At 45.5% G+C, this 121896-nt stretch overlaps 1 protein-coding gene across 7 annotated transcripts; it reads right to left on the bottom strand.

The window, feature by feature from the left end:
• Nucleotides 1-7308: 7308 nt before the first annotated feature.
• BCL2L1 (BCL2 like 1) lies at nucleotides 7309-85662 on the bottom strand. Of its 7 annotated transcripts, none has more exons than XM_086932702.1 (3): nucleotides 85465-85662; nucleotides 79986-80628; nucleotides 7309-8452 (listed from the first exon to the last, which is right to left on the bottom strand). In XM_086932702.1, exons 1-3 carry the CDS (start codon nucleotides 85509-85511, stop codon nucleotides 8315-8317), a joined length of 828 nt encoding a protein of 275 aa, XP_086788828.1. In that variant the 5' UTR covers nucleotides 85512-85662; the 3' UTR covers nucleotides 7309-8314. The 7 variants fall into 7 exon arrangements, with proteins under 7 accessions (XP_086788828.1, XP_086788822.1, XP_086788826.1 ...); XM_086932696.1 differs by having other exon boundaries at nucleotides 85305-85654; XM_086932700.1 differs by lacking the exon at nucleotides 85465-85662 and adding an exon at nucleotides 85188-85289.
• Between the last annotated feature and the right edge of the window lie 36234 nt (nucleotides 85663-121896).

Raw genomic sequence — 121896 nt, 5'->3', positions numbered from 1 at the left:
ATCCCCAACTTTCATCCTTTGTTGTGGCAAATGGTATCCTGCACTACACTCAATCCAGTTTTTGTGCTGGATACAGCACGGGGGCCGTCTTGTTGGAAGTGCTGAAATCTGTCCAAGAATTCGTGGACAGCAGCTCTGCTGCTATGGTGGTGTTGCAAGACCGGATTGCAGTGTTTGACACAGTGTCTCACTCCACCCTGTTGAATAATTATGCCTATTGGGCCTTCAGGGCACAGTTCTGTCCTGGCTTCGATCATTCGTGGAAGAGCGCTCCAGCAGGTTTTTCTCCCTTCTTTTTCCTCCTGTTCCAAACCCATGGTCTGTGGGATACCTTAGGGCTCCACTCGGAGACTTCGGGAGTGAAGGTAGTCTACTATGCAGACGACACACAACTGGTATTCACATTTCGAGAACCCTCAAAAGCAGCCTTTTTCAAATTTAAAGACCGCTTAAAAGGCATAATCCAATGTATAGATTCAACCTTTTTAAAGCTAAATACCAATAAAATGGAGGTTATTTCCTTCAATCAAAAGGTCCCCCTGCTAACCTTTAGTGGCTAGCCGAATCGAATCCACCCCTGAAACCAGCCTCGATCAGAAATTTGGAGATCCTGTTTGATTCCAAGCTCTCCTTTGCTGATCAGACAAATCTCTTCAGAATGCTACCTGAAGCTTAGGAAGTTGATACATCTGCTCCTGCCTGAGACCCGAAAAACTGTAATCCACACTGAAGTGACATCACATTGGATCACGCAAACAGACTCAATTTGGGTCTCCTCGCCTTCCTGATCCATAGGCTACAGATCATAAAGAATGCGTCACCGAGGCTGATTCAATGGGTCCCATTTCACCATTGTATCTAGCCTCCTCTAAAGCAGCTACACTGAGTTCTGGCGGCAAAAAGGATCATGTTTAAGGCTCGGACCTTGATGTTCAGAGCCCTTGCAGGCAAGGGCCCTCACCATTTGGGAAATAGACTAGGTCAGGACAATAGGAGAGGTCTCCAAAATCAAACCACCTCTGACTGATGTCATTCCCCGGATTGCCGAAGGAGGACCGGGTAGCAGATCTTTCTCAGTACTGACCGCTTAACTTTGGAACACCCTTCCAATTAACCTCCGCATGAACGAGTTGCTTCAGTAAGGAATCAAAAACCTGGCTTTTTGACCAAACCTCGATTTATTGTTCGGCTTACTCTCAGTGTCCCTGCTTTAAGTGCTGAGACGCTGCTCAGAGGCAGCCGTACAGATGCGGATGTTTAATTGATTGATTGGTACAGGATACTGAAGAGAAACTGGCTCCACCTTTCAAAAAAGGGATTAGGTAGAGACCTATTTACTGTTTTGAGGAATTTAGCATGGGAAACCTGACCAACCCAGGATGCTTGGAAACGTTCAGTGAAGTTTCCATGCAGGAGCTCCTCTGCAGTGCCTGGTGAACTGCATCAGGCGTGAACAGCTTGGCAATTCTACTCCAGGACAGTTTTTCCAAGTAAAGAAGTGGTGTTCCTGCTCCTGAAAGGGCAGCAAAGGGCCATGTAACAGGCAAGGCAATATGTAGGTAATGCCGGCTCAGATGTCATCCAGTCTTCTGTATCGGCTCCTTCTGGGATATCCAGAGAGATGAGCTCCAGCACAGAAAACTCAGGAACTCGCCAAATGATCATTTACAAACACAGGCATGGTAGTAAGAGAGTGTAGTCCAGCACTCTTTGTGGCATGTATTCTAATATACACTACATGAAGTATGTTGTGCAATGCATGCCCAGCACAGTGAGGGGATTTCTTAAACATTCAGTCGAAATGAAAAACATAATCCAAAAGGGTGAAGATACCAATCCATACATCATTCTCAAGAAGGTGAAAAACAGCAACTGATTGGCTGTTGGACATGCATATGGGGAGTGGAGCTGAGCTGCATACTCTTAACTCCTTTGAAAGAAATTGCAGAGTCTTTGAAAAGATCCATCTTACGGATCTGCCTGGCAGCAGACACATTTACAGATCAGCTTAGAAATACCGAGCATGACAGTCAGTTGACTGCCCCCAGTGCCTCCGCTGATGATTCAGTTCTGTAGTCATAGCACACATTCCTCACCTCGCCCACAAATTGAGCATCAGCCTGCAAAACTTGTGACTGCTCATGTGTGTGTTACTGAAGTAACCTCCCTTATGGTGATAGTAAAAAAGAACTAAAAAAAGGGCATTAGTAGCGTAGGAGTCTTGGCGCATGCTATTATTTAGAAGAAGTTCTTGTGATGCTTGGCTGTAAACCATGCATCACAGATTCAAAAGCTTTCTCAGATGACATTTGGTGGGTGATGCTTCCAAAACCATGTTGGGCCAAAAATCGTTTTGAGAATGAGAACATTAGGGAATCTTCCTGAACATCATAATATTAATTTGCAACATCTCTGACTTACATTTGTTGTACCTGGCGCAGAAGCCTTACGTTTCAATACGACTAAAATCTAGCAGATTTTTTGTGCCTGGAGTTCGGCATTTTCGGTTTCTGCAAATATAATGGTCTGTGTCGAGGGCACCTCAGGTGTCGTCTTTAGAACCGAATGGGCTGCATGTTTTCAGGGGGTGTTGTTCAGCAAAAAGCGCCTTGTTGTGAGTCCTCGAAGAGGATTCTGCTGTAGGAGTGGTGCTCGCCACCGTGAGCTCAGTGTTCACTGAATATGGCTTCTTGGTACCAAAGCCATTTTTAACTTCCAGCAGTTGTAAGCAACTCTGGTTCTAGGAGTGCATCTTGTTTGTTTAAGTGGCCCTGCCACCTTCACTTATTTGGTCCACCGGCATTAACCACCCTAGTTTGCTGAGCTACAAGCACTTATCATAAATAAGCAGGGGAGCGTCTAACTGCTTTAGGTGGTCATGAGTTAGATTTTCCCACAAGCTGCGCACAAAGATTCTTGATGAGGCAGTGGTAAGTACTGCACACAGTTTCCATGCATACTTATTCAAGTGAACACTTTTCATAATCAAAAAACTCTCCAGCTCTTCAAATCCCCAAATTATGCCAATAAATGCAACTTTCTTAAATGGCGATTCTTAGGAACAACAGTCCTAAACAGGAAGGCCGAGGTCCTATCTCTAGCTCAAAATTATCCAACAAGTAGCTCTCCAGCTACCTGGAAATTGCTCTCCTGTGTGCAGCACAGCATGCTAAATTAGAAACTTATGTTTGGATGAATTAATATATGTATCCCACATTTGAAAGGTTTATCTTTGCAATACAAATGTCGGTGTTTTCAGAACTCAAAAGATAACGTTTAGAGAAAATAGATTTCCTAAATATATTCAAAACTTATATTCAAATGATAAATCATGCAATAATACTAATATTAACCTGGTGACAGCAGTGGCTGGTGTTGTGGAAGAGTGACAGGGTGGAGTCGGAGGGGAGACAAAATAAAAAAAGAAATTAGGCACAGGCTCTCATAATCCACTGCGGCCAATTCGGATGCTGCTCTCATCTCATGAGAGCCATGTCTGGATTGGCCTGATCACTCTGAATTTGCGCTCCCAGTTAGACTGTGGGCCTATACCTGCTCTCTCCAACCAGGCAACGCAGCTCAGGTTGGAGAAAGCTTCAGTGCGCATGACGGTTTGCCCGGCCTAAGACGGCCGGAGAAACCATCATGCACACTAACAACCGTGCCCATCAGTTTTCTTGCACCCTATCATTCCCCATGGCCCCACCCACAAAGACTGGCAAGAAAGGAAAAATAAAACTATAATAAAACAGGTTTATCATCATTTTATTTATCATTTCCTCCCCTTTTGAGGCCATAGCGGAGGAGTTGACGCTGTCTGGTGACTGGGGCATTGCAACTAGTACTGCTCAGTAATACCCATGTAGAGGAATTCCAAACTGAAAACCCTTTATTTCCATTAGTGCTAGCACCTCTGCCTGATGCACTGAGGTGATCATTGCTGGTTATCTTGCATGAGGGCAGCCACTAAAGTGATCTTATCTTACGTGGTCCCTACTACAACACTAATAATATTAGTAGCTCGGGATCACTTTCTTTGAAAGTAACTAGCATAAGTTACAGAAAAGGTTGGAGGTCCCTGCTTTTGCTGTATATTGTACCAAAGATATTTTGCCGGCATCCTTCGTAAGTGACCTAACGGAGGGAAAAAAGTATTTAAAGAAAGCGGAGACACTGAAGGCTTTGTGGAGCACTAGTTTACATCATGCTGAAGTTTCAAAACAGACACTGCCGTTGTTAATGGCCAGAGGAACATTTTGCGGAACATAAACTGCACTTTTCCAACTAACAAGGAACAATGTCGAATGTGTGAATCTTTAACAGGTTTATGAAGCAGAAATAATGCCCATGGCATCAAAAAGGTTTTCAATGTAAGCACACCAAAAAGGGCATCTTGAGAAGCAAATAAATCTCTGCTGCAAACCTCAACTTGAAGCAAAAATAATGAGGAGGGTAAAGTCCTTGAATCAGCAATGCTTGTTCAGCAGATGGTAAATAAACCTTGGGCTCTACTGCAGTATGTTAGGGGACTGTGGGATGTCCTCCTAACAAAAGAAGGGCTCGAGCAGCCACATAGGGTTGTAACCCCCGTAAGCAGTAATGATGTTGAATGTTCTTTACTTGTTGAGAGTACATATGTTAATATACATATATACACACACATATATATATATATATATATACATATATACACACACACACATATATATATATATACATATATACACATATATACATACTCGCACATATACACACATACACATATAACAGATCAGATAACTTGCAACCCTCTAATATGGTCCAATATTGCCATTGTGGGGTTGTGATGAAATCATAAACCAAAAGGCAACATAATTTGAATACCGAGATGGCAATATAGGGCCATATATACATTAAATGCTACATTTTTTTTTACTAATTGTTTCTTTTACACATTTAAAACAAAAAGGAGATTCTGCTGTGCCCCAGAGATAAATGTTCATTAAAAACAGTAATTCAAATTACTGGGCACTAGCATTGGCTTATCTGTAGTAAAAAGAAGAAAAGTACTGGAAGCGGCTGTGGCAGGCAGCACGGAGCGGTGGGTCTGTGGTGCCTCAGTTGAGGCCTTGTCTTCCCTCCCTCACACTCACGGCTGTATTTCGTGTCAGGCCCGCACCGCTGTGATTTCTCTAGAGGCCTAGACGTCGGTCATGTGACCCCTAGCGAGGTTGTCAACGGCCAGCTGGGTACACAAACATCCCAATGCAAGGTGATTGTTTACCTGGTGGTGGGCGGGCCTGTGTAGAGGACGTGCTGGTTAGCCCTTTCAGAGAAAGACTTGTTTCCCCGATGTGTGCACACACGAGGGCACCACGTGAATTGTGGCTTGTGCAGTTCACACCCACGGCCTTCTCTTCAAACTCCTGTCAGGTGCTCGGGAGAAAGGGGCTCCGTTTCACGCACCGTTCTATGCTGTTGTGTACATGTGTATAATACATGCTGTGATGTACACTAGACACGCACCCCGCTTGTATTGCTGCTGTCTGCACAAATATACGCACTGCGTGGAGCAATGGGCAAAAATGCCCACTGAGCTCCCTCCCCGGTCTGCAGTGATCTAAACACGCCCAGGGGAGGGGGCACTGCCCCACGCTTAGCAGCCTTGCCTAAGGGGGAGGGGGCGCAGCTCCCGACTTGCAAATCACATAAGCGCTGCCAAGCCAGCCTGAAAACTGAAACGCGGCGCACATCCACAGCAACAAAGCACAGGCAGCGGATGCCACGTTCCTCCTGAATTATGGAGATGGGGGCTGAGAGGTTACTCTGGGTTACAGGGGAACACAGTGACTTCTCACCTCGAACACATTTCACTTGGAATTCCAAATAAACTCCTCGTCTCTACCCCCGTCACAAGGTAAGCGAAGGGATTTAAACATCACGCGTTGAGGATGTATTTTTTTCTACATTTTCTTTGTGTATAATAAAGCACATTTTCTTTGTGTATAAAGCAATGTCGCTCAATCGGTTTTCAACCCAAATAATGCAAAGGGCACTGCGGTAACTGGGTATTGGCAATAAGGTGGACCAGAGGAGGACAAGCAGGTGTGTTTATGACTGTTTTTACATTCCAGCCAATGGAGAAGAAGGAGAAAGAAAGTTAAAAAACACGCCCCTCAATCCGAAAAAGACGGGGCTTACATTGAAAGAACGTCGTCACTGGGACCTATTCTCCAATGGCTGACCAGCGTTTAGGAGGCCAGCCAATGGAGAAGAGGGGCATGCTTGACCTCGCTACTCCAAGACATTAAGTCTCCCCAGCGAGACTGCGCATGTGCGCAGTCTTTCGCAGGCGGAGACCTAAAAAGGAGCTAGAAATGAGCACTGACTGCATCTACAATGTTTAGGTTTACTTAACCTTCGTAAACAGAATGTTGATTAAATAAGAGCAAGTGGTTAAGCTCTGCATAATGGTTTGAGTCGATCATTACCTAAAAGCACAGCCTTGCATTAAGACTAGTTAGACAAAAAGAAGTAAATCAGGCTGATACTGGCCCTGCACCATTTTCCCCTCAAGAAAAGCTATAAGTAGGCTGTGGAAACACTGAGAATTATCATGCCTGCTTGTGAAATATGGTTTGTTTAACACTGCATTTTGGGCAATACAAGCACCCACACATGTATTTATGGCGCTTATGCAGCTAAGAAATCGAGCTAGAACTGAATGGAATTGTTAAAACAAGGAAATTGAGCAGGTTCCCACGACACTTACAAACGCTGTTAGAACACTAGAAAAGTGTCCATGGAGATCACACTTATTCTTGGGTCAATAAAAATCTATGAGTGGGAACTGCAAGAAGAATAGGGAAGAACGAAAAATACTGTGTGCAAAAAAGCATTCAAGTGGCAGGTGAAAATGGTACTTAATGTGCTAGGCAAAAATATATCCACTCATATGCAGCATAGAAAAGGAACTGAAGTGTGAAAAACCGAAAGTTGTGTTGGGTGGGGAGGGGGTCTGTTCTCGCTACAGGTAGGATGTGCATGCTAGACTTGTACTGGTGTTTCTGTCCCAGCACAATTGTGTTTTGATTCTCAATACTGTTTGCAATGGGGAACATCTACTCAATGAAGTAAGCAACACAAGTTAGGGGTCCACCACCAAGTAGAGTTATCCATCAGCTGATAATCTACATGGCAGCTAAACACAACCTGGAATAAGACTAAACCTGCAAATTCAGCAACAAATATCATGAGTGGGCATAAACAATATGATTGAAGGGCAGCAACAGAATTCTAACCATGAAAGGACACAAAAATCCACAAGGAAACATATGAGAGTTTTTTATTGGTGGATTGGACGGTTACCTTCACAAAAACTTCTACAAACGTGCCCCTAACAAAAGGCCGGAACATGCAGGAGGTGGAAGAAGAACCAGCGTCTTTCCCTCCCTTGAGTCAGGAATTATGACCCTCCTAAGACTATAAAGTAGAAACTGCTGCAACCACCCACCCGGCCCCACTGGGTTGTAGCAACTGGGTGAATGCCTCCTTCCACCTCACCCTGAAGCATTAGGGCAGAAGCCTACAGGCCTTTAAAGAACTCAGGAGATGCTCCTACCAACAATTGCCTCAAAGTTAAGCAGGGGCAACTCAGTCTCCACGTCTACAAAGCGTGATATGGTGATAAACCTCAAGGCCTTACAGTGGCATTTGCCGGTCTGAAAATCGCTTGGTTTCGCTATAGACCAATAATCCTCTACATAGCAGCAGAGAAGTCTCTTCTTCCCTTTTACAAAGTGCGTGCAACTTGTCCACTCCATAAGCTACACATCTAAAGGAGTGTCAGCAAACACCAAACAGGGAGTACAAGATACTCGGTGGGGAAGAAATATTGGCTGTGTTCGAAAGCACTCAGGCTGAGACTATGCCATGTCTCATTGGGCCAATTGCTATAAAAGCAGGACATGGCAGAGAGCTCACTCACCTGCGTCCCCTGAGTTGACGAATTCAGAGCAGCAATCTTTACTTCAAAAGAAAAAAAAAAAAAAAAAAAAAAAACACTATCCCTATAAAAGGACGAATCACCTTTCCAACTCTTTACAGCACATCACACATAATGTAGGAGAATATCTTAAAGATATAAAACAAGCATCTCAAATAGGTTAAAGGCTAACATTTATTTTCCATATGTTTGGTTAAACTCTCCCAGCTGTGGATCTGCTGCAGACTAGAAGGTGTTCACGTGTGTGCTGGACCTAGGTGCCAGAGCTGGTCTGTTCCATGTGCTGGATCCAAAGTACGTATGCCCATCAGTGACCGAAACTGGTCCACTCTATCTGCGACTCAGATAGGAGCCCAGCAGGAGGGCTCCGGCTACAGTGAACCCAGTGAGTAGCCACTTTCCAAATCTTTCCTGGCTCCTCCTGGAATCTGCTGCTGCATCGTTGCCGTACATTATTGCAAAAGTGTCCTGCAAAGAGAAAAGCAAGGAGGTGAGAACACAGGTCACCCATGACTTTAGCAAACACAAGGAGTACACAGTACAGGTGGGGGTGAGCGGTGAGAGAAGACAAATGCTCCATTAAGCAGTGACAAACAGCCGCAGAGTCCCCAACCTTTACTGCAAGTTGGTAAAATAGTAAAAAGCTACAAATGGTTATCCAATAAAACACCATTAAAATGTTACAATTGCATACCAACCCTCAGTTATTTCACCCTGCAGAGACATCATGAAGTCGATCCCCCTCCCCCTCCCATTTCATGTCCCTCCCTCCAAGGAACTCTCTAGGCTCCAACAAACAGGCAACCTTTATATGAGGTGTTCTCATATTTATTGGGCTGTTACTCACATTCCTTTAGCAACCTATGTGTGTTTGATTATATCATGACTCAGCTACCCTAGTTTTAAATACAAATCTATTTAGGGCTTACTGATGATCGATCTGGTCCCAGCAATTGACTGAACATTAGTCTGCTGCTAGTTCCACTGGAGACCTGGCAAAGGGTGAGAAATTCAGCTTTAGGTCAAACGTCAACCGGCCGCAATCTGCAAAGTTCACTAGTGATGTGTCACCAGCTAAGTGTCTTGGAACACAGTGTTCTGCTATGTTTAGAGGGGGACATTGAGCAGACCTTGGGAGGAATGATAATGTTCCTTGGTGTGCTCACCTGATATGGGCATCAAGAGCCTCGTGTGTTGTATGTAGCCAATGGTGGATGGGATCAGATATGCACAGCCAAACACTCCCTCCTACAGACAAAAAGTGTCAAGGGAGTCCAAGAGGGCTTGACGCGTTCATAGTTCATTTCACACACCACTGGCTGAAACTAAAAACTAAAAATTTGGGTTTAAAGCAAATAAGCTGCAGTATGCCTAATTCACGTACAAGAGCCACAAAACAAGAAGAACAAGTTAAACAGTGACGAGTCGATGCTTTTGGGGCACAAATCAAAACGTGCAAACTGGGCCACATCACCCTTCCTCTCTTCATGCCATGAAAGGACCCTATACTAAGTCTAACCATTTTATTGTCAAAGGTTTGTAAATACCCAAATACTTTAGAAGAATGGTCTAGACCAACCTAAAAACCTCCTTAAACACCCTTGAGATCATTGCGGCACACAGGCTGGTAAGCAAAGCCCTCTAGGGTGAATGCCAACCTCAAATTGAAGCAAGTAAGGCGCACTTATAAGCAACCATAAAAATAATGAACTTCAGTATGGTCTAGATTACTCCAGTGTAAACAGATGTTAACTAACCACTTTATCTACCGCAAGTGACGTTCGTTATCAGCACATGTGTAGCACACATATGTCACTAGCAAGAAGAACAAATTACTTACCTTTGGTGAAGGAGTTTGAGATTTTCTATCTAACCGCATATTTCACACCCTTCGAATGCTCCCAGGCACCAGACTGGATCCAAATGAAATTTTTTGCAACGTTCCTGCACCCCAGTAGTTGGCACCATGTAGCTCTGCAGTGATTCTGTACTGCCCCAGAATTGACAGTGCTGAGGGCATATGAGCACGAAACCTGCGCTCTCACATCAGTTTCTTCAACCTTTCTCTTTCTGCACCCTCAGACACAGAGCATCTCACAAAATGATGCTGACAATGTGCAAATTCATAACTTGGAACCTTATTATGATGTTCAGTGTCCACTCTACAGGACGTCAGCAAGGAATCTGCAGTTGGATAGAGGATTCACCAGAGAGAGCATTACCAAAGATAATTAACTTGTTCTTCTAATGGATACTTGTAACCTCAGATTATTAACCTGTAGAATTGATACCGTAGCATTACTTTCCAAAAATGCGAGGGTCTGTATAATAAGTGGGCTCAGACCAAAACGTCTGCAGGACCGAGTGGGCTTAGTGACCTTCCTGCCAGCAGCGCTTTGTGAAAAGCAGATGGCCAAAACCTGTACTCCTCATTCCACCATAGTCGTGTACCTGAGCAGGTACAATGAGTCGGCAGACTTTTAAGAGGCTATTTCTTGGACAGTGTTTAACAGACTTTGATGCAGAAGTCTGTTCACCTTGAGACGGTCTGCTTATGCACTGCCTTTCATTTCTTCACTCCAGAAAACCCTACACACAGCTGATAGTCTACACGATGATCCTTGAGGCACTGAGTCTAGAAGCTCAGCACCCTTTTATGGTCGGGCCGATGGAGCCTCTTCTCCTCTTTTGAGTCACTGATTTGCCGATGTTAAAAAGAGTCTCACCTTTTGGTAAGAAGGCCTGCAGAAACCTTAGTACCTCTTTGTCTGGGAAAAAGGTTCGGTTAAGAGGTTACACTGAAAGCACCTGCAGTTCATTCATGTTGTATGCTGGCATGATAGTAATAAGAAAGGTTGTCTGGATCTTCGGTAGTAACATGCAACTGTGCAGTGGCTCAAAGGGAGTGCACATGAGAAAAGTCAGAACTAAATTTTTTATTGCAGCAGGGAACATAGGGAAACATGCAAGTTAAATATTTTATTAAACTCATCACATCGGGCGATTGGAATAGAGCGGGTTGGCCAGGTAAACAAAAAAAGGCAAAAAAAATGACAAGTCACCTTTTACTGTGCCACCGCAAGTCCTTGCAGGGATAGCAGAAGGAAAAATAACAAAACATCTGAAAGTTTGGCATGCAAAGGGCTGGTAAATTAGGCATGACCATAGACAACACATTTCTCCCAGCACCCTGTGTGGATGGACACCATGGAAGGGCGTCTGGCCGCAAGGATGACACTAACCAACTAGGTCACCTAGTCGAAAGTATTAGGCTGCCGCTGCTCAATCTTCACACATGAATATGTAGGTTGTGGAGATTGGGGAGCCTGCCCTGCTGCTGAGATAGCAATGTCTCCTCAAATGGTAGTACAGAAGACCCACGTCCAATCACAGTCAAAATGCATCTTCTAATGAGTTTCCTGGAGGAACCTTCAGTGCTCCGTGAAGTTGACTCTGCATATTCTCAGCAGTGGCAAACCGATCTAACCAGGACATACCCCAACGGTTGAATATGTCCCTCCTCTAGATGTAGATGCCCCTTGTGAGTTGGCAGCTAACGCCTGCTCAGCTTGTCTGTTCTGGCATTCAGCAACCTAGCTAGGTGGATGGCTATCAGTACGATGTACTACTGGTCCATCCACTTCTATACGCATATGGCCTCCTCGCACTCGAACAGGACCCTATTCCACTCTCCTTGTTGCAGCATCACATAGCAGTCATGACTCTACCGAGGACCTGCATCTACCTCGCCTTGAGGGATGACAGGAAAGCTATCAGGCCAAGTGAATCACCTGAAGCTTCAAAAAGGTTAATGTGGAGCTGGCTCTCCGCTGGAGACCAAAGACCTGATTTCCAACTCCTGCAGGTGACCTCCCAACCCCAGCAATGTTGTGCCTGTCTCAACTAATAGGTCTAGGCAGGGCGGGTGGGGGGTGAATGAGTCTGCTGTAGGCTAGGCTGACATTTGTCTGCCACCAATGAAGACCCTGAGCATTCTCCTAAAAGTTCTGGATGATGCTGGAGAGTGTGGTGTGTCCCATTGTAACCTGATGTTTCACTGTAGGGCCCGCATGTCATCCGGCATTCGAGTCAAGGAGGATGCATGAGGCCAGGAGTTCAGAAAACCTCAGAGCCGTCCTACCTATACCCCGGATTGTGACGGTCCCCGACTCACTGGATCAATGGAAAGGTCTTGATCGCCACTGTGTACAAGACAGGCTCAAAGAAGGGAATCCTCTCAGTGGGGCATTGATGGGACTTATATTTCCTTATAAAGGCAGCAGTCCAGCATAGGACTGAAGTCCAAGCCTTTCTTTGCATAAGACACTGCCACAAGCAGCACCTCTCATCTCACTCTCCGAGTCTGGCACCTGCGCAACAGCATCCTTGGACACGAGAAGCAGGACTTCTTGAATCAAGTTTGCAGTGTGATTCTTCAACAGTTGATCTGGTGTGGGAGAAAGATGGGGCAGGGAAAGAGTGAAAGGCAAGGTGTAGCCCCTTTGAATAGTCTGCAAAACCTACCTATCTCAAGTGACAGTTTTCCAGCCGGGGAGAAAAGAACATATCCTGCCTCCTACAAACTAGTCCTAAACCGATGAGAATAAACTAAAAGGACTTGGAAGCCGCTGCAGCAGGTAAGGAAGGGTTGGAGGAATGCTGACCCTGCAGGTGCGAGTTGCCCCTGGTGCTACAGCATATTCTGCCTTGAAAAGACAGGGTCTGTTGCTCTAGGACAGGCTGTAAAGGCTGGAGTTGTCTCCAAGTCAACCATCAGGAATAGCCTCTGAAGTGTCAGTACTAATGATGAACCTGTTTGGTAGGCGACAAAAGCACCAACGATTGTACTGTATGCAAAAATCTTTAAATCATTTTAGCACTGCAGTGTATCAGCCTTCTCGCCAAATAACCTGAACCCGTCAAAGGGAATATCCATCAAATACCCTTGCACGTCTCCTAAAAACCTGGTTCATCTCATACAGGTGTGCCTTCAAAGCATGACTGCTGCCAATAGCTCTTTGTTTTATGCAGTCTGATTTCCAGGGAAGCAGGCAGCTGTATCTTGGCCATGTTCTATCGTTTGGGCAACCGAGGCAGAGGTTGTCCGGGACGGCTGGCAAGATTTCGCTTGCCAGGTCTGATAAAGCATGGCTGTAGCTACCCACAAGGTATACTGCATTAGAGAGGTGACAGATTAGCTGGCCAACGCAAATGTTTTCTTTTCAAACGTGTTAATCCAGTAAGGTCCTCTACCTGAATTATTGGAGGGAAAAGAATTCAGGTTGACCTGAATAGTTGAAGTCTGTACTAGCAGGCTTTTAGATTATCTAGTCAGGAAATGTGTTGGTTATCAAGTAAGGAAATGTGGATAGTTGGCTCAGGCTTAGCCCACTAGCTTCAGGGCGACTAACCAGAGGAAAAGAACATGGCTTAGCCAACATACCCATCAAAGTGTCAGTAAAGGCTTAAGCAAACGGAAAGAGTGGCCAGGATAAAGTTCGCCCTCGTTGGAGAATTTCAATTAGAAAATTTGCCTTAATCTCAATAGTAGGCAACTGCAAGTCTAAGTCTTCTGCTGCCCTTCGTACCACTACAGCAAAAGAGGCAATTTCTTCCTTCGGTGACCTCAGTGGAGAGTCTAGCTCCATAACAGGGATCGGGTATAGTCCACTGGCATTTTGTATATCCAAATATAATCCATCATCAGTGTAATGGGTGGTGGGGAGAGTAAGTTATCAGCCTCCTTGTAATCAGTATCACGAAGAACAGTAGGTATGTTCCGAAAAGCATTAGAATCAGTAAGCCTCAAGGCGGAGGGTAAAGATTAGAGTATGGTTGTATAATAATTGGCCGAGATTTTGTAATCTTGTACCATGATATAGCCCTGGTGCGGACCGATGTAGGTTCGGGGTTGGAGAACAGCATTAATGCCGATCAGGCACAGAAGGAACCAGCATGTACCTAGGGGTAGTTTGGAGGTCTGAAACAGTGTTGGTACCAGCCCAGTAACAGATCCCAAGAAGCTAGTCGACAGAAGTCCAACTGGTGGTCCCTGCAGTTACATGAGACCTAAAGGCGGACACCAGAGGGTACCGTAAGCATTTGCAGCAAGGCCTCTGTGAAGAATGCTACCAGTTGCTTGGTCGACAATGGCCCAGGGAAACCTGGGTGCGCCGGGACCAGTTGGGGGAGCAGGTCTGATTCGAGTGACACTGGAGGGCTTAGATTTTTACGCTTGATGCCCTTACACCATATTGTCTGACTTTGGCTGGTGGGACGGGGTAGAGTCCTGCTTAGCTTTTTTCACGCTTATGGAGGATTTTTGGCTTGGACTAAGTGGAAAGACTTTGAACTGTACATTGACATTTCGCAGAAACAGCCTCATCTCTTGACAACTTGAACTGTATACCTCGAATGGATGCTCCTCTTATGTTGGGTGTCGTAGAACTTGGCCTTAGATTCCCAGACCACTTTGGATGCATTAGAGCAGATGCTTAGAAGGTTTCCAATGTTGAGAGGATATTTTACATACCGTTGATTTTGGAGTGAGCTTTCACATTTATGTCAATGACGCCAAAGTCCCATCAACAGTAGAAATCAACCTAACTCCTTGACCGTGGCCAGAATTTCGCTGCGGTGCTAGAGATTTAATGAGTGGGCGGGATTCGGACGGCCCCCGGCCGTCCTCCGCACACGCCCACTGTGGTCGTCAGACGCATGGAATGGGTTAAACTACTATTCTCTGTGGGTTCTCTCTGAATTCTACACCCAGACGTCATTGTTATAAAATTTTATTTTCTATTTAAATTGATTTAATGGTGATGGAATCTTGGTGTAGACAGGATCAATTACATTTAATTATATTCATACAAGGGGACATTCAAGTTTAACTTTTGAATGCGTTGCTGAACTTCTAGATGACTGGGTGTGAAAATTCTAAAGCAGGGTGTTAAGAAGCAACAAAAAAACAAGCATTGACAAAGGCAATAGGTCTCACCTATGTGAGAGCTATTGACTTTGTCAATGTCGTTTAGCCATGTCATACAGCAGCATGACCGTGCAGCACGGTTAAAAGTAAAGTTAGCAAAAAAAGCTATAATGTCATAGCACTATTATTTTTTACTTCACTGCTAACCATACTACACAAACATGGGTCAATTGCATTAGTTTCGATGATTTACGGAGAAAATGCAAAACTGTGTTCAGTAAATAAAATAAACCGGGGCTGCACTCACGCATTTAAAACATCTCACGGGTCACAAGCCAACTGAGAGGCGAGAGTCCAGTGAGGTTAGCTTAGCATCCTGGTACTCTTAGTACTGCCTTTAATAACAGAAATGCATAAACACAAGTCGCAAAATGCGAAGGAAAAAGTAAACAGGACTAAATAAGCTATTTTTATTCCACAAGGCACGACTTGTAATCTCTGAACATGGCGGTTGAATTACAACGAGCTATTGCCCAGAGTCACACGGTGCTAGGCTGATCTGCCGCTGGTGCCGGGGATCGAACCGTGAATCCCGGTACCGGAGTCAGTCGCCCTGGCCGCTGCGCCACACCTCTTCCTGTAACATCCTTATTCAATCACAGCCTGGCAGGCATCATTTTGGTTCGAGTTTTTCCATTTTAAACAATAATTGTGAATCATCCAAAAACAAAACTCTGACAAATGACTTCACCATCTAACAGGGACATCTTACTATTATGTAATAATGGGGAAAGAGTAGAATTATTTGGGTAACCAAAGGATAGAAAAGGATGCAAAAATATGGCCTGGTGTTGAGATACATAGATACTGACATTGATTTGCTATAAAGTATGGAATGCAGGCCAAAGTGGAGTCCCGGATCCAGAATTTGCACATCATGTTGACAATCGGATATTCTACACTATCAAAGGCTACGAACAGGTCTAAAAAGGACCAAAGCAAACACAAGGAGATGATGGAAAGAGTGCTGAAACTTTTCAGATACTCACCCCCAGTCACAGATCTGGGTTGAATCCATCATCATTCTTTAGCTCACTTTGCCACCCCAGTTCGAACCCAGCCATTTGCAAATCAATCTTGACCCTGTGCCTCAAGGGAACAGTCCAGCCCGAACTCCTAGGCCAGGTCCTCCATGGACCGGAAACAAGCATACTGGGACCGGTTTCGGGTAACACCCCTCTTCAGCCAGGCTAGTTTGAATGCAGGACCAAACCTGCTGTTGTTACCCCATATCGGTTTGCAACCATAGATCATCAAGAACCAACATCACAGCTTTGTTACCATACCTCATCAAAAGCCCACTTGCAATGGATTAAGCCAGTTGTTTGCTTCAAAGTATTACAGTTGCTCTGTTACAACTTTCTCCAATCCGTTTATTTGCTGGCATCTGTAGGCCAGCGGTAGCTTAATCAAATATGTTGTCACGAATGTCTCTTCCAGAGAATGATCCAAGACATTTCCTCTAAATAAGAAGGAATTAATTAGGTTTTAAACTCTTTCACTAATTACTGGTCCAAGATTTTTCTCAATTTTAGCAGGAAATGGATCTACCAACTAGGCAGTTGGAAAACGTTCATTTAAAATTAGTTCGAAGTGAGCCTGGTCTCTAGTTCAAAAAGTTGCTTTCTGGGACGGAGGCTCGTGATGGGAGGCTGGGAACAGTCCAGTGTACCAAGCTTCAAGATGTATCCTAATAACCTCAGTTTTCTTCTGTAAACAACTAGTTTCTCAAAGAGGTCAGCCTTTAAGCATTTTTTATTGTTTGATGTAGTAATAATTAATAGGGTATCCCTGTGTTCCTCACAACCTGGGCAGATTACACATTAACACAACATTGTTTCTATCGGATTTGTCCATAATACGTTCAAATTAGTAAGAAAGCCTTACCCAGTGAACACAGTAGACATTAATCCAAATAATGGACTCACAATATAGCACATAATATAACATTAAAATATTCATAACATATTTAAGTTAACCAGCAATATATATGGTGCTTCTAAACCAGAAGCGAGAGGCACAGTGCATTCGAGCTGTGACCAATCATGTGCATCATTTTGCATTACGTTACTGACTCATAGAAAATTACTCCTATTACAAAATGCAACAGTCTCAGAAGATAGTTTGGCTTATAAACAGATCATCAGGCTTCTTGTAGTTCTAGGAGAGGTACTCAAATGCCAAAGCGCCCACAACATTAACGCGCCTAGTAATGGGTCATAAGCCTGCAATAATTCTCACTTATGATCTGCAATTTCTGAACGGCTGTCGCTCTACATACCAAAAGCTGCCTACTGGAACTGCAATCCATCAAGCATACAAGGGCACACAATGTCTGCACAAGGGTGGGGAGGGGTCTTGCAGAGAAATGTTAAAAGGGCATGCATGACAGTACTTGGTGAGAGCCTGGGAAGCTCTCTATGGATGTCAGGAGAAGAAATACAAGTATTGGCTAAACGATTTGCTTTTTATTTGCCAATACTTATTTACTGAGGATATTGACTTTGCCAATGCTTATAGAATGGCAGTGCAAGCACTGGTAAATTAAAAAGAAGCAGGCAGCCATCTTGGAATGGTACTTTATATACTTCTGTAACTGTGGTCACGTTTGGTCCGAAAGCAATGTAGTGGCCATCTTGCAAAGACCAAGGAGATTTGTAAAGGTGGGCAGACTGGACATCTTTGCCTCGCCTGACCACAATAGTGCGCAGGGCGAAAATTGGCAAAAAGTCGCTTTTAAAAGGACCTCTTGACTAAGGCCAGGGAGGAGTGTAAATTACGGAACCTGCAAACAACAAGTCCCTTTTGGTATAAACCACTCTGGGCATGGAACCTTACATGGCTATGGTGACGAGTGGAAGGCACAGGGTTATCCTTACCAGGTTTGGCTGGGACTGAGTAGGTGTCAACATACATTCCTGTTGGGCCAGTTTATTCCAAAGGAAATCCTGGTCTGCCCTTGTGATAAGTGCTTCCTGCAAACTCTAGCTCATTTCACCTTTTTTTGCAGGTTTTATAATAGCTATGCCAGGATGTTACTTATCCCACTGTTGAGGGGCACTCCTCACTACCGTCATATCCCAGCCTTCTTGTATTTATAGTCCATCTTGAACCAAGAGGTCTGTTTTGGCGTGACCACCTTTCTTAAACATGCGTTACAGTTTAGGCAATTCCTATTGTCAGTAATTTAAATGGAAAAATAGAAGTGCAGGTACCCTGTCCCAGAGTACCTGCTTATTTCTAAGAAGTGCCAGTACTCTCAAATTAAAGGTATTACGTCACTCTTGAGAAGTGCTGGTACCCCCACTCAAAATTAAAAAGTGCTGGTTCTAAAGCTGAGCAAAGACCTAGGGGGGCTCAACATCACCAATTTCAAAACATTCCAGACAGCCTGTCTAGCCAAACAAGGGATTTACTGGCTCACGCCAGAGCAGGAATACACGCCAACTTGGTTGGAGTTAGAGAGAGCAATACTAAGAGGTCTTGACCCTGTGGTTCTACTTACAGCCAACAAACACCCAGAGGCTAGTAACATAATTCTCAAAAACACCAAGAGCGCCCTCCTAAAAGTAGACAAAAGAATGGAAAAGAGCTTTAGAAACACAAAATGGGAATCCATCTGGTTCAACACTAAAATAAAATACAAGGATAAGATACTTAGCTTGGTCTCATGGACTCAGCGAGGTATCTCGACCCCAAGCCAACTAGAGAAGCACGATACCCCGACCACTTTTGCCTGCCTAAAACGAGAGTACGACCTTCCGGACATAGAACTCTATAGCTTTCTTAAAATAAAGGCAGCTATCACAAAAGCAGGCCTGAGCAAAGATGTCGCAACAATCCACCGATACATGGCTAACCTAAACAAAATTGGCCACCAAACGTCAAACCTATATAAACTCCTAAGCCCAAAGACAACAAGATTAAATAACAAAACTATAGATTATTTGGAAACGCTGCACACCAGCCACTTTAGCGAGAGAGAAAAGGCACACCTTTGGACATCAGCAGCTAGTATTAAAGTCACCCCAACCCTCGCACAAACCAAATACTGGCTCCTACATAGAGCGTACTGGACCCCAGCTCGCCTGGCGGCCGTCAGGCTCAGCAATAACTATTTATGTTGGAACTGCCATAAACAACAAAGACTTAGCACACATTATCATCCACTGCCCCAAAGTAAAGACATTCTGGGGAAAGGTAAGGGAATTCATATATAACGTAACGGGGTACAAGCCACAAACAGACATCCTTAATGTAGCCACTGCTTTCATGGCCCCAGAAATCCACTCAAAAAACGATAGCAGCCTGATTGACCTCCTACTTACAGCTGCAACTAAAACTATAATTTCCAATTGGAAAGACACAGGGAAATCTTCCTTCAAAAGTTGGTTCAACTAGATCACTTTCCTAAGGGGAGCGGATAACGTAACACAGAAGCACTCAACCCAAGGCAGCTCAAAGGGCGAGATGTGGCATACCCTGGACAAATACCTAGACTCACACACACCTCCGTAAACTGCCCACGCGTCCTCACATCCCCCCCCTGATGCCTCACATCGCAATGCTCTGGAGTCAAGGCCACTAACTAAAATACCAAGCTCCACGTCCGCCTTTTCCTCTTCCCTTCTCTCCCACCTATCTCTTAGCTCACACTTTTCGCTTCCTGCTCACGAAGGCAAAGCACAGGAACGTTTAAAATGCTGCAAATGATATAGTTCGATTATGCATACTCAACATATAAGCGTCTCAGCATAGCTAAAGTATACTAACGGCAACGAATGACGCTAGAACAAGACCAGTATTGCCTTCGCTATTTCTGTACTGTGTATGTAAAAAATGTCTTTCCTAATAAAATCTTTTAAAACATTTTTTTTTTAAAAAGGGCATGCATAACAGAACTTGGTGGGAGCCTGGGAAGCTCTCTAGGGATGTCAGAAGAAGAAAAACAAGCATTGGCTAAACGATTTGCTTCTTATTTGCCAATACTTGTTTACAGACGATATTGACTTTGCCAATGCTTGTAGAATGGCAGTGCAAGCACTGGTAAATTAAAAAGAAGCAGGCAGCCATCTTGGAAAGGTACTTTATATACTTCTGTAACTGTGGTCACATTTGATCCGTAAGCAATGTAGTGGCCATCTTGCTAAGACCAAAGAGATTTGTAAAGGTGGGCAGACTGGACATATTTGCCTCGCCTGGCCACATTAGTGCCCAGGACGAAAATTGGCAAAAAGTCGCTTTTAAAAAGGACCTCCTGACTAAGGCCAGGGAGGAGTGTAAATTACAGAACCTGCAAACAATGAGTCCCTTTTAGTATAAGCCACTCTGGGCATGGAACCTTACATGGCAACAGTGACGAGTGGAAGGCACAGGGTTATCCTTACCAGGTTTGACTGGGACTGATTAGGTGTCAACTTACATTCCCGTTTGGGCCAGTTTATTCCAAAGGAAATCCTGGTCTGCCCTTGTGATAAGCGCTTCCTTCAAACTCTAGCTCATTTCACCTTTTTTTTGCAGGTTTTATAATAGCTATGCCAGGATGTTACTTATCCCACTGCTGAGGGGCACTACTCACTATCGTCATATCCCGGCCTTCTTGTATTTATAGTCCATCTCGAACCGAGAGGTCTGTTTTGGCGTGACCACCTTTCTTAAACATGCTTTACAGTTTAGGCAATTCCTATTGTCAGTGATTTAAATGGAAAAATAGAAGTGCAGGTACCCTGTCCCAGAGTGCCTGCTTATTTCTAAGAAGTGCCAGTACTCTCCAATTAAAGGTATTACGTCACTCTTGAGAAGTGCTGGTACCCCCCCTCTCAAAATTAAAAAGTGCTGGTACTCGGTACCGTACAGTCCAGAACATTTAAAGTACTGCCTCTTGTTTTAATTCACTCTATTATGTTTTTTATATGTGTTCTTGTTTTTGGCCCCCTTTTAACCTTTTCTTGACACTGTGTTTTTAACTTTCTTCAGCATGTTATATTCATGGCTGTTCTTTTTTAGGTCGAGGACCATAGGCTGCGCTCCGTAGTTCGGTCTGAAGATTTAATGTTTCTTAGTTAGGGGGCTTGAACCCGCCCCTCTTCTCCATGGGCAGGCCTCGTAAATGCTGGCCAGCCATTGGAGGAGAGGGGCGTCACTCCCTTTAAGCCCCGTCTTTTCCAGATTCGGGGCGTGTTTTTTGAGTTCTTTCTCACCGTGACATCATCCGTCACTCAACAAAAAACACACCCCCAATCTGAAAAGGACGGGGCTTAGCTTCAAAAAATGGTGAGCGCTTGTTCAGGGGTTTACTCAGTCTAGTAGTGAGACTCACGCACACTCCCTTGGCACCCCTTTCCACTTCCCTTGCCCTTCCATGTATTGGTAACCCACATGTTACTGAAACATACCATGTCGCCGCGCCCACACACAGCCATATAATCCAGAGCAGGCTTCTACAGTACACAAAATCCTACCGATGACTGTCCCAAGAAGTTAAATAACCCATTATGCACATGCACCAACAACTAGCATCCTCCCATGCCCTCTCCTTCCTCACCAGGACCGTAGAACTTGCAGCCCTTGGTCACGTCGAACACCTTCCCGTTAACAGCCAGTAGGATGCGGCGCTCTCCCGGTGGGGCAGAAGACCCAAACCCTCAGACATTGTCCTCTCCGCAGGGCATACCCCCATATTGCCGCAGCTGCTGTACAGTAAAGTCCCGGCGTTTCATGAGGAGTAGGGCTGGGGCTTCCCCCTCGGTGCCCTCGTCTGGGCCATCCCGCCGGCCGCTCCAGTGCCGCCACTATCGCCAGGCGCCAAACACCAGCAAACCGAGCAAAGCCACGTTCACCAACCCCCCCACCGGCCACCAGCATTGGCCCCACCCCCTTCTCTTCAACAGACGGTAGCGGCTCGCCTCCCAGCTCAGCCACTGATGCAGCAGCAGCCTCCTCCGCTGCACCCGCCATCTCCGCCGCACACACCAGGTAGACACGCAGACCCGAGCCCGCGCAAGGCCCACTGCGCAGCTCCCCAACAGCCGATGATCCAGCGCAGGTGTGCTAGAGCTGGGGAGGCCGCGCGCAGGCTCAGCACGCTCTCAAGGAGGGCATGGGGAGTCGGGTCCAGCGATCCAGGAGGCGCAAGCCGTCGTCTAGCTCCACTCAATTAGCACAGAAAGTATGAGATATGCAAAACTAACGTGCAGTATATGTATATGTATAGGCTTGACCTACCTCCAGCATGAAGCAAGCGGCTCCAGGGGCAGAGCAGAGCCGAACAAGCAGTCGGGCCCAATGCCCACCGCCCCCGGCCTGCATTGAGGAGGCGAACGCTCCAACCGGCACTGCAGAGAGGTAAGCACTATTACCCCTGTCACCACACTATTCAACTGTCATTTCAATAATCAAAGTCATTTCGCGTACGAGGGGACGCTGCCTGCACAGACTCCTGCCATATTTGAAGCCCCTGCTCTCCAGGGCCGGCTTCTTCTCCGTCCATGCCGGCCCAGCTGCCGCTGTTCCCAGCGCCTTATCGGGCATTCCTGCTCGTGTGACCTTGAGCTCCGGCCCCCCTCAGGCGCCGCTCCTCTGCTCCCGCCCTTTCCCATCACTGCCCCTGATCGCAGCTGCATGCCATGCTGCGCTCTCTGAGCTGATCGGCGCTTTACAGTGACAAATGCTAGCTGACCAGGGCTCTGGCTCTTTTATTCTTCGTCTGGCCATCAGCATCACTGTTACACCGGAAGTGCTAGAACGCCACTCAAAGCGCGTGAACACTAGACAGGCATTGTTTAATCTATAGAAGAGGCTCGGGTTATTGTTAATTATTTATACGAGCGCTGAACAAAGCAGAAGAGATGAACTGAAGATGCTCCGGTCTCCTTGCAGTCGGTAGAGAGCCCACAGATAACAAGTAAGAGTGAGCCCATGTAACCTGTCCTGAGAGCGCCCTGTTGACTCGTGTGTGACACAAAAGCGCTTCTCTCGTGAGTTCACGTCAAGTATAGCCAAGCACTCTCATTCCATAACGCTGTGGTGCTCCCATTGGCGCAACCATAAGGAAACTCCTCCTACATGCAGCGCTGACTTCGGTGGTCCAATTGACCTCACCAATCCACTCTTTAACCACATGTCCCCAGGCCTATTGGAAGCGGCCTTAACAAATGTCCGAGATATGATGAAGACCGAGGCCTGTGTGTGTGTGTGTGTGTGTGTGTGTTTGTGTGTGTGTGGGGGGGGGGGGGTCTGTGTTTGTGTGGGGCTCTGTGTGTGTGTGTGGGGCTCTGTGTGTGTGGGGGGGGGCTCTGTGTGTGTGTGTGTATGGCTGTGTGTGTGGGGGGCTGTGTGTGGGGCTCTGTGTGTGTGTGTGTGTCTGTGTGTGTGTGTGGGGGCTCTCTGTGGGTGCGTGTGTGGGTCTCTGTGTGTGCGTGTGTGGGGCTCTCTGTGTGCGTGTGGGGGGCTCTCTGTGTGCGTGTGGGGGGGCTCTCTGTGTGCGTGTGGGGGGGCTCTCTGTGTGTGGGGGGGCTCTGTGTGTGGGGGGGGGCTCTGTGTGTGGGGGGGGCTCTGTGTGTGTGGGGGGGCTCTGTGTGTGTGGGGGGGCTCTGTGTGTGTATGTGTGTGTGGGAGACTCTCTGTGTGTGTGGGTGCAAATGCAATAGGTCTCGCATATGCAAGCGATTAAGCTATTGGTAATATAATGACAACGCCATTTATTTATGATTTAAAAAACAAATTAAAAAAAATATATATAATGAGCAATGCCAATAGCTCTACCTTTAATAATGCAGAGACCATTGCATTGTAAATGCTTGTTTATGTGTGTTGCTGAATTACAGGGCCTTACTGTATTTGCATCATACCACGGCTTAATTCTGGAACTTCCTTCCCCCTCACTTGCGCGCAGAACACAACTTGCTATCCTTCAGAAAAAAGCTAAAAACTCAGCTGTTTAACAACTAGAACAGACTCCCCATGTTCTCTCACCTTGGTTTTGTCTGCAGCGCTAGGACGCCTCAGGGTAGCTACCGCGCTTTATAAATGTTCTTTTCATTTCATTTCATGTTGCCGTATGTTTCTTTTTCATTGATTAATTTCTTCTATAACTTACGGTGTTACCATGCTTTTATGGTTTACTCCAAGACTGAAATGAAGCAGATTAATTGAATTGAAAGGCCATTCCAAGATGGCAGGCAGTTTGAGTCTAGATGCAACATGGCGGCCTTTTACATGTATACAATATAACATTCGAAGAAAGAGAAGGAGAGCGAGATATAAAGCACTGCTGCTGTGTCAGTGAGTTAAGAGGGGCGGCAATGATGACACTGAGGATGTGTTGCTAGAGGCGGGGGGGAGGGGGGGGGAGCTGGTGGGAAATCGGTAAGAGAAATTAAGCAAAAGAGAAAGTGGTCCCGGACATGCACTCCCATCGAGGACTAAAGCTCAAATACCAAAGAAAACTTTAAAAATAAATATAGTTCCTGGCGTTAGCAGTGGAAGGCCACACTCAACCGATCTAAAAGAAGGGTGAAACCTAAACGCTCCAGGGGTGTGAAACACAAGAAGGCACATGAAAGCCACTGAATCAGAAAGAGCAGGGAATTGAAACAGACAAGAAACCTACCCATCCGATTACAAATAAGGAGCAAATCCAAAGCCCACTCCAATGATAGTGTTGTGTGAGTATTGATTACAATGCGGGGTAAGATGATAACAGAAACTGTCCAATCTACTTTGATGCTCCCAGTTTCTGGCTGCAGCTTCGGTAGGTGATCTCAAGCTGCTTGACAGGTTCAGCCGCTCACCCTGCATACAGAAACAAAGCCAGTAGGGTCCACTAAACAATACAGAGGCACAGAGGCTTTGTCTCGAGTCTGACCCCTGTATAATCTTAAAATCCCGGCTACCATGACAGGCAATGCAAGGAGAAGGCCAGCTTAGTTGCAGAGAGAGACACAGCAGCCAATGCCTTCATCCCTAGCTCACTGAAGGCTACACTGTCACCCAACCGGAGATACACAACACCCGCAACATGTCACCAAAGAAAGACTCAGTCTGTGATGGAAAGCCTGTAGCTAGCAGAGGGCGATTCGAGGCGTGCAGAGGCAGGGCTATAAAAATACTAATAGAGTACGTTACCCAGAGAGAGTTTCTCAGTCTTCACACACTTTCCCTTCACTGCTGTACGGCTTAGAATCCAGGCGCTGAGAGAGCTCAAACACCAAGAATGCTAGTATTTGGCTTTGCACATGGCACATTATTTAATCAAAATTACGAACAATTTGGGACACTTTCTGAAATTTGCAGTCACTCACTTCCAAAAGCAAGCTGGAGTTGGCAGGCAGTCTTTTGGCTTTGCTAATTGTTCCATTGTAATGATTTTAACAAGACTTTATTGTTGGGAAACCCGGACTAAAAGTGAAAATATTTTTGGGTCTCAAAAAAGATACACAGACATAGTAGTCCCTGGTAATGATGGGAACTTCTTTGTGGGTTGATATTGTCCCTTGTGTAAGGGTAGGATCCCATCACTCACAGTGCGCTGACCCACTGTCCCATGCTGTAGTAAAAAAAATGTGAATGGCACAATTACAGACCAATGGAAGAAGAGGGCTGGCCAAAATCCCCACTATGTGGGTATTTTACATATCAATTTAGTAAAATTGAAAGGTCTTGCTACCGGAAGGCCTAAAAACGCAGGGAAGTAGGGATATATAAGGTGGGAAAGAGATGTAGACAAGAGACAGACAAGTGCTGCATGCTACAGCATACAGCAGCACTATGTGATCTTGAAGTTTTGTACCCCCAGGGTGCAAAACACACTTAGCTTGCACCGCACCACTGTGCGATACTTCACGAGAGAGGGCAATGCATTTATTTTGAGCAGAATATAGATTCCTCGAACATCCAGAAGGCAGATTCTGAGAAGCAGGCTTTGCAGCAAGTCATGATTCTAAGAAAAGGAACTGGATGTGGTAGGCGATAAGGTCTCGCTCTTAGCATGGTGTCTATCGGGCCGTGCAGGCACCATGACGCGTTGGGGTGGAGCTCACTCTTACAGAAAGGAGGGCCATGGTTAAAGATGCATGATCAAGAGAGTAGAAGGACTGATCCAGGCCCTACTGGAACCAAAGCCCTGGAGTACAGAAGGACTGATCGGCTCCCCTTAAAGGGCCAAAGCCCTAGCTGGAAGCAGTCAGACTCCTGGCCACTGGTTCCTGAAGCAACTGCCTTGATAGGCATGTTTGTTGTCATACAAAATCCAGCATACAATGCTCAGCTAGATGTGGGAAGCTCTGGAGATGACAGTCATAGAAACCGTGCAGCACTGAATGCAGAGCCTCTTGCCCAGAGGGTGCTTTTGACAATCAGGGAAAGACTGGAACACATCTGGTTACAATCCAGTCCTTGCTAAGGATGACAAAGACTACTTATGTCAAAGACAAAGAGATGCTGATGTAATGCTTCTACAGAGCTTAAAATTTGCTCAAAAATACCGGGCACTTTGTGCACATGGGCTTCTGAGCTCTAGCAGGCTTCCCAACAAGTAGGAGACACTATATTGCAAACAACCAAATTATCCACAAAACTTGTCACTGAGAGCTTCTTACGTTTCGCACCGCTTAATGCAACAACTAGTGGAATAGAAGACAGCAAGTTCCTGCCGCCAACAGTAATATCTAAGCAGATGTCCTCTAGTCCAATGGTATGCCAGCAGAGAGACCTAGAAGGTTGAGCCCTTAGCTGACATGAGAATGCAATGTACAGAACAGACAAAATATGAAAAGTGGACTAGATAATTCTATCCAGGGGGTAGCCACTGATGTCACCATGTGTACAGGAGCAAATATTAGTGCCACCCTTCTCCAAAGAATCCTTGTCGTGAGGCAGTGGCTGCTCTGTTCCGATCACTTTTTCTGCACATGGCCATGGTTTTGCCCCTTCCCGGTGGTCAGGAGCAGACCTATACATAAATACACACCGCCCACCTGGTTGTTTTAAGCCATTCTGAGTACCTACATACACTCGGCCCCAGCAGCTCTGATGGGCATTAACAGCAAAGACTTCAAAACCCAGTCCTTGGACAGGCGTCTCACAGCTTGGAGGAGGGTCTCATAGTTCGCCACATCTGTAGGCTCTTCCAGCCTCAATGGAGTCTCACAAATGGGGGGAAGAGGGGGGGGGGGGCTCTGTAATATCATTACTTTTTGCTCCACCCTCCTTAGTTCTCTCTGATGTGAACTGAGTTTGATATGTATGACTGCAGATCAGGCTCAACTGGGCTTAGTGACTGCCAAGAACATCAAAGGATGGACTTCGCACTCGCCCAGGTCACCGTTGCACACAAGTGACTCGCCGCCGACAGTGAATGGCGGCCCTGTACAGTCACCGTGACTGGTTACAAGTGCTTGACTGTCCACACCAAGATCATTTCCATTACTGAAAGTAAATTTGGGCCGCACAAGATTAAAAGCAACAGTCAACCCGGTAACAGAGCCAGGGACTGCTTGAGACCTGCACAGTGACAACCCATGGGGTACAAGCTCAGAGCAGAATCCTGGGGAACACCAAACTGGTGGCAGTCATTCAGACTGTCACCCCCAGCCTGCCTTCCTTTGGTATTAACCCACGCCAGGAGCCCGGGGCGACGCTCTGTTCACACAATCGCCTCCCCTGGACCAGGGGGTGCCCAGGGCATCAGAACGAGCCCACTCCCGGGTGTGAGTGCCAGAACAGACTTGTCCCAACATGTTCAAAGCTGAAAGCTTTCGGACATCCAAGTCAAATGTTTGACATTCCTCAGCAGTGACGAATGCTGGGTACCCAGGGAGACACCTGAGACTCACCCAGGCACCCCCTAGGATGTGTACAGAAGGAAGAATGACACACAGGATGCCTTGCCCTCGTCAGAAGCATGTACACGCACCACACGCCCGCATTCACGCACGCAATACCCTCCAGGTCGAATACGTCACTCTTTTAGCTCGGCCACACTCGCACATTTCAGAAATGCTTGCACCCCGTACCTTCCTCCACCGGTTGTACTTTTGTTCCTGTAACCATGGTTACACACTTAACGCACAGGAAGTAAAACTACTTACTGAATTAGTCAGCTCATTGCTACAAGCCAAGAGGGGCAGAACTGGGCCCGGCTGTGACACATCCCACAGAAAGCTTTATTCCATTAGTTTCACCAGAACTGCACCTTATTCGCACCCGTGCATTGTGAAACGGGTGCGTCCGCAGCAAACTAGGTTTCAAGCACACAAGACAAGCCAAGCTTTTGTTGTTCTTCAGAGCCTGCCTGCAGGGCAATACCACAGAAACTCCCATAACATAAAAAGCTTAGTCGAACCATGGGACCAGAAGGACATCACCACTGCACCGTTCAAAGGCCATCACCAGTGCACCGTTCAAAGGCCATCACCAGTGCACCGTTCAAAGGCCATCACCACTGCACCGTTCAAAGCCCATCACCAGTGCACCGTTCAAAGGCCATCACCACTGCACCGTTCAAAGCCCATCACCACTGCACCGTTCAAAGCCCATCACCACTGCACCGTTCAAAGGCCATCACCACTGCACCGTTCAAAGGCCATCACCACTGCACCGTTCAAAGGCCATCACCAGTGCACCGTTCAAAGGCCATCACCACTGCACCGTTCAAAGCCCATCACCACTGCACCGTTCAAAGCCCATCACCAGTGCACCGTTCAAAGGCCATCACCAGTGCACCGTTCAAAGCCCATCACCACTGCACTGTTCAAAGCCCATCACCAGTGCACCGTTCAAAGGCCATCACCACTGCACCGTTCAAAGCCCATCACCACTGCACCGTTCAAAGCCCATCACCACTGCACCGTTCAAAGCCCATCACCAGTGCACCGTTCAAAGCCCATCACCAGTGCACCGTTCAAAGGCCATCACCAGTGCACCGTTCAAAGGCCATCACCAGTGCACCGTTCAAAGGCCATCACCACTGCCCCTTTCAAAGCCCATCACCACTGCACCGTTCAAAGCCCATCACCACTGCACCGTTCAAAGGCCATCACCACTGCACCGTTCAAAGGCCATCACCAGTGCACCGTTCAAAGGCCATCACCAGTGCACCGTTCAAAGGCCATCACCAGTGCACCGTTCAAAGGCCATCACCAGTGCACCGTTCAAAGCCCATCACCACTGCCCCTTTCAAAGGCCATCACCAGTGCACCGTTCAAAGGCCATCACCAGTGCACCGTTCAAAGGCCATCACCAGTGCACCGTTCAAAGGCCATCACCAGTGCACCGTTCAAAGCCCATCACCACTGCCCCTTTCAAAGCCCATCACCACTGCACCGTTCAAAGCCCATCACCAGTGCACCGTTCAAAGGCCATCACCAGTGCACCGTTCAAAGGCCATCACCAGTGCACCGTTCAAAGGCCATCACCAGTGCACCGTTCAAAGCCCATCACCAGTGCACCGTTCAAAGCCCATCACCAGTGCACCGTTCAAAGCCCATCACCACTGCCCCTTTCGAAGCTCATCACCACTGCGCCGTTCAAAGCCCATCACCACGGCGCCGTTCAAAGCCCATCACCACTGTGCCGTTCAAAGCCCATCACCACTGCACAGTTCAAAGGCCATCACCACTGGGTAGTTTAAAGGCCATCACCAGTGCACTGTTCAAAGGCCATCACCAGTGCACTGTTCAAAGGCCATCACCACTGCACCGTTCAGAGCCCATCACCAGTGTGCTGTTCAAAGCCCATCACTGTGCCGTTCAAAGCTCATCCCCACTGCGCCGTTCAAAGCCCATCCCCACTGCGCCGTTCAAAGCCCATCCCCACTGCGCCGTTCACAGCCCATCCCCACTGCGCCGTTCACAGCCCATCCCCACTGCGCCGTTCACAGCCCATCCCCACTGCGCCGTTCACAGCCCATCCCCACTGCGCCGTTCACAGCCCATCCCCACTGCGCCGTTCACAGCCCATCCCCACTGCGCCGTTCACAGCCCATCCCCACTGCGCCGTTCACAGCCCATGCGCCGTTCACAGCCCCTCCCCACTGCGCCGTTCACAGCGCCTCCCCACTGCGTCGTTCAAATCACATCAGCACTGCACTGTTGAACCACATCACCACTGCACCGCCGTTCAAAGCCAATCACCACTGCACCGCTGTTCAAAGGCCATCACCACTGCACCGCCGTTCAAAGGCCATCACCACTGCACCGCCGTTCAAAGGCCATCACCACTGCACCGCCGTTCAAAGGCCATCACCACTGCACCGCCGTTCAAAGGCCATCACCACTGCACCGCCGTTCAAAGGCCATCACCAGTGCACCGCCGTTCAAAGGCCATCACCAGTGCACCGCCGTTCAAAGGCCATCACCACTGCGCTGCCATTCAAAGCCCATCACCACTGCACTGTTCAAAGCCCATCAACAGTGCACCGTTCAGAGGCCATCACCACTGCGCTGCCATTCAAAGCCCATCACCACTGCACCGTTCAAAGGCCTCACCAGTGCACCGCTCAAAGGCCATCACCAGTGCACCGCTCAAAGGCCATCACCAGTGCACCGTTCAAAGGCCATCACCAGTGCACCGTTCAAAGGCCATCACCAGTGCACCGTTCAAAGGCCATCACCAGTGCACCGGTCAAAGGCCATCACCAGTGCACCGTTCAAAGGCCATCACCAGTGCACCGTTCAAAGGTCATCCCCACTGCTCTGCGGTTCAAAGCCCATCTCCAGGTGCTGTTTAAAGCCCATCACTGCGCCGTTCAAAGCCCATCACTGCGCCGTTCAAAGCTCATCACCACTGCGCCGTTCACAGCCCATCACCACTGCGCCGTTCACAGCCCATCACCACTGCGCCGTTCAAAGCCCATCACCACTGCGCCGTTCACAACCCATCCCCACTGCGCCGTTCACAGCCCATCCCCACTGCGCCGTTCACAGCCCATCCCCACTGCGCCGTTCACAGCCCATCCCCACTGCGCCGTTCACAGCCCATCCCCACTGCGCCGTTCACAGCCCATCCCCACTGCGCCGTTCACAGCCCATCCCCACTGCGCCGTTCACAGCGCCTCCCCACTGCGCCGTTCACAGCGCCTCCCCACTGCGTCGTTCAAATCACATCAGCACTGCACTGTTGAACCACATCACCACTGCACCGCCGTTCAAAGCCAATCACCACTGCACCGCTGTTCAAAGGCCATCACCACTGCACCGCCGTTCAAAGGCCATCACCACTGCACCGCCGTTCAAAGGCCATCCCCACTGCACCGCCGTTCAAACGCCATCACCCATGCACCGCCGTTCAAAGGCCATCACCACTGCACCGCCGTTCAAAGGCCATCACCACTGCACCGCCGTTCAAAGGCCATCACCACTGCACCGCCGTTCAAAGACCATCACCACTGCACCGCCGTTCAAAGGCCATCACCACTGCACCGCCGTTCAAAGGCCATCACCACTGCACCGCCGCTCAAAGCCCATCACCACTGCACCGCTCAAAGCCCATCACCACTGCACCGCTCAAAGCCCATCACCACTGCACCGCTCAAAGCCCATCACCACTGCACCGCTCAAAGCCCATCACCACTGCACCGCTCAAAGCCCATCACCACTGCACCACTCAAAGCCCATCACCACTGCTCTGCCATTCAAAGGCCATCACCACTGCTCTGCCATTCAAAGCCCATCAACAGTGCATCGTTGAAAGGCCATCGCCACTGCACCGCTCAAAGCCCATCACCACTGCTCTGCCATTCAAAGGCCATCACCACTGCTCTGCCATTCAAAGCCCATCAACAGTGCATCGTTGAAAGGCCATCACCACTGCACCGCTCAAAGCCAATCACCACTGCACCGCTCAAAGCCCATCACCACTGCTCTGCCATTCAAAGGCCATCACCACTGCTCTGCCATTCAAAGCCCATCAACAGTGCATCGTTGAAAGGCCATCACCACTGCTCTGCCATTCAAAGGCCATCACCACTGCTCTGCCATTCAAAGCCCATCAACAGTGCATCGTTGAAAGGCCATCACCACTGCACCACTCAAAGGCCATCACCAGTGCACCGTTCAAAGGCCATCACCAGTGCACGGTTCAAAGGCCATCACCAGTGCACCGTTCAAAGGCCATCACCAGTGCACCGTTCAAAGGCCATCACCAGTGCACCGTTCAAAGGCCATCACCAGTGCAACGTCGTTCAAAGGCCATCACCAGTGCACCTTCGTTCAAAGGCCATCACCACTGCACCGCCGTTCAAAGGCCATCACCACTGCACCGCCGTTCAAAGGCCATCACCACTGCACCGCCGTTCAAAGGCCATCACCACTGCACCGCCGTTCAAAGGCCATCACCAGTGCACCGCCGTTCAAAGGCCATCACCAGTGCACCGCCGTTCAAAGGCCATCACCAGTGCACCGCCGTTCAAAGGCCATCACCAGTGCACCGCCGTTCAAAGGCCATCACCACTGCGCTGCCATTCAAAGCCCATCACCACTGCACTGTTCAAAGCCCATCAACAGTGCACCGTTCAAAGGCCATCACCACTGCGCTGCCATTCAAAGCCCATCACCAGTGCACGGTTCAAAGGCCATCACCAGTGCACCGTTTAAAGGCCATCACCAGTGCACCGCTCAAAGGCCATCACCAGTGCACCGTTCAAAGGCCATCACCACTGCGCCGTTCAAAGCCCATCCCCACTGCGCCGTTCAAAGCCCATCCCCACTGCGCCGTTCACAGCCCATCCCCACTGCGCCGTTCACAGCCCATCCCCACTGCGCCGTTCACAGCCCATCCCCACTGCGCCGTTCACAGCCCATCCCCACTGCGCCGTTCACAGCCCATCCCCACTGCGCCGTTCACAGCCCATCCCCACTGCGCCGTTCACAGCCCATCCCCACTGCGCCGTTCACAGCGCCTCCCCACTGCGCCGTTCACAGCGCCTCCCCACTGCGTCGTTCAAATCACATCAGCACTGCACTGTTGAACCACATCACCACTGCACCGCCGTTCAAAGCCAATCACCACTGCACCGCTGTTCAAAGGCCATCACCACTGCACCGCCGTTCAAAGGCCATCACCACTGCACCGCCGTTCAAAGGCCATCCCCACTGCACCGCCGTTCAAACGCCATCACCCATGCACCGCCGTTCAAAGGCCATCACCACTGCACCGCCGTTCAAAGGCCATCACCACTGCACCGCCGTTCAAAGGCCATCACCACTGCACCGCCGTTCAAAGACCATCACCACTGCACCGCCGTTCAAAGGCCATCACCACTGCACCGCCGTTCAAAGGCCATCACCACTGCACCGCCGCTCAAAGCCCATCACCACTGCACCGCTCAAAGCCCATCACCACTGCACCGCTCAAAGCCCATCACCACTGCACCGCTCAAAGCCCATCACCACTGCACTGTTCAAAGCCCATCAACAGTGCACCGTTCAAAGGCCATCACCACTGCGCTGCCATTCAAAGCCCATCACCACTGCACCGTTCAAAGGCCTCACCGGTGCACCGTTTAAAGGCCATCACCAGTGCACCGCTCAAAGGCCATCACCAGTGCACTGTTCAAAGGCCATCACCACTGCGCCGTTCAAAGCCCATCCCCACTGCGCCGTTCACAGCCCATCCCCACTGCGCCGTTCACAGCCCATCCCCACTGCGCCGTTCACAGCCCATCCCCACTGCGCCGTTCACAGCCCATCCCCACTGCGCCGTTCACAGCCCATCCCCACTGCGCCGTTCACAGCCCATCCCCACTGCGCCGTTGACAGCGCCTCCCCACTGCGCCGTTCACAGCGCCTCCCCACTGCGTCGTTCAAATCACATCAGCACTGCACTGTTGAACCACATCACCACTGCACCGCCGTTCAAAGCCAATCACCACTGCACCGCTGTTCAAAGGCCATCACCACTGCACCGCCGTTCAAAGGCCATCACCACTGCACCGCCGTTCAAAGGCCATCCCCACTGCACCGCCGTTCAAACGCCATCACCCATGCACCGCCGTTCAAAGGCCATCACCACTGCACCGCCGTTCAAAGGCCATCACCACTGCACCGCCGTTCAAAGGCCATCACCACTGCACCGCCGTTCAAAGGCCATCACCACTGCACCGTTCAAAGGCCATCACCACTGCACCGTTCAAAGGCCATCACCAGTGCACCGTTCAAAGGCCATCACCAGTGCACCGTTCAAAGGCCATCCCCACTGCTCTGCGGTTCAAAGCCCATCTCCAGGTGCTGTTTAAAGCCCATCACTGCGCCGTTCAAAGCCCATCACTGCGCCGTTCAAAGCTCATCACCACTGCGCCGTTCACAGCCCATCACCACTGCGCCGTTCACAGCCCATCACCACTGCGCCGTTCACAGCCCATCACCACTGCGCCGTTCAAAGCCCATCACCACTGCGCCGTTCAAAGCCCATCACCACTGCACTGTTCAAAGCCATTCACCACTGCACCATTCAAAGCCATTCACCACTGCACCGTTCAAAGCCATTTACCACTGCGTCATTCAAAGCCCATCACCACTGCACAGTTTAAAGGCCATCACCAGTGCATCATTCAAAGCCCATCCCCAGTGCATCGTTCAAAGCCCATCCCCAGTGCACCGTTCAAAGCCCATCCCCAGTGCACCGTTCAAAGCCCATCACCACTGCACCGTTCAAAGCCCATCACCACTGCACCGTTCAAAGCCCATCACCACTGCACCGTTCAAAGCCCATCACCACTGCACCGTTCAAAGCCATTCACCACTGCGTCGTTCAAAGCCCATCAGCACTGCACAGTTTAAAGGCCATCACCAGTGCATCGTTCAAAGCCCATCCCCAGTGCATCGTTCAAAGCCCATCCCCAGTGCACCGTTCAAAGCCCATCCCCAGTGCACCGTTCAAAGCCCATCACCACTGCACCGTTCAAAGCCCATCACCACTGCACCGTTCAAAGCCCATCACCACTGCACCGTTCAAAGCCCATCACCACTGCACCGTTCAAAGCCATTCACCACTGCGTCGTTCAAAGCCCATCAGCACTGCACAGTTTAAAGGCCATCACCAGTGCATCGTTCAAAGCCCATCCCCAGTGCATCATTCAAAGCCCATCCCCAGTGCACCGTTCAAAGCCCATCCCCAGTGCACCGTTCAAAGCCCATCCCCAGTGCATCATCCAAAGCCCATCCCCAGAGCACCGTTCAAAGCCCATCCCCAGTGCACAGTTTAAAGCCCATCCCCAGTGCACAGTTCAAAGCCCATCCCCAGTGCACCGTTCAAAGCCCATCCCCAGTGCACCGTTCAAAGCCCATCCCCAGTGCACCGTTCAAAGCCCATCCCCAGTGCATCATCCAAAGCCCATCCCCAGTGCACCGTTCAAAGCCCATCCCCAGTGCATCATCCAAAGCCCATCCCCAGAGCACCGTTCAAAGCTCATCCCCAGTGCACCGTTCAAAGCTCATCCCCAGTGCACCGTTCAAAGCTCATCCCCAGTGCACCGTTCAAAGCCCATCCCCAGTGCACCGTTCAAAGCCCATCCCCAGTGCACCGTTCAAAGCTCATCCCCAGTGCACCGTTCAAAGCCCATCCCCAGTGCACCGTTCAAAGCCCATCCCCAGTGCACCGTTCAAAGCCCATCCCCAGTGCACCGTCCAAAGCCCATCCCCAGAGCACCGTTCAAAGCTCATCCCCAGTGCACCGTTCAAAGCTCATCCCCAGTGCACCGTTCAAAGCCCATCCCCAGTGCACAGTTCAAATCCCATCCACAGTGCACCGTTCAAAGCCCATCACCACTGCAGCATTTTCAAAGCCCATCACCACTGCACCGTTCAAAACCTATCACTGCACTGTTTACGGTACTTTACAATCACATGCCGCAAGCTAGGACCAGCTGAAAACAGCCTGGAGTAAAGAAGGACCCACTGAAGCTTCACGTTAGACCCTCGGCTCACTCGGTGGTGCTGGCAGGTTTCTGTACTCCAGCAGCACTGGACCTGGGGGGATACCATGGCTGCCAAGTGACTCCATGTCACGTGTGACTGCCACCATCTGGGCTGTCCTGGATTTACAACAACAGCACACTGGACTCTACTTTTACCCGTACATGATTGAGTTTAAGAGTTCCAGAAGACCAAAGCAATTGGCTAAAAAGAAAACCAGGGGCTGGCTTAGAGTTTCGCAAGTTAGATGGGGTCAGTAGGCAGCAATGAACTGTAATGCACCCTAATGGACTACGTGCTCCAGTGGATGTCGCAGAGGATCCCCTGCCTTGCTGTCCGTGATGGGTGTACTCACTTCCCTGCTGCCTCGGGATGCCCTGTCACGGCTATTCCTCCCCTGTGGACCTTACATAATAAGTGGATTCCTCAAGCTCATGTGTCCTTCAGTAAGAAGGCAGCACTCCTCACTATGCACAGCTTACAAAGATTGTTGGGAAAGACCCATGTCCAGGGTTGTAGGTGAGAGTGGTGCCTTGCCTCTGGAGGACAAAGGCACCCATTCAATCAACTCAGCAGCACATTGGCCAAAACCCTGCTTCAGCAGGAGTGCTGCACAGTATGAGCAAACATCTGTCATCTTACAGTGAGAGGGCAGCTCTTAGGCCTACGTAGAGCTGCCCCAGGCCCTGGGATCTTCCCAGTCCTCTGTTTCTGTACCAAGGTTTCCATAGTGATCCTGTTCATAAAGCAAAGGATAAGTGACTTTTCATAAAGAGTTTCAGGAGCTTTGCAGCTTTTTTCAAACCTCTTCTCTAACATTACATTACACAAAGGAGTCATTTCTGAAATGTATTCCAGTACACTGACATCATGGTTTTTTTCTACCGTACATAAATTGTCACTCCAAGTGTCTCAAGCAAGGCATTGAATGTCACATAAACTAACACTGTAAACGATGATATCACACAAACTGAAAACGTGTCAGCTATGCAATCAGGATGTCGACACTCATGCGGTAATGAGTTGGTGAGGAGTGTGGTTTAGAGGCCTTCTCTGGGTAATAATGGAGGCAGTCTGACTGAGATCCCTGCAGTAATGGAGCAGGCCATAACCGATACAAAACAACCTCAGAAACGAAGAGGTGTAACCACGCGAACACTATATAAGCCACAAGAGTTTGCCAGAGTGGCAGGTGGGCTGGTAGGCCCACAGTTATTGATGTGTTGTTCGGCCAGAGTACGGATTGCATTACCAAATGTCAGAACACACTAGGAAGCCTCACATCATACAGTTATAAACAGCTGGCCATATGGCCCACAAGGAGAGTCAGCCAATAAGGGATAGGATTGCAGTGGGTGAGAAAAAGTGTATAGTCATAAACTTTAAGAAGTCAAATATCTCTCCACACTGCAGACAGATACTAGGATGTTCCTCAATTTGAGGAAAACAAGCAGAGACACTGTGGGTGAATAGATTGACCCAGACGAGTAATCGAAAAGATTTTTTTAAATAGGCCACAAACAGCAAATTAAACATCTGGGGCTGAGATAGGTCTATTTATTTGATAACTTGTAATCTGAATTTTAAATTAGATTACTCACAATATTTCGAGTATTTATGACTGTGGCATGTTACAGGCAGCCAAAGCCTGACAGCTTCTGATATTCCCATTAAATAATCTCTAGAAGTTCGACTTTTGGGGGCTAGACTGATCAGAAAAGCAATGTCCCTAACTTTTAACATACTGGTGGGCAACACAACTAAACAATTAAGAATCCCATGGTCGTCCTGGGAAAGAGATACAGGTACAATGGATAATACATTAAGAGAGGATGTTCTGGCTTATCAGAGTAGATAACCAATAGGTCAAACCGTGTCAACTTTAGGTCCTAGATAGATCAAATTATTCAATGACGCAGTTTTATAGATTTGGGCAATCAGTCAACAACCTCTGCCTCATGGCTCTGGTTTTAGAGGAACCTTTATTTATATACTGTGTGGATGATCGGCACAAGTTGTCCCAGATAAAACAAGCATTCGTAATGCATCGATTGCACCTAGGTAATGAATAAAGAGCTGTTTTCATCAATCATTGTCCGGGAGAAGGAAAGAGCTCCCTGATAGACAACACTGTAGTGGAGAGGATGTGGCGCAGCGGCTAGAGCTGCTGGCTCAAGAGCTAGGGATCCTGGTTTGAGTCTCGGCTGCGCCGTGCAACACCCTGTGATTCTATGCAAATCACTTAATCTAACTGGGCGATAAATTGGTACATAAAAATGCTGAAATAGTAAAAGGCAAAAATTAATGAAAATATAGTTCTATCAAAGCAGACGAGGAACAAGCATTGGTAAATGCAGGAAAATATGCTACAGCCAATTCAAATGGAGGAAAGGTAAGTGTCATGCACAGGAACCAATGATAAGCCAGGAAAGAGAGAAGGCGGGATGTAAGTCCCTTTCAAGTTTATATTCCCTTGCAGGTTGAGGCGGTCTCCAAACTAGTCTGTGACAGTTACCACTAAGATTTTATGATGTAGCAAACATTATTCGTTCGCCCGCGATTGGTTTTCACCAAGAGAAAAACTGCACAAAGATGGCGGCTGCGATGTCCTACCAATGATCGAAAAATTATTGACATATGGATTGGTGTATGCAAACAGAAACATTGATACACTAAAGCAGGGAACTTCCCCCAAAAAATTGACAAGGTTTGGACCATGTTGAAAGAGCAGAATTACATGAAAAATTACAGATCTTATAATGAAAATATGATGAAGAAATCTCAATGGGGCTCCTTATAACAGCAGGAAGGAATCCGGAACATATACTCTGATGCTAAAGCTCACACCATAGCGAGGCATGTATATAAGCAACAAGAATCGCATCAAGAAATTCCTGTAACATGCTGTAATTATAAGCACGCAGTGAATGTACTGGGATACCACTCTCTGTTTATTATTGCAAGTTGCTAATATCTTTGAAAAAACAAATCCTGCCGCATTCCAGGACATACACATGAATGTGCCTTGTTTTACCAGTAGGCCACAATAGAAGTTTTTGGGCGAACAACTAATGATCTCTGATCAATGTCACTTTGTAATATATTTTTCACAATGCTGTAGAATCATCATACCACACTTTTCACTGGGGTGCTCTGGATCCTCCCCAGAATATTCAGATCTAGGATCAGTATCTCTTAGTTCGACCATAAACAGTCTTTTTATGTGTAATCAAAGCACAGTAATCCTTTTTCAAACTTTGTCCTCGTTGCCGACGCTTGAGCTCTCTAGTCCCAGTCTTTCCGAAAAAGGATGTTGTTTACCTTTCTCACAGTAATCAAGCAGCTCAGGCTGAAAGATATAACTTACAGTGTGTATTTGACCAACACGCAACATCAAATATCCCTTTGGTTACATCACCGCCATCTCAATTTCCACCTCTGTAAGAAGTTGGCTCTCTATATAACGGAACACAAAGGGGGGCCAGAGGAGGTTTATAGTTCTGCGATGATAAACTCCCCTGATTCCACAGACAAAACACAAAAGAACCTTCTGGTCTGAAGAGAGAAAAGTGTGTCAGCTCACAAAGAAGGCTGGTTTCCTTCACCCACCAAAGGTGGCATGCTTCATCATTGGAGAATCTCCTCGCACCATGAAGCCTAGTCATGGTGCTGGCTACAGCCCCCTCACTGAGAGGGAGGAGCTCTGGGATGTTTTATATGTCAGAGGGATTATTACTAAAAACCCAGCATGAGCTTTCAAGATGTGGTGAGGGACGCAGTGCAGGTGATTAAGTGAATTAAAACTAGCTACAGGGATTACCACATCTTTTTTATTCAGGCTACCATGTGCAAGGGTTAAAACACAAAGGACACGACGGGAACCATTAGATCCAGATCCAAGGTTTTCAGTAGGGTAGATTCACCAGCGGTGACTGCAATAGTCCGGTCTAGTGACTCAGCTGTCCTTGGCATGTTTGCTCAAGGAGCAAGTGAATCTCTACTGTGGTGTGTTAGCTGGATAGGCAGCTGGCCATGCCGAAGAACCTTGTATCACTGGTTCTGTATCTAGTTAATATACCTCAGTTTTGCAGCTTTTTTTTTTATACATCACTCTCACTTGTTTTTGTACACATCATTTCCACAGCATTAGCTCACTTTTGATCCTGAAGAAAGCTGTGACACTCATCAGGTCACTGGCTGAAACAGGTCAACCTTAGCATAGGACGACTGGGTCTAAAGGTTTGCATCGTGTCCTTTGCTGTTTAACCCTAGCACATGGTAGCCTGAATAAATATATGTGGTGAACCCTGTAGCTAGTCTTAATTCACTTAATCACCTGCACTGCGTTCATTAAGGATTTCGCCTTGCCCTTAGCCACTGTCAACATCGCTGCCCACCAAACACTCTGCAAAAACCTTTCAAACTTTTTCCACAGCAAAAATGCAAACATCTACAGCTCCTTCACACACCAACCCAACCCCAGAGAACTTGTTGCTAACTTACCCACCACCAACCAAGACGGCCACTTGTCCGAATGGGCAACCCTCACCAGAAACAACACAGCAGCAGTCATGTGGACCATCCACTCCAGGGAACCAACGGACCCATGCCCCCACTACATCAACAACCTGGGAACATCACCAATCAGCACTACCCTGATGCTCTTCATCAACATCTCCATCACCTCCGCCACATTCCCGGATGAATGGAAACTTGCAGAAATCAACGTCCTCCCAAGAAGCCAACAGAGAAGCTGAACCAACTGAGTAACTTCCAACCCATCTCCCTGCTCCCCTATCCTGGCAAAGTGATTGAGAAGACCATCAACAAGCAACTCACAACTCATCTTCTTCATCATCTTCTAGACAACACTCAATCAGGATTCAGAAAGAACTTATCACAGCCACCGAGGACATTCAAATCATCCTGCACCCAGAGGAAAAAAAAAAAGGAGGTACTCATCCTGCTCGACCCCTCTGCTTCCTTCAACACAGTTTCCCATTACAGTCTTATCAGAACACTCCACAAGATTGGCATACAAGGATCCGCTCTCAAATTTATCTTTTCCTTCCTGGCGGGAAGCACCCAGGGTCAGGTTGCCATCCTTCACACTGGAGACCAAGAAATTGATATGCGGAGTCCCACATGGATCATCCCTCAGCCCCACCCATTTCAAATTATACATGAGACTGCTCGCCAACATCATACCATCACAAGACATCACCATCAACTACTACGCCAATGACACTCAATCTCTTCATGATGGACAAGACAACCACTACAAGGACCAACTTCACCATCTGCAAGACTGTGGTAGCAGACTGGTTGCAAACCAACTGTCTGCAGCTCATCTCCGACAAGACAGAAGTGCTGGTCTTCGGCAACAAGTCCTCACCATGGGAATCTACCTGGTAACCGTTGTAGCTAGGACCAACACCCACACCCACAGGCCACGCAAGAAATCTAGGGATCATCCTAGACAGTAAGCTTCATCACCAGCAGGCTGGACTACAGCAACAATCTCTACGCTGGAATCTCCTAACAACTCCTACACAGACTCCAGACCATCGCTGCAAAATTCATACTCGCACTCCCACATCACACCACACCGCACCTCAGGAGCTTCACTGAATCCCCATTCACAAGCACAGCCAAATCAAACTTCCCAGGCACACATACAAAGCCCTACCCAACACAGGATCAAAATACCTGAACAGCTGCATACACTTTCACCAATCCACCAGACATCTAACCCCTGCCTCACTGGCACCCAATCCCTGCATCCACACAAAGCTAAACTGAAGGTCCCTCATTCCCTTACATCGCATCCAAGACATGGAACAACCTCCCACAACACTTCAGAGCCTCCTCCTCACTTCTTGAGTTCCTCAAGTAGCTGAAGACCAGGCTCTTCTTATAAGCCCTTGGAGACCACACACCTGCCCGCACGCCAGGATACCCTCTGGGGTGATTAGTACGCTATATAAACAAACATAACATAATATTAGTAGCTGAATGGGTTACTTCAAATACAGGAGCCTTCATTAGGCCCCAGAGCATTATTTATTTTTACACTGAGCACTTCAGTGTGATAGACCTGGTCTTGTCAGGCACTTGGCATGGGGCTTCAGGCTAAAAAAAAGCTTCTCTTCATTACATTACTGACTTGTGACAACCCTTACCAAGAGTGACATGCATCAAGGTACTATGCTTTTACACCTTATTGAGAAGAAACAATGTCTTTTTGCATAGATCCATTTCCCCTTTCTTTGCTGCGAGATCACCATCTCAAATATTTGACCAGAATGTTGCTGTGTTCTTTAATAGTTCTCAGGGCTTGTAGTAGTCACGAATCTTTTGAGCGGATGGCCAACAATGTGCCTGGGCCAGTATTTTAAGAGAAATTATCACTCCACCCCTGCCCAAGCGCCTGGATACCATTTCGAGTGAACAGTGTGCTATACAAATCAATATAACATAACATAATACCAGGTGCTTCTGCAGGAGACAACCAAATGCAATTTTTGTGTCAAAAGTTGTGTGTTTGAGAAAAACACCAATCAAAAAATGTTATTTGGTGGCAAAATGTGCACCTTTGATGACCAGATTAACTTTCATTCGATACCAGCCCACCTAGAGAGCCTGAGGAGGATGACAGAAGAGAAGTTGTTTGGTGCAAGTCGGAGAAACAGATACCGAAGAGAACAACATTATGCATCTCATCAACACTTAATGACATCCTGAGAGAAATTTCACAGCGAATTTCAAGTGCAATAAATCCTCACTGCAGGTTCATACTTTTGACTACAGAGTGTGAAAAATCTATTTTTAAGTATTGGATGAATGCCTTCAGTGCCAGCTACTCGGAGGCATTTTCAGATGCTTACATGATGTCGGAAGGTTAACTTTGGCCGACTGGTGTCAGGGGTTGATTTGGTGAACAGTCTCATCCAGACCAGTTCCATCTCCACCGCAGAGGCTCTTGCCTCGCAAAGCCTTCGGGTGATTCTTAAAAACATTTGTTCATCGCTCTTTCATTTTAAAGGGCAACTAGAACAAGGCTAAAATAGCTATGGCAAATGGCTGTGTTTATTATGCATTGCCTTGGGGATATTATTGCTTTATTTTGCCAGTATGGTATACAATAATAAATTCAGCTATAGTAATTCTTTATTGCCAATTAATTAAAATCATTGCAATGTAAAACAAAAATGTATCAGCTAAAAGCATTAATAAGATTAACATGGGATAGGTCAAAACAAATGGCCGCGTTATAACATTGAGGTGTGGCTACATTGTGGACAGTAACTGATCAGGTTAAAATAGATGATTGCATTGGAATAAATGCTGCACTCAAACTAGATAACCATAAGTTCACAAGTAGTAAAAAAGAATGACACGATTGTAGCTGGTGGAGCATGTCGACTTTCAGCATACTGAGACCCTTCACTTAGGAGGCCTGTGAAATAAAGTGGCCAGTGCTAATTAACTCATAATGTCCATCATGGAGAATGAATTTAATTGAAGGGGTGCAGATTTATTGCACAGGGGGCTGGGGATCGTCACAGGCATGTCGTTGGCCAAAGTCTGAAATCCAGTGCAGACTACATACTGGTCTTTGGAGCTTTTGCAGTTTTTTATATTCTAAAGTGCTTAACTTCGTACTGTTTGTTGCGGCTTGCACGGAATTGAATAGAGGCTATTGTCGACTTAAATTCGGTGTTAGTTGAGGGAATCAGTGTTTTTGCTGTGGAAGCAGCTTTGCTACATAAAGCAGAAACCTGGTAGTTTTGCATGATAACTGAATGATGTGTCCATTTAGAAGTGTTATTACTGTGGGCGGAAAGACCTGATCAATTTGCTTGAAAACTTCTTTTTTCCCCTAGGCTTTATGTTCTCCATCGTTTATTCAACTGTGAGTGATGCTGATCTGAACATTAACAACCTAATACATATAGCATTAATCAAGCCATTGGTTACCAAGCAGTGAGCTGGATGTGCCTTAAAAATAGCCATCTCTGACCTCAATTAGATGCGTCAAGGTAGAGGAGGAGGGTTCTCATTGAAGGGAATTAGCCTTTAAACCAGCTCCCAACTACCAGTATATCATAATATTCGGTTTTATTAAACTTTGTAAAAAGTGAGCTTTCACCACACAAACTACTACCCAGCTTAGCATAAAAACTTTAAAGATTTCAAGCATTTTAAATAAATACTTTTGTTAGAACAAAACAAATTAGAGCATCTTTTGCAGCTAGGTTAATAAAAAAAAATAGAGGATTAAAAAAAGTGCTTACGAGCAGGCTTCAATTCATGACATACATCCAAGTCAGTAAAGTATGATGGAACCACGTAAGTCTTTACAACGTGCTCATTGCAACGACCGCAAGACTACCATGCAAGCCTTTACCATGCATATGCCTTTACAACAACATTCTGTTGTAAACCAATGTATGCTAAAGAGGTAGGTGTGTGTGTGTGTGTGTGTGTGTGTGTGTGTGTGTGTGTGTGTGTGTGTGTGTGTGTGTGTGTGTGTGTGTGTGTGTGTGTGTGTGTGTGTGTGTGTGTGTGTGTGTGTGTGTGTGTGTGTGTGTGTGTGTGTGTGTGTGTGTGTGTGTGTGTGTGTGTGTGTGTGTGTGTGTGTGTGTGTGTGTGTGTGTGTGTGTGTGTGTGTGTGTGTGTGTGTGTGTGTGTGTGTGTGTGTGTGTGTGTGTGTGTGTGTGTGTGTGTGTGTGTGTGTGTGTGTGTGTGTGTGTGTGTGTGTGTGTGTGTGTGTGTGTGTGTGTGTGTGTGTGTGTGTGTGTGTGTGTGTGTGTGTGTGTGTGTGTGTGTGTGTGTGTGTGTGTGTGTGTGTGTGTGTGTGTGTGATTTTTCACAAACCATACACTCTTGCCGCGCCAAAACCCATGCCCACCGTAAATAAATCTGTCACCCACAAACCCATGCCCACCTCAAAATTACTCTTGCCACCTAAACTCACTTGTAACCCTAGAAATTCTTTTACCACCCAAAAGCCAATACCCATCCAAAAATACCCCCAAGACCCCAAACCCACCCTACAAATTCCCTTACTATACAAAAACCCATATATGTAATAAAAAAAAAATAAGAAATTCACTTAATACTTACATGTACTTACCTTTAAAACTTTAACAATGAATATGCCTTTAACATTCATGCATTTACAACAAAATTTGTTGTAATGCCATGCAGTGAGGCATATTCGTTGTTAAAAACGTGCATGGTAATAGCATTCTTCGTAGTGTTGCATGCGTGGTAAAGGCATGCTGGGTTCTGGCTTCATTGTAAATAAAGGCTGTTCACCAGTAAAACATGGCCATGTGCACATAAAACCTATCATCTTTCAACCTGTCCTAAAGGTAGAGTGTGGAAGAGAAGAACATCCCAGAACAGATCAAGCGGCCTGGTACATGGAGAGGCATAGGCACCTCGTGTGGTGGCACTCCTTCTGTGAAACTACCAGGCGTCCAGTATCTGGTCCACCTTTCCAGGGCAAATACAAACTGCATGGCAGTGAGGCACCAGAGAGACATGCTGAAAGGGACAAAAGGCTAGGAGGAATAGAGAACGGTAAATTCTCTCCGAATACAAGTTAAGCCTGGGTCGCCAAGCAACAGGACAGAGACTTCAAAGATTGATGCTTTGAGAAAGACTAACCCAGAGACGTTAGGCAGCGTAAGCAAGGTTTCAAGACAGGGCAGCGTAAGCACTGAGCAGGTCATCCTCAGAACAAATCATATGATAAACCCCACGGAACTTCCCAATTAAGAATCAGACAAGGAGAATTGGAGGGGGGGGGGGGGGGGGGGGGGGGGGGGGTTTAACCCTTCTCTGACGTCATTTTGAAGAAGTCTTACAGCCATTATTCGGTGCAGATACTCTCTAGGGCCCAAGCTCCAGCACTGAAACTTATATCAGAAAAGAGGAACACGCATTTATAACGTAAAAAGAATGCACACCTCAAAAATAATGTTTTATCAACCACAACGTCAGAGTACGTTGCTTCCAGCTGACAGGGATCCGGACGAGAGTGCAGAGAATGTCTGACCCTGTGCATTGGAACTGGTCAGAAGATAACCGTATGAGGATATATGTAGCAAAGAATAAACGGACATTAAATCAAGGAGCCGTCATAAACCAAATTAAAGAAAATACGTATGCACGTAAGCAATGAGTCTGGTTTACTTCAGGTCTCAGGACACGTTAAAAAGGCGGCCAAAATTGTCGGAAGGGTTCAATAGCTCAAAGGGGCTCTGTTGAATAAGTGATTTAAGACGAAGTTTCCACAAGATGTTCAGTTAAAACATATCCATCGTCAGGAGCCCCGGCTGTAGGGTTAACCGGCGCCATGGGTCATACTGTAAGCAAGAACACGGGCCCGGTACCCCTGGGTGGGGAGCACAAGGAAGCGGTGACTGGAATACCGTGGGCTCCAACCACTATAGGTCCCGGTGCAACAGCACCTGCTGCACAGGTGATCGCCACGCCCCTGTTCCGGGTTCTCCCTCACCATGGAGCCTTCGCCCCAGCACGCCGTGTCCTCGTGCAGGTGTGCCCTCCGCCCACGCGCGAAGCTGCTGCGTCAGCAGGCGCGTGGGGGGAGCTCGCGGGTTAACCTCGGGACAGCCTGGATTTACTAATCCTGTCCTGGAGCCCGGACGTCGTCCACCCGGCAGCTCGCTCTGCTCTTTCACCTAACACGGGGTCAGCAGATGACTTTTCCTTTTACTATTTTTAACAAGCATTTACAATGCAATGGTCTCGGCATTATTAAAGGTAGAGCTATTGGCATTGCTCATGACTTTTTTTTTAAATCATAAACAAATGGCATTGTCATTTACAATGCCAATAGCTTAATCGCTCGCAAATGCATGACCTATTGCCTTTACACCCACACAGAGCCACACATATACAGAGCCACCCACACAGAGCCACCCACACAGAGCCACCCAGAGTCATTATCACAGAGCCACCCACACACAAACAGAGCCACCCACATATAGAGCCACCTACAAAAAAAGCTATCCACACAGAGCCACCTACAAAAAATAAATGGCATTGTCATTTACATTGCCAATAGCTTAATCGTTAAATAAATGGCATTGTCATTTACAATGCCAATAGCGTAATCGCTCGCAAATGCAGGACCTATTGCATTTACACCCACACAGAGCCACACACACAAAGCCACCCACACACACATACAGAGCCGCACACACAGAGCCTCCACACACACCCAACGCCCCCCCACACACACCCAACGCCCCACACACACAACCAACGCCCCACACACACCCAGAGCCCACCACACACACACACCCAGAGAGCACCACACACACACACCCAGAGACCACCACACACACACCCAGAGCCCCACCCACACACCCAGAGCCCCACACACACACCCACACACCCAGAGCCACACACACACCCACACACCAAGAGCCACACACACACCCACACACCCAGAGTAACACACACCCACACACACACACCCAGAGCCACACACACCCACCCAGAGCCACACACACCCAGAGACCACCACACACACCCAGAGACCCCCCACACACACACCCAGAGCCCCACACACACACACCCAGAGCCCCCCGCACACACCCAGAGCCCCCCGCACACACCCAGAGCCCCCCGCACACACCCAGAGCCCACACACACACACCCAGAGCCCACACACACACACCCAGAGCCCACACACACACACACCCAGAGCCCACACACACACACACCCAGAGCCCACACAAACACCCAGAGCCCACACAAACACCCAGAGCCACACACACAGGAGAGCAAGCAGAGCGAGGGGGCAGGGGAGCAAGCACAGCCAGTGTGCAGGGGAGCAAGCTCAGCCAGGGGGCAGGGGAGCAAGCACAGCCAGGGGGCAGGAGAGCCAGCACAGCGAAATTAAAGGAAGGCACGGATACACACACTTGATTACAGGTATTATCATTCTTTTAGCACAAAAAAGGTGGAGGTAAAGGGATCAGAAGGAAAAAGCGAAGGAAGAAGAGAAAAAATGGAGAGAGAGGAGGAGAGCGACAATGGGAGCAGGGAGAGTGGAGGAGGTAGACAAAAGGAGGTGAGAGGGAAAGAGATAATAAAAAGAATGGGTATGGTTGAGATTGGAGGAGAGAGATGGCCAAAAGCAGAAATGGAAGGGAAAATGCTACGTTCTAATCGAAAGAGGCCCACTTCACCTTTCACCCCAATTAGGCAGACAAGAACAGTTTCAAACATGGTAAATAATAAATTAGCAATAGAGCAACATGCAGGCATGCCAGGACACTACAAAACTTCTGTGAATTACAGTGATTTTTGTACCCGACCGGCACCCACTGTGACATCTGCCGATAGTGCGCTCTCTTTTGGAATTACATAATCACACACGCACAGGCTTCATTGCAGCACCCCACGACTCCCACTTACTTCTCAAAGCTGCAGGAGCTCGAGCCACCGCAGCATCACACAGCCTCCTCAGAGAGTCTTCTGGGCCAGGCCTAGACTCGGGTCACATGACTATAGTCATAACCCCCGCTCCCCACCACTGTAATGGCCACCGTACCTGGATGTGTGAGGGGACCTGCACACCTCCAGTCCTCTCTGACATGTCTACCATTTTGTCTCAAATACCCAGACCGAGGGGTTCCTAGCTTAACTAGGTGTAGCTGATGTGTCCATAGGAATAAATGTCCCACCGGCCTCAGGTTCCCTCCAAAGCAACCTTTCCCGAGCGGCCGCGCTTCCGAGGCACTGAACTAGCTTCCGCCTGTGTGCACGGGCACTAACGTGGCACGGGGGTGTCTATGAGGGCGGGGGGATTCAGGGGAAGAGCGGGACCAGGGCTCGGGACTCTTAGGATATTAGGTGGGTAGGTGGGTAGCTGGACAAGACGGAAAAGCAGGGTTTGAGAGTGAGTTACAGAGGCAGGGCACGGCAGGTGGGGACGGTGACAGGGGGGCACCGAGGGTCACACCGTGCTTGTGCGCAGAGTAATCCCTCCCGGTGCCTGCCAGTCCCCGCGCTCTTCCTGGTTGCACCGCCAGTGCCACAGCCGCCCCAGAGACTCGTACCTGCTTACCTGGAGGTCACCGCGCAGAGCAGGGGCAGAGCCCGGGGTGGGCGGCAGGGGCGCGGGCTGTCAGCACACACTCGATGCCGTGCGAGGGGAGCTTGCACCTCGGCCTTGAGCTCCTCTGGTCCTCCTCAGCCGTGTGCGGTGCCGGAGCTCCGGGTGCACTCGCCAGGCTGTGGGCAGAGCTCCTCGGGCCCAGCGCAGGCTCTCGGCCGCCACCCAGCAGAGCGAGGGGTGACTGCAAGCCCTCAACCCAAATGCCTCCCACAGCAACAGCGCTAGATATGGAGCGTGTAACAAACAAGGAGAAGGAGGCAACAAAGAGAAAAACCTGAAATGCACACACGAGCGGGAGGGGGGCGGGAAACACACACACGGACAGCAAAAATACACGGAGAGCGGGAGGGGGGGCGGGAAACAAACAGGGGGCGGGAAACACACACGGACAGCGAAAATACACGGCGAGCGGGAGGGGGGCGGGAAACAGACGCTCTGAAATGCACACACGAGCGGGAGGGGGCGGGAAACACACACACGGACAGCAAAAATACACGGAGAGCGGGAGGGGGCGGGAAACAGACGCTCTGAAATGCACACACGAGCGGGAGGGGGCGGGAAACACACACACGGACAGCAAAAATACACGGCGAGCGGGAGGGGGGCGGGAAACAGACGCTCTGAAATGCACACACGAGCGGGAGGGGGCGGGAAACACACACACGGACAGCAAAAATACACGGAGAGCGGGAGGGGGCGGGAAACAAACAGGGGGCGGGAAACACACACGGACAGCGAAAATACACGGAGAGCGGGAGGGGGGCGGGAAACAGACAGGGGGAAGAAGGCACGGAGGGAAACAGCCACGATCTTACCTTCACTGCGAAGGATCGAAAATGGCGGACACAAGCTCCGAGATTTTTTCCGATTTGGGGGCGTGGTTTTGATGTTCTGAGTGACGGACAACGTCACTGTCTAAAGAACATCAAAAATTACGCCCCCAAATCCGAAAAGGACGGAGCTTGTTTGGAGTGACGCATCTCTCCTCCAATGGCTGGCCTCCGTTTAGGAAGCCAGCCAATGAAGGAGAGATGGGGCACGGAGGCGGGACCTTCGCCGCTACTCAGACTCATTAAATCTCCGGCCTAAGACTGCGCAAGCGCAGCCTTTTAGGCCTTCGACCTAAAAAGGAAACATTGCTTGGGTCTTGCAAGACACAATTTAAGGTGCACTTGGCGCATCTTTCTCTTCTGGGCAGGCCAGAGGAAACACCTCTCGTGTTTCAGGGCCTTCCTGTTGAAGCGCCCGTGTCCGTGTGGTTCATGTGTGGGGTAGGATTTCACGTCTCCAGTGATCTAGCCCACAGCCTGGCCACTCCGCATATATAGAACCCGCTCACCCCATTACAGTGGGCTGCAGAATTGGCCATTTTTTGTCAATCTCCACCGTTAAATTACTTGTAGAGCCAGTGCTCCCTTTTACCCTCCTACAAAGGCAGCAAAACCTGAGCTGTTTGGGCTCGTCTCCATCCCCACTGGGTCGCTAGGCCTTATGTTATCAACACTGCTTAGAGGGAGGGGCTTTGACTCCGCCCACATGATGGTCGGCTAGGGTACGTTTTGATTGGGCAGACAGCTTGTGATTCCACAGGGATAATGCTTCCTCTCCAGCAGCTAGGATTACATTGTTTGTTTAACCAGAGACGTTTTAAGGCGTGGGCAAAGTGGGCTCTGGCCCATAGCCCCTGCCCTGCAGGAGGGCGCCTGAAAGAGCTAGCCTGTTCTGGAGTCTTATCCTGTTGACCTTAACTAATTCATAAACTTGTTTTAAATATCGTTTCCTTTAATTTATTGTTAATGTGGGAGATGTGTGGGAATATATTACAGACAATTTGCAGAAAAAAGTGTTTATGTTTCAGGCAACAGCCATAAAAAAAGTATCCTTTAGATCAAAACAGGACCTCACATAAAGGAAGGTGTCACGGAAATTATTTGCAGTAATATTAGTGAGCTGTTGGTATGTTACAATATTGAAAGCACACATCAATATCCCTGAATACTATGTGTAAACACACTAAGAACTAGGACAAGTGTGCCAGTGCGCGGTCAGTGACCTGGTCAAAGACGGCATTAAAGAGCTGAAATTGGATCATAAATTCAAAGCTGCTCTAACAGGGATCCCCAAAATATGTTTGGCCCAAGGCCCCCAATATCCTTAAGATGTTCCTTTGTTTAACTAGCAAAATAAGTCTGCAAGAGTACGGCAGCCTAGGGAAGGTTCAGTAACACGCATATAGTATCAAATGTACAAAAGTTGGAGATTAAACATTCAGGGGCATACAGAAGCCATGTTAAAGTGTTTTAGGTAAGAAGATATTTAACATGGGTTGTTTTTCTCTGGCAGACGGATCTCCACGCCTTTTTATCTTTAACTTTAGACTTCAGAGGGCAGGTGTATTTTTAGAATAGTATGGGAAGCCCAGGGTTACAGTAATCTGTATGCATTTATAGGTCTGTCTTGCAAGTGTAACTGTTACCGGACCTTATGCATCCAAAAGAAATGAGATTTCACAGTACTACTGAGAGAGGTGCTTAGGCTCCACCTGCATGTTAGTTTCCGGATTAGAGGATCCGATTGGGCCAGACGTGTGATTCCATTAAAAAGTGTGCTTGTAGTGCACTCTTTACTTGACACAAAGCTAATAATCAAAACAGCAGGACTAAGTTGGTCATGGTGGCAACCCAATTATCATGGCTACGGGCCTAATCGGTTTATTATGAAATGTTACGAATAAGGCTGTAGATCGGACTTTAAAGAGCATTTGTTATTTATTTGTTTGCAGTTTTATACAGCCCAAACTCAACCCTAAGGTATCGGAGCACTTTACATGAGCACCAGTTACTATACACAAGAACACATTCATTTTTGGGAGGCACAGGGAGATTAAGTGATTTGCCCAGAATCACAGGATGTTGAGCCTACGCCGAGACTCGAACTCCCAGCTCCAAAATCGGCAGCTCTGGAAGTTCAGCCACATCCTCTCCCCAAAGAGGGAGTCAATAGGCATTTAAGGATGGATTGCTGTTGCTCTATATTAAAACTTACACTTAGATATTTAGTTAGATGGAATCTCACAGAGTACCAAGGTAGGCAAGGGTTTTCGTGCACGTTACCCCCTTTGACAAACTATTAGTATAGTAGATTTGCACTATGAAAATCATTGTTAAGCCCCCTTAGGAAGGCATAGTGTTTTGTTTTCCCAGTCGTCATTTTATGGTAGTATGTCTGATGGCTATCTTGTGGGAAAGCTATGTTCAGTACAGTAGGCCCAAACTGGTTAAGGTGACAAGCCAATCACAACACCTTTAGGCCTGACTGGTGCACAGAGGAAAAGTTATGTCAGATGCTTTTGGTTTGGGTTATTTATTATGAAAACATATAACAAAGCCAACAGACCTCTAATAGCTCATGTTCTAGCTGCTCCCATTACTCCTGCGCTATCATTTTGCCATGGATGGCAGCATAATAATGCACTGGAGAATAATTTCAGGAATTTTCACGTAACAAGCGAGACTCAAAAATCCCCAATTTCACTGGCGTAACTGAAATTTCACTCTGGCTTAGTATTTTGATAGATGGAATCTTGCAGATTACTGTAGTAGGGAAGGGTTTCAGTGCCCCACCCAAAAAATCTGGGGAATTGAAGGTTTGCACTATGATAATCCTTGGTAGTCTATTAACCCCTCCCATGCTCATGACTAGCTCAGCTCGTCATGAGGCATAGTTCAACTGAGAGCCCGTTGGGCCCCTGCGCCTTCCCAGCCTGAAGCGCGTTAAGCAGTACAAAAGGGGGTGGTGATGGACGGAGCATCTGAACCAATCAAACACTCACACCCAGTCAAAAGATCTGGGCTTGATCCATCACCGTTCTTTAGCCCACTCTGCCACCCCAGTTCAGACATGGCTATATGCAAATCAGTCTGACCCTGTGCCTCATGGGAACAGTCCAGCCCGAACTGCCAAGCCATGCCTTCCCTGGACCGGAAACAAGCTTCCGAGGACCGGTTTCTGGCATTCCAGCCATCTTCAGCCCGGCTTGCTTGAATCCAGTGGCAAAGTGAGCAAGGGACTCACGTCTGAGCATACCCTGCCACACTTATGGCGGCCAAAAGCGGTACAAAAGGGGGTGGTGATGGACGGAGCATCTGAATCAATCAAACACTCACACCCAGTCAAAAGATCTGGGTTTAATCAATCACCGTTCTTTAGCCCACTCTGCCACCCCAGTTCAGACATGGCTATATGCAAATCAGTCTGACCCTGTGCCTCATGGGAACAGTCCAGCCCGAACTGCCAAGCCATGTCTTCCCTGGACCGGAAACAAGCTTCCGAGGACCGGTTTCTGGCATTCGGTGATGGATCAAACCCAGATCTTTTGACTGGGTGTGAGTGTTTGATTGGTTCAGATGCTCCGTCCATCACCACCCCCTTTTGTACTGCTTTTGGCCGCCATAAGTGTGGCGGGGTATGCTCAGACGTGAGTCCCTTGTTCACTTTGCCACTGGATTCAAGCAAGCCGGGCTGAAGACGGCTGGAATGCCAGAAACCGGTCCTCGGAAGCGTGTTTCCGGTCCAGGGAAGGCATGGCTTGGCAGTTCGGGCTGGACTGTTCCCATGAGGCACAGGGTCAGACTGATTTGCATATAGCCATGTCTGAACTGGGGTGGCAGAGTGGGCTAAAGAACGGTGATGGATCAAACCCAGATCTTTTGACTGGGTGTGAGTGTTTGATTGGTTCAGATGCTCCGTCCATCACCACCCCCTTTTGTACTGCTTAACGCGCTTCAGGCTGGGAAGGCGCAGGGGCCCAACGGGCTCTCAGTTGAAATTTACAAAAGGCAGGCCAATGTCGTCACAGAACCCATGAGACGCATGTTCCTTGAGGCAACGCAAGTGGGGATACTCCCGCCTGACCAGCGGGAGGCCACACTTGTGGTCATCCATAAGGCGGGGAAACCGGCGGACCAATGTTCATCTTATCGACCCATCTCACTCATCAAAGTGGAGGCCAAGGTCTTGGCTAAAGCCTTGGCGACGCGTCTGCTCGCAGTCCTGCTTGATTTGATAAATGTAGATCAGTCAGGATTCATGCCCCACAGGAGTACGCGGCATGACCTGCGACGGCTCTACGGGGTGCTGTATATGACTGAGGACGTGGGTAACACCCAAACGGCATCAATGGCGATGGACGCCTCAATGGCCTTTGATAGCATTGAATGGCCGTATTTATTCATGGTCCTGTAACGCTTAGGCTGTGGGCCGGTCTTCTGTAGCTGGGTGCGTCTGTTGTATGAGAAGCCAGTGGCAAGGGTGAACGGAGTAATGTCTCGTGGGTTTTCCCTGCTGCGTGGTACAAGGCAGGGGTGCCCTTTATCCTCTCTCCGATTCGCCCTGGCACTCGAGCCGTTGGCCCACTGGATTAGACGAAAACGGTCGTTCTTGGTCTTGGCGCTCACGGACTAGTGGGAGGAGCGTATTTCTCTATACACCGACGATATAGTCCTTTACATGACCCTACCACTCAATGGCGCAGGCGCTCAACCTCTTCGAGTTATTTGGAAGTTACTCCGGCTACAAGATTAATTGGGCCAAATCCTTGATTTGCCCTCTCTCGGGGGCCCCCCGCTGGTCCCGTCGCGATGCCTGGACTTGGTAGTCACTGAGGGATTTAAATACCTCGGGGTGTATATCACTGGGGACAGAGCGGAGTTCTTTACCAAAAATCTGGAGCCGCACTTGGCACGGTTAGCGTCGGATGTCGCTCACTGGCGGTCTTTGCCTCTCACCCCGATGGGGCACGCCGCACTCATCAAAATGTTAGCGTTGCTGCGCCTCCATTATACCCTACAGAATTTGCCCTATCCAGTACCAGACGGGGTGGTCTGGCGCATACCCCGGACGCTGCTCTGGGACGGGGGTAACCCGAGAATCACGCTGAGTAAACTCACGAGGGGGGTGTATGACGGAGGGCTGGCCCTACCGGATGTTCGGTTGTACTATTGGGCGTCTCAGCTCCAGGTCATCAATGACTGGGTTTACGTGGCGGAGTCAGAACCAGCCTATAGGGTGGATAGATACGCCATGCCGGAAGGTAATTGTGAACCTCTTCTATACTCAAGGAAGAATCGGAGGGACTTGCCTTCGCACACAGGTGTGGTATTGCAGTGCTGAAGAGAGGCCAATAAATTCCTAGGGTGGGCAAGCATTATAACAGGTAGGACTCCGCTCTGGTTCGGGGACCAGTTGATGGAGGTGAAGAGGCTCTCCGGCTTCAAGGGCTGGAAATTGATTGGAATTGAACACCTGGGAGAAGTCTGGAAGGGGGTGCCCCTAGGTCCTTCGTTTACCTCCAAAAAGAATACCAAATGCACGACTCCCAACACTACCACTAACAGCGTCTTACACACGCTCTACGTACCTATATCCCCACAGAGACTTCAATTTCGGAAAACTAGCAGATAGAGGATAGGCTCCTGCTTGACCCCATTTTAGAGAAGCCCACGGCTACTATCTGTCGCAAACTAATAAATAATATGCCTGACCCCATGCTGTCTCTGCAGGCGAAATGGGAAGAGGATATCGGTAGCCTAGAAGATGATGATTGGCAGGAGGCCCTGCAGAGCCTCCGCAAAATAGCGATACGGGTCTGGTTCAGTCTGGTCCAATTTAAAATTTTGCACCAGGTGTACTACCCGCGTACTCACTTGTTCTTGTGGGGCAGGAGACAGTCTCATTTGTGGTTGAGGGGTTGCCAAGAGGAGGGAACTTTCTTCCATATTCTTTGGAATTGTCCGAACGTGGTACCTTTCTGGACCAGGGTCGCCGCACTAGGGAGACAGTAGTGGGGTTGCCAGTCCCGGTGGAACCAAGATGGCTTCTATTAATGATCAAAGGCCAGACAGACTGGTCAAGGTACAATGAGATCTGGCTGGCCTTGGTGGCCAAAAGAAATGTAGCCAGGGGTTGGGGGCGCAGGAGGCCCAACAATGGGAGCAGTGGCAGCGGGATTTAGATTGGTGTCAGAGGGCGGAGGAAACGATCTACAAGGCCAGGGGGTGTGTGAAGAAATGGAGAAAGATCTGGGGTCCCTGGCGGAACTACCAAGCAATGGGGGTGGGTGGGGGGCGGGTGAGGAGTGAATCTGGTGGTGGTATTCTGATACTGTATGATCTGCTCTTGAATGTACAATGAATTGCCTATTATTTAATGCTAATTAAACACTGCTATGTATTTTGCGAGTCTGTGAGCAAAGTTAATAAAAAGATTTTTTAAATATATATATATATATATATATATATATATATATATATATATATATATATATATATATTTAGCTCACAATCTACGTATATATTTTTTCTCGTAAGTACCCTTTTTTACTGGTAATAAAGCATCAGGTTATAACATTTTGAACATGTGTTGCAATGAACAGCTTTTTCAAAAAGTATATTGTCATTAAAATCTTTAAACACATACTAACTCTTCCCCAAGAACAAAAATCCTGAGCAGCACAAATAAAGTAACTAAACAGAATGTAACAAAATGTATTATACGTGAAATCTGGAGTGTACAGCTAGTTTATTTTGCTGCAAACTAGGCTACTGAAACCACACGTATTTTAGATTAACATTAGTTATGATTGGAAAGTCATTTCAACCAGGGAACAGATAATGTGGCAGTACCAGCTTAATCAGCAACAAAGACAAACAACACAATATTTGTGTGATATTTTTGACTTGTTGTAGGCTGAAATAATAGTCAATAAGAAATGGTAAAACATAACAAGAGTGAATGAATCAAATCTAAGGCTGGAGGCAGTGTGAAAACCGAGGCATAACTCGGGCAGAAATGGTGGTCGCTATCGGCAGTGAAACGTCATAGGCATATGAACAAGCCCCTATCGCCACCATGTCACTTTTACAAACGTTGTGGTGGTGATAGTGGCTTAACGCTGCCTTGTACATAAGGCACCCTTTCACGCTATGGAGGCTAACGACACGCTTCGCCACTTCCTAAAACATACACCCCATGTGTGTGTGTGTCTTGGCGAGAGCTCATAAAGAAATTGATCATCCTGGACCTACTTAACAAAATCAGAGAAATAGCCGCTTTATGTAAATGCTAACTGCTAAGCATAGAACGAACCAGCTTAGTAAATGGTCCGTGTCAAGAACGCCACTTTTATATTGTCGGGGATTCGGCCTTCATAAAACCAAATAGATTAGGCACCTATGAACCTTTCCGCTCCCAGCGTGAACAGGAGTACACTATTTACTCATGGAGGGGGAGCTGGGCAGAAAAACAACAAACCTTTAAAGTGGAAACGGTGGATTGAGAACCGATCTCCACGGAACCACTGTGCCTTGTTGTGAAGGAAACGTTTCTGTGTGTTGGTCGAGTTTAATTTAGTTGCAAAACCGGTATTTAACAATAAGTATAAAACGGTGGCCCCATCCATTTGCTGGTATAAGCAATACCTGCTACATTTTCGTCCCAGGATTACCCTATGCTGCTCTTTGCACGCCTTTGACTACTGCGGCTACCGCACTTTTTGATCGTGGCTCCTGGACCATTTGTGACTTTCCTATGAGCAGCAGAATTGTGACAGGCTGCTGAACAGTGGCCACCACCCACAGGTGTGTAAATGTTGCCATAGTAAATAAATAGATGGTGGGCGAGTAGTGCACAGCAAAAGAAAAGCTGTGCAGCTCTCATCCTTAAGGATTAAGTGCAATATGCCGCGCTGCCAAAAAACACCTCGATTGTTCCAAAATTAAATAAATAGATGGCAGTGTGAAGAGGCGAGGAAATAGAGAAAAAATAGTGCGCAAACTACGTAAATGTAGCGAAGAGGACGGCCACATGTAATCGGGGGAATCTCCCTGGGAGGGAACAAACCACCATAAGGAGGGACAAATAAAACAGATGCACCTATGAGGAGCACCAATTTATGGATGGCATGAAAAAGAACGAATGAAGAGTGATGGGCGTGGTCGAAGTCCCTAGAGCCAGATATGGCATGTCGAGAGACAGCGCATGCGCTGCCTAGGCTCGACCTAAAATGTTATTCACAAGGGGAAGTTTGGACTAAAGTTTCTCCCATAGTGTCCTAGACTCATCTTTTGGTAGCACCCCAAAGCGAAGCTCCATCTGTGATGCTGAACCGAAAGTAAAAGCCTAGGCAAATATAAAGAATGGTAAAAATAAATCAGATAGGGCCTCATGGTCAAAGCTACTTCGTGGTTGCAAATGCTCCAAATCGTAAAATTGGAGCCTGTGCGATCACAAAATAGCTTTCGGGTGTGTTTAAAATGCATACTGCAATTCGGTAACCTGTTACCGAATCGCAAAATAGGTTTTTAATTACATACCAAATTTCAAATTGAAAGGATCATGTTTAGGGTGGCGCTTCCAATTTTTGATTTCCTATGGTATGTTCGAATGGCTTTAGGTCGCAACTCATTAACAGGATATCAACACCTCAAAGGAGGGGATAACGCATGCGAAATGGGAAGGCATCCCTTCCCCATTGTGAATATTTCTTTTAGGGAAATGGGCTGCGTTAAACAAAATAATGTTTGCTTTATTTCAAAGCAATCACACACATGGTGGTCTGCTGGCCACCATTTCTGTGATGGGAGCGATCCGTAGTGGGCCGCAATTTACGACCTACCTCATGCATATTAATAAGGTAGGCAAAACTGTGACCCCCACCTCTCTTATATAAATCGGAAGTTTTTAAACCAACACGTTTGAACATATGTTGGTTCGCAAAAAAAACAATGCATTCAGGTAAAGTCGGTGCGCAAATTGCAAGCAATATTACCAAATGCATTGTACGAGCATAAGGCCCATTGTTGCCACTATGAGGGTAAAATAAAATCTAAAGTACAAAAGATCATTCCAGCAGGATAGAAACCTTTGTTTTACTAAAAATTGTGACAATATTAAAAATAGAAAAACTTTACAAGAATTATTAGGAAAACTTTAACTGAAGACAAAAGGCACTCTGAGGGAGCCTCACACAGGCAAGAAGAGCCTGGGATAAGTTATCCAAAATGAGGATGAAACATTTAAATAAAGTTACTTTTGAGTTGCACTAGACTTCTGTATGATGAAGCTCTTCACCTTTGTAAGAATGATAAACGAATGCACTTTATAGTTTTTGGTGATGAAAAAGATTCATACTTCAAGGTTCTTATGTCTTCTGCCTTTAGGCATAAGCGTAACAATGGTGCATAATGCCCAAATTACAATAAAGGCACTTTGAATGGGGGCTGGCAACATCTAGTAGGATCCTGCAGTTCTACCTATAGACTGCAGGCTCATAAGTGGAATTAAGAAGGATAAGTTGGAGGCATGCCCTAATTTGGGTTGGCAAGGTGTCTCTCCTGGTTTCGGGAAGGCTGGATGTCAGGCTAGAAAACCTACTTGGCAAAAGTAATATTCCTGTTCAATCAAACGCTGTAGACGTTCGTTATACAAGACCAGGAGCTGGCATTATATAGAAGCTCCTTTAAATGCCACTTCATGGGATCATAAAAATTCAAACAACTTAGAACAGGGGCTAAGAATCTTCTATTCCACATTAGTACTGACCTCTCTCTTCTCCATCTTCCTCATCAAAGAGATAAGAACGTTGTCATGTTCTAAGTCCTATAAATAGCTAGAATTATTGACATTTATTGAATTGTTATTTTGTTTGATATTTCTTACCACAGGTTCAAAATTAGGTGTGGTTTAAGTAGCTGTGTTCATTTTGCTGGCGTTATTTATGGTAGATTTTGGCAAGTATGGCATTGAATGCTTTGTGGGGTATCGGTTATGATTTGGTGCTGGGGTTTAATCTTGCCAAAAACTTGCCCATTTTTTTTTACTAGTGATAACTTTTTACAGCAAGATAGAGGCAGAGTATGCTGCCACTACTTGGCATCATGAGCTGGAAACTATCATGTCACCTGCAGCAGGCTTGGCACACAAGGGTTCCTAAGCTCTGCGTAGAAAATCAAGGAACAGTAAGGAAAATCAGGGCTTCAGTCGGTTTCATGCCCAAACTGTGCGTATGAATGAATTCTTGTGAGAAAGATTATTTGGACAGGACTGCATCCAAAATCACCTTCATGGCGTAATGCATGATGGATTTCTCGTAGCACCAATTTGGTTTGGGCTTACAGTTACAAGATTAAATGGAAGTGTTGAAGTCTCCAAAGTTTTACATCAGCAATACTTTGATAGAATTCTTTGCCATGGTGTTCCAGAGCTAATCGGAAACACCATCGGCAGAGGTTGGTTAATAACAATTGTGTTGCAAGTGACAGATATATATATATATGATTTTTTTCATAAAAACATTTTTATTATTTAAAAAGTACAAGTTCCTCTCTCAGAATAAACGTCACATAAATGGTACCGGTTGTACCCCGCCACACTCCCAACACCCCATCACCAGTAAGATGTGAAATACTATCTGTGTCCACGCAACCTCATCTGTCTAGACCGTGATATTCCCATTTGTTCCAAACCTTCCCTTATTTGCGGGGACACCCCTGGGCAGTGTAAATTTCCTCCATCATCTTGGCGCGCCAGTCCATGCCATTCATCCAGGTCACGAAAGAGGGAGCAACAAGAAAGTTCTAATTACCGGCTAAATCTCTCTTGGCCAACAACGCACCCAGCCCCACCGGTGTCCTGTCTACCTGCCCCTCCACCCCCACCCCCATGGCATCCAGAATACCCACAAATGGGAGTCTTGGGGTTGCCTCGATGTGTAGTCCCATCACCTGGGCTAGGGTAGAGATAATAGTGGTCTAAAAAAGGGAACTGTTAAACAAATACTTAGTAATGGAAAAATAAGTGAGGATCCTTTAGCAGAAGGGTCTGTTTCAAAGCAACTTGGTGAATCGTCAGCAGCGAGTCAAGAGGATTTCAGACAGGTCATTCACAAAGAGATTCAGGCTTGAAACAGAATGGATTCACAACTGCAACCGGACAACCTGGTTACCCCACAGCTGTGAGGAACAGCGCACTACAACTCTCGGGTACTGCTTCTTCTGGGCCTCCAACTGCTCAGCCTTCAGCAGCAAGATCAAATAATTCTATGTTGCAAGATATCACTCAGAAAGCAATCGGCTTATGTAGGGAGATGAACACAACAAGGAGTCAAGCAGATGCTCAAGAACGGCTGGTCACAGTCGGACTTAACATTTTAACACCCAATTCTAATGGTGAATTTCAAGCTGTAAATTAGACAATCAATGAATTCTTGGACAAGACACCCAACCACCATTTTTAATGGTGTGGAACTCACTTTCTGGCATACACACCTAATGCTACTGTTCCCACAACTCCCTGTTCCCTTTACTGTATGGCATAGACCTCTAACACTGGCCAGCCATCCGTGGCGACAGTCCCTGCGCCAATTTGGTCTCATTACCAAGTTAGGGCCCCTCATAGGGAAGCAAATTAAAGGCAGAAATGTAGAAAGCCACAGGATAGATTAAAAAAAGTCAATGTAACAGTAAGCCAGCAGGTTGCAAGCTTTACGCACGATGTGGACTCTCAGCACAAATTAATACCACGGCCCAGGAAAGAAAGCTACTGTAGATCCTTGCGTCCACTTGAAAATGACTCTGTAGCTAGGCTGCCTTTCTTGCTCCATGTTATATGTGTTACCCGTCGTTTCATGAACATGTGTTGTGGTGTTCCAAGGGCAGAGGTGGGGTGGGTGCCTTACAGAAGCTTTAGGGGTGGGAGAGGATGATTTAGCTCATCTCCTCTTCAGATCTCTTCCTTCTCTATGGCCCACCTTAACAGCCCCGCTTAGTTTTTCATGAACATCCCCTTTTCTCCCTTCTTACCCTGCAGGTGCAGCTCTTCGGGTCAGAGTGCATCAGAGCCGTTATGCAAATAGCTAGGCCTCCCAGCGCAGCTGTTCTTTGCAACCACACGAGCCTGCAGGAGAGTCGATGGGCCACCGCCTGTAGAGCAGACACAAAAGTCGACACTGCTCTCAGAACAGGGCGTCTGGTACACCCTAGAGACCAAACCCTGAGCGAAGCTGTGGATTGAATGGAGAAGTGGCGGGGCTTGTGAACTGCATGAGGAACGAGATCAAAAGTAATGACGTCACCGGCCACCGCACCTCACTCTGCTGCTGCCTGTGGGCCCTGTGTGATTGTTCAGACAAACTTCTTGTGTCTGATGTGAGACTACACCCCATGACAGGACCGGTCAGGGCACACGGCTGCCTCCTGCCTGTAGATGGTGTCCAGATGACAAGCCATAGGTCCGTCAAGGGAAGGGGATTATAGATGTGTTCTTGTAGGTGCCGACTGGATTCTTTCCATGAATGGGCTGTGCAATCTAGACTTCTGTATTCGTTTCTAACAGAACACAGCCCTTTTCTCTTACTAGGGTTTTGAAATCACATGACAAGTTGCGGTTGCACAGAAAACATCCTTTCACAGTTTTCACAATACTTTAGTTCCCAAAGTCATGCCTAGGGTATCATGTGACCAGCTAAGTCGTGAGTGCAAGTAGGATCACAAGTCAGTGCACCATCATCAGTGTGACACAGCAGGCGGCTGACTTAACGGTGGAGAAATAAACCTCTGGTGACCAGGAAGAGAACCATATGCCACATCCCTAACCCGTTAAGATCAAGGAATGTAGAAGCTCAGGATTGCATCAGATCTGATAACTGGTGGCCATGCACACAATCACAAGTCACTTGATCCGAATGTCACAACATGCTGCTAGGTAACACATGGTCTTAGATTTCTTGGCCAAGACAGAAAACAAGAACCTGCATCCCAAAGTGCTGGTTAGCCAGGGTCGTGGGTTGCATTTTGTAAACAGTGCAGCGTCACACAGCATCACACAAGGAATCCACAGAGTGCAAAGTCATACAGCCACACTGTAAGCACAATGTGACTATCCCATGCCTCTCAGAAAAACGGAAAGTTTATTTGTCACCACTAGCCCATAAAAAAAAAAAAGAGAACAAAGACGCTAGATGCAAGAAACGCAAACTGAGGGGGCAAAACTAGTCCTTTATCTGATACCCTTTTTACTTAGAACATGGGAAGCTCACAAGGGATTTAGAAGAAGGGCCTCAACTCCATCAATCACAAAGCAACCTTGCTACTTGGCTTCAAGACCATTTCTTCTGTTGATGAGGGATATGTCCACCTAAAAGATGAGGTGACACCATTAGCTCAATGAAGGAGGCAATGAAAGGCATGTGCACAGAAGGTATCCTCACAGTGCAGATTACTAAAATGTAATAAAAATACAGTTCATTCATGTAATGAAGCGTGGTAATTCAAGGAAGGGCATAAGGCACCGCTGATTAGAGTTAGAAAGAATATTCTTTTTATATACAGTTAGAATGCTCAAGAGAAGGTGAGAAGTATGAAGAATCGCAGGAAGGTTAAGAGGCAAAAGCGTTTATCAGCTGGCAGTAAGACTAGTTACCACATCCTCTTTACACGAATAAGCCACACGGCTCTGGTTTCCCCGCTAAGCCCCAGTTACCATCACTGAGCGGAAGCCAAACTAGGAAGCACGTCTGTACTACCGCCTGGGCAAGAGGTCAGCCGCTGACTTAGGAAACAAAGAACTTCCCCCATGAAGAGTTTTGTTTGAGTCAACCTTTGTGTCAAAGTCTCCAACGATGAATATGATTTTAAAGAGGCGGGCTGAAATTACTGCGGTGGATGGCTATTACCACAGCAATTCCATAACTCAATTCATAATTCTCATACACAGCCCAAGGGTGTGGCGATCAAGGCAGGAAAAGAGCAAGAGTACATGTCATACCACTTCAATTCCTGGAAAATTGAAAGTGGGATGTCATAGGTCACAGCTAGGGGTGGGAATCTGCAAACAGATCTAAAACATCGGCTCGGTGGTAGGGAGGTGCCCATTCATTTGCTTCACAGTGGTTTTTGCTGTTGTCGTTAGGAAACATGCCTGATTTCGATCAATACAGCCGACTGTTAGCAGCATCGAGGGCACGCGGAAAGCAGCTGATTGAGCGCTCAATAACAGGAAGCACAGACCATTCACGCCCTGGGAAAGCAGTGGGTGTGCTTTAACCAGCAAATGCAAACCCAGTACTTAGTGCATGTTAAGGGGGACTCGTAGGATGAAACAGAAGAATGAGGGAACAGAGGTGAAGATTAAGCACCCCCCACCTGCAGCTAAGGAAGAAAGAAAAAAGGCTTACTAAAGATGTGGACTCGATGTAACTGCTCCACAAGAGACGGGGCTACATATTACCATCCAACTGATACAAGAGTTACAGAGTTTTCGGAAGGAGTGAAACAAAGCGAAATAAAAATATAAATTAAAACCAATAGAAAAGAGTAGACAGGCATATGGGGTACCACACAACTGAGCTAGAAGAGGATCTACTAAGCCTAGGACAGGTCTAGGAGATCTCACAAAGTTACAAGAGAAAGGATAGATTTATGGGATACCACACCGCTGAGTGGTGAGAAGACAGGTCTACAATATCAGCAGCTGGCCCATGGGGGTGTTAGTGGCAGAGAGCCAGCGCTTTTCAGCCATCACTGATAGGTAATTACTAGCTACTCTTAAGGCCTATAAGTAGTGCAAGCCTCAGCCGTGGCTGATCAGGCAAAGCAGTCAATGATCTTGGTCTCAGCTTATGCCTTGCCAAGAAGATTACGACTATGGTGGGACAATCCTAGAGTCAACATTGACAACATCCACTAGTCCCTGCTGCTGTGCTGGTCTGTCCTACTTTGCCTCAGTACGGAACCATGAGAGAATCAGAGGACCGGCCTGAGGCATAACCAGAACATAATTCAGGGGACATAGTAGGTAGAAAAGCAATTCTGCTTATCTATGGCACAACAGTGACCCATCCATACCATATTGTACCAATTATTTATGTCATTCTGGCTCTTGCTGGCAACTTCATCACTAACATGGCAGTGCTGGGTAGATTTTACTGAAATGGCACGTTAACGTTTTGTACAAAATAATGCATTTAAAAAATATTTTTTATGTTCAGAATTCAAGAAGAATGAACACTCCACACAACAGTGATTGATATTGCATGCTGTTTGTAGAGGAATTTCATCATCTACACTGATAAAGCTTTCAATGGTATCACTGCTGTTTCTTTGGGACTGACAATGTAAGACTGGCATAAATGGTCATCTCGCTAATACTTCAATCTCTTAATAATGGAGGATTAGCACTGATGTACGAGGATGTATGCTTTATCTTACGCTGCGACTACAATCTTTGTTTGTGAGATAGGTATAATTGACTATTTTTCCTATCCAATGCAAGTAGATTCTCATTCATACCATATGATTAAGAACGCAATTGGAAGGGACAAGAAAGAGCTCCAACAACTACTTGGATTATAATGGTCATTTGGCAAACCACAAATATATTGGAACATATTATTACAGCCCCTTTGGAAGACGTGGCTTTCTCCTAATTTGTTTTTATTTATTTTTAATCTTTATTTACTGTTTTAGTACATTGAATAGAAATAGTCGTGGGTGGCATCTGTCATTGAAATACAATTATGATATGCCATGACGGTACCAAGTGTGCATGTTCAGTGTATTGTTCTTGTATTTTAGCCTAGGGTTGTGCCATAGGGACTCTAGGTGAGTTTGTCTGACGCTTGTGTCTAGTATTTTATCTACCTTAAGTAGGGCCATTCTTGTGTTCCTTAGTATTGCGTTTTGTTTGATTGCGGGGTGTTTTGACGCCGTGAGTAGTGCTACTGGTTCCATCCCTCCTAGCAGGTTGCGCTCTAGGGAGAGCCAGGCCGGGGTGTAATCGCTTTTTGGGCATAGCCAGTACAAGCCCTGTTTTGCCATACGTTCCTACGGGCAGCCAACACCATAACAACGAACAGCCTACCGAACTCAGGGGAAAAAAAGCGAGATGTGGATGTCGCTAGACAACTACCTGTGCTCCCACAAGCCTCCCTGAACGCCCAGACTAGGCAACGCTCACAATCCACATGCATCACCTACTCGGCGAAACAATTGCTCTCTACACTCTCCATATCTCTACACCTCTCTTTCTCCTTTCTCTTCGAGCCACCATTGGGGTTGAAAGACAACCAGACAGCACACAAGGGATGCGGGGGAAGTCTAAAGAAAACGATAAGAGGATGAAGCCAGCGTGAGAACATGGACTATGAACTTACAAGCACAGGCCAACAGAGACAGTGTTCGCACGACCACCCCCCCCCGGGCGTTTTTTTTCTATCTTTTTCCTATCCTCTTTTTCCCCATTCCCCATGTGTTTTTACTCTGTACCTTTTATATATGTCTTTTTTCAATAAAAACTACTGAACTAAAAAAAGAAATACAATTATGATAAATGACATGGAGCACCAAACGGTAGAGCAATGATGAACATGTATAACAACTAATATTGTACATATACTAGCAGAGCCAAAAGAAAAATACAGACCGGAGGACCCAATCCACTATACATAGGACAGTTTCCACTCCACAGCGCCAGGATCGCAGGATAGCCCACTACCTGCAGCCCAGAGTCAGATAACATATTTCAAAATAGAACCAGAAACCCTTCACGGTAACATGACCTATAGGAAATCAATCAGCCGGAAAGATTGCTGTTCAATTACCCAACCCCTGCAGGGACAATGCCCCGTTTAGTGGCCCCTCTGATAGTTTCCACATAGGACCTGTATGGACCCCAAATATCTTTGAGGCGGGAAGAGCCAGGCAGCGTGCTTGAATATATTCTGCTGTTGATGTTACAATATGCCAAACTGTTCACCCAGCTTTGTAAAGTGGGAGATGACCGACGGCCCCAGTGAATAGCAATTTCACTCTTAGCAAGCAGCAGGCTGGGAGATGCAAACCTCCGGATTTTTGGGGGAAAATTAAACACATACCCCAGTAGTGCCACTTGAGGCATGGGGACGAGGGACAACTCGGTCATGGCGCCCAGTGTGACATGTACCCTCTCCCGGAATTGCAAAAACAACAGGTGATGGACCGAATGAGGATCAATGTCACACATTCAACCCTCTCCCAGCATGACTGTAGTTTTGGACAGATCCATGTGAGGTGAGAAAAATCAGCATACGGGGCATTGCATTTACGGCAATTGTGGTGTCTGGAAGGGTCCAGTCTGTAGGTCCTGGCAGGAGTGATGTACATTCTGCGAAGGAACTGAAGGTGTAGCAGTTTATGCCTGCTGTTCAGAGACCCTTCCTTCGTCACCTCGCAACATCTAGCCCACTGATCGTCAGTTATGGGGCGACCTAAATCATCCTCCCAAAGCTTGCAGACCTTGTTGTCATTGATCGGGATCAACGCAAAGCATGTCCTGTATAATTTAGATATGAGAAGAGCCCCACTTTCGTTTTCAATGATTGCGAGAGTGGTGTAAATGAGTCCGGTTCTAATGGGAAACCAGGAAGAGTGACACGAAGTGCCGGATGGATTCGGCAAAGAACAAAGCTGTCCATAAACGTGACGTCGTGTAAGTGGGCATCGTCTGTTGCCGAGAAGATGTGGCCATTCGGGTATAAACAAGGCTCCCTGTTTTCCGTTTTTACTGATTTTTACAGATAAGTACAAACAAAAAACATTTATTTTCTTGACTGTATTTATTTTTAAATGCGGATAAAAATGGAAATTGGGTTGCTTTTTGAGTAATTCTGAATATTGGCTGCCATGACTGCCAGGCCAATTGCTGTGTAGATTGATAGGTAAGGGGGCTAAAAGGGTAAGGAATTTTAGTAAAGAGGTTTTAACAGCAGTAGATATGCACAAAATGGATACTGAAATATGCATATTTTCTTATCAGTGAATTGATTTATCTTCTGTGGGGATTTACAACGTTTAAACCTAGTAGGCATTCAAGCATGTGTGCATATTTGCCCTTTAAATAAATGTGGAAATATACTAATTTTAGCTTCATTTTTCCACAAAACCCAAAATAAATATGGCTAAATACAGATAAAATTGGAAAAAATTAAATATGGATAAATACAGACGGAAATGTCACAAAAATAAATACCATAAAACCAGAAGCCCTAGGAATAAATCACCCAGTTTAGAGATGTCGAATTTGGCCAAAGTGCGCTGCACCAGCTTTTCACCGATGATTGGCAACCAACGGGCGTTGGAGATAGGAAAAGCCGTGGAATACAGCGTAGGGTCGCCAAGGACACGACGCAGCTTATCCCAGGCCCAACTGGTGGTGGAGACGGTATGGATGTTATTAGGGTCTCTGGGTATGCCCTCTGGTAAACGAGGGGGTTAATTGCTCGGGCGGAACAAAGCCGGCCTCTGGGCGGAGAAAAGGAATCCTGGCGTCCAGGTGGTACCATGCAAAAACAAAGCTGCATTGGTCTACTAAATAGTAAAAGTGGAAATCCGTAACGCCAAACCCTCCCCTATCGTAAGGGAGAGTGATTACCTGCCAGCGCACGTGTGCATGTGTACCCCCTTCTCCCACCCCCCAACCAGTCTGATATGGGGGGACCGTAAAGTCAAGAAGAAACTGTTGGGGAGGGGTATGGGAATATTATTGAAAAGATATAGAAATGTAGGGAGCACAACCATTTTGATGGTTGCCACCCTTCTGGCAATAGATAATTGACTGCAGCCATCTGTCTACTTGGGTCTCAAGTGCGCTGATTGCCCACCCGTAGCTGAGGCAGAGGAACTGAGCGGTCTCCAGATGGATGTGTATTATTATTGGGCATTTATTAAGCGCCTGGTTACGCCACTGGCGTGTCCCCGCGCTATGATAAGTGGAGTGACTGTCCCCCCTCCTCCCAACCAGGCTATCTACTGAAACAAATAAGTTTTAAGTTTTTTCCTAAACTGGATTTCGGAAGATTCAAGCCGAAGTTCCAGTGGCAGATTATTCCAGCATTTAGGGGCAAGGTATCTAAAGGATCTGCCTCCCATGCGAGCTTTAGATATTCTAGGTACTTTTAACAGCCCGGTCTGCGAGGACCGGAGGCTGCGTGTAGGCTCATAGTAGGCTATTAGGCTCTGAAGCGGGAGAGGTGCCTTGCCATTCAAAATACGGTGGCAGGTGGCAAGGGCCTTAAACTGCACTCTCCTCTCAATAGGGAGCCAATGGAGCGCTCGCAGGGCTGGCTTGGCGGATGCCCTCCTGGGGAGTCTGAGGACCAGCCGCGCTGCCGCGTTTTGGAGAACCTGCAGACGACCGATGACCCTGCCTGTGGCCCCTAGATAGAGTAGGTTCCCGTAATCAAGTCGGGAGGTGACCAGGGCATGCACCAGCGTCCGACGAGCTGAAATAGGAAGCAGGTCTAAGACTTTCCTGAGGGCTCTCAGAACACTGAAGCATACCCCCGCCACCCGACCGACATGTGGGCCAAAGGTAAGGTCCCTGTCGAGCCACACGCCCAAATTCCTGGCCTCACGGCAGGGAGCGGGAGCTTCCCCCAAGCAAGGTGGCCACCACGCCGACGACCACGCCGACGGTACACCCCCCACCACGAGCACCTCGGTCTTGCTCCCGTTCAACTTTAAACAGTTGGCAGACATCCACGCAGCAAGATCGTTCATGCAGTTCCTGAAGATGTCTGCCGCAAGACCGGGCGCGCGCGATAGGGAGATGATCAACTGCGTGTCATCGGCGTAGGACACCAGGCGAAGGCCATGACCCTCCACAATGGCTGCTAGGGGGGAGACGTAGATGTTGAATAGAGTTGGGCTCAGGGACGAACCCTGAGGAACGCCCTGGCCCAGCTCAATCTCCCTAGAGTAGCACTCACCCAGTCTGACTTGGAAGCACCTCTCAGAGAGGAAGGACTTAATCCATCCAAGCGCAGCTCCTGTCACCCCACCTCCATTCAGACACTGTAGCAAGGTGGAATGTGCTACAGTGTCGAATGCTGCGCTTAGGTCTAAGAGGATCAATGCCATCGTCTGGCCCTCATCTACTCCCTGTCTGAGTGCCTCCACCGCCACGAGGAGAGCAGACTCCGTCGAGTGACGGGGACGGAAGCCAAATTGCGAGTCGTGGAGTAGCGAAGCCGTCTCCACGAACTGCATGAGCTGTATGTTGGCTATTTTTTCCGCCACCTTCGCCATGTAGGGAAGGAGGGAAATAGGACGGAGATTGTCCAGCTTTTCAAAGCTAACGTTGGCCTTTTTTTGCAGGGGAAGTACCACCGCCTGTTTCCAGGCCTTCGGGACCACTTGAGACTCAAAGGAAGTGTCCAGAAGCTGACGCACATAGGGCTCTAGCACTGGCAAGCTGTCCTTGAGCCGGCTGGGGGTGGTCGGGTCTCTGGGGGAACCGGATTTGATGGATCCACAGATACGGAGAAGCTCCGTAGTGGCGGGGGTGACAAACGTGGTCAGTGTGTATGCCCAAATACTTGACAGAATCAGTACTCCATTCGAGGGGGAATTCACAGTCCCATGAAGTGGTGTTAGATGTTAAGGGAAAGATAACAGACTTTTGCCAGTTGATTCCCAGGCCCGAGTGCTGACCGAAGTGGATAATCTGATGAGGCTCCAAATTTACCTGAGGCTCTCTGACGCAAAGACATGGTGTCTGCGTAGAGCGAGACCAGGAGAGGGACGGTGTTGAACTGTAGGCCTCTCTGTAGATGCCTTTCCTGGAAATGACGGATTAAGGGGTCCATAGCTAAAATGAACAATAAAGGGGCCAAAGGACAACGCTGCCGGGTGCCAAGCTTTCTCCTAATTTGTAACTATACATGGACCAATTGGCCCTATTCTTTGCAACAAAAAAAAATCTTGGAAGAAAATCCAACCTCATGCCGCCCCACAACTCGCAAAGAATATCAAGGCCTGTTCTGCCCCAATTTGACATAATACTTTAAGCTTCTTCACTGTCAAAGATCACCAGCCAGCCATGGCCTACAAGATACCCTTGCATGTAAGGCAAAGAACACATCTATGGGACAATTCACATGAGAGATAATAAGAAGGGACATACTTAAGTGGTAGGCCACAATGACCAAGAAGATCTTTGCACTATTTTAGTCACGATATGGATAGAACAAAGGTTAAGTGTGGACTCATTTCAAAATTACATTCAATAATATGCAGATGCATATTTCATCCAGAAAGTAAGATACATTTTTAGGGGATTTTATGTCAAAGGCCCAGAGGCCAACATTATGCATATCCCTTTCATTACTGCCCAAACACAGCAGCAACAATATCTAGTACTTAGAATACTTTAAAACATTCCAGAACTTAGAACATGAATAAGTCCCCATGAGCAGCAGACATCTTCCTCTTTTGTTGCTGCTCGAACCAAAGATAAGTACCATGTTTTTTAGTCTGACTAAGAAATTAAGAAAGAAAGATTAATGAACAAAGGTTTTGAGATTAATTTCGTTGGGGATTATTAAGTGAAATGTGTATGGTAGATAAGAGATTTGTGGAGGAAAAATAGAGGAAATATTAACTTTTTTATTGTCGATCGAGTGAAATGGTATAAATTTGATGATAAAAGACTTTAATAGATAAGGAGGAAAGTTTTAATGAGGAATAATAGGAGAAATGTGTTGGGAAAAAAGGTAGCAGAATACCGTTAGTAAAAGTACAGCTGGCCGTTGATAAGCGCGTGGTGGTGTCTCGAGCGCATGCTGCGTAGCAGGGGGGCATTGCATGTCATCACGAACAAACACATCTAGGCGCCTGAGCAGAGGCAACTTGAAGAACGTTCAGGGGAGAAGCGCGGGGACTGATGCGTTCTGAAGGAGAGAGGCTTTCTGGGCATTAGGGGCCGCCATACGTACGTAACGTGCGGCCGCCATTTTAGAAGATTGGGAGACGTAAGGAATTTGATAAGGAGACGTAGTCGGCCATATTTTGGGAGGAAATTTTTTGTCTGACTGAACGGTGTCAGTTTCAGTCAGACGAAGTTCAGAAGGTCAGAAGGAGGTGTCAGATTGTGGTTTTGTGAGCGGAGAGTTTTAAAGGAAAATAATTGATTTTAAAGGAGGATTTGAAGGAAAAGGGAAGAAAGATGGAGAAAGAGGATTTAGGTATGGAAGAAAGGATGAAAGAATTTATGGAAAAGAAATTTGGAGAGTTTTGTTCTAGTATGGAAAAAGAGAATTGAGAGCACAATAGCACAGAGAGCTAAAGAAGGTGAAAACAGGCAGGGAACTGGTTTCTACACCACAGAGGAGGTCGAGGTAGAGGCAGGTACTTCTTCTGGAGGAGCGAAAAGAAAGGAAAAGAAGAAGAATGTGATAAAAAAGAAATCGACAAAAGAAATGGAAAATATAGGAAAGAAAGAGAAGGCTATAAAGGCCAGAGAGAGTGCTATAAAGGCACAGAAAAAAGGACATAGTACTGTGGCATGTGATAGTTGTTCAACTAGTCGGGATGTGGAGCTTACGTGCAGCTCAAGTATGGAGGATTCTGATGTGGAAGAGGTTAAGGTTAAGAGAAGGAAGTTGGATGAGGAGATTAAATTGGAGTTGGAGGATTTAGTGGATCCTCAAGGAGATCAGATGTTTGACCCATTGTTGATTCAACATCCACTATCTCTTCAGTGGTCCCCTGTTGAACATGTTGCCAAGTACATTAGATATTGGATCAGGAGGGAGATGCCAAAGGAGATAAGAACTCGGCTGAGGTCGGAGTGCCCGAGACCATCTCTAAATAGTAAAGTTGCCTTCACGCCAGAATTAGATCAAAAGATGTTAACTTTTTTTAATAACAAAGGGGGAAGAGACCCGAGAAGGGGACTGGACAAAGGATTGAAGGGATGTCAGGATAGGATGCTTGATATTCTGGGTCCCTTGACTAAGATTTTTGATCTGTGCGAAGAAGCACATACTAATAACACTGGGGTTGACGTGGCAGAAATGCGTCAATGGGTTCAGCGTGCTGTATGTTTGCTGGGAAATGCTAACGTAGCTCTCGGTTTGGAAAGGAGAAAGAGTATCTTGTTTAAAATAGATCCAAAACTTGCAGATTTGGCTGGCAAGGAATTGGGTGAGCAGAGCAATGGGTTGCTGTTCGGGGATGATTTTGTGAAGGACACGTCTAAGTACGTGAGTACTTTCAATACTTTACAAAAAGCACAAGATATTAGGCGTGTTTTTGGTTGGGCCAGGGGAACAAGGGGTCGGTTCCTCGGCCGAGGAAATGGAGTTACCAGAGGCTTTTATGGAAGAGGTAACAGACCCTTTGGAGCAAGTTATGGAAATGGATTTGGCTATGGATATTCAGGAGGATATGGTTATCAGAGGACCAATCAAGGAAGTTTCTTCCTACAAAGACAGAGGGGGAGAGGAAGAGGAGCAAGATCAGATAGGAGCCAAGAGGAGTCTCAGGTAAGCTTCTTACAAGACCCTTTATTTATGGAAGTAAAATTGGGCGGCAGACTAGCCCAGTTTGTTTCCAGATGGCAAGAGATAACGCAGGATCCTTGGGTTTTGGAAACTGTAGTTGGATACAGGATAGATTTTATCAGTGTGCCAGTTCAGGAAAGGGTTCCAAAGGTGTTAAGGTTTTCAGAAGGGATGGAAAAATTAGTAACAAAAGAAGTGTTGGAGTTGGAGAGGAAAGGAGCGATAGAGTACGCAGAGGAGGTGCAAGGTTGTTTCATAAGCAATTTGTTTCTTGTGGAAAAGAAAGACAAGATGAGACCGGTAATCAACTTGAAGGAGTTGAACAATTGGGTTGTTTACAACCATTTCAAGATGGAAGGGATACATATGTTAAGAGATTTGTTGAGAAAAGGGGATTGGTTAACGAGGTTGGACTTAAAGGATGCATATTTAACAATCCCGATGTGTCAGGAACAAAGAGATTACCTTCAGTTCAGGTGGTTGGGAAGGCGCTGGAGGTTCAAAAGTCTCCCTTTCGGATTGACGTCAGCACCTTGGTGTTTCACCAAAGTGATGAGACCAATTGCGGCTTGGTTGAGGACAAGGGGGATTCGTTTGATTGTGTATCTAGACGATATTCTGATTATGGCAGAAGGGAGAATTTTGGCGAAGGAACAAACAGAGTTTGCGGCGAGAGTAATAGAGGATTTGGGATTTGTTGTGAACAAGGAGAAGTCTTGTATGGTTCCAAAGCAGGAGATGACGTTTTTAGGTTTCAAGATACATACGTTGGATTGTGTGTTGAAGTTGCCTATGGAGAAGGTGAAGAAGATCAGGAAGGAAGTAAGGAGGGTGAAGTCTGCAGAATGGATTACTTTGAGACAGTTGGCACGACTGTTGGGTCTTCTGTCTTCTTCGATTCAGGCAATATTACCAGCTCCCCTACATTATCGTGCATTGCAGAGGCTGAAGGCGCATTATTTAAGGAAAGATGTGAGGTACGCTCAGAGGATTGTGATAAATCAGGAATCACAGGAGGAATTGGAGTGGTGGCTGATGAGTCTGGAAGCTTGGAACGGTCGAGCAATTTTTGGAATGATGCCAGAGGTGGAGATAGAATCGGATGCAAGTTTGTACGGTTGGGGAGCACGGTGTGGAGAGATTTCGACAGGGGGACAATGGTCGGAAGAGGAAGGACATATGCACATAAATTGGAGTTGTTGGCGGGATCGTTTGCGATAAAGAGCTTTGTGAGGGACAGGATGAAATGTTGTGTACTTCTGAAGATGGACAAGTTGTCTGCGGTTCAGTATGTGAACAAAATGGGTGGTCCGCGCTCAAAAGGGTTAGCGGAAATAGCGAAGGAATTCTGGAAGTTTTGTCTGGAGAGGGAGATTGTAGTGCAGGCTCAAAATATACCAGGGTTGAGCAACGTAGAAGCGGATTGGTATTCAAGATACCTGAGGGATGCGAGCAGTTGGAGGTTGAAGAGAGAGAGGTGTTTTAAGTCTGGAGGACATGTGGGGGCCATTGTATGTGGATCTGTTTGCAGACAGGGTTCAATCTCAGCGGAAGGAATTTTACAGTTGGAGGCCGGATCCAGAAGCGAAGGGAGTGGATGCTTTCCTGCAGAGCTGGAAAGGGGGAAGATGTTACGCGTTTCCCCCGTTTTCAATGATTCAGAGAGTTCTGAACAAGGTCAGAAGGGAGGAGATAGAGTTGGTTCTGATAACTCCTTTTTGGAAAGCACAGGTATGGTTCCCGGGTGTGATGAATTTGTTGGTGGAGGATCCGTTAGTTCTGCCAGATTGCAGGGAGATTTTGATGGATGTTCCAGGAAATTTTCACGACCTTGTGATCTCAGGGCAGTTGAAGTTGATGGCATGGTTGATTTCAGGAGAATTTGGCAAATGCAAGAATTATCAAAGGAGGCTGAAGAGCTTGTGTCAAAGTTGTGGTCTAAGGGAACATCTAGGGTGTATGGATCGGCTTGGAGAAAGTGGAATGGTTGGTGTGTTGAGAGGAGCTTGGATCCCATTTCGGCACCTGTGGTAGAGGTGGCAAATTATTTGTCAAGTCTTTTTTGTAGTGGTTTGGCATATAATTCGGTTAATTTGAGTAGATCTGCAATTTCAGCAGGTAATGATTTTGTAGATGGAGTTCCGGTGGGACAACATGTTTTAGTAAAGAGGTTGGTTAAGAGTGTTAGGGTGGTTAAGCTTTGGGACGTAAATTTGGTGTTGAGGGAGCTTGAGAGTTGGGGACAGAATACAGGTTTGGATTTGAAGTTTTTAACATGGAAGGTGACAATGCTTTTATGTCTGGTCTCTTTGAGGAGGGTATCAGATGTTAGAGCTTTGGATGTAGATTCGAGGTTTTATCAACCAGAGGGAGTATGTTTTGAGTTAAAGAGAAGGACAAAGACTATGTCTAGGACGATTTTTTACACATATTTAGAGGGTGAGAGTTCTTTGTGTGTGGTTAAATGTCTGAAGGAATATGAGAGAAGAACTTTTGCATTGAGGAAAGGGATTGTAACCAATTGTTGATCTCATACGTTAATCCTTATAAGGCTGTGTCAACTCCTACTTTGGCAAGATGGATAAGGAATATGATGGTCAAGGCAGGAGTGGATATTGGCATTTTTGGGTCACATTCTGTAAGAGTAGCTTTGGCTAGTAAAGCCTTTGTTAAAGGGTTCAGTCTGGGTGGTATTTTAAAGGCTGCAGATTGGTCAAATGATTCGACTTTTAGGAAGTTTTACTTTAAGCCTGTGGAAAATGTTTTAGGAAATGTTTTGGAAGAACTTTGAAGATGCATATTGTTGGCCTCCGGGCCTTTGACATAAAATGCAGATTTTCCACAGTTTTAATGTAAAGAAAATCATGATTTTATTAAAAAAGGCACGGAGGCTAATATTATCCCTCCTCTGTGCCCACCCTGTAATTAATTTGTTTGGTTTGTTATGAAGATGAAGATGAAGAAGATGTTCGGAAGTTTGGAAATGGAGTCTGGAGAAGTTTGGAGACAGAGGAAATTTGGAGTTTATTATTTATTGTTTTTTCACAGTCACAAAAGAGGAAGATGCCTGCTGCTCATGGAGACTTATTCATGTTCTAAGTTCTGGAAAGTTTTAAAGTATTCTAAGTTCTAGATATTGTTGCTGATGTTTGGGCAGTAATAAAAGGGATATGCATAATATAAGAAATATGCGGAAGTGGAGTGGGAGCCATATTTTGCATAGAAGGCAAGAGCAGTGCATGGCAATGATTACTGGGCTCACATGGAGGAGGGGCCTATCAAACCAACAGCACATCGATTAACAGCATAAAGAGACTATAACAGAGCTGAAAAGTAACAAAAGTCAGCCTTACTCGTCATCTGTTGTGGTCTTCGCAATTGTAAACCAAATGGAAATGATTAAACTTCACAAGAAGTGGGTGACTAGCACTACTCGGAAGGGGCCCATTCAGTCAACGAAGCTCAGTGGTTCTAAAACCCCAAGCAGACATCATTAAACAAAGGAAGAGCCTAAAATGCCTGTTATTCATGAATACAGGAATGGGTAAAGAGAACCAACTCTTTCTTTTTTTTTACATCTGGGGAGTGGGGGCCCCTTTAAGGAACAATAGGGGGATATGCAACAGTGGGAAGCCAAGCCAAAAGCGGGGAAGTTGTGAATTGGGACACCCTCATCTGGACCTGCAGGGCTCTGTGGCACAGCATTTGCTCGATCCCATGAAGCATGAGAAACGTTACTGCTAGCCCCCAGTTCAAGCCTGAAAGTAGCAGCTCTGCAGCGCTGCTCCAGGCGTGGTAGGCCACCTTCGGTCAGCCAGCCACGTCAGCCGCCGGGCGAGGCCTGAGAAGGGACTTTTAAACTCGTGCTGGTTGTGGTTTCTGAGTCGCCCTGCCCTCAAGGACGCCGAACAATGGCATGCCAGACATTCCTTTCTCCGAAGGAACACGCACTCCCTTTCAACTTCCGCCCCTCCAATAAGTCACTTATTGCAGGTCTAGCAGAGCTTTAAAGCCCATCTCCCAGGCAGCGCTGCGAACCCATGAGGCACCTGTTCATAGCAACCACGGCACAGTAGCTAAGGCTGGCAGAGGGAGAGGCGCGGGCCCGAGGGACGCGGCACTCGCCCTCTGGATCCTGCTGAATAAGCAACTAGTGGGTCGAAAGGATCCCGGGAGGCGCGCTGGGAGGTAGTGGAAAGGAGAGGTTAGCCCACGGGCAGGCGCGCCTAGGGCTGGCATGGTGGGGCAGAGCCAGGGGTGTGACTGGCTCAGCCCCATTCTACAAGACCAGATCTTCTGCATGCACCTGTCTCGGGAGGCACTCCCGCCTGACCACTAATCTGCTCCTGCGCCTAAGGAAACAAAAGAGCCCAGCGCCAGGACTGGGGGAGGGGCAATTATGCCCACCAGCCCCAAGAGGCCGGCAAACAACCAAGCGAGGGTGGTGATGGGTGGGGTCCAAGCAAAAGGCTGAAAAGGGCGAGGATGGTCCTATGCCAACCAGCATTAATGAGGCCACTAAGCTCACCAAAGCCCTGGGCGCTGCAAGGCAAACACTGGAACCAGGTCCTCAGAAAATCCCATCTTGTCTCAAAGAACAATAAGGAATGGCAAGCAGCACCCTTTCTAGATTCGTACCACACTTCGGCCAGCAGGAGCCTGGATAAGTTTCTGTTCTATTTAGTATATATGGAGATGTAAAAGGCGAAATATGCAACTTACCATCATGTGTGTAGGGAGAGCCTTGAGAGTTTTATGAAGCCTGTACCACCCCACAAAAAAATAATATTAGGCTGTAATATTGGGCACATCGGTTTATGCCATGTATTTTTCGATCAAAGGGCATTTAACCAAAACAAGGATTCAAGGGGCTAAATTTGTGCAGTTAGGTAAATATCACATTAAAGAGGCCTCGTGGTTATTTCGAGGACTGTTTGCCAGTGTAAAGTAAATGTTACATGCAATCTGTGAGACAATAAGAGTGTTTTTTTCTAGTCATTTAAGGTTTACTGGGGCAATAAACTCGAAACTGACCTTTGAACTTTAGTAATAAATGTGTATAGGTGTTTATTACTACAGCTGCTCTAAATAATGTTATTGGCCAGCATTTATATTCTCCGCTTTAGCATAAACCGGATTCCCTGGGTTCATTAGCATAGCAAACAGCCTAACAAAGGATCATATGGAGCTAGCATTTAATTAAAGCATGTAGGCAGATACAAATTGTCAATGTCACCCAGCTTTTACAATTTATCAGTGCCAGCGTAAGTAGAAGTATCATAACAGATTTTCTTGATCTTTCTGGTAATATCTGAACGCAGGTGAACAACAACCTGAAGCTATCTTTAAGCACACAAACTGATTTAAAAAAATAAAAACTTGATTTATTCGAATTTTGTTCACCGACATTTTCTTTTGCATTGAGCCCAGGCATGGAATAGGCTGTCAGACGTATTAAAATTCAGAATTGCTCTGCTCCCAGTGCAACTCGGCCATGCTTACAAGATATATGTAAATCAGTGTCTCGTCAATCACTGAATTCAAATTGTGTTTAAAGCATCGCTGCCACAAAACACCTGCCACCCACGAGGTCCCCTGATGCATTCTTACTCCCATGACCCGGGGCAGCACCATAGACACCACCTGGCAAACAGGCTGACAAAAAGGAGAAAAAAACCTAGATAAAAGATTTGTGGAACCCCACACCTCTAATGGCTTCCTCATCTCCTAACAACCCACCCACTACATGACAGGACCCATGCAATCTTCTGCAACACTGACCCACAGCGAGAAAGCTTCGGTCCGGAATACTAAAGCCAGCGCAGTGGCATATGGCAGTTTCAGGGAACAACAAAGCCCATCCACCCTATGCAGTTTATTCCCATTCACCACGCCAAGCCTAAATGTATTAGCGAATTTATCACACTCAAGCTCTCCCTCACATTTGTAGATAAAAACTTCCACGGATTTATCACCAATTATGGTCAAACCTGATAACACACGAGGTAATAATGAGAAGCGCATTCCCCCGCCAGTTTCATTGTGTAACCTCTAACCTTCGGAGCATGTCATTTGTACTGATCATTTCAGGTGGTTGAGCTTAGAACAGGGAGGGCTAGATCCAATCAGATTATCAGGATATCCACATTCAGCAAAGAAATCGAACGTACATGAAGCTCTTTTACAAAAAGAGTCATTAACCGCAAAATATAGAATAGATACGGTACTCCTTTACCTACATCGAACGCCCCTGCTTTATTTCCTTTAGAGGGTAAAGTCTCCTGTATGAGGCAGAGTATTTGTGCCCAGCCATCTGTAAGAAAGTTCACAGTACCCAAAGCCCCACCCATGGCTGACAAGAGAATAGGAATCTAGAGATCACTGAGAACCTGGAGAGGTGGCAAATGTCTGAGCGACATCACAAACGTGTGATATCCAAAACTGACACAAGAATAAGCTTCAACTGGAAAACTGATTGCTGATGGGCCTCCTATGATAATAAGTTGGATAAATAAAACAGACATTATTTACCTAAAGATTGAAAGGGATAAGAATGGATTCCTTACCCATCCTCCATTTTCCTGGATCCAAGGATCCAAATTCCTGCTCAGGTATGTGGACATCCATGAAGCAATGTTCGCTACAAGTCCCTCCATCTCTTTGTCAACACTTTCGACGCTAAGGGCACCTCCAAAGGAGAAAAAGGCCACAATGCGGCCCCAATTCACCCCATCTCGGAAGAGTTCGTTCACGACTTGCTCAAAGCTCTGGTACGCCGTGTCTGGGGTGATATGAAGCTGGGAGGTGAGGTCACTGAACGCCCTGCAGTACCTCAGTTCAAACTCATCTCCAGCATCTCGGAGTGCCAGCTTCACTGCATCGTTGGCACTGGTGCTTGGGAATGAGACGTCTGTCATCACCTGGGCGGCAGCAGACTCCCAGGAAGGACTCCCATTAGGTCTACCATCGCCCTCACCCGCCTCTGGCAGCTGCGTCCCATTTTCGTGGACACTGGCACAGCACAGGTTGAAGGAGTAGCCCTTCTGCGCCAACTTGTGGGATATAAAGTCAATCACGAGTTCTCGGTTACCATCCGACATATTCACACAGCACGTGGGATCCGAAAGTCCATGGTTCAGAAAACTAAGCTGAGCAAGATACTCAGTGGCTGGGTTCTCTTTCAATGTCCTCTGGAGCGCAGGATCAAGACTGCAAAGATAAAAACAAAGGCTGTGACTTCAAAGAGGAAACTCACAGAAAATAGCAGGTAAATGAGACAAAAGCAAGCAAAGCAGTCAAGTACACAACATAGCCGCACAATAATAGGCCTCTGTGAAACGCAAATCCCCCAGTTCTCATGGGCATCAAAGCCCTAACCACAACTGAACCAACCACCACAACTGCAGGGTAACATGAGAGCTACCTGCATTCCCCAAGCGAGTCCCGGTATAACAAAACAGGTCGGGCCTTGAGGCGTCGGCACCAGGCAGCTCTGCGAGTCGCCGAGGGCTGGGGGGGTCTCAGGTGGCTACCGAACCATAGTCAGAAGGCTTGTGTCCCAGAAGAGGAGCGGGTCAGCCTGGTCTGACAGCAGAAGGCAGCCCTCCCCTTCCCATCAATGCCCCGGCCGCCCAGGGAACTGGTGGCCCTGCCTCCTCCCCGCCCCCGCCGTGAATCAGAGTGCGCGCTCAGTGCACGGCACCAGCGGCCCCGCCCGCCCTGCTGCCACCGCCGCCTCGAGGATGACAATATTATGGTACAGGATGTTGAGCACAGGACGAACCCTTCCGACTGCTGCTGCGAGGCACAGAGCTGCGCCTGTGATTTCACAATGGGTGGAATGCGCCCTGGAACCTGCCCAGCAGTGCTGATCCGTGCGTGTTCTGCCGCTGAATCACCGAGATAGCGGATCATTAACCCTGGCCAGCACCACAAGGCGGCTATTCTTCAGCCAGGGGCACCGGCTGAGGGCAGCCCCAAGCTCCCCCCTTGCCAGACACCGGGCCATTGTCTTCCACCGAGCTGCCCGCCCCCTACCTACTACTCATCCCTTTATTTGGACTGGCTAATTAATGGGTGACATCTGAGACCAGTCCTGCCTTTTTACACAACAGCAATTGGATGCTGGGGATGTAGTTTAATGTTTTGATTATAAATATCAATCGATTTCTTTGACTAACGCCACAATCGCATAAAACATAACGTGCAACTAAACTGCAGGTTTCTTTACAAAATACGCACGCGTCAAAATACATTAGTTTCACGTATTTTATTAGAATTATGGGCTAAAAAGGCCTGGGAATTCCTAGTCTTTTGACCCGAGCAGCGCCCTCAGGGCAGCACTTTCTGCCATTCAAAATTACTACTTTGCCACAGCATGAAGAATTGTCGGTCAGGAAAATACACCCATCGTGATCATATGCACACCACACACGATGTGCCACAGCAGTGTGCTTTATTAGGGCGACAACCCACAGGCACCAGGATATATTGTGGGTAGGCAAATGTTCTGACACCCCCAGGCTGGTGTGCGCTATGGTTTTCGCTGAATAACGCTTTAGACGGTAGCGAGAAACGTGTATTTGGGAAAAATGTAAATGGCCCACACCAAGATGTAAGCTTCAAGTGGGCCCTTGATCGCAGCTCAAAGAAATTAACTCTTTAGGGTGTGCAGAGCTGGTCTAATTTTTTTTAAACAAAACTGTCCTTCCAGCATCTCAAAAGGAGCTGTTTGTGTTACTAATGTGAACATTGTGTCTAAAAAAAACTTTCACACAGTGTGTGTGTATATATATCAGATTTCACCACACATCAGATGTATCATATAGCAAAGCATATTTTAGAATATATAAAACAATTAAAAACAAAGTTGGGCTTAAATTCTACACACAGTTCATAATACTGGTCAGGGAAGATGGTAAAAATATTAGCACCCATCAAATACAATTCACGTACCTGAAAAGGCTCCAGACCTACATGCTGTGCAAGTCTACGGGCTTCCGTAACTCCAGAAATCTCTCGTCCTAGTGCCTACTTTATCACTAATTTAAGTTTTCGCCACCTTCCTTTAATGTAATATTCCCATGACAGAGTACCTACCACGTTCCCAGCCTACTGTCAGGCCTCACTTCAATTTTGCCACTCCATCGGCACATACAAACCCTCCGTGAAGTGTTCAATCTCATGCGTGTGCTGGAATTTCTGACCCGAGGCAAAATGAAGTCTAGCTGTAACTAAGTTCATACCAAACAACAATTGTGTGATATTTCAATGCTGACTTATTAAGGAGCCTGGTCTCTACCAGCTACTGTATCCTCTAAACGTTCACCTGTGGATTTAAGAGCCCACTAGGGCACACTCGCCAGGTAAAGAAGTAAAAGAATATCAATTACATTTTTTACATCAGCTGGATCCACATAATTCACAGAACACTGACACTGTGTTAAGGTGTCTGTGACTCCCGGAGGAGTTTAAGCACAAAGAAAGCTAGGTACAAGATGAGGTGGAAGGCATTATAGATTTCTTTATCCCCCGTTACCCATGGCGCAACTATGTGCAGGCCTTCAAGAAACAGGTAGAATGTACTCAAAAAAATGGGAAAATATATAAGTTCAAATGCTGTACAGATTTGTGCATTTGGACTATATCTTGGGGGAAACAAGAAAAGCTTCCCATGAGCGAAGACCTAAAAAAACTATAAAAATAAAACTTTCTGTTTAAAACCCAGAAAACACATAGCATCTCCTTGTTGAGGTCTGTCCATCAGACCTTCAGCATAAATAATCAGTAGTTTTGGCAAACACTGCTGAACATAAGACAGTAGGTAGTCCTGCTCCTAAGCACTCCCAAATGTGGTTCCTGCGGGACTTAAGGTAAAGAAAGGTGTGTTCTGCATCACACAACCTTAAGTGGTAAAGCAGAGATCAGTTTCAATTAAGGTGGTTATAGAATAAACTGCCCCTCCGGTGTGGTGCCCAAATGATCCAGAAGGTCTTTAGGGCAACGGACTCCTGTGTACTTCCTATGTCTCACAGACTTTGCACTAGATGTACAAAGCTTTTGTTTGTTCGCAAACTGCATTTTTCAACGTACAGTGGCCCAATTTGCGATTCGGTAACCTATTACCAAATCGTAAATTGGGTTTGCAATTCGGTATTAGGAAGGGGCGTATTTAGGGCGTCCTTCCCAATACCGAATTTTTCTTTTTTAAACACATCCTCCATTAATTGAAAAAAAATGCTTTATTAAAAAGCAACCACAGACACAGTGGTCTGTTGACACCAGCAGGCCATCATCCGTGATTTTTGCGATTCCCAATGGGTAGCAAACAGAGACCTACCTCGAGAATATTAATAGGTAGATCTATTTGCGACCCCCTGGGAATCTCAAAATGCATCAGACACATTTACATTTTACATTTGTGTTGTATTTGTATAGCGCGAACAGTCACCCGTAAGTATCCCGGCGCTTGTACTCCTACCACAAGGGAACCCCTCCTGGCTTTTCCTTGTGAGGTGTCCACTCCTGGGCATCCCATGGTGAAACCAGGCATCCCTTGTGTATCGGGGGCCGTTGTGGAGACTAAGCAAGCTATTGCCCAGAGTTGCAGCGTGGGGCCCATGCTTAGATTCAGCACTGAGGCGAGAATATCCAGTCAGAGGAATTTAAGCCCGATCCCGCCGAGGGGGGGATCGAACCCTGGTCCCTGGCCAGCACTCTGCATCAAGGTCTGCCGCTCTAACCATTGAGCCACACTTCTCCACTAGTACTAGCACTAGCACATTTACGATTAACAAAGTGCAAATTGCAAAAATTAGCGATATGGTAATCGCAAACTATTACCTACGTACATCTAGACCCAAGTTCCTACGAATGCCCCTTCTGTGGCAAGATGTACCATGCAAAGTATGTCACCTTACCCTACAGGGTTCACGTACCAATACCCCTGCATCTTGCATATTTGCCTCATCATCTCTGTCCAGCATTCCAGGACAAAGAATAGGGAACTTATAGAGCCTTATCGCATTTCTACTATATGTTTTGTTTAATGTAGCAAATTAAATTTCCTTAACAGGAACATTAATCATACAGGAGCAATCTAAAGAGGCCAGATCTGAATCTATAACATTTAAAGGGAAGTGTGGGCCATCCCCACAGTTTAAAGACCGAGAAGCTTAAGAGGGCTGACATCTCGCTAGTACCGTGAGGTGTCTCCAGGGAGTGTATCTGGGTCTTCTGTTCAGCCACGAACCGTGATATCAAGAGGGAGTTATACATACGAAGCATGTTCTCTTTAGCGATAAGATCAGATAAGCAAATCCATGCACACTTACCTGACTCACCCAATTAGTTAGGTAGCATGATGTTTCACCCTCCACCTCAGTTCTAGAGGTCCAAATATCACCCCTTAGCGATAAAAAGACTTCGACAGGTGGCCGAGTCATTTCAAGCTCTACAACACCAGGTTTCCAGGTCTTATCTTTCATTATATAAACTAGTGCATTTTGGTGGTTGCAGTCCTCGCTAGTTTCTAAGGAACTAGAGCAGCTTAAAACAATCACTTGTATATTGAAAAGTCTACTCTGGAAACACAGTATCCTGCATGTCAGCAATCTGGCACCCCTACTTCAAGTCTCACCTTGCTCTTAACAGTCACATGGAAACCCAGAAAGGTTTGCACCCTAATAATAGGTCTCCCTCCCCCCGTTACTCGACTGCCCTTTAATTGAGACAGGAATACATTTTCCGTTAATACTCCTTTCACATACGTCTTCTGTTCGTATTCAAGGGAGAGCGAAGAACCGCAGCTTTGGGGACACCAAGGTACTCAAACCCAATCATATAAAAGCAAACATATGGGATTAGTGATCGGAAAGCGTGCATACCTTGTATTGGTTAAGAAACCCCTTATCATATGATTGGAGAGAGGAGTTCTTGTTGGTCATTCATTGGACACGAGGCCTCTGAAGCTGTGCAGTGGCTCGCCACTGGCCTAATAAACGCTTGTTAGTTGTTTATTGGCGGAGGATTGTGACGTCTACGTACCCTGCTGCAGAAATTTCCACCGTAGTACAGCAAATCTTCCTTCGCATCAGGCCTCTAAAAGCCTCTCTGGCTGGATCGGCGCGCGGACAACGTGAACAGGATCTCAGCACTTGATCAAAATCACCAGGAGGCGGCTTTAGGCTAATCGGACTACTACTCCGCCCCAAAGCAGTTTCCGTCGCCGAAAGCCACCCGGCTTGTATGCCAAAGAGTACGTCACTTCCTGCATGTCTTCCATCCCAACTGCGTAGGTAGCTCGCAGTGGCTTTAGCAACAGTAGTTCGAAAGTCTTTTAAATGCCGTTGTCAAAGTTCGAGCCGAGGCTGGCTGTTAATTTAATATGCATGTGGTTTTGCGCGATTGTATAACATCGGCACGGAATGCTTATAATCTGAATTTGCGAGGTACTGAAAAGGCTGGAGTACTGTACGTGTTGCAGGCACGGCGCCAGGCATCTTGGTAGCTATGCTGCCTGCCCCTCACTGTGACGCAGCTTCGAGACATTTGTGCGTATTATTTATTTATTTATTTATTTATTTATTTTTTCCTTTTTTATATAGTGCGGACTTTACCCGAAGGTGTCAGAGCGCTTCACAAAAGGAACCGTAATGGTACATGAGGAGAAACTTAAAAGTGAACAAATTACAACAGCAAACATTAAGTTACATGAGGTAAAAGTGACACGTGAGCAAACAATATTCAAGAGGTAGCAAACGGTACATTATAGGAGGAAAAAGTGGCGTGTGCAGGTTACAACGGTATACAAAGTACAAGTAGCGGTATAATACTGCAATAAACACCAGAACAATCGTTACGTAGACAATGGTGGCACTTGTGCAGGTATCTAAAGCAAACAAAATGTGCGAGGTAGCAAACAATGTGTTACAAGAGAAAAGTGATGTGTGCATGTTACAAAAGAGTACCAAACACAGGTAGAAGGATAATACTGCAATAAATGGCTGAGACACTCAAACACCAGAACAATCGTTACGTAGGCAATGGTGGCCCTTGTGCAGGTATCTAAAGCAAACAAAATGTGAGAGGTAGCGAACAGTGTTACAAGAGAAAAGTGATGTGTGCAAGCTACAAAAGAGTATCAAACACGGGTAGAAGGATAATGCTGCAATACTTGGCAGACACTCAGACCTCAAGAACACACGGGGAAGGCACTTCCATAGTCATGGAGAATTGAATTTTCTGTAATGGAAGGTCTTCCTTCAGGTAATAGAGAGGGCGTAAATTACATTTGGAAGTGTCTTTGAAGGAGAACCTTGAGGTCAGTTTTGAAGGCCTGGGAGGAGGTGGTGGTCCGGAGCTGAGGCTGAAGTGAGTTCCAGTCTCAGGTCAACCTCCCACCTACCCGATGTTATGGAAATTATCTGACATGAATTAATTTGCTCAATGAAAGCAAGTCGTTTTATATTGTAGATTTAACATTTTCAACTTTGGAGGGCGCCCATTACAAATGTAGGTATTTTAGCATTTACATATTTACCCTCGAGTAGGAAGGGCCATAGATGAAGATGTTAAGGTTCGCGTAGAAGGTCTGTAAAACATTTGTCCTATTATAGGTTGTTTCCTGGTGGGTTAATAATTTGAACAAGTGTTTGCCTTTTCTCCATCCGCAACATGTTTCTGATTGAGCTAATTGCAAGATAATCATGTTATACAACTTGAGGACATGGAGTTTCTTCTTTGAGACACTCACGTTACATCTGTCTTCATATAAAAGCTCCAAGTCAAAGGGCAACCAAAATATTATTTCTTAGGCAGTGCCTACTAATTCCATGTGGGCTTCTTGAGCAGGACAAGAAATCCTGAGACATGCCACAAACACTTTTAAGTGATAGGTGTTGGAAAATCATTAACGAGTGATCTCCTGTTTCTCCGTGTATACGAAACCTCCTGTTAAACGTCATTGAGAGTAATAGAAGAGAGATGATGCTGGTGCATGCAGTGTCCTTGAACGGTCAAAACAATTAGGAAGATACCCCTAAAGATTATTGGTTAGGGAGAGGGTAAGATAGAGACAAAACGTCAAACCCTATTGTGTTGTTACTTGCTATAGTAGCAAAAGCTAATTATATTAGTGGAGAGAGCTAACAGTATTAATTACATATCATTCATTATTTGACAAGATATAGGAAATCACAAACCGTTACTAGTGTCACAAATACTAATACTAAAAAACCTAATTTCATTAAAAAGAAGTAATTTTATTCAGTTCCTCCCATCGGGTTACAATCTAATACATGAAATAAAAAATCTGTCATTTTATCAGTTGATCAATGACATAAGGTACATTAAAAAATATTAATAATAAGTGAAACAGTCGACACAGCGTTTCAGTGTTTGTCAGATTTTCACCTTCATCAGGACAAGTGTAAGTATAAGATCTACAAATAAAAACAATAATTTTAGATACTTATGTTAGTGTGACACAAACTATGCACATTTCATTTTTCGAAAAACTATTTGGTGTGGTGTTGTTGATTGTCTCCTGCTCTCCTCAAGAAACAAACAGCATCCTTGTTTTGTTAACTTTGTTAGAATTCTGAGTGCATCTATTTATTTGACGCAAGACCCAATGTTGTATCTTCTAATGTCAGAAAATTTAATCAAACTTTATTAACATTCTTGATCTAGTCTTATAGGTTCAACATAGTTTCTCTGATCTTAACTATGTTTAATAAGTGCTTTATGCAATCAATACCTTTCCGAATCTTGGGGGGAATTACTTTGTCAATTACAATATTCCACTGGTTGATGTTTATTTTCGTGACCCTATATATGTTAGGCCTATAAAAAACCAAATTAATAGGTTCAATTCGAGTATATCTTAAATGAGAGGCTACATACTCAATTGTTGAACTTTCTTCTTTACCTTTGAAAAATGATTTGCGTTTTAATGCCCGCACGTTGGAACCACCGTCTTTTTTTTCTTTTTTTCGCGATGCAAAATTAATGGCGATATGGGTTGTATTTGCATCCAAAGGAGTATCTAATAAAACATGATGAGATATGTACCTTTTGTTATACTTTATTAAAGTCATTCCTATTTTGTGGCCACTATTAATTTCTTAGACCTGTTTAACTCGCCCCCGTTTTTTTTTCCAATTGCGGGTAGTTCAACTGCAGGAAAAGGTGCCAAGACTTTGATTCCGTCTCCTGCAACAGAGTGATATACATATTTTTTATCATTGCTGGCACATTTTGTGGCTCTTATTTATTTTGAACGTATCAGTATTGCAATTTCGTAAGTATACTCTAAAATGAAGTTCGGTTTCGTAAGGATTCATCTATCGACTTCACTCAGTATATCTGCCTTATGTTAACCGGTAACGGCTCATATGCCCTTCGGCTCTTTAGCGCATGTATGCCATTTGATATAATTACTAAGAGACCTCTTGTGTTCTGAGTCTATTTGTCTTATACCATTATACTTAAGTATTAGTTATACATCCTTAGACTTTATAACGAATCTGCTGTTCGTACGTCTTAACAGGAAAAGCCATGTGTAATTGAATCTATTTTTTACACATTTTAATGCTCAAGTTAAGCCGTGTCCTTCCCAGCTATTGCTATGGTCCTGTTTTGTTAGAACCTGCCGGTTCTCCATTCCAATCATGTGTATTATACGGTCTCTCATTAACTACTACATAATCTCGCTGAACGTCAAGACCCGATGTCTTAATCTAACTGAAAACAGGAATTTTAGCATTGTCAGCGAAAAAGGGTCCCCTTATACCTGAGAATAATGATGCGGCCTCCCTGTTCCAACGTCCTGGGAAATTCTTGTTCAATATCCGGTGTTTTAGAGTAGCCTTATATACCGACTCTACTATCCCTGACCCGGAAGTAGAAGGTGTTTAATCTTATTTTATGCTCAAAAATACCGTTATATACGATTATTTGCCTAATGCGTTTCTATATTTAGATTCTATATTTGCGGCCGCCTTTTCCTGTGATTTTGCCACCTTCAATATTTCGATTTACCTATTACTTAACCCCGGAAGTCTTTCGTTTACGTGCGATTACGCATCATGACAATCTATTTACCTAATAGAAATATCTTTCTATATAACTGAGAGAGGGGGTTCTACTTTTGCATAGGCCATATGATCCAGTTACAGTTCCTATTTTTTTCAACCCTCGTCCTATCATTAATACATCTTTTGAAACACTGCGCTATGTGGCGGCCATCTTAGATTGGGACAAAGTGTATATTCCAACTAACGATAATTACAGACACTTTATTGGAAAAGGCTTTTATGTTGTTATTAACTATGCATACAGCTTCGATTCCAATCTAATATTCTTTATTAAGTTTAAACTGGAACAACCTCAATTCGATCACAATTTAAAATTTTTATTTACAAGTAATGAACCGTCACATAACGACACAATATATAAATGACTGTTCAAGCTGTTCTAGTGTTGTCACTTAATATATCGATTGTTCTAAACATTAATGAGCATTAACATACAAATTTATATTTGCCCTACTTCTAACTTATAATCGAGAACCCTTAATACAATGTCAAATGATCTTCAATTTAAGACGGAGCATCATTGAAAAAACAATAATGGTAACTACCTTCGTTATGTGATATATATTTCACTGGTACATCTCTATTTATTTACTGAGACATTTCATAACGATCTTTTTGTTGAATCTTCACCTAACAACACAATATGTAAATGGCTGTACAGGCTATTCATATGTGGTCTCCTTAAATATCCATAGATCTAGACATTAATGTGCATTTACATATAAATTAACATTTGCACTACTTTTAGCTCCTAATCCAGAACTCTTTATAAATCATACAATGATATTGAGTCTAATAGAGAGCGTCATTAAAAGAACAAGAATGGTAACTTCCTTCATATTCCGATCTATGTTTCGCCGGTACATCTCTATATCATTTACTGAGACATTTCATATCACTCTTATTTGTTGAATCGTCCAGAATGAAAATTACAGTTATTCAATACAACATTTTTTTGTCATTTAGGCATAGTAAAACATCAGAAAGTATTTACAATCAGAACAGTTAGATAATGAGTCTTTCCCATTCCGCTTTATTATTAAGAATTGTCCTATAGGTGTTAAAAAGCGACATGTAGAATTGTTCTCTCTTTTTCCTTTTTAATTCATGATTTCCTCCTCTAATACTATGTTGGATTACTTCTATACCACACCTTTGTAGGTCCTCTATTGTATGGTTACAATTGATCCAATGTTCTACAAGGGGTGCAGTTCGTTTCTTAGTCCTAATAGCTGATTTGTGCTCAGTTATTCTTTTTTTAATCTGTCTCTAAGTTTCCCCAATGTAACCTTTGTTACATGGACAAACTATCAGGTAGATAATATCTTTTGTTCTGCAATTAATAAAACTTTTCACTTTATGGGTGATCCCATTGTAACTTTATAGAGGAGTTAGAGATGCACTACCTTCAGTTGAGCTTGATGCTGATATGTTTGAAATGATTTACCTTGATTTTTTTCTATCTGTTTGGTTGGCGTGCTGCAAGGGTAACACGTTTGTCTAGACCGTGTCAAAACTATAAACTCCCTACCTCGAGACCATAGGTCCCGACCCCTATGCACATTTTCCAATGGGATCTACCCAAATAGTATTAACAATTTTTCTCAATGATACAAAAAGTAATATATTTCACCTTTTTGAACATTTATTTTGACACCATAAATATTCATATGATCTTAAAATCAAAAACTTTCATTTAAATGTGGTTTAACACATGTTATAATCTTTTCAAAGAACACAAAAATATGACAGTCTTCTTCTGTATTTCTTTTCACAAGATGCTCTATGCATTTCGGTTCTCACAGGACCCTTCATCAGGAGCAAGTGCCATCTACAAAAATAATGCACAACAATGAGCTTTTTATCACAACTGGAGTAAACAGTATGGCAAATGAACAAACAGTAAAGTTAAAAGACATGCATTCTGAATGTACTCAAAAAGAGTGTGTGTAACCCAAATAACCACACCACCGTGATAAACTTAAAAAAACCTAAAGAACTCGCTTACTTGATACTTTCAAGACCACGCCCATGGTACCTGAAAAATTCACAATAACCCTGCGTCAACTCAACCTCTTACTTAATGGATTACTGATGACAATAACCAACGTTTCGAAGTCAACTTACCAAAAGATGACTATGAATGTATCCAATCCTGATCCTATTTTCAAAGATTACTCTGATGCGTGGAACGGGACCATGTAACAGCCCCTGGGAACAACAATGCAAGAACATGGTATCTAAGTTCAACCTTCTCTCAGGCGGTCTTAACAAACAACACCATACTAACAATTCCTTATAGTTACAACCTCCCAATTCTTACCGGTGTACTTGTAGATCTCAATGAAAACTCCGCTTGAGCCTCCTCCAATATTTGCCATTCCGCGAAAAACTCCGCTATAACCAAACGATGTTGTCTACGATTTCCGCAGTAAACACTAACGTAGGAACTCTCTATTTATATATCCATCAACTCCGCTCTCACGAGACGTAGTGACCAGCAGGTACACATAATGGACACTAACAAAGGACTTCTGAAAGGATGCTTTGACAGACAGAACCAACAACGCAACACTGAAAAAGGACTCCCCCGTCCTTAAATCAGCCGCCATTGATGCGGTAAACAAATACCTAGATTTAAACTTATCGTGAAAAACTGATCAAAATAACCACTCGGTTCCAAACAACAATCTGAAAAAACTACAAAAATTTATAAAATAATGTGACAAATGTGTGAGCATACTCAGAATATTGAAAATATCATATGATTCGTATATACAAGTATTGTACATGTGTACTTATCAGCAGTTAACCACAGACATGAGCAGAATTTATAAAAAACAAGACCGATCTATCCGTTCATTTAAACCATTCGGTTCTTGGGTACCCAATTTTTTTATCCAGAATACTTCTCTCTGCAGGAGGGATCTGGTGCGATCCTCTCCCTCAGGGAGAACTACTTGTTCAAGCACTCCAAATCTCAATTGAGCTATACTGTGTCTCTCATTTGTCCAATGAGATGCTAGGTTACTTTTCATATTTTTGTTCCGTATTGTACTTTTGTGTTCTGAAACTCGCACTTTTAGTTTTCTCTCCGTCTTTCCTACATAAACTTTCCCGCAGGGACATTTGATGTAGTATATGAGGTTCATAGAGTTACAGTCTGAGTTGTGGTGTAATTTTATCTCCTTTCCTGATAGTGGATGCAAAATAGTGTTTCCAGGGATAACATTACTGCAGTGAACACAATTCGTACATTTTTTCATGCCTCTGCTTAACAATGGTTCTTTTTTATGTGTAGAAAATTTCAAAATCTCTTTCAGGTTCTTAGATCTGGTGTATGCAAACAATGGTTTAATATCAAATAAACCTTGAAAATCAGCTTCCTTTTCTAGCAAAAACCAATGGCGATTGATAATATTCTTGATTTTTTTGGGTGCTGGTGTTGAACTTAGAGACAAATACATGCCTTTCTTTTTTGACCTTAGGTTTTTAGATTAGTAGATTTTTCCTTTCCATTGCGTGAATGCGCTTGTTTGCTTGTTCAATGACTTCGGTTGGATAACCTCTTTCCTCATACTTTTTTGCTTGAATGTTCAGCTGTTTTTCAAAATCTTCTTTGTTTGAACATATTCTCTTAAGTCTCATAAATTGTGAAAAGGGAAGGCTCTTCTTAAGAACAAGCGCATTCACGCAATGGAAAGGAAAAATCTACTAATCCAAAAACCTAAGGTCAAAAAAGAAAGTCATGTATTTGTCTCTGACTATGACTGACAATTTCTCGTGAGGAAAATCAAGCAATGAAGACACGGGAAACATTAAAATATTAGAAATTACAAAGGAGAGTGAGGCTTTGGCACGCACAGATAACAGGCGGTATTTCATTATGTAAAGACTAGTTTAGGAGCCTCAATCCCAATAAACATCATTACCCGTGCTGGGTGGCTGACCCCAATCGGTGAGCGGTGCCCCTACCTGCCCAGCAGCAGGAACCAGATCACATCAGCTGCTGCAGGCAGCCTGAAACTGAGCTACAGGCGCTTCTGACAGTGACCTCCGGCTCAGCTCTGGAGTTGCTGTTGGATCCGGGCCGACACTGCAGGCAAAGATGATGGTAAGGGACTCAGCAACAGCACAAGGTCCTCGGATTCCAGACCCTGCCCTCTCAGTACATTTGTGTTAACAATGACAAAAACTCAGGGCTGGCAACTGGTAAAACACTGTCTACTTACGGATCTTTAGTCAGATTGGCCCGTCAGCGAGTCACACTGCAACAATGCAGCTGTGTACTCAGGCCGCAAGCCGCACACCCTTCGGAAATCTGCCTTGGTCTTAGACTTTGGTCCAGGTTGCTGGCTGTCCTCGGCCGGCTCGGAAATTATAATTGAATGCCGCTGACCATAAATAAAGCAGAGCACCGGTGGACAGGCTGGTCATATGGAAACAGTAGCATTGTAGACCGAGCTGCAGCATGATTCTGGACGGCCTAAGTTCCTCTCAACCAAACTACCCGCTCTGGCAGTGTCAGCCAGCAGGACGTGACGTACTACCGCTGCCCCTCGGTAAAAGCTATAGGGATGCATAGTTTTAGGAAAACAGAGGAGGCCTTTTGAGAGCATGCAATCAGAAGATGTTAAATTCTAAAAATAATTATGCCATTTGCATATGGGATTTCGCATTGTACTGTAGTATTTGTATAGCACGTAGTCCCCCTCACCCCCCCAATGTGGGGTACCCAAGCGCCTACTTACATAGACTGCGTGCTACTCATGTCTAAGGCATACACTTGGAGTCATACCAATATCAGAAACCTCATTTGCAATATATTAAATCAAGACTCTGTACGTTAGCCTAGGAGCTGTTTTTTTTGGCTGTACTGTTGTTTGGAGGCTTTTGCTACCAGCCTTTGCCAAACACAGATTGCCAGCCTTTGTCGTGGGCCCCTCCTTCCCATAAAAATCAGGAAAACATAGGGTCTGGGCCTCTCTCTGATGTCACGTGAGTGACCCGGCCCAAGAGGGAACCGATGTCAGAGAGGCCCTACAACATGAAACATGCAGTTAGATACCTCACACGGCGCTGGTCCGGCCACCTATTACACCTTCTGAGCATTACTACCAGCTAGCACCTGATCGCGCGGTGCGAGACACAGGCTGGTAAATTTAACATATTTCAGCTGCAGATGGGAGTCCGATTGCGGTGGTTATGCCTCTCCATTGCCATTGGCGGCAGCGATACAGACTCTGCCAAGGCCACCCAGGAGGCTGCATGCACTGGCAAGATCAGGGTACGAACCACTGTGGGCCACTGGAATAGGAGTTTACCGCCCGGTGGCCCCAGCCCGCCTCCAGTGTTTTTAAGGATGGACAGTGAGTTCCCCCACTCACAGGTAGCCATAGCCACGCCACGATCACTGAGACAGAAGCCATATCACACACTGTGCAAATAGCGGGACACCTTCCAGTACCCAGATGCCCGTGTTATCTTTCTTATTAGCATACCAGCTTGAATACACACCTCCCGCCCAGCATCCAATGAACACCAGACAACTGGCAAATGCCTGAAGAAAAAGTCAACACATAAATAAAAGGCATTGTCATTTACAATACCAGTAGCTCAAACTCGTCGTAAATGTGTGACCTATTGCACTGCAAATTCTTGTTTTATAATGTTTTTCCCATCCTGCTGGAGTCAATGCGGCCCCTGTACTCCTGTGGGCCAGAAAATGTTTCAGAATTTGGCCCCAGGGGGGTCTCTCTGATAAAAAATACTGTATATAATATCTGTTTTAATATTCAGAAATTTGCACACGTACAAGAAGTAATACTTTTAGAATGTCAGAGTTTTCTTTATGTGAAAGAAAGAGTATGCTGATATCTGGGAATAGCTGTGATGATGGGGCACGGAGGGCCTGGAACAATGTAGCCATACATCACCCCGAAGTTAATAAAATGCTCACTGCCCACATCCACGTGCATTTGGAGTTGATATGATTGCATAATATTGCTTGCTATTTCCATTCCTTATAAATGAGGCGTGGTATATAAAGGGCTATACAAAAACACATTATTGTTCCTGCTATTATTATTAGCACACCAGAAGAGGTTGGGCATCACAGAGAATTGTGGGACAGGTGACAATGAGACAGAAGCCAGGGCGGAGGCAGGCCGATTAGGGAATAAGTGCCAAAAAGAGAACCGAGGGTGAAGGTGGGACGAAGAGGAACTGCGCCGTTGTCGGTAGTAGCTGAGCTCTGGTGGCATGGTGCCACCCCTCCCACAGTATGCCTCACAGCAGCTGGCAGGCCATAGATATCCACCAACACCAGCTCCTTGTGATCGGACCAGTGACACTGTAACTCCTCTCTCTTGGCCTTCACTTCATGCACCACCCACCGCCCTGGCCAACCACAGGCTGGGATTTCTCATCCCTGCTTTGGCGACAGCTGTTGTTTCAAAGGAGGCGACAACGGAGAGAAACCGCAGCTATACCGAATGTGCATGAGCAAAATTTCAGCGCCGGTGTACGGCCAGAAATCAAGGGACCCAGAAAGACGTAACCACACCGACGTATAAAAGCAGCGGAGCAACAGCCAGGCAAAATGATAGCTGCCTCGAAAGAAAACCAAAGTGTGAACGCACTTCTAGATGACATAGCCTCATTCCATAACCATGGTTAACGTCACTCAGCGGATTTAAACAAGCATAAGCCTCTGTGTATCCAAATTGCAAATCTGCCTTAAGACCCTTAATGTGGCGCCGTGGGTGTTGAAAAGCACAGTATTTTCAACAAAAGTTTGGAGGTATATTTGGCGCTGCACACACGCGCAGTCTGGTTTCTGGCGCACTTTGCCATGGCTGCAGCGCACAGAGACCCTAAACTGCCGCACACAGAGGAAAAACATTAGAGGGAACATTGCTCCTGGGTTGCTGCCATTTGTTACGATTAAAAGTATCTTCCCTAGGTCTATCGAAAAAATCTTTTTGTGTATAAGGGTATACATATTCTGTATTGTAGTTTGCCACGTCTTTTCTGAATTTATTAACCTTTTTGTTAAAAAGGTAATCTTTATACCCTGTTATATCATTTTGGATATCTTCTAATTTTCTCTTTGCATCATCTAATGCGTTATTCAATTTTTCTTCCAATTCTTCTATTTCCTTCTTTTCTATAATTAAGATCTCACTGGCAGTTTCTATAATCAATAACATCCAGTCTCTACTGCAACGGTTTGCGATGAGGGTCCAATTTTCTTTGAATTTTGCATGCCTAGTAAATATCCCGGGTTCATTTTTAACTTGAAGACCTCTTGGGATAATTCCTTTTTTACAATATTCTATAAGGAACTCGGCATGTAACTCTGTTCTAATTGCTTTCTTTTTGTTGTTCCAGAAATCCCTCCATTTCTCCTCGTCACAGTTTGTTGTTGATACTGATGTAAACATTTTTGAAGTGCCGTTAATTATTTTATTAAATTGTTCTTCAGAGGAACCATAGGTTTTTAGTGTATCCATTATTAATTTGGAAACCACTTGATCATTTATTGTGTATCTATTAATGCTTCTTATTTATATTCTTCCCAGCTAACCAGCTGTACTAATGTAGTCAAAACCATTAGGAAGATACCCCTAAAGATTATTGGTTAGGGAGGGGGTAAGATCGAGACAAAACGTCAAACCCTAGTGTGTTGTTACTTGCTATAGTAACAAAAGCTAATTATATTAGTGGAGAGAGCTAACCGTATTAATTACATATCATTCATTATTTGACAAGATATAGGAAATCACAAACCGTTACTAGTGTCACAAATACTAATACTAAAAAATCAAATTTCATTAAAAAGAAGTAATTTTATTCAGTTCCTTCCATCGGGTTACAGTCTAATACATGAAATAAAAAATCTGTCATTTTATCAGTTGATCAATAACATAAGGTACATTCAAAAATATTAATAATAAGTAAAACAGTCGACGCAGCGTTTCGGTGTTTGTCAGATTTTCACCTTCATCAGGACAAGTGTAAGTATAAGATCTACAAATAAAAACAATAATTTTAAATACTTATGTAAGTGTGACACAAACTATGCACATTTTATTTTTCGAAAAACTATTTGGTGTGGTGTTGATTGTCTCCTGCTCTCCTCAAGAAACAAACAGCATCCTTATTTTGTTAACTTTATGTTAGAATTCTGAGTGCATCTATTTATTTGACGCAAGACCCAATGTTGTATCTTCTAATGTCAGAAAATGTAACCAAACTTTATTAACATTCTTGATCTAGTCTTATAGGTTCAACATAGTTTCTCTGATCTTAACTATGTTTAATAAGTGTTTTATGCAATCAATACCTTTTACGAATCTTGGGGGGAATTACTTCGTCAATTACAATATTCCACCGGTTGATGTTTATTTTCGTGACCCTATATAGGTTAGGCCTATAAAAAAACAAATTAATAGGTTCAATTCCAGTACATCTTAAATGAGAGGCTACATACTCAATTGTTGAACTTTCTTCTTTACCTTTGAAAAATTATTTGCGTTTTAATGCCCGCACGTTGGAACCACCGTCTTTTTTTCGCGATGCAAAATTAATGGCGATATGGGTTGTATTTGCATCCAAAGGAGTATCTAATAAAACATGATGAGATATGTACCTTTTGTTATACGTTATTAAAGTCATTCCTATTTTGTGGCTACTATTAATTTCTTAGACCTGTTTTACTCACCCCGTTTTTTTTTTCAATTGCGGGTAGTTCAACTGCAGGATAAGGTGCCAAGACTTTGATTCCGTCTCCTGCAACAGAGTGATATTTTGTTTTAATAAGTTTCCATTGGAGCAGAGATACTCAGAGTACGGCCCGGGGGGTGCATTTTTCCCTTCTAACCTTTACATGCACACCCCTGGTCAGCTGCTGTACTTGATTCAGAACTATGATTAAAAAACATGTGAAATAAACACTCCTTTATTTAAACGTTAATTGAGGTTAAAAAATGAAGTAACTACATTGCCCTGCATGGCTTAACTTCAGGAACACCTTCATTGAAGCAAAAGTGTAAAAATATGATACTGTCTCTTCAAAAATGTATATATTCCATAAACATGTAGAACCATTTGACCTAAGTACACCAGATTGTCTGTGAATGGAGAAGTATTTTCTTTTTAATTAATAGTTTTCAAACATGAATTCAGTAACATTTTCATCTAAGGAACACTGCTGAATAGCGTGCTACACCTCCACAAATACGCTTTGCCGCCTCATTAGGAGTATAAAGCACTGTGTAAATGCACAATTAAAAAGTTATTTACAGACCGCTACTTTTTTTATGTCAATTTTTTTAGGCCTGATGGCTACTTGCATGGATGCTGCTCAGTCACCTCATATGATGACTTCTCAATATGAGGTGTCAAACTATTATATTCTGGTGGAGTAATTAAAAGGTGATAATTCTGCCAACTGATTAGTACTCCATTTTTCAATCTCCGGAGGAATGGAAAACACATTAAGAATCAAACTTGTCACTTGCCAGTCTCACATCACAAAATCAGGGGTGTTAGTCCACTAAGCTCAATATTCCGAGACTATACTAACATGCGCCTAAAATAAGCATATGTTGTAACATCCCAATGAACAGACTGAAAATGTACAATTGGAATTAAAAAATATCATTTGCTGATTGTAATTTTACAGAAGGAATTTGAAAAAGGCTGTTTATTTATTATGGAATTAGGCACAGCCCTTAGCATCTTTGCATTGGGGCTGCTCTGGGCTGGACTTCAGAAAGGCATGAACGCTTTGTCATGCATTATAAATGTTTGTCTGACTCCATGGTAAAACAGTCGGTGGGGCTGGCCGGCTGGGCCAGCGGGAAATAACTAATTGATGACAGGCCTCCTTATGGAATGTGGTGGTGTATACAGCTGTTGCGGAAAGGAGAACATTCCTTTTATTGTTTAACCCTCATACCCTATTGGTGTCATGCTTCATCATAGGGTTCACCCAGACTCCTAAAGGTCTGGGTGGGCTTTACCATCTGCTCCTAGGAGATATGGGCCAGGGGGTTTGAATATATAAAATATCATTTATTGGCGGGGTTGCAGTGAATATAGGTGAACGGTTGCAGTGTTACCTGCGCTTATATAGGGTACCTATATGGAATATATCTGTTTTTCACCAACCATTCCACCTTGCTAGATGGGCTTATGCAATACCCCAGCATTATGAAGTTGTGGTAATCCCATTGGTCCTTAGTTGAAACTTGGAGGTACCATCTCACTTCGACCAGGGAATATTCTTTCTATTCAAAGGCCTGTGATCTGCATGTCAGATTGGACCTTTTTATGCACATCAAATCTACAAACACAGGCCACAAGCTCTAAGAATACCCTTGTAAAACTATTTCTGATCAGAACCCACTGTTGTTGATGATAGGAGTGAAACGGGCATGGGACTCCCATTGTCAGGGCTGGTCAGACAAGGCCTGCTATAATCCTCCCAGTGGCCTTTACTTCCACTATCTGGTGGACTGGAAAGGTTTCGGCCCCGAAGAGAGAACTTTGGAACCAAAAGACAATTTGCAGGCCTCCGATTGATTAGAGAATTTCATAAGAGACATCCTAATAAGCCCAAGGAGGTGGAGGGAAGAGTTTTGGTGGGGGGTACTGTCAGGGCTGGTCAGACAAGGCCTGCTATGATCCTCCCAGTGGCCTTTACTTCCACTAAAAAACGTTGTTATTGTCTCAAGAAACATCTTTACAAACAGTGGTCTTCATGTTCGTTTAAAAGACCATTGGCTCGTTGGCGGTGGAATTCCAAGATGGCTGCCATTGCCAACTTGTAGGTTGTTGGTCTAGTGTTTCTAGACTTTTTTTACAACAGCTGCGCTCGTGGTTTTCTGTTTAATTCACTGCGCACTTCAACTGTGAAAATTCGAGGAACGGTCGCATTTCTTCTTGCAGCGTTCCTATATTCCCAAAAACTTGGTTTCGTGAGTAGTTCAGCTTAAATTCAGTTCTGAACTAATTCCATTACCGCGGCTGTGGTAAGTCGACTGTTTATTTTTGACTAGTTCGAGCGTTCCGTGAGGCTTGGGTTCCCGAATACAGACTGGATAATTGGTAGAGTTTTGAATGCTCGTTCTTATGGCATAATTGTTTATGAATAAAGACTGAGCGCTATAACTGAATTTCCTAGAGACAGTTGATAATTCTGAAGCTAAGGATAGTCGAGTTAAGTAGCACAGAGACAGATAAATATGTGCTGAACCGGTATGAGGAGAATATTGTGTTTGGCAGAAGCTAGTTACTTTCTTGGATATCAGCACCAGGCGTTGTTCCAAGTAAGGCATAAGAAGTTATCAATGCGTAGAGTCTACAAGTATGTGTCATTATTTATTTATATATATATATATATATATATATATATATATATATATATATATATATTTACCACCTTTAGTGAAGCATTTTCTTGGGTTTTCAAGTGGAATTCTTGGAGCAGCATCACTTACTTACTTCATTTGCCTTCACCTGCAACACAAGTTAGGAAAAGAATCAGGCAATGGTATACTAGGTTGCATAAGGTAAAAGAAGTCAAAGTGAAAACAGATTTAGTTGTTCAAAGGGTTTACATATCAAGATAATAAAATTGCACCTCTATTACAGCTTGCAAGAAAACATGTAATTGTAGCAGAAACCTAGTAGAAGATGAACCAAGAGAATGGTTAGCCACTAAGCTAGGACAGGTAATAAGTTAAATGTTGTTTTAGATCAGACCTCTAAAGTTATAGTGGGAATTACTTGGGCTTGTCTTTTACAGGAAGAACATGCAAGAAGAATTGTAGTCCAGTGCAGCAGATAGAAGACATGGCGTTTTTTCTCTTTACTCCCAATCCCCTTTCCCCCCTCTTTGCTGCCAAGATCTAGATGACCTTGGTATCTTAGTCTGGGAATAGAGAAATAAGCATTGGCTCCTGCGGAAGATTTAGGATTCTGGAACAGGTACTCAACACCCATCTCCACCTGGCGATGCATATTTACACTTTAGAGGATCAGACATTCTGACAACAGACACAGACATGGGAGGTCATTTAACACTTCTTTGAAGAAAACAAGGGTACAGAGCCTCAATACTCACTGAGTGGGAAACCTTCAAGGCAGTCATATGGGGCATTGCATACAGACTGTAGTTTGGGGTATTATGCACCACTGAAAGGGAAATCACACAGCAAGGAATACGATTTCAGGAGATGGAAATAGAAAGGGTGACTCATTTCTCTCTGCATGTCAGTTTGATAGAGGGAAAGGAAAAGCTATGTCAGCTACCCAAGAAATCTAAGTATTTTAATTATAGAGCACCGTAATTTGTGGCGAGGTAGTCCAGTTAAGATGCCTTCTTGCCTGGATACTTAACCCTGAAAAAAAGGGATCCTCCATATTGGCACCCAAGACAGTCCATGGGTCATTGATACACACCCAATCAGAAATAAATGCATACAACCTTCAACAAATGTTATACACAGCTCTATTAAAGAGAGGCTGTTCCAAATGAGAGAAACCTGCAGGCCCTGGATTTGGAGATCCTAGTTCGGAAATTAAGAATGTTATGAAGGAAGTGGCATAGGGGAAATTTTCAGAACCAGATGATATTCCAGACGAATTGTATCAGCTCTGTGCCTACATCTTACTCCCAGACTTAGAAGAGGTATACTTTCAGCAATTGGGCTTTCCCTCACTCGCAGAGAGAAGCAATTGTATTGTACAAACAGGGAAGGGCCCCTCAGGAGCTGGCTTCCTATCATCCGCTGTAAATATTAAACACAGATTATAAATCTTTTAGCAAAGCGCTGGTGGATAAACTGCTTCCATCTATGTTGCAGGTAATTCACAGTGACCAGTGTGGATTTACTCAGAGTTGAAATACGGACATTAACATCAGATGCTTATTAGGTTTGTTGGGTGTGTCAATGGACCTACCGCCGCTGTCCGGCAAGTTCAAAAAAGCTTTTGATTCCTTGAATTGACACTATTTTTTATGTTTTTTTTCCGGAAGATGGGATAGGGAGCTAGGATCAAAGCTTTGTTGTTATTACTATATAGCAATTCCCTGTCAGAGCGAAAACAAGAAGATTTTGCAGCTTACTGGATTGGAAGGGGGACCAGACAGGCTTTCCAACAATTTCCACTCCTGAACGCAATTAAAACGTTTGCATATATTATTTATCAGGGCAGCAGGACCGCTGGCAGGATCAGTCCCAATGACTGGGCCACATGTGCAGAACAGGCCGAACAAGGAGAAGGATGGCTCCAAGCGGGAGGCACAGTGCTTGCGGGCCGCTCCGTAAAAGTCACCGCCACCTATAACAGCCGAGGAGCAGCGGTAGTCTGTGGTGGGGTAAACCACTCCGGACGCCGTCTATGCTGCACGAGCCTGCAAGTAAGGCCATCGATGTACACGTGGACAGATAGCACAGTGAGGCAAGAACTGCTTTCTGCAAGAAATTAGCTCAGATTTTGGATTGCTGAAAGCTGAATTTAAATCCTGCCTGCGTGACATCAGAAAAGATGTCTCTGAGATATGGGGGTGGATCGACGATCTTGAGCGCACTGTGGATCCCAGGTACGAGGACCAAGAGATGTTGTGGCACGTGGCAGCGCTTGAAAAACAGCTAAATGAATTGAAAACCAAACAGGAGGTTTTGGAAAGTCGGAGTCCTGGGGCGCACAGATGCAGTGCCGGACATACTTGCCAGAGTGCATTTCATCACAGAGAAAGAAGCTGTTCTATGTGCGTCTAAGGGAAAAGCTGACTTAGTATTTTGAGGGTATACCAGGGCTTTAGGTGGGGAAAAAAACTGGTGGTGCTCTAAAAGGGGCAGGGCAAACCTCAAAGGGATGTGGCCTATCTAAGTAGGGGCGTGGTCTAAATAAAGATAACTAGTGTAGCAGTACCCCCTGCTCTGACAAGCCGTCAGCTCTAGGACTCCGGGCTGAGACAGCTTAGGGAGCAACCTTAAAAGATGTTGCTGTGCCCAAGAAAAGAATGAGAGTCTTGCTAGCTTTAGGTGCAAAATAATGAAGTATAATTCTTCCTGATAGTCGTCCATCAATTTAAGGAGTAACTTAAAGCATAATTGTTCCTTAGTGGTTAACCTTGATGTGCCCAGTCCTGCCGATCCGCAAGCACCTTGATACCTTAAGTATGTGTGTAACAATAGTCGAAAATAGAGACCCGTTTTTTGAGGCCCCCTAAAAATAACTGCTAGTGCTCAGACCTGGCCCACTTAAAGCTATCTAACTTTACCAGGATCTCTCTCCTATTATGCTGCAAAAGCAGCAGGACTTCAAGTCTGTCACTGACAAGCTGTGAGAACTGGAACTACGCTGCCAATGGGGCTACCTTTTTGCTCTCTTGTTCACCTGAGGAGGCAAGCGTCATTCACTGCGCTCCCTGATTGAGGCGAAGCAAATTCTGTCACTCGCTGCTGACCTCCAGGATCGAGAAACTTCTCTCTTGTGGGGACTCCGCAGAGAGGATCTACGGCCCACCTGGATGACAGTGTAATGGAGACTCCCTTACAGGCGTCAGATAGCAGCGTCAACGCAGGAGCCTAAGAAAGACATCATTAAACACCTCTGTAATCTAGGAATTACACCTCTCCCACTCCCTCCTCTGCGGGCTCCCCACAAATGCAGGAGTCACCCCTCGCAGCAGTGTGCATGCCTGTGCTCAATACTAACCCACCTTCCATCCCTCCATCTGGTGTTGGCGCTGGGCCACGGGTGTTCGGGGATCTTCCCTGCTTAAACGCTTGCATATGAACCTTCCTTCTCTTCATCCACTGAACAGCCCCGATGACTTGCCCGCAAGGAGGGTGACTCTTTTGGTAGTATTGGAGCGCACTGGCGCCGATCTCTGTCGGACATGGAAGTCCCTGTTGGATACAGTTGGTACATTGTTATAGCTGGTTGTAATTTGTCTTACCTTTTTAGGTCTCTCTGAATGAGCGGCAGGCTTAGCCGATCCTCACTGACAACATCCAACGATGTGGGTGATGTGGTCTATGTGGGCGTGCCTTTTGTGGCTCCCGCACCTCACCCAAAAGTGCTTTGTTGCTCTCAGCATTGTGGGATTCCAATCAGCGTCTACTCCGGGTGACACACCCTGGGGGTGGCGGGGACCATGGAACTCTCCCTCTGTCTAGCGAACCACATAACCCTGCAAGGGGGCTACCTGTGTGTGACACGGCTGTTTCACACTCCACCCAACCCCCACATGTCACTGTTGGGAGACACTAAACTGATATCTCTGAATGTGCAGGGCCTCAACACCCGAACAATCATAGGCAGGTATGGCAATATATAATACAACATGACCCTCATGTCGTCCTCCTCCAGGAGACCCATCTGATGGGGGCGGACTGACATTGCATGGCCCACCCGAAATACCCAATGCGCTACTGGGCGTACACTGACACTAAGGCAAAAAAGAACAATTGATGGGCACAATGCAGAACAATGACATGCATACATTCAACCCAGAACAGAGATCTGGGCCTTAATCCATTGTTTTTTGCTCACCATGCCATTCCAGTTAGAACCCAGCCATATGCAAATCAGTCTTGACCCTGTGCCCAATGGGAACAGTCCAGCCCGAACTGCCAGGCCAGGTCCTCCCTGGACTGGAAACAAGCATCCGAGGATCGGTTTCGGGTTTCGCCCCTCATCTGCCAGGATAGCTTGACTCCAGTGGCATGGAGAGCATCGACCCGCATCTGGGCATACCTGTCCCACTCAAGGCAACAAATACAAAAAGGAAATTGATAGACAGAATGCGGAACAATGTCATACATTCACCTCAGTACAGAGATCGGGGCCTAAATCATTCTTTATTTTGCTCGCCATTCCAGTTTGAACACAGCCATATGCAAATCAGTCATGACCCTGCGCCTCATAGGAACAGTCCAGCCCAAACTGCCAGGCCAGGTCCTCCCTGGACTGGAAACAAGCATCCTAGGACCAGTTTCAGGGTTTCACCCCCTCATCAGCCATGATAGCTTGACTCCAGTGGCATGAGAGCACAGATGCTTGTTTCCGGTTCAGAGATGACCTGGCTTGGCAGTTCGGGCTAGACTGTTCCCATGAGGCACAGGGTCAAAACCGATTTGCATATAGCTGGGTCTGAACTGAGGTGGCGAAGTGAGCTAAAGAACGATGATGGATTCAACCCAGATATGTGACTGGGGGTGAGTGTCTGAAAAGTTTCAGCGCTCCGTCCATCATCTCCTTGTGTTTGCTTTGTTTGCCCTAAGTTGGAAGGGTATGCCCAGACGTGGGTCCCTTGCTCACTTTGCCACTGGATTCAAGCTAGCCTGGCTGATGAGGGGTGTTACCCCGAAACCGTCCCAGGATGCTTGTTTTCGGTTCAGGGAAGACCTGGCTTGACAAATCGGGCTGGACTGTTCACATGAGCCATCCGAGACGCTACTGATAAGAGGTTCCCTGCATCCTGTCGTTTCGCGGCCTTTATGAGATATCAGACCTTGATGTGCCAACGAGAATCATTTTAACAAGAACGTTACAACAGAACACCATCTGTAATTCCTGGTCCGTATTTTACTAGGTAACCTATTAGTCCTACTAAGTAGATTAGTCAGCCGATTTTGATTATCAAACACCCTGGGAATTGCGGCTGGCTAACACCCATTTTATTCTACCTGAAGAATCGTCCTAGTCTTCATTTCTTTAAATACCGGATTTTAATCATCAGTTAAAGGTCATTTTCATTGGGGACCACATAGCGCTTCGACCATTCAGCTATACCTCCTGTGGCCCAGCTTCTAATCCCATATTACTTTGGGTTATCGCACATCGATCTTTTTTAGCCTGTCCTTATAAATCAACTGGACGTATCCATCAGTAGATGCAAACCCAATTAAGCAAACTGCACATCGTTGTGATCTGTTTTCACGCAACGAGTTTAATCAGTGGCTTTTTTCCTGAAGAAGGCGTTGCTAATACGCCGAAACGCGCGTCGATAAAAAAACAAAGAATGCCACCTACACATTGTTGTGTATATTTTTAAACATTTATTATCTTAATGTTGACGATTGAATGTATACTTTGTCGTATTTTGTTTTTATACTCTTGTTTTTATAATTAAAGGCATATTATATTTTTTACATGGTTTCATTGTCTGTCACTCTGATTTATCTGGACTGTGATTTTGATCAAAACTATTGCCTAGGAATTTATTCGCTCATATTATATTTCCCTGCCCTAGGAATTGAGACATATTCATTTCTCAGGGGGTCCTTGTTTTTCACAAATATGTACATATGAGGCACAGGGTCAAGACTGATTTGCATATAGCTGGGTCTGAACTGAGGTGGCGAAGTGAGCTAAAGAACGATGATGGATTCAACCCAGATATGTGACTGGGGGTGAGTGTCTGAAAAGTTTCAGCGCTCCGTCCATCATCTCTTTGTGTGTGCTTTATACACTGACACTAAGACACTCAGTGTGTATTCTCTGCAAAGCAGGATTTAGTACATCAGTGACCAAGGTTGGTGCGAGACAGGGAATGTCAGTTCCTGGCCCTAAATCTCTGTAGGAGACAGCAGAAGGTTGCGCTCCTTAACATTTATGCTCCAAACGCCTCCCAGGACGCCTACCTCCGTCACATTTTGGGGGAACCTCCAATTGATCCTTCAGCATGCGACGGAGGTAGGATATATAATTGTAAATGGGGACTTTAATTTGATGTGGTGGGACACAACCCTAGACCGAAGCGCGACTACCTTCCTAAACACTGGGGCCATATCAACACGCCATAAGTGGGACATTGAGAACTTGGGATTGACAGATGCGTTGCACTACAAACATCCGGCGACACAGGATTATCCTTTTACTCCTACGTGCATACATCATACTCATGCATAGACTATGCCCAAGTCACCCACTCCCTCCTTTGCTATCTCAGCACAGTACAGATCTCATACATCTCCATCTCTGATCATGCTCACATTGAGCTTTCCTGCGTCAGCAATAGAAAGACCGCCAGAATCCCACCGCTCTGGCGTCTGCTCACAAGCCTTCTCCGCCTCCCGGTCGCTGTTGCCAAGATCTGTAAGGGGATTACTGAGTACTTCACACTTAATGTCTTGCCATTTACTTCCCTCCACTCTCTGTGGAATGGGGTTAAGGCCACCATCAGGGTCTAATGACCTCCATTGCCATAGCACGGGTAAGGGAAGCCAAGCTAGTGGAGTCTCATCTAATGGCAGAGATTAAAGGGTTAGAACAGCTGGGCAAGGCAACTCCCTTTTGCCGAACTTAAAGCCAGTCGTCCATACTACGTGGGCAGCTACAAGGACATAGAACAGGCAATGCCGAGTATCCACTCCTGGTATTGCAGCAATGTTACTATGAGGGAGACAATGAGGTGGGCACGCTCTTAGCCCACATGTTACGTCATGTGCAGTCCAAAGTGCACATCTCAAAGCTGCGGATGGGGACACAGGATGGACGATTACAGAGTGGGAGCAACTCTAGGCATTCTATGATTACTATCAAACATTATACGCCAGAGAAGACACTTCTCCCAAGCTGATTAGGACATACTGTTTGTAATAAGGAACGCCTTCACCCCCAACACGCTGCCCTCCTCAATGAACCAATAACTAATGAGGAACTGCGAGGTGCGATTTGGACCCTGCCACTGGGCAAAACGCCGTGGCCTGACGGCCTCCCGGTCAGCTTCTATTGGCTGTTTTTGCCTTAGCTGCAAGAACGCGTGTTGCAGTTGTTTTAACTCCTTTACACAAGATATTGGTCTTACTCCTACTATGGCAGTGCCAGAAATCTCTCATACCATAATCTGGTAAGGACCAGACTATTGCTTCTCTTATCACCCCATAGATCTTTCACAAAAGTTTTGGCCACAAGGCTCGAATGGTATCTCCCAGGCCTTACTGAGCCTGATCAGGTGGGCTTTATACGACACTGGCAGGGAGTGAATGACATTTGTCACACAGCACATTTGGTGGCAAAGTCGCACAGTTATGGTATCTCACCATGCCTTCTATCGCTTGATGCTGAGAAGGCCTTGATAGGGTAAAATGGACTTTCCTCTGAGCGGTCTAGACAAAAGAGGGCTGGGCCCAGGTATGATTTCCAAGATGGTGGCTTCATTTGTCAAACCCACAACCACTGTCTGTGTCAATGGGCAAACTTCGGCACCACCATCCATCCTTCGGGGCATGCGTCAGGAGTGCCCCACCCCTTTTATTTGCCCTGGCAGTCGAGTCTCTCGCCATCACAATTCGTAACACAGAAATAGTGAAGGGTATTCCCTTCGGGGCCCGGATGCAGAAGATCAGTCTGTTTGCCGAGGGTCTCTTACTCACGCTCTCTCACCCCACTGTCTCTCTTCCAGCAATAGTTTCTTGCTTACACGCCTACGAGGTGATATCAGGCTTTAAGATTAATATGAGTAAAATCAGCCTGTCTCAAATTGACTTTTCCCACAAAGGACCTCCCAGCTGTACAGAGCTTAACGCCCTTTCAGTGGTCGCAAGTGACATTCAAATACTTAGGCCTCAACATTACTCCCACACTCGCATCCTGGACTTGCTCTAATTGGCCCCATCTCTGTCCAGGGTCTGCTCTAGGGCGGTGTGACCGGTGCCACTGAACCAGGGTTACTGGCTTCCTGGGGGCGCCATGTTTGCAAGTTTATAATTTTTTTCAAGGCCCTGCTGCCATGTTCCTTTTTTCCAGAAATTACCAGGCATCACAAAAATGTCAAAATAACTGCTGTGATTAAGGTTCTTACTGGAGAGAGGTCGGAGTTTTGTATTGTTGAGGTTTTGACTTATGTGAAGGTAGTGCAGAAGGTTAATATGCCTGCTGCACATTACGTGTACCATGCAGACTACAGAGTGCATATAATGTAAATAGGTCAGCAGGTTACTGCTTTTAAAAGAGACATCCTTTTGATACTTGCAATTTATAGCTTAAAGTCCTAATATAGAACAGTGAGCTATTAACTTTCATCATAGAACTGCATACACACTGCAAAGTATACGTTAGAGCATAGATTAATGTTGCAAAAAGGTTTCATTTGGTTAGAAATTGGTTCTTATTATTAAAGAAAACTTCCAACTATGCTGTTTATTTTTCGACTCTGAGTTTGTGCTTCTCCACACCAAGCACTCCTAAACTATACTGCCTACCAGAATGGATGACATGTGACTCCTATACTTGTAGTCCTTTGGCCTATGAAACATTTCCTATACACTGATTTACACACGTATTGTCTCTGTGTAATGTGTATGTGATGCAAAGTGTTCTGACATCCTTTACTGGTATGAGTGGCGCTATATAACTAATTCAATGCATCTGAGAGAGCGTGGTTATGGAGACTTGGTCACTGTTAAAGGGTGCTAGTGAGATAATCCGTTGTGTAGGTGGTCATTCAGGGCTCCAACTAACATTGTCACCACCAGCGCTAAAGCCGTCCCTTTCTCTGTCGCTCCATCCTACCTGACTTTCGGCAGGGTAAACCTCTCCACATTTCCTGGCTGGGACACGTGAATAGCTATGAAAATTAATGTGCTCCCACGGGCTTTATAACTTGCAACATGATATTCGTACTTTCATATGGAAAAGAAAGCGTCCTCGAATCGCTAATGCACTACTAATGCGGCCACAGGACAGGGGAGGTGTGGCAGGTCCCAGTCTTCTTGAGTATTACTGGGTGCCCCATTTACACTACATCTCCGAGTGGGTGGTTCGGAGAGCGAGAAGCACTGGCAGTTGCATGTCAGCCCCTGTGGGACCTAGCTTGGTTGCCCAAACATGCTCGGCCACACTGCACGTACATTATGACTCCCACTAGCACGGTGCTTGACATATGGGATAGAGTATCACCCAAAAAAGGAATTACCACCTTTCCTTCCCCGAACACACCTATCACACTTAACCCAGGCATTGCCCCCGTGCTGTCACCCCTCTTGTTTGCTACTGAAGCGAGGGTGAATGCAGGACGCTTCAAGATCTCTTTGAGGGAGATACCATTAGGACCTTTGAACAATGCAAAGTGGACTATCAGCTCCCAGATACAACAAGGCTTCAATACTGCCAATTAAGGTCCTGGGTGTTACACCCTGCAGTATATCAGGAGGTCACTCGCCCGTACACCTCTTTTGAGAAATTGTTCCGGGCTTACGATGGCTCACAAGGCCTTATATCCAACACATATCATACACTTCAACACTCTGCTCCCCTCTCCACCATCTATCCTGGTACTTCTCCCTGCTGCTGGTGCTGCAAGGAGGCAGTTGGAGACTTTTGCCACATCTGGTGGTCCTGTCACCTCACCATCCCTTCCTGGAAAGAAATCTTAGGCCACATTAAAGCCATTGTGAGCTATTCGCTCCTCCCTCTTATCTCATGATCATCACAGGTATCTGACCTCCGACCTTAGAAGCAAGGACCCATACCGACTGGAAACATATTAGTTACTTGCTGCTAGCAGCACAGTAGCTTATGGTATTGTATTGTATTGTAATTGCATATATATAGCGCTTACTACCCCTGACGAGGCGTCGAAGGGCTAGCTTATGGCACTGGCATGGAAATAGACAACCTCTCTTTCCATGGCTCAATAGTTCACCCGCATGTGGCACATATTAGCTATGGAACGGATCTCCCACAGCTTACTTAAGACAGAGACTAAATTCCAATATGTCTAGCAGCCCTTGATCCATTACCTTACCTGAACAGAGTTCACATGCTTTAATCCAACGAGGCTCCGAAATCTACAGCTCTTTCATTGAGTTTGCTCTTGACGGTGCCTTCTATTGTCCCAACCACCATTGGTCCACTAGGAGAAGCGCACTTCACACACTACACCACAAAACTGCTTCTACGCATAAGCCTGTCATGGAAATATTCTACTTGTAGTTGATGTTTGCACCTTTGCTATGTAGTTCTCACTCTTTCCTTTTTGTAATAAGATATCACACAGCCTGCAGCTCTATGTTCAAGACATATTGGACATTGCCTCTGCACAACTTAGACTGGCTTTATAATGTAAACAAAACCTCTGCTTTGATACTACCAAAACTGTGTAATGCAACTGTTTGTATCTGTTGGTTTTGTTAAGTGTATGTTTCTCTGCTCTGAAAAACAATGAACAGAATTGGAGCTAAAGAAAAAGAAAAAACACTGGTAGCATCATCAACTGACAGCAGAACCATACAGCAGAAGCATCACCAACCAGCAACTATGCCAAACTGCAGTTCTGCAGCATAGAAACATACCATATGCAGCACCAGCTTTCAGCGGTCACAGAAATATGCCAGCAAGGGATAGACCATATGTGCTCTGAGGACTATGTCGTGTGTACTCTGTTGTGCCTTCCTTGGTTACCAATGTCGGCACACCTATTCTTAGACATTTCAGTGGGTCCGATAAAATTGCTGGTGGGTGCAGAGGTGAGTTTGGGGGCCTGATGTGCATTTGCCAGTGTTCAATTACCTGTGCACGTTGTACCTTTTTCCTCCTTCCCCCATCTCTTCTCAGCAAGTTTTTAGTGAGAAATTTACACCATGAATTTAAAAGAGATCAGTCAGTTAAGGATGTGTGAAAGGCTAAATTTAACATCCTAGCTTCAGATCTCATGGCGCACTGAGTGATTCATTGATGGAGGCAGGCTCATCTTGACAAATGTGCAACTACAGGGGGTAGCCCTCGCTCTGACGCAATTTCGAGAACATACTGCGGTGAAACTCATATTCAAAGTGCGAACGCAAGACCCATATGTGAGTATAGGGTTAGTCCTAGACCCTCTTATGTAGAAAAGAGGGCAGGATGACGGGGATCTATCAGTCCTGAAGAAAGCCGAGGAAGATACATAAAGCCGGCTGAAACATGTTGACTTATCTGCAGAGCGGAGCGGCGAACGGTGCATAATTCACCACCATCCTCTATGTTGATAGACCTTCTTAACCTGGCTAAGGAGTCTAGGAATAACAGAGGTATTGGGATATCCCTGAGCTGGTTTTAACTTTATTTTCTGCACTTACTTTTCACTTGATCTCTACTATTCTTTGTTTTTGTGTTTGTTTTGTCTCCCCCACCTTATTGCTCCACCCCATGCATTGGTCTGCGCAGGGGTGTGTTCAGCAGCCCAATGATGAAGCATGCCACATTTCAGAGGGAGGGTCACACTGACCACATAGAATTGAATAATGGATAGTTTCCTATGTATCGCCGCCCGACCTCCGGGTTGTGGGCCGAAAGGCTGTGTAAAGAAATGAAGGGAAACGAGAAACGAGAGAAGTGGTCGAAGTAACCCAATGTAACTTATATGACAATGTAAATCTGCAATAAAAATTATGTTTTAAAAAAAAAATGAAGCATGCCACATTCGTGTGAGTGAGAGCAGTTTTTCAAACATGTTGACTTTGCCTTACCTACTCTTTAAGCAATTCCTTTTTTCCACTCCTACTTCTATTTGTGTGTTGAGGTATTTGTAGAGGATGTCGGAGTAGGAGTTTTGCCTCCACCGCCTCTTCTTTGTGTGGAACTCTATTGAACCATCTCAGTCTTTCCCCCACCTTATATTAAATTAGTATGTTAAATTAGGTAATCATATAACACCCATTGGTCACCAATAGTGTTATATTTATTGCATGCTGTGCATTTCTTTCTTGTAACCTTGTATGTCCAGTTCCTGGTCATACAATTCCCTCTTTCTCGTCCCAACTCTTCCTCTAGCTCCTGGCTTGACATGCTTTTTAATTTCTCTTGCACTACAATAGCTGGAAAGTGTGCTCCTCTCCGAGGCTCAGGTACAATACTTTGGGCTCACTCTATGGATGTGTGAGGTCGCTGTGACAATCCCAGTTTGCAACTCTCAATGAGAAATTTCTGAGCCAAATCGAATTCCTTTTTAGAAATTGCTATTTGCAATTGTAAGCACTTTGAATGCACTATTTGCTGTGATGTCATGGAAGTTTCTGTTATAAAACACTGTTCCAGAATGTTTGGTTTTGATTGCAGGGCGGGATTCTACTATCAGTTGACTGTTCATTTGTAGCTGAGATGCCATTTACTAACCCTACCTTGGCTCATGATGCTGATGGATGTTGACTTCTAAATCCTTAGCGATTGAAATGCTGCCTTCTAATGATGGAGACAACCTGCCCCATGTCATCTGCTCCCCTGGTATTGATCCAGCTTTAAAGCTGATTTTACCTTACACAACACAAGAACTAAATATAAGAATGAAAATACATATAAAAAAGGAAAGTGCACTTTGCACACGTTACAGAAAGTTACAAAGATTATGAGAAATATAGTGTAACCACCGTGAAACAGTGCTTAGATTTGTAGAAATAGAAGAATATTATATATGGTTTGTCTAACTTGTTAACAGTTGATTTTGTATTAAGATTTAAAAACCTGTTGAAGAAAAGTCATAGAATGCATTTTTCAGCAATATCATAATTAATAAGAAAGAATATATGGCAACTGAATATATATGAAATAATGAGCTTCATTTACTATGGCCCGAATGTATATGCAGAACATGAATGTATGTCTTGAGAAACCATTTTCTTTCACTCTCATTGCAATGCACCATTGGTATTGGAAGTTGGTACACATTCTAAATTCTAGAAAGTAGAGAAATGAAACTTTCTATGCTGAATCTTTATATGTGTAGAGTCTTAGATTTCCTAAAATGAAAATTCTAAAAATGAAATATGTTTGTAGTTTGCATGTACACACTTTGTAAATGTGGCAGTAGGCCATACTTACTTATTTACAATTTTATGAAACAATTTATTAGACTTAACTACTATTTCAAATGTCTTAATTGAATTTCTATTATTCAAATTTGTTTAAGCTTCCAGAAAATATACGTTTTGATATACTGACTTTTAATGTCTTAATATGACTTTATTCCATAAGACTGAACGTTCTCATGATGACTAGCAGAAAGAATTCTACTTCAGCACATTCATGTAACGTTTCTAAACTTTCCCATGACATTCCGGATTAAGTTGTTACATATTGCCATTTAAGTTGCAATACTATCGTGTGACGCAGATGTTTGTTACTAGCACATGGGAAGCTTCTGTAATAAATAGGCATATTGTGGACTAACCTGTGTGCCCAGAATGGACAATTGATTCCCATGACCAGTATGGGAAAGAATGCTGATGTAACCACTTTTACACCTTGTTGAGCGGATGATGATCACATGGGCAACATACGAACATGGGGTGGCAATCGATATCATCTCCAGACTTGTAAAACTATATTATTGCTTTGCCCCGAGGGAAAGGGGCTCACTCGCTCTCTTCTTCTTTGGTTTATGGGGTGATTCCACATCCCCATCTTTGTGTGACTGTTCCCTTTTGCTAATGGACTGTCAGATTGCGGACCAAACTCTATGTCCATGCTGGGAGAACTCTTACAGACTGCCTTCACTGGTGGCAGGAACCTTTGCCTAGAAAACTTTCGTTGGACTCCTTTGCTGACCATAGCTTGGCAATGCCCTGCTGAGTTATTCCTTTGCTCATTCCATTTACAGAATCTGTCCTTCTTTGAGTTTCCCTCATTGGACTGCAAGAACCTTAAACCTTTGTTTAAGTTTAATGTGCACTTTTTTACTACACCTGTAACTGATTTATTTGAGAATTTGACAAATGCTTCCTAAATGTAGATGATTAAATTGTTATTAATCTGATAAAATCTGATTGAAAATCTTAAATGACTGAGGCTTTTGGGCTTTGGGAATGTTCTTTTTAGAGACCATGCATACAATGCTTGGGTTTCTAATATATAGCAGAGATAGTCATAGCTTATTTACAGAACATCAGGCTCTGCTACTTTTGTTGTGCATTGCTAGTGCAGAACTTCTGGTTTGCGTGATCTTGGTCTGTCTACACTTCTTCAGGAGGTTTGGACTTCCCGTTGCTATCCTTTATCTATATAGCATGGTCCTGAATGGTTGTATATCTAAATTTGAAATTCTAATTCATTAGTTGGCTACCAAGTCCTGCCCCTAGTTGGGTAGCCACCATTCAACCCCCTTATTTCCCCACCCATCAATGCTGTACTTGAGTACAAGTGTGACGGTCCAACCACTGCCACACCGTGGATCCTCCCGCAGTATTCAGAGTGTAGTGTTTGGACTGCCACAAGATCACCAGGATCAAGGATCCCACTGGGCTGGCAGTCTGCTACCAGCAGGAATATGCTGGCGGTACTGCCACCGGCACCGCCAAGCATATTCTGAGTTGCCTTTTCACCACCCTTTTCATGGCGGTGAGTCTGCATACAAAAGGATGGTGGAGAGGGAACTAACAGGGCCCCCTGTTAGATCTGGGAATTGGGGTGCATGTGACGGGCACAACATGTATACCCTCATTCCTGCATGGTGTGGCAAGCACAGCACAACTAGCAGGAACTTGCTGCAACACCGCCCGCCAGACATGGATTGCAATCGTAATCCGACAGGCAGGCTCACCTCGGAGCGGAGGCTGCGGTGGCGGCACCGCTGGAGGACCACCAAAGTCCTAATCAGGCCCTGAGTGGTTATCTACTGTGTTGTGGTGATTGCCGTGAGACACCGTTGACAGCATCCTAAAGGATAGGGACTAATCTTTGTGTCATAGTCAAAAGTGGTTGATATAGTTGATCTCAGTGCTCAGGGAGCAACTGTATCGATCCAGGTGAGACACCTCTGGTAGAGATTTCATTAGAAGTGAATATCAGGGTAGTTTAAAATTAATATTGCGAATCATTTCTTGTTTGATTGAATCTATCTTTAATTTTCTTAGTGGAGCAGACAGACTAAGCTGTTGAAAATTGCTTGCGTTTGTATGTGAAATTTTGCTTAGGAGAAATGCACAGAGAAAATTGTAAACAGGGGTGAACTGCTGCAAGGAGTGAGGTTTACGCCACAGTGTGCCAAACTGGGATTGGTCGGTTAGTGTAAAGCTGCGCTGGGATTGGTAGAATACATCATAAAGAATAGTGCTGGTATTGGTTGTGATCGCCAAACAAGAATACAATTGTTTCCTGGTTTCACAGAAAAATCATATGTGAATCAAAAAGTTTAAGCAAAAACGAAATTTCAAAAAATTATATGAAAAAAATGGTACAGGGAGATGTAACCATACAGTTTAGAGAGGAAAAGAAGTACCACATGAGCGCACACCAGAAAGCATTGTAATGATGGATAAGGGATTTCACTGATATATTATCGAAACCATAAATATTGTTCTACAGAAATATCATGTAAAAAATATCAATCACACAAATATTGTTTGCCTATACATAAGAAGGTAAGTACACAAATAAAGAAATATTGAAAAAATACATCGTTTTACACTAATATCAAAAAATATATACACAAATATTGTTTTTTAATATATATAGTTAAAAATTGTATATCTTAGATATTTTAACACATAATAATATAATGTAAATTAAATATGTTTAAATAATATTTTAAATATGTATATAAATATATACGTATTTAAACACACACATATATCTGTGTATGTTTATTTACTCACATGTAATGTAAAAAATATACAAAAATATTATTTTAAATCTATATTATGATGTTCAAATGTGTGTGTGTGTGTGTATATATATATATATATATATATATATATATATATATATATATATATATATATATATGTACTACAAAGTGCCCTGAAGCATTGAGAAGGCACACCCAGTTCTCTTGCTAGCCAGCTTTAGGATGCAACTTGTCTTTATGCCACTCGGATTAGCATATTTCGCCGACGCGTTTCAGAGCTCAATGCTCCTTCTTCCTGGGCTGCTAATTAATCATCACGTCAATGGCTCACAAACAATTTCCGGCATTTTTTATACTGGGGGCCTTCAATGAAATAAAAAATGCCGGAAATTGTTTGTGAGCCATTGACGTGATGATTAATTAGCAGCCCAGGAAGAAGGAGCATTGAGCTCTGAAACGCGTCGGCGAAATATGCTAATCCGAGGGGCATAAAGACAAGTTGCATCCTAAAGCTGGCTAGCAAGAGAACTGGGTGTGCTTTCTCAATGCTTCAGGGCACTTTGTAGTACATAAATTCAACACGGCAGCCTGGCCGTGGAGAAGAGCACCATCGTGAAGGAAACGAGGCTGAGGACCTGAACTATTCAGAACTGGTACAGCGCAGCGCTCTACATGCGTAATGAACTTGCCTTAAAATGCCCCGAAATCCTACTAAGGACATGAAATTGCTTTTAATTTTTAACATCACATCAAACTTACTAAAGGACAATTGTTTCTGCTCACAACAGGCACTGCGTGTTCCATCATGCATTTCAACTTGTTTGCACTTTGCAACGCCCACTGAGGGCCTTCAATGAAATAAAAAATGCCGGAAATTGTTTGTGAGCCATTGACGTGATGATTAATTAGCAGCTCAGGAAGAAGGAGCATTGAGCTCTGAAACGCGTCGGCGAAATATGCTAATCCGAGGGGCATAAAGACAAGTTGCATCCTAAAGCTGGCTAGCAAGAGAACTGGGTGTGCCTTCTCAATGCTTCAGGGCACTTTGTAGTACATAAATTCAACACGGCAGCCTGGCCGTGGAGAAGAGCACCATCGTGAAGGAAACGAGGCTGAGGACCTGAACTATTCAGAACTGGTACAGCGCAGCGCTCTACATGCGTAATGAACTTGCCTTAAAATGCCCCGAAATCCTACTAAGGACATGAAATTGCTTTTAATTTTTAACATCACATCAAACTTACTAAAGGACAATTGTTTCTGCTCACAACAGGCACTGCGTGTTCCATCATGCATTTCAACTTGTTTGCACTTTGCAACGCCCACTGGGGGCCATCAATGAAATAAAAAATGCCGGAAATTGTTTGTGAGCCATTGACGTGATGATTAATTAGCAGCCCAGGAAGAAGGAGCATTGAGCTCTGAAACGCGTTGGCGAAATATGCTAATCCGAGGGGCATAAAGACAAGTTGCATCCTAAAGCTGGCTAGCAAGAGAACTGGGTGTGCCTTCTCAATGCTTCAGGGCACTTTGTAGTACATATATACATATATATATATATATATATATATATATATATATATATATATATATATATATATATATATATAATTAAGATGTTCATTGTTTTATCAAACATACGATTTTTAATGATGTATTAACTGTAATTGTTTGATATACGAGATTTGAAAAATGTTTATACATATAAACATTGAGCAAATTGTACATAGGGAGCCTTCTAAGATGGCCGCCACGAATAGCATGAATTTCAGGTATAATGAGGCCATCATCGCTGTTCATGATTACTGTTTATCCGCCCTTTAAAAATGGTGGTTTGATCAAAGGTAGCCAACACCGAGGAAGGCGTTAATGCTGAAAAGCTTCTGTTGGCAGGGGATAGGGTTTTTCTGCACTTTAAATAAACTACGAAAGGAATCAACGTGAGTACCGTCTTTTATTTGGGACTTGGATTGTCTCAAAGTGCTTCTAAGTATAGCAACTCACCATCGCTGATTGATGCACCCGGAACGTGAGGAATGGGGGCGGTGCGAACTGTGTATTTCCGGACTTTTGTCCTGACCGCCGGCCCGACACAAAAAGGAAAACACTGGTCACATGGAATTTATGATCTGGATATTTCGAGGAGTTTGGTTGCAAGACACACGACTCCGGAAGGAAACATCCGGATGCACTTCGCCGTGGGCCGACCCGCATACATCGTGCTGGACCACTGGTGAGTGTTTCGGCTTTCATTTCCAAGACCTCTTGTAAAGTGATCAGTGTTACTTCTGAGGGGTTCTTGTAACGAACGTATAAGTGCAAAAAAACCTTCCCCCCCCCCCCAGTTTTACAGCACATGTGCTCCCTGTACAGCCTTGTCTTCTGTATTAGAATGTCAGGAGGCAGCGGTGGACATTGTCAAACAGAACACCGGACAAGCAAGATTGAATGCACCTTCAACAAGTAGTAGTTCCAATCCCCAGAGCAATTGAAAATATTATATCAGAGCCTGGAAAAGAGCATGGAGAAGGAGATCTGAAATTCGTAGGAGACAACCTCCCTGGAAAAATACTTGGAGGTGGGGCGCATTCCCAGATGGTTGTGTATTTTTACTGTGCCCTCCTACGAGAACCCGGATCTGCTCTTACTAAAGGATTGGCAAGAACATACGGCAGAGTCTGAGAGAGTTATGGTCAGAATATTAATACAATATGCCTGGAGTGACAGAGCCAAATTACTTGAAGAAATCAATAACTTGGAAGAGCTGATCAAAAAAGAAAAAGATGGGAAACAGAATGAAGAGTTAAGAGCAGGCTTGATGAAGAGGCTTAAAGACTATGAAGGCACCATACGTCGGAGAAAACAAACGAAGTTCCAACGAGATGAAGACGATTATAACTCAGGGAGAGTTCTGACGTTTGCACGAAAATATGATCAACCAAGAAAGAAATTCAACCAATTTAATTCTGGAGCATCAGCAACAAGAGACACCTCTGAGTCAGAGGTTGAGACATCAGAGGGGGAACAATCCACTGGTATAGAAGATGAACAGAGAGGTGTCGAACCCAATTTGTTTCGCGAATACCGTCTAATCAGGGAAAACCGTCAGCGACAAACACCCAGAACCCACCTGCCAGACCCCAAAAAAAGAAAGGCAAACAAGACGGGACGGAAGGGCAGGAGGAGAGGCGGCCTCCCCCAGCAATACATGGAGCAGAGGGAGGAGAGGCAAGTGGTGAAAACTAAAACCATCATCAACTTGACAGAGAGGGTTCTCAGTGAGGATGAGAATCTAGTATTAGAACTAGGACTCTCTTTCTGCCCTACAGCAGATTTCAACTACGCTGAAGCACAAATAGACTTGTTTAAATATATTTGCATGCTTAAACTGCAAAAAAGACATCTACTACATCCGTCTGCAGTGGAAAATATTGTGGATGTGGTTAACCCTGAGATACATAATTCGGAAGGACCCACTGACACGTACATGGAGACGCTAGCAGTTCTACAGTCTTTGGAGAATCACTCGGAACAAGACTGTGAAACTTGTCCAGAAACATCAGGGACACTGCAGTCGATTGGAAAACGTGGGTTGAAAAGGAAATCTAGGACTGTACCACAAACCCCATTGGACGCTATCAATGTTTTTAATGATGCTATTCTAGCAGATTTGAAAAGCTTTGAAGCCAGGAGAGGAATGGACAGTCCTAACCATAACATCTCTTGAGAACAGTGGAAAGTGATTCAGTCACTGAAAAACGATGAATCCGTAGTGATTAAGCCCTCAGATAAAGGGGGGAACATTGTGCTATTTTCAAAAGACCATTACCATGAAGAAGCCATGAGTCAATTAAAAGATAATTGCAAACAAAACAGGTGATGGACCGAATGTGGCAAAGCATGTTACTTGCCTGTGACTCGAGCAGTTTATGCACAATGTATATCTACTTTTCATCAGTTTCTGGCATCCTGGAGAAATGAAGGGATGCTGGATTCTGATGAATATGACTTTATTATGTGAATATCCGGTCCTCCCGACCTTCTATCACCTTTGCAAAATGAAGATGATAGGAGGTCCCGGGAAGACCCATCGTAGCCTACATCAATAGTCTCTTGGAAAACTGCTCTATTTACATTGACTTCTTTTTAGCACCTCGGGTCAGGAGTTTAAACTCATACATTCAGGACACACAGGACTTTCTTAGGTGGATAGAGGGGATTGTGTGGGAGAATGATATGCTTTTCATTACTCTAGACATCACAAGCCTATATACCTGCATAGACCATCAACAAGGTATAACCGCAGTACTATGGTTCCTAGACAAACGCCCCCAGAGATTGCAACAGCATAACATCATGTTGACTGAGATAGTGAAATTCTGTTTAGAAAACAACATCTTCATCTTTGCCAATGTGGCCTGGAGGGACACATCAGAACACTGGTTTGAAAAAATCGTGCTGTGGGCGCGCTACATCGATGAACTGTTCATCATGTGGCGTGGTAGCCACACCTCGGCTGAGGAATATGTGGCCTTCCTCAACACAAACAATTTCAATCTTAAATTCACTGGTCATATCAGTGACATCAGTTTTTTCTATTTGGATCTTGAAGTTTATGCAATAGGGGTAAAAATCATGACCCGCTTGTATTGTAAACCTACGGCGGGCAAGTCCATTTTACATGTGCGAAGTGACCGATACATGACCAATAACATCTCGTATGGAGAACTCCTACGGTTAAAACGAAATTGTACATCCCCAGAAGAATACAATGTTGCTAAGAGTGAGGCCCTTGTACGATTTGAAGCTAGA

Source organism: Lissotriton vulgaris, chromosome 7 (assembly GCF_964263255.1).
Source record: "Lissotriton vulgaris chromosome 7, aLisVul1.2, whole genome shotgun sequence".
In the NCBI taxonomy this organism is placed as follows: Eukaryota; Metazoa; Chordata; class Amphibia; order Caudata; family Salamandridae; genus Lissotriton; species Lissotriton vulgaris.
The sequence above is the reverse complement of the archived record's forward strand: the minus strand, read 5'-3'. Positions and strand labels throughout refer to the sequence as shown.

What these genes read in the sequence shown, in the direction of transcription:
- BCL2L1 (XM_086932702.1), bottom strand. Translation starts at nt 85,511, where the DNA reads ATGCGAAGGAAGATTTGCTGTACTACGGTGGAAATTTCTGCAGCAGG. An exon ending in GTGGAAATTTCTGCAGCAGG is followed by an intron (nt 80,629 to 85,464) that starts GTACGTAGACGT and finishes TTATCTTTGCAG; the next exon opens with TCTTGATCCTGCGCTCCAGA. An exon ending in TCCAGGAAAATGGAGGATGG is followed by an intron (nt 8,453 to 79,985) that starts GTAAGGAATCCA and finishes TTCTCTTTGCAG; the next exon opens with GACACTTTTGCAATAATGTA.